At 38.8% G+C, this 114,636-nt stretch overlaps 2 protein-coding genes across 2 annotated transcripts; one reads left to right on the top strand and one right to left on the bottom strand.

The window, feature by feature from the left end:
• The first annotated feature begins 28,460 nt into the window (after positions 1–28,460).
• Positions 28,461–77,893, top strand: LOC139716361 (serine incorporator 5-like). The gene is made up of 13 exons (XM_071627907.1): positions 28,461–28,478; positions 29,089–29,247; positions 47,668–47,846; positions 50,138–50,314; positions 51,804–51,844; positions 54,360–54,536; positions 65,249–65,344; positions 66,873–67,047; positions 70,957–70,999; positions 72,770–72,827; positions 74,895–75,027; positions 75,756–75,896; positions 77,202–77,893. Exons 1-13 carry the CDS (start codon positions 28,461–28,463, stop codon positions 77,236–77,238), a joined length of 1,434 nt encoding a protein of 477 aa, XP_071484008.1. The 3' UTR covers positions 77,239–77,893.
• Positions 77,894–85,885: 7,992 nt separating this feature from the next.
• Positions 85,886–112,400, bottom strand: LOC139716362 (ADAMTS-like protein 5). Its single transcript, XM_071627908.1, has 13 exons — positions 112,170–112,400; positions 101,680–101,788; positions 99,962–100,137; positions 98,759–98,834; positions 97,090–97,195; positions 93,561–93,688; positions 92,194–92,317; positions 91,460–91,546; positions 89,589–89,752; positions 88,711–88,879; positions 87,634–87,768; positions 86,687–86,749; positions 85,886–86,205 (listed from the first exon to the last, which is right to left on the bottom strand). Exons 2-13 carry the CDS (start codon positions 101,779–101,781, stop codon positions 85,886–85,888), a joined length of 1,650 nt encoding a protein of 549 aa, XP_071484009.1. The 5' UTR covers positions 101,782–101,788; positions 112,170–112,400.
• Positions 112,401–114,636: the final 2,236 nt, after the last annotated feature.

Below are 114,636 nucleotides of genomic sequence, written 5' to 3' on the forward strand. Positions count from 1 at the left end.
TAAGCATGATAATAGGAAACCATTTTTTTTTTTGATTTTTTTTTAATGCAGAAACGTTGGCAAATATGGTAGGCAACTTACATTTGTCGACCACTTTAAGAGAGTGGTCCCCGATTGGTTGACAGTGTTCAATGGTGTTCGTATTGCGCTCAGCAACCATGCTAGTAAAGAGTACATCTATTTTTGGACTGTGTGGAAGTAGTTTCACGAAAACTGTAAATATTGAAACGAGTCAGAATGGTTTCGCCAGTCCTATACCCAGACAACTTCAGTTCATGGATTTAATGTTAGGGTAGGAGGAGGATCCTGAAGCTATGATACCAGCTCTTCCCTCACACAGTCAAAGCAGAGAAACAGTAGAAGGAGACGTTATAGACAGCACTGGGCGAGGCCATGGATGTCCATGCGGGAGGGCGCTGTTTTAGGATTGTGAATCTCATAGTAGAGCTAGAAATGGAAATAAGGGGAGACTTTGTGGCTTACTGTAAGATTCAACCAACAATGTTGCATGACCTGCAGTAGTATAGAGTATAATTCATGTATATACTACGTAAAGCTGGCATGTAATATTTCATATATATATTTCATATTGTATGTGAAATATATACTGTATATTATACAGTATCTATAGGCCCATGCTTCATATAAGAGTGTGAAACATGACTTGAACGGATACAAGCAAGCGGAGTGATATACAGTGGTACATTTCGTTTTCAGAAAGCATTATGCAGATCTCAAGAAGATCGTATTTTGGCACACATTTCTTTTTTTACTATACAATGTATGATTACTATAGGTCCTCAATTGTTGTACAGTCTTTTCATTTCACTATGTTCTATTTACCTTATTCTTTGTTATCAAGGCAGTGAAACATATGTTTTGTCGAAAAATGAAATAAACTTTGAATTGAATTGAATTGAATTGAATAGTCGCCGAATGTTGGCAACCATTAAACAAAATGTTACAACCTCTGACATCTAACTGCCGGTCAGTGAGTTCAGAGGTCGCAAATGGACTTGGCTTTAATATCTGCATTTCATGGGGCCTTAACGGAACAATGATTGTAATGAAGGGATAATCCACTAAAGCCCCTTTCACAATTGGTTTGCAACAAGTTTGCGGCCGCCTGCAACAGTTGTTTTTTTCGGGGTGTTGCACGACACGTTGCCACTGTGCCGTGTGCCAGACCGGACGACAAACACGTTCTAAAATCATGAACATCAACGTCGATGAACACTTCTGAACAGAAATAAAATCAAGTTCGTATAATTCATATCGCAATCACGTCAGCATGGTCAGTATAATGCGCCATAATGATCAGAATATAAACGGTAACTGTTTTCACATGAACTTGCATTTTTGATCAGCACACTTCATAAACAAATTTGTTTATATTTAAGCATAAAACCACAGAAAAACTGAACTGAAAAAAAAAATGATCCGGTGTAAAGATCTACCGCGTCTGGAGTTTGAATTACATGCATTGACAAGAACTTTATTTGGCTGTAGAGAACAGGCAGCATGTTCAATGAGAGAGGTGACGAAAAACAAAATAATGGAGTATGCAATGTTGGTTTGTTGATACAATTTAGAAAATCATAAATAATGATATCATTGAAATCATATGATTGTGAAATACTCTGGTAGTTGGTATGATCAGTAGTTGCAGTGTTACTTTACTACAGGATATAGTATTTTGTGTTTTTTTGTCAGACAAAATTGTCGGAAAAAATATGAAATAAAAAAAATTATTTTCGTTTTGGCGGGAGATGTCAGCTGAAGGATCATTAGATAGATTTACGTCGCCTCTGACATGTCTGAGGACAGGCACATGACAGCTTTTGTCATAAAACATAGGGTGCTCCGAGTACCATTCGGCTAGTTCCTGCTCAGGGTGGGGAAGGAGCTTTGGCACCTTTATTTCCCCTCTGTTATCAGCCTCCTCCTCCTCCTCCTCCTCCTCCTCCTCCTCCTCCACCACCACCTCCTCCTCCTCCTCCTCCTCCTCTTCCTCCTCCTCCTCTTCCTCCTTCTCGTTGGTGGCTCCGTCTGCTCCCTTGGCTGCTCCGCCGGCTTCTCAGCTTGCTTTTCGATGATCACTTGATCCTATGCAGCAACGGCCCTCCTCTATTAAACAACTTTCCTTTCTTTCATTTTCATTTTATTTCAACACGGTAATAAAATGGAACTTGCTCGGCCATCGGATGTTACTCTGCAAGGCCGTGCATGTATACAATCAGAGCTTGACCTTAACTTTTTTTTTCTAGGAAGCCAGCCGAGCTCCTCAGGGACCTTTTTAGGGGGCCAAATTGAGTTTTAGGGAGCCACGTTTCCCTCAGTCACAATCAGCAGTAGAGGTCTATTATGTATTTAAAGGGGAAGGCTAGTAACTGATCAGTGGGAATCAGTGGAAATGCTGAGAGATGATTGTTCCAATCCTTATGGGATTCATTCAAGAGTTCATTGTATATCTATTGTTGTGTGAAAATGATTTGCTTCAGAATGGTCTCATATTCAAGTAATGTGCAGTTTAATGCTTCCAGGTTAGCGTCCCTGGTCAGTGACGGAGCATTAATCTGCACATTACTTGAATATGAGACCTTTCTGAAGCAAACAACCTGGTGGAGAAGATTTCATTTAGATATAACATGCACTTCCCCACAGACACAAGCCAGAGTTACCCTGTTCTTAGTCTCTAACGGGTTTTAGCACAGTCACAGTGTGTGTGTGTGTGTGTGTGTGTGTGCGTGCGTGCGTGCGTGTATGTGTGTGTGTGAGATATTCACGTATATAGCGTAAGGCACATTCGGATTGGCTTGATTAGGCTGATCAAAATAGCTTTTTCTGAGAATTATGCAGAATTTCATGTCATTTCTCTTATAAAAACAGGGTATGATTTGGTAAAAAGACCCAAATATATCGTACTGTATGTTTGAAAATGATTTAGCAGCACAAGAAAGAAGAATACAGCTGTTTTTTTTTTGTTGGTGGACATATTAATCTTATTGTTCATATGGATTTGAGATTGAATGAAAGTCAAATAAAGAATATTATAAAACAAAAAAAAAGTGTGTGCCTGTGCCTGCCGTGCACCTGCGTGTGTGTGCGTGGTCCCTCTCCCCTTCTGTAATTTCTTACCCTGGTCTGTTCATATTGTCTTTCTTTCTCGGTTCTTCATTTTTTAGCTGCAAGGTCTGGGTTAGAAACATTTATGTAACGCCACATGTTGATTGATCAGCAGAGCTGCCAAGCTTTGGAAGCATAAATCCGTACTCAGCAGCTCAAAAATCCGTATTTTCCCACCAGAATTCGTATTTTTCCATCTCCCTCTTTTTGCTATTTTGAATTAAACTCGTCGACGTATAAGGCCTACACGCTCTAAACATAGCATTACGACACATGCCGAAGTATCGAGCTGGTCACTAGTCTAGCTTCTGGACTCTTTTTACTCGTAGGGGTGATTCAGTGTACGCGACAAGCCGTATGAGGGCGTGACAACCGAGGATTGCGATACGCCGAGAACTGCGATACCCGAGCGCAGTCTCTCGATTATCGCTATCAGAAAATTTGCGCCCTCTCTTGGTTTATCGCACCAAGGAAAAGGGGACGGAGCCCAGACTAGCTGGTCACCAGCACGATAAAGAATCCAAACTAAACACTAAACAAAAAGTAAGTTCCCCCTAAAACAAACCTCTGTAATTTATGAATCAGGAACCTTTGAGGAAATCTGAATATATGATTATGTAGCTGTATTTCTCGGCTACCTTTCATGTGAAATTCAGTGGATATCACTTGGACACGCTTGAGTGAGCATTACTTAAAGTCAAAATGGTCACTTTTTGGAGTTCACAAGCCCAATTTTGCAACTTTGATTTGGTGATATCGGAACAAATTTCAATTTTCCAGGATAAAAAGGCATGCAACGTATAATTTATGTGCTTCTTATCGTACCATGTGACTTGTGCACAAAATTTCACGGTTGAGTGAACACGGGGTGAAAATTACCAAAATGATAATGATAATGATAATGAATAACATTTATATAGCGCTTAATACTGATGTTTCTAAGCGCAAATGGCCGATTTGACATGTTTCTCGTGGTAATTTCTGTCAATTGAGATTGAATTCGTGTGTCGAACAGTTTTTACACACAATTCAAGTAATTTCACGGTTGAATGAGCACATCAAAAACAAAGAAAAAATTACAATTTAAATTGTGCAGTAAGAATTGCGATAATTTGCGCTCTAATATCAACTGCATGATGCTTTTTTTAATATTGTGTTAATACCCACACGCATATCAGTGACTACCTGACATTTCAGTCACGCTTCAATAACCACGTGAGGCTGGAAATCCTTTTTGTACCCTACATAATGAAAAATTGGCAGTTTGGCCATAATCCCCATGGTAAGTTCATGTGAAGAGGAGGAATTTATGTTTTTGAAAGCTAACAATGGCTTATGCATGCAATGTGGTTTATTTTACGGTTGAATGACCACATTATGAAACAATGATTTATCTTATTGAAATCATCCAGCAGGTGTTGCTTTCATATTCTGCATTTAAAATCAACTGAAAAACATTTCATTATTGCGTTTTAGGACCGATATAAATGTCTCAGTGATCCTTGGCATTCCTTCAAGATTTTACACGTCAAAGGGTACCTGGGGCCGGAAACCCCCCTTATAATCCATGGCTACCTTTGATTAAATATTGAAGTATTCCTGGGAAATTGGTCTGCCTTTAGTTTGATGACATTCCCTTGTTGGGGCAGAGATGAGAAATTATGCAAATTAAATCTCCGGGCCTTTGTCCTCGCGACTGAATACTGATTTTGGCATTATGTTTTTGATGTCTTTGTGACGTCATGAAGTCATGCATTAACTCAAGGGAAAATAAATGCAATTGGTCATTGACATGGTACCAAATTTCACTTTTGTTAAACATCAATATCCTCCCGTGCTGTAAATATGTCTGGAGACAGATATTGTGGTGAGATAGTGGCCTTTGTTGTTCATATGGTGTTGATGATTGTGATGGTAATGTTAGTTGCTTAGAATGTTCGTTGACTATTATGCGATCGTTATGGCAATATAACACAGATTGGGTAGCATCTTCACTCACTTTTTAGGCTCTATCCGCTAACACCGCTGAATACGTCTTCATAAACAAAACAAATGTAAATCTTATGGGAATTTCAGCCACGAAAAATGGTTTTGACCCGCACACTTTGCTCATCTTATGTGCTCACTGAAGCATGTCACCATGTAATTTTGTATTGAAATGCTATTTTTTTTCATTGAAATCAGAGCAATTTCCCAACATTGCAACTAAAACATAAAAATAATAATAATAATAATAATTGCATTTATATGGCGCTTCATACTGACGTTTCTAAGCGCACTTTGCTACTCATACAAATAGACTAGAAAACACAATAACATTAACAAAATTAACGTTAACAGTAACAAAAGAAGAAGAAAGAAAAGAAAAGAAAAAAACAATGAATATTTTTTTATTACATATGTATATAGGGTAAAACGGGTTTTCCAGCCCCACATGCTCTTTGGAGCGTGACTGAAATGCCAGGTGATTACTGTATGCACAGTGGTATTAAACACAATACAAAAAGCATTAAACACTTGATTTCAGTGCGCAAAATTATCGAAATTCTTACTGCACAATTTAAATTGTAATTTTTTCTTTGTTTTTAGTGTGCTCATTCAACCGTGAAATTACTTGAATTTTGTGTAAAAACTGTTCAACATACGAATTCAATCTCAATTGACAGAAATTACCACGAGAAACATGTCAAATCGGCCATTTTGGTAATTTTCACCCTGTGTTCACTCAACCGTGAAATTTTGTGCACAAGTCACATGGTACGATAAGAAGCACATAAATTATACGTTGCGTGCCTTTTTATCCTGGAAAATTGAAATTTGTTTCGATATCACCAAATCAAAGTTGCAAAATTGGGCTTGTGAACTCCAAAAAGTGACCATTTTGACTTTAAGTCATGCTCACTCAAGCGTGACCAAGTGATATCCACTGAATTTCACATGAAAGGTAGCCGAGAAATACAGCTACATAATCATATATTCAGATTTCCTCAAAGGTTCCTGATTCATAAATTACAGAGGTTTGTTTTAGGGGGAACTTACTTTTTGTTTAGTGTTTATACGCAATGTTCAGCGTTGATTGATTGGTTTCTCGCAATGCATGTGTACAAGCGCATGTATGTAGCTCCAGAAACTTGCTGGGCTGGTTATGGAAGCTTCCACTATCAAGCAGGGGGGGGGGATGCTTTCATCTTCTTTCATCTTCTCAAGAAAGCTTCTGTGTGAGCGAATGCAAAACTCTCTTCGGTGTTTCCAACTATTGTTTACTATAAAACATAATCATGCTTTGTTTTCAGGCTTTTTCATTTTACTGGAATTTAAACATCAGTATTTTCCGAAGTACCGGTATTCCAATTTCTTTTACCCTGACTGGAATCGGAAAGTCTGCTATAACCATGATCGCAAAATGCCGCGCTGTGTGTGGTTGCGCCAATGTGCAAACACGTGGCTTCACTTTCGCCATATGTGCTCCTGCCTATTAGAGGTTACTGCAAGTTCGATGGATCGAATGCGCCATAGCTAAGCTGAATGGCTTGTTTACGGTAAACATGCAGTTTACATTCGATACGTTGAAGTCATTACGTCTTTCACGAGGAAAAACATACAAAACAAACAAGCAAAAAATACCTACGAACGAATGTTGATAGCCAAAACTTTGAAAAGTAATAAGTAGTTATGATCAGCATGAACTGAAATTAATTGTCATGATTTTGCTGTCTAACCAGGTGATGACTCCATCTCATTGGACCTACTCGTAGTGAATTTGTCTGGGCATACGAGACCTTTTAAGTATTTCTGTGATTGCCTTTTTAATTGACTGATTAATCGATCCTTTTTTTATTTTTCAGGGAACATGAGATATTCGAATAAGTACACTATATTCCACTGTTTGATGTTTCCTACTATACACCAAAAGAAAGGCTATAAAATCATGATATTTTAGCAATGATTCCTTTAATTCAACTAATGAGCTGGTTCTTCAATCGATATTTCCAGGATATTTACACGCTGTTTATTCCAGCGCGCGCATTCTTTTGTCTGGCACGCACCTGGGTGTGGCACCTGCTTTTGTGGAAATTTCCACAAGGGGAGAGGGGTGGGTGTCAAGTTTCTTCGAGCCGAAGAGACTGCATGTATTCAGGATTTCACAATCTCTACACTCTAATTTATTGTCATTCGTGCTTTCCCCTTATTCTTTGCTGATATTGAACATTTAGATTTAACTTTACGAAGGTTGGTAGATCGTGGATCTTTTTGTTGTGAGGTGTATGTAATTTCTTTTTTTTTATCATTCTTTGGAGGGGGAAAAAAGAGTAAGGGGGAAAGAAGAATAAGAGGGAAATTGAAATAAAACGAACGGCACGTAAGCTCAGCATATACAGTAAGCCGTCTTTTTATACCAGAATAGTTTTCATCATCACCATCAGACATCACTCAGATCATTTTAGCCTTTTCCTATCAACATTAAGAAACAGGCATAGTCCCTCGAGATAAACGCCGAGGAAAATAATAACAAATACAAGTATCAACACCTCCCAACAACACAAATATTTAGAAAAGACAGCACATGTCGCTTCGATTCGAACAAAATTATTGCAGCAAAGCGGAGAAATCGCCGTTACGAAAATAACAGTGCAAGACACCAGAAAGAATTACGTTTAAATATTTCAAAGTATAAATAAAGGAACGGATAAAGTGATATAAAAAGGAAGAAATCGTACCAAACGAGGTGTGAGAAACGACAGAAATAGAACAATAAGTTTAGTAGTAGGATTAGGCCCTAGCAAAAGTTTGCAGCACCGAAAGCTACGCGAAAATTGATACACATCGGAAATTCGGTATTGCGACGAGATCTAAAACAAAAGGAAATTAATTCATTTTGACAGGGAAATAGTTTGTTATAAGTATTCTGTTATATGAGATCTCCTTTAATAGGCCTAGAAATAGATCTACATCGAGTTTCCACGATACTCGGGGAAGAAAGTTCTAACGCTTTTCACCTGCACATACTGCAGTGCACATCAATACACGAACAGAAACTCACCTCTTCCTTGCAGAAAAATTATTCAATAACGTTACAAAAACCCACCCAACACTCTAAAAATCATTTCGTACTTGGGAGGCAAGGGAAAAGCGGAAGAAGTAGAGGAAAAAGAAGCAGATATTGCACAACGGAGCGCTTCTACCCCGACTCAAAATGGAATAGGGTACTGTTTATAGTGGCAGCTGGCTACAGTGTGTAGCTAAGCTATTGTACTCACGCTCCCCAGGCCCAGCCGGTGTAGCGGCACACATGGGGATACCACGGCGATCGATGTAAACATCCAGGGTCCGTAGGCGACAGGGATTCAGGTGTACACAGTACGCAAGCAGCGAATTGCGTGTGCGCACACTATTCTATAATAGAAGCTACGAACACACGCTTTTTTTTTTTTTGGTTTTCAGTGATCTTTTTATTAATTCCATTTAGTGGGGGGCGCAAGGGATTTTTGGTTCAAAATTTTCCAAAAGCACCAAAATTTGGCACACATGTAGCCCAAGCCATACTATTTCGATTTTTGATGGGCGCCAAGAAGGGCGCCCTCTGGGGCGGCCATTTTGGCAAAATCCAATATGGCCGCCATATAGGTTTAAAGGTCACCTGCATTTGAAAACATAAAAGTTTTACAATCATTTAAAAAGTCAGGTTAAGAGGTTTTCTGGGTCAGGGAATTTGAATCTGTAGTTGTTTTTGTGGTTTGAAGTCAATTTTTCCTTATAAGGTCACCTAAAGGTCATATAGGGGTCAAGCCATTGTATTCATTACAGTTTATTGAAAAAAATGGCTTGCCCATGGTCAATATTCCAGGAATGCCAGCCTTAGTAATAGAATTGCAATTGTTGACGGCTGAAAAAAAGGCGTATTTCTTGTGAAGGGCGCCCTCCAGGGCGGCATATTGGCAAAATCCAATATGGCTGCCACCTACGTTTAAAAGCAAGTATAACAATTAAAAACCTTTAAAGTGTTACAATAATTTGAAAAGTCAGTTCTAGCGGTTTTATGGGTCAAGGAATTCGATTCTGAAATCATTTTTATGGTCTGATGTCAACTTTTCCTTATAAGGTCTCCCTAAGGATTATTTGGGGTCTAACCATTATATTCACAATAGGTGATTTAGAAAATGGCTTGCCTATAGTCAATATAGGAGGAATGCCAGCCCTGCTAATAGAATTGCAGTTGTTGAGGGCTGTGAGAGAGGGAGAGGTTGGCTTTCTCACGAGTAAGATCAATATAAACTATCTGCTTTCGTGTTAAGATATCAAACACTAGGTATACACTCATGAATTATAATAAGAACCCTTTTCTGAGAGTAATTAGGTTTAAGGGATCTTACTCAGATCCTTACTTCACAATTAAATTTGAAGACCTGATAACCCTTCAATTTCATTTTTAATGATTACTTACGGTAATTTCCTTTCTGCATCATTTCAATTATGGCCTGTTATAATATGGCTACACAAGCTTTTAAGTAAGGTTCTGTCTAAAGCTATAATGGAATATCATAGTTCATGCCACAGTTATTTTTACATTACAGGCGCTAAGAAGAAATGCCCTCACCGACTGGTCATATTTGCGGAATTCAATATATTTGCATTTGCTTTAATGACAGCCAAAAGAGCTAGTTAGAATTATGGGTAATGCCCTTTCAAAGAGTTTTCAAGATGTGATTATTGACTTTTTATTTTCATCTTCATCTGCAAGGAATGGAATAAAAACATACATATATGAGAAATAGATTCCTATTGCTACCTAATATATTGATAGTTTAGCAATAAGGGGAGGGGGCTACTCTCTTTATTACCATCGTTCTTGACGCTGCCACTAAAAAGAGAAGTGTTTTTATTTCTCTGTTGCAGTTCAGGGATCCTCAATCACAGTAGGTATTCATATTTCAGATTTAAATTTAGTGGAATGATAATTATGAAGATCACTCCTAATCAGGATGAAAAAAAAGAAAAAAAAATCTGTCGTGTTTAAGGGAGTTTTTAGTACATCAGGTAGGCATCAATTTGCTATTTTCGAACTTGTTTTAGAAAGTTCGACTCTAAAGTCCTTACAGGAAATTTTATGTGCCTCCACAGCTAAATATGCCGTTCAGAGAACATGACGGTCCTGGTGACGCCATGTAGGGAAAAAGTATATTTCACAGGTGCCACAGTGACACCATTAACAGGGTACACATTAGATATAATGCTATAGTAAAGCTTTCATGACACCTTCTACACTGCAAAAAGTCCGGTGTTAAATAGTGAACACCGAGCTGGTGTTAAATTTTCGGTGCTCATTTATGGTGTTAAATTAACACCTACGGGTGTCATTTCCAAATTTTAAAATGTTTTTTGAAGAGTTTCTTAGTAACTGCACTTCTTGTTGATTTTTAATTTAAACAAGACGATCAAGAATTTTACATTAAAATACTAGATTTTTGAAAAAATGTGAAAATAAATTTACACCAAAGTAACACCAGCTGGTGTGGTCCCTTATTGAAGCTGGACGGGTGTTAAACCATTGATATTAACACCAGCAAATATCAAATCAACACCATGTGGTGTCATTTTTGAATTAACACCAGTACAGTGTCAAAATAACACCAGGTGCAGTGTCAAATTAACACCACGAAGTGTCAGGTGAACACTTTTCAACACCATCACAGTGCATTTTTAACACCTGTGGGTGTGGTCCTTTATTGAAGTTTGATCGGTGTTAGATTTAACACCCGTGGTGTTAAATCTAACACCGATGTTTTTACAGTGTAGGGTCTATTAAGATTCTATCCAAAGTGCTTGGACGCAAATTGGTATGATATCACAAGACTTTATAAGTTGGTATCTCGTTGGTCTGAAGACTACTATAGGTTGCAACTCTACTCTCTGCAACATCTCTACGACGCACGTCTCCTGGAGACGAGCCCAATAGGATTCGCAGGAGAATCGAACATTTTCGATTTTTGCAGAGACTATTTCCGTCTTCCAGCTTGTCTCCGAGACGTCTCTGTGAAGTCTCCATCACTGTGGCCATGTAGATCGTGGGGACTAAATATGTCTGCAACATCTTCGAGATGTCCCCGCATCTTGTGGAGACCGTAATAACATAATGGCGACGAAAGGAAGAAGTCGCTGAGAAAAGATGTCTCTGATAAGTCCCTGCGACTGCAAAAGCCGTGCCAACATCCCCGTGACTTCCAAGCAAATAAGTTGTCCCTTTGCTTGAAGATTTCTTCCTGGAAATCGCGTTAGTTGTGACAGCGAAAATCATTTCTTCGAGACGCTGGCATTGCGACAATGTCTCCTCCCGTCAGATAGGCCCTCAATTCCCTCCCCCACACCCACTTTAAGTTTGCAGTAATATCAAACTACTGACCATGGCTCATCTGACAACTGCTCTAAATTGTGCATATTCACATTCATTCATTCATTCATTTCATTATTTTTTTTCCATTTCGATGTTTTCCACCTCCCAATGCATGCCTTGAAACAGCTGTGGTGCAGAAGAATGAAATTTGGTACTGAAGCATTGGGGAGAGTGGCTGATAGTACTAGTAATTGCCATGTACCTGTGCCATCTTTCCTCCAACTCCACTCCCTGAAGTCAGGGATCACATCATGACCCATGCTGTCATGATTCCAGTAGAAACTCACTTGCAGCAGCACTCATTTTCGAAATGTTGATACAGCGCCGCTTGAGCAGATAGGATGGTTTCTGATGATCTGCTCCTACGTTATGACGAGATGATGCCTACCCTCGTTGACGCTGGCTGCCCCATAAACCTTGTTGCTCATCAATCCTTGCTGGACATGAGCGAGATTACTAAAGTAGTTAATGTGTCAGTGAGCTCTGGTTTGCTGACCCATACTACTTAGGCATTTTGCATTCCACATCAAAGCAAGTCTGAAGTAATGGAGCACCGTGTCAGTGCCTGATGTGCTCTGGAAGAGAGGCATGCTGTACAGGAAAGAGCTGAAAAGGTCTTTATCTTTTCAATACCACGACCCACCCGTAACTCCGTCAGATCAAAGTGATTAAAAAAAGCACACTACCGAAAATGTGATGTTATGCTCATCCGTGCGATTGAATACTGTTTTCAGAAAATGCTTTCAGAAAACATTATGTCATCCTTTGTGGCCAGTAAGGATATCTTTGCGTAGATCGCATCTAAGATGTTGGAAAGCTGAAGGGTTGTGAGATCACAATTCCTGTTGGATATTTCCGTCTCGAATCAGGTGCTCAGGATGAGTTGTCCGTCCAATTTATTCTTGGATATCTGTGCGCTGATAAATGAGAGCAGTTCCTTATTTTTCAATCTTAATTTTCAGGAAGACGCTACGCTCTTCCAATCATAACTTAAGATTTGAGTGGTGCCATCACCATCTCTTGTCAGAGGACTGCACAGTGTTGCTGCACAAAAATGTTAGGATTATTTTCTTCAGGATCAGTGTCCCATACAACATCAATAGGTGTTCAGTCTCTCTAGTCATCTGCGCTTTCAATAAAGAAACGGTTCCGTTTGATAAAAAGAGAATAAAAAAGGATAAGAAAAAAACCTTCAGCTGAATTGTCTTCACCTACTCTGATAAGATACTGCCATTAAAGGACTTTAACGATCGAATTTAGTTAACTGCCCCTAGAAGACTGGTCTGACCTGGATTGAGGAGCTCGATTCCCTGGGAGCTTCGGCCATTGCTTCCTTCACTGAAGAAGCAGACGCTGTCTTGTCAAGGGAGAGTAGGTATACACCAATTTCAGCAGGAGGAGAATCATATCGCTTGCCAGCTGGAAAGTTATGTAATTGACCATGAAAGGTGACGAGGTGGCTCAGTCGGTAGCGTATGGCTTGCGGTCTAAAGACTTGTGTTCCAGCGCGGGTTCGAGTCCCACTTATCTCAACTCTAGCTGAGCAATGGTGTGTGTAGCAGAGGCACAACACTTTGCACCTCATCACTTGGATATAAAAAGTGGAAGTCCCTTGTGTGTAAGAATCACAAACCCAGACAGATGAAAAGATCCCGAATCGGCATTCCGTTATCGGAAAACTCAAGATGCATAAATCGGTAAAGTGGTCCACCCCAAGTACATACAACTGACCAGCTACATAGTTGTATACGGGCTATCCAGCTATCTCGTCAGAAGGAAAAAAAGAAGACAAAATAAGATTAGGCGTGTTATTACCCTCTTTGCCATTGCACCCTGATTCGGTACCTTGGAATAGGATGGCGGCCGTATTTAAGCATGTATATATTATAGACATATATATATATATATATATATATACATATATATATATAGTATATATTGAAACAAAGAAAGGAAAAACTGACCAGAAACAATTGATAAATAGTGAGAACTTTGAGCAAAGAAAATGAGAAAAGAAAACGAATTCAATGGAAGCCCGTTTTCTGTGCTCAAAGATTTCAATATATATATATATTTTTTTTCATTTATTCATCATAATCATTATTGATATGTAGGGGGATGGAACCGCTCTTGGCCCTAATTGACCATTATGAAGGAGAATGGAAGAGGCGACAAATGAGACAGAATAGGGGTACCAGTGAATTGCAGTTGAATGCTCACAGACACCTTTTCGAAAAATGCACAAAATGCCTGATTTGACCCTTATTTGACCTTGAAAGTGACCTTGAGAGGTGAGAGTGACCTTGAATTGCAGAAATGATATTTAGAATCACATTCTCTAACCCCGTAAAATCTTTCACATGGGATTCATAACTTTAATCAACCTTTTCAATTTTTAACTGCAGTTGACCTTTAACCCGGATGGCGGCCATATTGGATTTCACCAATATGGCGGCCCCAAGGGTTTTTAGTCTTGGCGCCCATCAAAAATCGAAAGAGTATGGTACAAGGGACCTATGAGCCAAATTTGGTGCTTTTGGAAGAATCTGAACCAAACCGCCCATTTTGAGCCCTTAGGCCCCCAACTAATTTCCTTTGAGAATATAACAATTCAAAAAAAAAAATACACACATTCTACATAACATCTGCAATAAATCATGTAAATGTTCCTACAGTTATGAGACATAATCCATAATCCATAAAACAAGAATAATCATTGAATTCATTTTAAGGCAGAAATCAAACAGAAGAAAGAAAATAGAATGAATACTTATTATCCGATCATTCCTTTTTAACTACAAAACAAACAAGAAAAATTCATATGCAATTGTAAGCAATTTAGCCAAACACTAGAAAAACAGGAAATGAAATTTCTATTATATTATAAGAACAATGACAACAACAACAACACAAACCACCCTCATTCCCACCTTTCCACCATACCCAACCCTCAACTACTCATAACTTTAAACTTTAACCCCCCCCCCCAAAAAAAAAAAAAAAAAAACCGTCCCTCTCATATCTAAACCACCTCCCCACCCTCTACACCACATCCACCTCCTTACCCGAGACAGACAGACTCCCTCTCATCCACCTCTCATCTCATCCACCTTTCATCCACCCACCCATTCACACACCCACCCTGCACACACATTCACTCAACACAACACACACACACACGTCGGGTACACAGACACAGACACACACACATGCGGGCAACGCGGGCCGCGTCAGGGCTCGCTGCGCGCGCCAGGGCCGCTCGCGCTCGTCAATTAAATGATAGTGTGAATTCTGTGTTGATGTTGAAACGTGAGGCTATACGGCATGCAAAAAATCTTAAGGAGCCAGCCGGGCTTGTTTCATACATTTCTAGGGAGCCCGTAGCGATGCTGGGGAGCCAATGGTCCCCGGGCTCCCGCTAAGGACGAGCCCTGCCAATATGGCAGAAGAAAACATAGATTCAGTAAATTCAGCGTATAACAATGATTTCAAAAAGATGAAAAAAAAAAGAGAGAAAAACCACAAAGAGAGAGAGAGAGAAAATATATATAGCTACATATAACAGCACATGAAAAAATACAGACATTTACAAGAGATTGACATAAAACAAATGTCAATATAATAGGAGACTTTATGATATATTGATATGATATAATATGATATATAATACAGTGGATATTAAACTACAACTGCTGCTGTTTTAAATGAAACCTGAAATTATTAAAACTCATAACCTTGACATTATCTGGAAAATCATTCCACAATTAATTGACATCCCCTGTATTGTAAACTTCTCATCATTTAACCCACCACTTCTCCTGTCAGGTGGATGTGCTGGCAAGCAACAATTGTAAGGATACGTCAGTACATCACAGATGCTTTTCTCAGTGAATTTTAAAACCAACATGCCCTGTTGGTACAAAATGACCTTTTTCTGCTCATGCGCAAAGTATGCCCTCGAACTGATTAATATTGTGAAAGGGGGATTAAACAAGACCACAGCACACACCGTCGCCCACGCATCATTTACCCAGGAGATGCGTAGATAACCAAGCCATTCTGGGCACTCGCAGCAACAACTGCGAAAAGGCTCAAGTGCAAAACGACTCCATTTCATTACTTTTGTTGTACTTTACAGTTAAACGCGAATGTTGATCCCTTAATTACTGAGTGCACCTATGTGATATAAACATGGCGGATTGGCATCAAAGCAACAGCTCCCTGGTTTGTACGGCTCTATGCTTCATGACAGGGGTCATGTACATGGGGTCGATGAAAATGACCGGAGTGTTGTATGAGGGCATGAAGATGAGCTTTGGGGCAACTGCCACGGATATCGGGATGGCCTAGGGATTGATGAGCTTCTTCATGCATTGCTCAGGTAACACCGAATTTGTTAGATTCTCAGAGTGAATTGGTAATTATTTTCTTCCGCCACATGACTATTGACAGATAATTTACCAATCGTTAGTTTTAGACTCTATTATTTTTATTGAGTCGCATGTTGACAATGCACCTTGATCTACATGTCTAGTTTGACTATTCGCAGACGTATATTGCATTATCCAGAATAAGGATATAACATCCATATGACTGAAATAACACTGTCTCGGTGCAAATCGAACTGACGCACAACCTGAATGAAAAACTATTTTGACATTTGTACACTATTTATCAGTACAATGTAATGACTGAAATTTTCCCGGATGATCATCGATGGCTGCAAAGGTTACACTTCTCAGATATTCAAAGGATTCGACGGAAGCTCCAATGTTCCTGGTGCTAAGTAACGAGCCGTCGCGGAATGTTTTTCCAACATGTCTTTTCCAGTTGATACCCAATTTTCTGTCGAGCGATAGTAAACTCGTAAGACAACTTCCAGTGTGGTTGTTGATGTTGAGTACAATTAAAAATGAATGGTCATTACCCTGATGACGAATCCAACACAAACGAATGGCTTCCTAAAGCAAACTGTAGTTATAAGAACGATTTACATTAATACACAGAATACAATCTGTTAGACATAATCCTTGAACAAAATAAATGTCAACTTGAACTTTGAACTTTAATCCTTTTGACCCATTCCGGAGTATGAGAAATGTAACATACATTATACAATATAATAGAACATAAACGATTACTATTGGCAGTATGAATACACATGAAATAAGAGACTAACTAGAAACAAAGTTATAAGTACAAATATAAGAAGATAAAGTACAAGAGGTGAAAGCAATACAAGCCCTGAAATGAATTATCTACTAAACTTCTGTAATATCACTTTAACAAACTTGGCAAGTTTAGACATTACCTTTATGCTTTTGGAACTAGATAATTACATTTTCAAGGTGTTCGCACGATTTAAGTATTTCTTTGGACTATAAGTTTTCAGTAAAAAAACTCACATGAAAACAATCAAACTCATCACCCACCAAATCAACAAGCGTTTATTGCACAAGTCAAATATGAGACGAAATACCTCTTAAAACTTCTCGATAATGCCAACCCGAAGGATAAAGTAAGACCATAAATCTTGAAATTTCGTTAAACCGTCTGAAGATGTTTCCAACGAATGGGTTTGACATGATGTAAATAATAGTGTTCATGTACCTTTTTTAAGGAAATGTTTTATCATGGTCAGAAAATCGTACCACCCTATATCAGTGCCGAATCGACTACTTTTATGCAGGAAAACAAATTCACTTGTCTGCCAGTTGATAGTACAAATGCCAGTTATACTGACCCGTGATTCAAAGTGCTGACTGAAAAAAGAAGAAAGAATTGTCCAGTGTCCTGCTGTGGAAAGTTGTTCAGCCGTGGAATTTGACACTGTTGAGGTAAATCACGGCATTGAATGGCAATATGTTTTTTATCTCCTTGGACACACCGGCAAAGATATAAAGAGAAAGAATGGAATAATGGCTAAACAGGGGAAAAAAAGAGGACACTGATGCTTGAAACTCAACTGGTAATCTACACACAGTCATGACAGTATAATACAGTTGAAAACAGGACAACTACAGGGAGAGAACATGAGTTTAAAAGTATAGGTGCTGTTCGGAAATTAAATAGAGTCCGTAACGAACCTTCGGAATAACAAACTTTGTTTCATTTTCGGATAAACGAACCTTCGGAATAATGGACCTTATTTCATTTTCTGATTAATGAAGCTTCGGAATAACAAACCTTATCACATTTTCGGATAAACGAACCTTCGGAATAACGAACCTTCGGACTAAAAAACCTTCGAATAACGAACTGTAACCTAAAAGCATATACAGTGATGTACTGGTAAATATAGAACCTGTTAATAGATACAATCTGAAGGTATATGACTGTGAGTATAAGACAGTAGCTGGGGGGGGGGGGGGACAAAAATTCAAAATGTCTATGGTATAAGCTAAATCTGACTAGAGTTAAGTGGAGGAAACCTACTAGGAGAGAGAGAGAGAGAGAGAGAGAGAGAGAGAGAGAGAAGAGGTAAATAACAGATGAGAGAAACATGGAAGTAAAACACACAAACACACAAACACACAAACATACAAACACACAAACACACAAACGCATGATTGTATTCTTTCCAACTTGTGTTCTGAATCTTCTTCGAGTTCTTTTTTTTTATACTGTCTTTACCCTTGAGGAATGTTGAAACGGTCCACTCAGGGGAATAATACTCTGCCTTTATTCATCTTTATCAAAGGGAGGAGGACTTGAATGATATATCCTCTCTTAATGACTCTTGGACGTTGCGCTTTATTCGCATTTCAAATCGCTTTACATGTTTACGTGATAGCATGGTGATAGTGATCTGATAACTTGTTTATTTACGAGAGAATATCGTAGACTCTTTGGCAAGATTCGTGATTTTGTAGCATATACGCATGGGGAAAAGACTCAAATGGCAGACTCTGTTTCGTTATGCTCGAATGTAGGCACTTATAAGGTGTTTGCTACGAAGCCTGTGTGATTGTTATAATATATGCCATCAGATGGTCAAATCAAGACCGCACACACTTGTAATGTATATAACAATGCATTGTTCCGAGAACAAACACGATATTGTCTCAAAATTTTAGAGGTCCATGTATTTTATAAGAAGTGATACAAGCATGATGTTACAAGAGTTTTGCACTCATTCGCTTCTCTTTTAGCTCCCCACTATGCTTACGTCTACGAGTTAGCCACCCGACCGTGGAGACGTGGACTACTGATTGCTGGTACAACCCTTGCTTTTTTCGCTAATTTGGCCGCAAGCTGCGTTATAAATGGCATCCAGCTAGCGGCTTGTCTCTCTGCAACAGGTATGGGTATCAGACTTGGTAAGACGATTCCTGCCTCCATGATGACATGCCCTTTATCAACTTGGCAAAATAACTTACGTGTTATGTCCCCATGACGACGTGAACTTTACACGACGTCGAATTTGCAAGACAACCAAGTCACCATCACTACAGTTATAGCGTTTTACGAATTCGTTTTCGCAGGATAATTTATGTCGCTCTGAAGACATGAATTTTTCTCTCTTTGGTGAAGTCAGTTATAGGCAAGATGGATTGATTTCACCATTACTGTGGCCTTTGTGTGAAGTCAACATGGCCAGATAATTCATTTCGTTATATCGAAAAGTGAAAGTTGATAACTATATAGAGTAACTTAGGCTTCCATAATTTCTATATTTACTTGTCGACATGATGTGGATATCAAGTAGACTTGTCAAGATGAAATATACCTCCACGTGGACTAATAAATTGGTACTTTATCAGTAGGACCCCTGATTTGTGTGTGTATGTAAAACCGGATTATATTCTCGTAAATCGACTGTCGAAATTGAGGGGAAACTCTTAATCAAACCGTTTACTCAAAATGTTTGATCAAAAGTCAGACTCATTTCAATTAACTTGAATCTTGCTGTTGATGGAAATCCATCTTCTGCCTATTGCATTGGGCGGAAGTTGTATCAACCAACGCTTGAAATTGTTGAATGATTGCTTTATTCCATCCTCATTATTGTGACCCTAAGATACCACAAAATGTTAATGACAATGTTTTGTCCTATCGTATTCAGGACTCGGCTACGGATTACTGTACATGGCAATGATCATTGAACTGCATCAACAGGCTGACACTAAATTTTCCCTCCAGTTTTCACTTGGAACATGTGGACTCTCCATGGGCATGCTAATAGTACTGATCGTGGCGGAATTCCTGAACGGGCCATACGGCTGGAAAGGTACGATTCGTATTATTTCTGCTATCTTTGGAAACGCAATTCCATTAGCATTGGCCATTCATCCTTCGACGAAGCAGATTTCAGGTAAAGGGAGCTGCGAGAGTGATAAGAGAGGTGAAACAGAACTTACTGAAACACTGACAAAGAACACAGTTCATCCCAAGTCTGCCAACCAAGACAGTGAGTGAACCCTGCAATTGTGAGCAGGAGCTCCAGGTCAAACACCCTGAAAACTTGATCTCTGACCATTCCCCAGCAGGAAAGAGCAAGAAGATACTAACTTGTCACATGTTACGGACATTTAGAGACAAGATTGAATCTAGCAAGGACATTGCCCGCATTAAAGAAAAATGGAAGTCCTGGATACGAAGAACCACTGAACGAGATGAAGGAAAAGCTAAAGCTAATTTGTTCATCAAGATGATGAGCAACATGAACAAGTTCAGACTAGAAGTCATCCGTGATCCTTATATTGCTGTCATTTTTATGGCCCAAGCCTCATCTTACGTGTCTTACGGCGGTTGGCATTCATTCGTTGTAATGAGGGCTACGGAACAATTTGTGATTCAGCTCTCAGTGTGTTTAGCAATATTCAACATCTGCTCCAGAGTGGTATGGGGGTTTGTAGCGCAGAGGATGGATCAGTACCTAGTCATAGTCTTTATGGCTCTAACTACTCTGAATTTGGTTTCTCTTTTATGTGATGTGTTCATGTTTAATGGACACAATTTTCATGTAATTTTAATCACTACTTCCGTGACATCAGTTTGCCTCAGTTGCCGTGCCGTTGTTGTTGTACTTCTCACCCGTCAGCGAGTTACCAAGGAGATATTCTACATCGCAGCAGGTTTAGGATCGAGAAGGGATCACCGGAATTGGTATCATGGTTGGCGCATTGCTTGCAGGACGTGAGTCTTTAACCCTCTATATGAATATACCCTATCCTTTCATTGCGATATTTCTCTTCCTAGATCCAAGAAATAAACCCCCATCTGCACCTTCCAAGTTAGTTAGACTTTCATTAGTTATCGCTATGTAGAGCAGGTTTTGTGTTAGTGAAGGCAATTTAAGAGCAAAGCATGCATAGATTTTGAATACATAACACAAACGGCTTTTGTGTTGTGGTATATGAAACTTACAGTTTCATTCACCCACCCACATACACACATATATGAAATATAATTATACATAATACACACATATAGGCCAATATAGGTGTTGGAAAGTCACTTTTTGTTCTTTAATTACTCAAAGGGCAAATGACATAATATTGAAATTGATAGGGGGTCGTACTACATATCGAAGCTTTTGTTTTTGTTTGGTTGTATAGGTATAGGACATGATGCCATGAATTAGTTCCATGAAATTCGCTCCTATACAGATGGTTTATTTTCTATGTAGTTTGTACTACCTTGAATTAGTATCGTTGGAAAGATAAATCGATGAGGTTTGGGCTGGTTTATCTTATTGGCATGAATGAAGCCATTTTTATGTTTGTACCTGGCAATGTTATTTAATAAAACGGCCAATTAGAGTTTTATCCTGTTAGCGGATATTACTGCTTCATCCATCCTTCCATATTCCTGTATTTTCGTGGATGAGGTAGCAGAACACTTATTATGCATTTCACAATTTTCTGTTGTAACAAGCAGGAGCAAAATAAATTGAACGTCAAAAAGTTCCGTATTCTTCATTGCCCTGTCGGTCCTCCTGAAATACAGAAATTATATTGAAGTATCAGACTTAAAAAAAAGGAATGATTACTATATGAAATTCGTTTTGTTTCTTTCTCTCCGTGTTTTGTTTGCATTCTCTCAACAGGAGTTGTCGCAGACTCATTCGGAAGCTTCAACTATTCCTTTTCTCTCATCTTGGCTCTGGAACTGATGACGTTCTTGTTGTTGATTCCTTTACTTTATCACGACATACATGAGGGCATCAGAGCTCGAGAGAAGGGAGACCACCTGTACTTCTCCATCCAAAGGGGGAAGGACTAGCACCTCTCTGTCATGACACCGCATCTGGCTTTTCCCCCTTTGCCAACATTATTTCCTTAAAGGAAAAATCCCGAGACTTTAGCATTTGAATATTAGATGAATTTGTTACACTGAGTACAGAGTTTCAGAATTTCTCTGTACGTAGATTGGGATGAGGAATAAGAATGCTTTCAAATTCATTCCAAATCACATTGAACGAGTATGATGACATAGCAGCTTCACATAAAAATGCATGATAAGATGTTCAAGGAAGCAGAAAAGAACTATAGAGAAGAAGGTATGAAAGACTTGTTCCGTGACATTTGCTCCATTTTTATCTGCGACAGTTGCTCCTGTGAAATATATCTGCACGTCAAGTCAAACATAAATTCTAACCACAATCATAATCCTGACCCCAATCCTAATCCTCACTTCAACTAAAACCCCCATCACAACCCTAATCTTAACCCTAAGTCCTTCGAGAAAATAAGACAGGATCATTGTCGCAGGAGCGATTGTCGTGTCACCAAACCCTACACAGGATTAAGCAAGGGATTTGTAACCTTACTGAAGAGTGAAGGAATTACAACTGCACATTGCTACATTACTGGAATATGTGAGCCGGCTATGCATCACTTTCGTTCCATGTAAATTGCTTTGGGCTTTTGGAGTATTGATTATCTGCTGAAGGACCACAATAGCATCCACAAATCTGTACATTTACACGATCAATGTATGTATACTACATAATGTGAAATTATTAAAATCGTCTGGAAAACCTGAAATTATGCTGAATCTTCATACATGGAAGATAAAAAGTTCGCTTTTTCATCTTGTCAAAAAACAAAACAAAACCGCAGATTGTAATAAAGTGGCTATGGGGTAGCGTTTTATATACATAACTAAAGATACCGTGGAAGACTGATGAGGTCTCTATTTTAATGGTTCAAGTTTAGATCTTTGATAATGCCATCGTGCTATTTTTAATGGACTTTCCAAATTTCTAGATAGAAGATGGACAGGATGTAATTTACCCCCCTTCTCGCTTTTTTCCCCACAAAAATACACGCAAACACAGATCTTGAACATTTCAGGGATGAGGGAGGGTAGCTGCAGGATGGGGTAACACCCAAGTAACTCTCCTTTTCCTTCTCTCAAAATAGTCTTCCTTTTATCAATATCTAGACACCCTATACAATAAATTGGTCCAAAGGTGGCGCTGTTCATCCTGCCAGTGTCGTGGGCTTTCTTTGCTTACAGTGTCGGTCGGTCCAGGCATGTCAAGCTGCTGCTTTTGATCGCGATCTCCAGCTTTTCTGTTAATGTCTAGAAATGCACAATTCTAAAATCAGTTCATTTAAATCCCTTTTTTCTATATTTCGTTTATCGTAAGGAACAATGAATACACAATCAATCATCATTTAGATAATCTACGATTGACATGTTCACGATTTCCTTCTGAACCTTTTTGTTTGTGATATTATGCTATACGTCTTATACATCGATTTTAATTGTCATGGCCGTAAGTAACACGGTGTATACTTTGAATTAATTTGTAAGACAGTATGCTAAGCTTATGCATCGTGTAATGTCATTTTAAATGCATATATTCTTTTGTTATATGTGATTTGAAAAAGGCAGAATTAAAACCAAACCAAAACCCAAACCAAAATTTTAATCGTCTCGCATCAGAATATTTCAGGGATAAGTTCGTCAAATACTTACACTTCACCTTTTACCTAAACACCATCAAACAGGAACTGAAAAATTGTTGCAAAATTGATTCTTCTCATTGCCAGAAATAAACCAAGTTTTCCCCAGGGCCCCATTTCATAAAAGATGTTATAAAGGATACCAACTCTTGATGGAATGGCAACTTCCCATAGCAACAACCAATCATGATGGAGCTGGATTCTTGTTGTTACCATGACAATTGCCACTCCAGCAAAAGTTGTTATCGTATCAACTTTTTTATGAAATGGGGCCCTGGGTCTTCTGTCTGACTTTACGTCTGCTTAGATCCCTTCCGACAGGCATTGGATGTTATAAGTGCTTGCCTGTCATATTACCGTATTGAACGCGTATTGAGCCACAAACAATTTATTCGTTGAGCCGTAACAAGTAAATATCCAGTTAATCATTCCCCATGACACTTTATACGAAACACTCTCGCATTCGGTTTGGTTCTATCCTTCCACAGAAAGAAAGAAAGTATAAAAAACGTAAAAGTGTTTTTTTTTTCCTCCGATGTTACGCACTATACGGAACTACTACGAGATGATATGAATGTAAATTGATTTCGATGTATAGAAAGAATGTGTTTTCAACAACTGAATTTCACCATTAAAGTAAAATCTGTTTTTGTTTTCGCCAGCCGCAAGTCTTTTCATTTTTTCTCCGTACTTAACTCTTCTTTAATCTAATGTCCTGTGTAAAATATACAGTAAAACTTATCTTTTTTTTTTCTTACAGATAATTTCCTATTAATTCTTTTTTTTTTCTGTGCCCGACCAAACAAAATGTTAAATACTAGTAGGTCTTTTTCTTCTTGATTCTGAGAAAACTTGTCTTTTCAAATTCACAAAAAATACATTCAACCCTATCAATTTTTTAGAATTCACATTTTCGGAAAGTGTTATTCATGTGCTTCCTTCCTTATCGCGTAACACAATTGAGAACTGTTTCTTCTTTCACCGTATGTAACAAGACATAGAAACAAAATTGATAATAGTTATTATGACAAAGTATCTCCCGGTCGCGTGTTTTTTTAGACGGCACAGATTGGGGACCCTAAAAATCTATTGGGGACCCTATCCCTAAACCGTACCCTAATCCTAATCCTAACCCTAACCATCAAACCCTAACCCTAACCCTAACCCCAACCCTAACCCTAACCCTAACCCTAACCATAAACCCTAACCCAACGTTTTTCCCATAGGTTTAATACGCACCATGCCCCAATCTGCGCCGTCTTAAAAAAAAAAAAAAAAAAATCCTCTCCCGGTCGTGCACTCATCTCCCGAGGCTGAAATACACCTTGTCGAGCGACCTCTATTCATGGTAGCATTTTTCACTCAAAATCAAAATGAAATTCCTGAGCCAAAAAAAAAAAAAAATCCATAATCTAACATAAAAACTCATGCATGATCTACAGAGACGAGGTTTTACCAAGTATACTTTCTTTTTTATTCAACATGTTCAAAAAAAAAGAAACATCTTCAATCAGTCACACAGCCTCTAAAATATTCCTTTCTTTTAAACAAAATTTATTTGATATATAGCCTATATTTGACAATGAACCTCTTTTTATTATACTTGACTAACATTTTATATAAATTTGATTCTTATCAACATTTAGCAGTAGGCCTACTATAATAGGCCTGCATAATGATGAACATAATAGGTAATTTTCTCTAAAAGTGTTATTACACCTTGCTCTCCGCGTACTGGTCCAGAGTTGACGACCTTTTTGTTGTCATCGTTGATGTTGTTGTTGAATGCTCAATTTTAAATAATGCTTAAACTATCAATGTCAAAATGCTCAATTAAATTCTACAGCATATAAGTATTTTTCATGTCTTTGTAAACTTGATAACATTCATCCACCATCTTTGGTGACTTTCCCTTTTCTTAACCACGATAAGCATTTTCTAGAACCACCGAATCGGGGAATATCCTCAGAAAGGAACAATCACTATAGTACCTCCTTCTTTTTTCAGAACAGCCCACAAAATTAATGATCAATAATTTTCAATAATTAATTTCTATTATGAATAACCTGATTTGGTTTATCATAATTTCTTCTTATTCTTAACATATGTCTGCATTGTTTATAATGCAGCTTCATGCTTTCGTGTAGAAAGCTTGACACATACAAGGTCATAGGAGGGTCTAGGGCTGCTATCATGTTAGCATTTCTTTCTGTGAGAAAAAACAAAACAAAACAAAAAACAAAACTGCATCAAAGTCCGTCCCGCTCCAGTATTTAAACGATTTTCGGGATTCCCCCCCCCCCCCCCCCCAAATTGGGACCCTAAAATATGCCCTTTTCCAATAAATAGGGAACGCGCATGCAGTACAGTTCAATGACCACCTGAGTGCCGGGCGGGCTGTCCCTCGGCCAGCGGCTTCTGCATTTCTGACAACGAGGCCGAGGGCCTGTAAAGTAGACTACTGTACTGGCACATCGGTACATCTTTGTGTACAGTCGCAGTCGCGTCGGGGTACGGTATGGTACATGATTCCCGATCCCGCAAACGTCAACAACCGGCACATCTTTTCACAAGCAAGGCAGTAGATGATACCTGGGCACTCTACTAGTACTATAAGCAGTTGTGTTGTTACTGCGATTTTAATAACGGTTCTCGCCTGGGATGTTCTGTTCGTTTCGAAACTAAACCAGAAGACTATCTGACGAATTTGAGATCTACGACAGTGCAGAGTGGTCAATGGGCCGTGGTATCAATAGTACACCTGCGCTGCCACCACCACCATCCAGTCACCACCACGACACTGTCACTGGACTGGCTGCTGGCGCCTTTGCATGGACTAGCGGTATTCTACATTTTTTGTACGTTCTCTCCTTGCAGTTAGCTGCTAGCTGCTGGCAAGAGTTCGGTCGTTGGCTTCTGGCAGCTAGCTCGACAGCTACAGATGACTTCTCAGGGGACGGTCTCCAGCAAAGCAGCAACTAGAATCTAGTGCTGCTGAAAACATTTTGGTGACATCCGTCATTGAACAGCTGATACACTGTACCTTAATAATATGGCGCGTGAGGGACACGAACACAATTGTTGTGAAAGTCAGGTTGGTATGGCCGTATGATACAATTGATACAGCATTTGATGTTGAATGGCCTCTTATCAATGCGACCCTTTTTGTTAGGTACCTTTGGTATTATTAAGTGGATGACGTACAGAAAAGTTTGTCATGCAGTGGTGTATGACTGTCTGATATAGTTCTATGAATTTAAAGGGGGGATGATCATCTGTACTATAATCAGCATGACAGCAAGTCACCTACACTTGTAAAAGTCCAGGGGTGGTACACTACTGTATTCTATGAACAGTGGGCTGCCATGGTCGTGTGATTGCTTGCTGTTAGGAATCATTAAATTTATTTCTCCTCAGGAATTTGTGTAATAAGCAAATAATCAACGTTGGTGAAGGTGATGGGACAAACTATCACTTCCGAGGCGATCTGGATGTAGCTATCTTTCCGAAGCGCAGCTGAGGAAAGATAGCATAGACATTCAGATCGCCGAGGAACTGATAGTTTGTCTCATTACCTGAAACTAAAAGTTGATTATTTGCTTTATATTCCACATCTAGGGTCCTAGAAATTCCCATTTTATTCCACATCTGAAACCGTTTTAGCTGTCTTTAGGTATCCTTAGGGCTTAGGCTAGCGCGCGTAGATGACAAAACAATGAATTTGCTGCACGCACCGCGCGGCACTGAAGTGAAAGTGCGTTGCACTGTGTACTATCAAGTGACCTAGTTAAATGATAGTCCACAGTGCAACGCACTTTTATTTCGCGCGTACTCATCTCGCGTTAAGACTGTATGGACTGCCAGAGATCAGCAAAACAAACAGCTGTCTTTATAGATGATAAAACAATGAATTTGCTGCACGCACCGCGCGTCACTGAAGGGAAAGTGCGTTGCACTGTGTACTATCAAGTGACCTACATATGTAGTTCTTCTCAGGTGATGTGATGGGCAAAACTACGCTTTATCACGTGATCACCTCTTGACCAATCTTATAGCAAGATTCTTAGTATAATGTATGTGGAATATATAAACTTAAGATATCTTAGGGAATCAGATGGATTTTTATGTTTAATTTTATTGCATTTTTTAAATGTGATGTCTCAAGTCAAGTGTACACTGAGTTATCTTGATCAGATACCTAAATAAAACATTGTCATTGTCATTTTACATACATTTTGTACTATGACAATGTAAATAATGTTGTATGCAATGTACTGATGCATGCTGTGGACAGCCATTAGGTAATGTAGCGTACGTATGTGATGTATGATTGTTTTCTTTGAGGCACATGCTGCCATGAAACAAAGCTTCAGTATTTTCTTTCAAATTGCTACACCTCACATAAGACTGGTGTAGATACACAGCATTTATTGTAATAATGTACCAGTTGCATAGAAAACAATGTTAAACAATGAAAACAGTGCAGAAGAATCGTCACTGGAGTGACAAGACCTTGTATCTCAAATTTTGGTGAAAGTGACTTTTTTAGTTTAATGGTCAGATAATCGGTTAAGTGATGTCCTGTCCAAATCCTAACTGTCTTATCCCCAAAATGTATCCACCACGGCATGTCAAAGGAAAGGCTCTCCCATTCGGTATGGTGCTTTGGCCGCCATGATTTTTGGCTCTCCTTAACATTTGGCATTTTACGAGGTCTTGTCACCCCAGCGACGTTATATATGCTGTGGCATACTGGATATTGCACAACTACATTTGTAGTCAGTGAAATATTTTGTTCACATGAAAATTATTTAATATGCAATGATTTCATTGCTGTTTAGTGTGTGGGTTGCAATAAAAAAAAAAAAAAATCAAGATACCTCCTCCCCTGAAGCATCAGAGTTGATAAACCCGAAGCTCTTCAACCTTTTTTTTTTTTTTTGCTGATGAACTTGCCCCTGCAAGCACTGAATTCCTTCTTGTGAATAAACACAATAATTGGGGGTATTACATTGTATTGATGAAACATGAATCTTCAGTACCAGGTAAGCAATATGGTCCTGTGTTCACAGTAGTCATCACTGCTGAAGTACAAATTGTACAGTAGCTGCAATTTTTTCTCTGACTTCAAAATTTTGCATTTGCATATAAAATGTATACATAACACAAGGATCATTGCATCTGGCTTACATTGAGTGGTATTTGCAGGTCTCTAAAACCTACAAGACTTGGCTCCAGGTTTTCTACTGACCATGCAAGTATTTTATAAGCAATTGTACATAGTATGAGCTTGTGCTGGAGATTAATTTCAGTTGTCATAGACAGTACTTAAAACTGTTATTTGAGGGTATTGGTAAAGTGCACATAATGCTGTAGTATACAGGGAAATCTTGTTATAACAAGGTAGCCAGGACTGTATTTTTACCTCGTTGTATTAAAAAGTGATACATCATGAAAAACCTTGTTAAAATTTAAGTGACCAGCTACATGTACAAAATTTGTACAGTAGAAAATTGGGATTGCAGAATCCATCTTGTTAAAAGCTGAATCTCGTAAATGAGCTCATTTAATGCAAAACAATATTTCCCTGCATTATTTATCTGTCATATAGAAGGCATGATTGTAATCGACCACATTGTACCTCCATTCCTACAGGTGGCATGTTGCTGTGGGGGCACCTCCTGTTCCTCCCCATGCCTCCCTCCAATCAAGGAGTCCACCAGCACCAGACTCATGTATATTTTCTTCTTCCTCCTGGGAGCCATTCTGTCTGCTGTCATGGTCGCCCAGGCTGTCCAGGATTCCTTGCCACAGGTAAAAATCCAGATCGATCAGAACTGGGAGGAGTATGATGGACCTGTTACAATGTACATCATATCTGTTAGATTCTATCCCAAAAATCTTAACCTGGATCTGGCAGCTCTGTGACATTGTACAGAGCAGCTCGTTACAAAAGATTGTAAGGAAACTGCTACGTTTTTGGCGATACTGGTATGTTGTCACAAGGAAAATGTCTGAGATAAATTGTATTTCCACCCGAGACAACTGAAAATGACTTTTATATCTTTTCCACGATGTATGAGGCAGTCGGCCATGCCTAAATCAAATCACAGAAGCCGGGAAAAGCACATTGACTAGTGAGATATTGTAAGCATCAAACTTAAAAGTACAGTTGAACCTCTCTTATCCGGCCTCCCTTTATCCGGATCTCTCTATTATACGGACGCAATCTCGCCATGATTTTTTTAAAATGATTACGGGAGGAAAGGGGGATTCCCAACTCCTTGCGAACTCCTACGACGTGTACACAAACACACATGAATTTATATACTTGATACATTTCTTAATAATTATTTAGGTAAATCATCCCAAGAACAAAATGATTTCATTCTTGCAAACACGAGCCTCTATTTTGGGGTCTGTTACTGAATGTAACAATGAAAAGGTTGCAGTATACACATTACTACATGTGGTACTACAATGGGCTACATCAGTACATGTGTATGTATATGTACATGTATAAAGCATTGAGTCTCCCGTATCCGGCCAAATCCCTTATCCAGATCAGCCCCGGTCCCGACTTGTCCGGATACGAGAGGTTCAACTGTACATGTAAGGACTTTTCTGGAGCCCAGAGTTTTGCCTGGTTTTTTGTTAAACAAAATATTGATGATCATGCTCTTACACATGAATTGTTCACTGATCACGGTGTACATACCCACATATGTAGGGGAGTCCAGTAAATATGTGTGGTTGAATCATGGAACATTTCTAATTCACTGTGAATGTTAAGTTGGGAAATGGGCACATCTGAGCACTTCACCTGTGGGAATTTTTAAGTACTTGAGTTCCCGATTTCAAAGCTAGTGTTCAGTCTGTACGAAATGTCTTTGGAAATGACGTTGACCAGTGAATGGTGTGTAAGAGACACACCCAGGGGTGAGATTTCACCAAGAAAGACCATTGTGTTTCTCTGCAGACTGGAACGAGTTTCCATTGTTATTGTGGCTGTTCTTGACAATGTGTGCTGAGCAATGTGGAATACACAGCTGTAGGCAGCACTGCAGAGACATACCTGTACATGTAGTATGTGTGTACATAAGATATGAGCAAACATCTGCTGCTGCTGTGGGCTCGGACGTGACAAAATATGAAAGAAAAAAATGGGTGTGTCAATAATCACATTTCACTTGTGGGTGACAAGTTTTGGGAAATGCCTATTGTTATTACATACTTTATACTAGTCCAGATTCTGGACGTTTTCTATCATTACGCATCCACGCGCCGCTCCACAGCTTATCGCGCTATCCCCTGTAACCGCTCGATGCCAACAAACCTGTCCGAAAAAAACGTCCAGAATGGTTTGACAGTGCGTAGGGTCAAAAGTTCATATTAGGTATGCTTACGTAATGCCCTATCTCTCGCAAGCTCATTGCGTATGCATGAAAACTAAGGGATCGATCACAGAAAAGTTATGTGGGATCGATCGATCTGCAGCCAGCTGTGTGCATTGCACCGTGAATACAGTGCGATCTGCAACAATTACTAATTATGTGCTCAGAGATGCCTGCATTTTTGCACAACACACATTATCACAATCAAAGAGCCAACTCTTTGTTCACAATGCAATGCGATACATGTACTCAGTTCTTCAGTGATCCGTACCATGCATTGTTGCACAGCTGATTCGTGCAACGTTTTTGACTGGCTGAAAGTTATGGTTGCAGTCATGTGCGACCTACTTTCACGTGGTGTTTTGGACTTTGTTGTGCCCAGATCCGATGATGACTTGAATATTATTCTTGAGATTGAAAATAGCGAGCTACAAATCGCCAGCTCGCCGATGTATGATTTGTGATGTGCCACTTCTAACGTCCAAACACTACATAAAACTGCAAAGAACTCTGTGAAGGTCGTGAGACGTGGACCTCAAGAAAAGTTGGAAGATTTGTTTGGCGATGTTATTGTTGGTAAAGGGGATCAATATGTTGTTTTTTTTTTGGGGGGGGGGATTTTGCCAATCATATTCATTAAAGGGATTAAAGGAAATAATTTTGTCATCAATTATTATTCCTTAATAATATTGTATGATGAAATATGCAGAAATTAAAGAAATTCTTTGATTGACATAGGCACTTGTGGCCCACTAAATAACAATGTAATTTTGTAATGTAAGCTCAGGGCTGTGAGATGTAGGTTCTATGAACCGCTACTTAGCTATGGTATACAAGATATCAAGCATATTCTGATCAGGGGTGGTGGAGGTGAAGGGGATAGAGTACAACCACATTACACAATTTGTAGTGCAAAGTTTTGAAGTACATGTAAGGAACCAGAAGGTGCCTTTTTTAGAGAGCAGTCTAAATTTAAAGAATTGCGCTAAGTTTGTACAACTTTTATAATTTTATTACCACTTCATGTAGGGCCTACTGGGCATTTAGACCGACACTTTTCACTTTGATAATTTCTGTAACAGAGACAATCAGACCAATATCCCTGTTGTAAGAATACCCCGTCACTCAGTTTTTTGTTTGTTAGTCTTCATGATAGTAAAGCTAAACTCAGTAAACCAAGATGAAGACGCTTAAGAGCATTTTTGCTAGAGATATTGGTCCATTTGTCTCTGGCATTACAAGTGAACAGTTTTGGTTGAACTGTCCTTCTGCATATGCATATAAAGGTTACATATATATATATATATATATATATATAACAATATATATCTTCCTTTTTTTTTGGCAGACCATACCTGTATTTGCTCAAAATAGTAGCTCCATGTATATATACATTATTAAATAAGTAGGTCTATTCATATCAAAAGACAGTCTGACAAAGCAACTTGTTTTTTTCTAATTCACAAACATTTAAGGGGGATATCAGTGTGAAATTATGCTTGGGAAATGTGTGGGCCATGCACACAACACACACAAACACATACACGCATGTGCGCGCGCGCGCACACACACACACACACACAAACATACACAAACACATGCACACACACACACACACATACACACACTCACATGTTAGCAATTTGATTAAACCCCCTATTACAAATCACATCCAAATTAAAACATTGCATATGTACTTTGTACATACAGCTGTACAGTGTAGTAGACTTTACTTTTTTCAACGTTTATGGCACCTGATTATTGGTAAATAAGTTTAGATTTTTTTTTTTCAGTGTTGAGGTGTGGTCAGGAAATACATCAATTTATCACTATTGTACTTTGAAATGTACAATGTACAGTGTACATGTACATTACACATATGTGCAATATATGTACTGTTAAAGAATACACTGTGTAGTCTTCATCATTTCATGTACAGTAAGAGCAGACAGCAAAGTGAAAACAAATGGACTACGAGTAGTGTAATTTGAGCATATGTATAACTTGTACATTTTTTAAATCCCATTACTTCTTAAGCCTTCATTATAAAAAAATTGGCCATGATGGTAAAACTTTTAATGTTGTACCAACTACCAAGGAAGTTTCAAAGCTAGCATCCCACTCCCAACTGTCAATAATGAGTTCAAAAAGTTTTCACTCTGGGAAGGACATTCAAAATAATTCCTCAGGTGTATAAGTGTCTTTAAAGTTGGATATTCTGTGCCACCAAGTACTCATAAGGAACTGAAATTAAATGTTCTATATAGTTGATAAAATATTAGGCATATTTCAGTTGTTTCTCCATGCTCTTGAAATTCCTTCATTATACACTTTCATTTGTACATGTACATGTACAAGTACTGTAATATACAATACATTTACTGTATATTCATGATAGTTCATGATCATTGTTCAACAGCAGTGCATTATTTCAAACAAAATACATTGTAAACTGTTTGACTCTGAATTTTGATGTCAGAGAAATAATTTGATATGTCACATTTCAGTCTGATTACCATGTGTAGTAGACTCTCATTACACATCAAAAACACAGGATTAACACAAACTGGTTACAAGTTATGACAAAGAAATCTTTGTTTTTTCATTTGTTGCGCTTTACAACAATTCTTGGTAAAAAAAATGCTTCGAAGTTCAAAAAAGAAAATAAATTCATTGCTACACAGTTCAAACTATAGGTACAAATGTTCATGTGCATTAACAGAACTAGTTTTAGTTTTATCAAAATGGGCCAAAGAACATACTGTACTTCTCATGAATGATTTTGTATGGAAAGAAAGTATTATATGTAAACAAGTTCTTGGTAGTTGTACAACTCAAAAACACACTGTACACATTTGTGCACTTGTATGTACATGTATGCATAGATGAACATGCGATGTACAATTACATGTGCAGACAAACAGCATTTTCAGTTCAATTTTCAAACACCCACCCAAACACCCAATACACACAGCCCATCCCCACTTGGCATGGTCTGTATATACATGTACATGTAATCCACTACATCACAAAAACACAACCTTGAACTAAAATATTTCAACTTTTCCATAATTTTATCACTTGTAATTATGATATGTACCCATCAACATGTCCAATGAAATGAAAATATTCACGCCTAAAAAACAAAGTGCAGTATGAAAAGTAGGTGTGTACAAATGTTCATTGTATTTGCTTCTATGAATAAGAGCAAGGTACAGTAATTGCAGTGAGAAAAAGAAAATTATTGTACATGTAGCATGGAACTGCAAAAATTCAGGTACACCAGAAACCAATGTACCAACCACTCACCATTACAAACCTTAAGGAGGAAAAACACCCACAGTGGATTCTTGTTTTAAAACAATCATATGAATTCTCTAAAAAACAATTTTCAAATCCCAAAGGTACTAGCTAAGCTACATGTACACGTGTATACGTGACATTTTTCATTAAAAAAAAAAATCTCAGCTACGATGTACAGCTGTACAGCTGTACATGATTCTTCATGTTACCAGTATATCTGATAAGGCCTGAAAATTGAGTGCTTTTAAAAAGTGGATATAATCATCTAGATCACTTGGGCATCCACACAAAACCGTACTGTGTACGTTGCTTACGTCAACACCCAGGCCAGATGCAATGGTAGCTATCAGAACTCTGATTTCACCATCTGTTGCTAACATGCTGTCAACAATTTCCCTTTGGATATCAGTTTCCATGTTCTGGTGGTACATATAAACTTATCAACATACCTGTGGCAACCTTCTGGAAGCAGTGCCATAAAGGTCGCGTACACATTACTGCACATTTTTCTTATCATCCTTTCACAACATGCACCATGGATCTTCAAGTCATCTGCCAGCCACTTGAACATTGTATCTAAATCTCTTGCAGCAGACTTGACAACATGTTTTATATTTTGCTTGTCCGGCAACTGATTTACCCACACATAATTGCGAAGACCAAAGTTTTCGATGATACCGCTACGCACATCTCTGGTTGCAGTGGCTGTCAGGGCAACAGCGGGACTGACGACTTGAGTTCCGATCGTAATTCACCAAATTGTCCATACACTGCTCGAAATGCTTTGGTGTCTCCAGATGCAGTCCCCCTATTTGAAAAATAAGAAAAAAAAACAACAGTAAGATTGAAATAAAAAAGATTTTCTACATTGCACATGTGATTTTAATAATGCCTGCAGTCTCTTCAATGCATATCGCATAGCCATAAGACTGCATAATTTTAATCTATAGATGAACAAGTATTGTAAGGGAACATAATGTGTAAACGATTGTAACAGATTCGCCGAGAGAGGGCGGAAAGAAGAACGAAAGATGGCGACTGTCCTCAGAGGACCTATGTTGACGATTCGGTACCGAAGACCGAATTAAAGTGTTCAAAAGGCAAACCCTGTCTGGTTCTAGTGTCATTCTCTGTTGTGCAAAGTTGTCCCCTTTCAGTATGAGTACATTTGCATACTGAAGCATGTTCCTATTTGAGTTTTTTCTCGATGTACATGCACATGAAGAATTAGTCTGTGGGCCACAGCGTGTGTCTCGATTGCTCCTCTGTCTGTGTAGAGGAGCAAAGCCGACGAGACACAGGCTGTGTCTCACAGATTAAAGCTAAGGCAGTAGGCCTATGTGTAATTGCATTTGTATGCGAGAAAGTTACAGTAGTTACTGTACTGTACAAAACAATTAAACCAGTGCAGTTACGGTGTTAACAATTAATTACAATTACACAGGATTTGACTCAGCTCAGCTCAGTACACCTAGGAACACTCACAAGAGTAGTACTGTAGTACATTGTACGAGAAGCCTGACATGTGTTTACCCTACCCGGCCCAGAGGCCAGACATTTAACTACATTTCGTTTTACAATCATTTTTTTTGTTGTTGTTCAACTAGGGGCCTACAGTTACAGCTTGTAATTCAAGACAAGAGACACGTAATGAAAGTTGCCTTGACGAATCATTAGAAACTGGATAGATCTAACACATACTGGTACTGAAAGTTTGCATGTAGGCCTACATGTCATCATGCCTAGCCTTCTTTTAGACCACCTTTCCTGGCTACTGTTAGCAGCTTCTATCATCAACATATATGCACACCAAGGGCAAATCACATCTGATACCTCATCATGTTACATGCCTGACGATCCTGAGCTGATGAACTTGCAATTGACTGGCAACCTGAGTGGTGTATTCATACAAATTCATGGGAACCTTTGCAATCCCAAAAACAATTATTCCAGTTTGTTTCATGACTCCCTATTTATGTCAACACTTGCTCGCAAGCAGTTGAGGAACTGCCAGTACACCATGCATCGTAAGAGCCATACACTTCTTTACTTGAGTTTTATCCTACTATCCAATGCTGCTGACATTGAACTGAATCCAGGACCCCGAACTCCGAAATACCCATGCCAAATATGCTCACGTGCTGTAACCTGGAGACAACGTGGTGTAGCCTGTGATGACTGCGACCAGTGGTATCATGCAGATTGCATGGGAATGTCGACGCAAGTTTATGAAGCTTTGAACAATGTGTCATGGCATTGTATCAAATGCGGCATGCCACAGTTTTCATCCAGCCTCTTTAACTCCACAAATGTAGAAGTTAGTAACACTTTTGATGTCCTAGGATCACTTGATAATATCGCTACAAACAGCATGGAGACAACGACCAGTAGTTCTTCATTATCAGCCGATGGTCCCGGTTCTCCATTGCGGGCTTCTTCTCCATTAAAGGCTGGAAGGGAAAAACAACACTCTAGGCCAAGAACAATGAAGGTGCTCAACATAAACTTTCAAAGCATCAAGAATAAGAAGGAAGAACTGGCCGTACTCATTGAGACAACGAATCCCTCTATTATTATCGGCACCGAAACCTGGCTCAACCCCACCATCAGGAGCTCAGAGATCTTCCCTTGTGACTATGAAGTGGTTTGTAAAGATCGACAGGATGGCTACGGAGGTGTATTACTGGCAATAAGGAATGACCTCGTATATGACATCATGGACACAACAGATACTGGAGAGCAGGTCTTCGTAAAACTCTCTTTCGGTGCCAACATCAGCTTGATAATTGGAGCTCTATACCGCCCCCCAAACAGTGACATTCACTACCTCAATAACCTCTGTTCCGTTGTTGAAAAGGTTGCATCGCAAAACAAGAAAGCAGCTCTGTGGATTGGGGGTGATCTCAACTTACCAGATATTGACTGGGGTGACCTCAACATCAGCGGTCACAGCCACCCAGCTAGCCTGAACATAGATTCATGGACATGACTTACAACTGTGCTCTCCAACAGATGGTGATGTTTGCCACACGTGGGGAGAGCACCTTGGATCTGTTCCTGACTAATCGACCAACCCTGGTCAACAAGTGCACCCCACTTCCAGGCATTGGAGACCATGATATAGTCAGCATAGACACAGATATTACAGCAAAGAGACGCAAACCAGTAAAGAGGTTAGTGCACACCTGGAAAAATGCCAACCTGGAGGAAATGAGGAAGGAATGCCATGCGTACCAACAGCAATTCCTAAAGTCACATAATGAACTCAGTTCTGTTGCTGACATGTGGGAGGAAATCAAGACCACCTTACATAAATTACTCCAAAATCATGTACCATCAAAGATGACATCAGGCCGTTTTAACCAGCCATGGATCACTTCTGCAGCCAAGCGACTTGCTACAGTGTAGAAGGAAGAAACGTGCATTCAAGCGAGCCCGCTCTACTGGCCAGCCACAAGACTTCCAGAGGTACAAGGACCTGAAAAGGTCTTCAAGGACTGCCTGCAAACAAGCGTACAGTGCCTACATCAACCACATAGTAAGCTCTGACATGTCATCAAAACCCAAACGTTTTTGGAGCTTTATCAACAGCAAGAGGACTGACAACACTGGAGTGGCACCTCTCAAAGCTCCCAGCGGAAGGACTGTCTCAGATAGTGCAAGCAAGGCACATATCTTGAATAATCAGTTTTCATCTGTTTTCAACAGGGATGAAAACATGGCAACGATTAAAGACAAAGGACCCAGCCCTTATCCAGACATGGATCAAATTTATATCAATCCAGCTGGAGTCCACAAACTGCTATCAAACCTGCAGATACACAAGGCCACTGGCCCAGATGGTCTACAAGCAAGGCTTCTGAAGGAACTTGCGAGGGAACTCACGCCTATCTTCACTGTCCTCTTTCAGGCTTCAGTCAACCAAGGCATCATTCCTGATGATTGGAAAAAGGCAGACGTAGTTCCTGTCTTCAAGAAGGGGGAGAGATATAAGGCAGAGAACTACAGACCCATCTCACTGACATCCATCGTATGTAAGATCTTGGAACACATTGTGTGTAGCAGCATTCTTGACCACCTCGATGACCATAACATCCTAAGTGATGCCCAGCATGGCTTCCGTAAGAAACGCTCATGCACGTCTCAACTCCCACTTGCTGTACAAGATCTTGCAAGAGGAATTGAGGATGGTGAACAACTTGATGTTATTCTCTTAGACCTGTCAAAAGCATTTGACAAGGTTCCCCATGGTAGGCTGATGTACAAGGTCAACGTCTATGGAATCAGAGGAAGCACCTACACTTGGATCCAAAGTCTGCTCAGTAATCGTTCCCAGAGGGTTCTGCTTGAAGGAGTGGCATCACATACAACACCTGTCCTCTCAGGGGTTCCTCAAGGGAGTGTGGTCGGTCCTCTCCTCTTCCTCCTCTTCATCAATGACCTCCCCGAGTATGTCTCTGCAGAGACCACTGTGCGACTTTTTGCGGATGACTGCATCGTGTATGTGAGGGTCAAGACGGAGGAAGATACTGAACAGCTGCGGAGGGATCTGGATGCACTCCAAGTGTGGGAAACAGACTGGCTCATGAAATTTCACCCTCAGAAATGCCAAGTCATGCATGTTACCAACAAGAGGAAGTTGGTCAAGAGTTCAACACCTTACTGCATACATGGAATACCATTGACAGAAACTGAAAAGGCAAAATACCTTGGCCTCAATCTCCAGGGTAATCTCAAATGGAACAAACATGTGGATGTCACTACCAAGTCTGCTAACTCAACAAGCAGCTTCCTTCAGAGAAACATCAGAGACTGCCCCCTGAAGACAAAAGTGCTCTGCTACAAAACACTTGTCCTCCCACTTCTAGAATATGCTGCCGTTGTGTGGGACCCATTTACCCAGAAGAATATCATGAAATTGGAAATGGTGCAACGCCGCTACGCTCGCTTTGCTGTAGGAGATTTTAGCCGTACAAGCAGCGTAACTGACATGTTGAAGCAACTTCAGTGGGCCACTCTTCAGGAGAGAAGGGCTCAGCAGAGAGTGTGCATGGTATACTCCATAATCCACAGGCTGATCGACATCCCGCATGAACACTTCATACCAGCCACTGGACCATCTACACGAGGGAATCCAAACAAATTTCAAATCCCGTATGCCAGAACCCAAACATATCAGAAGACATTCTTTCCTGACGCAATTAAACTATGGAACTCTTTACCACCAAGTATAAGTAGAAGCACCTCCCTACAGTTCTTCAAACAGGGGGTGCAACAGATTAGGCTTCGTTAAGCCTCTTCTGTTTTTTTTTAACTGCACATATATAGAATCTGTAGTGATCCTTTTACTCGCACTTTTCATCTGGGCACTTGACAAGCACAAGTACGATAATACGCCAACGGCGGTCTGTACTTTACTGGAAGAAGAAGAAGAAGAACGTTAAATGATTAGCTTACCGCTGGGCCGCTTGAGTCTTCGACTTTGTCACGCAGGCCAAGCAAGATCCATAGCCCTGCTCATCTGGTCCGAAATTAAAGACTTCAAAGGCATGACAAGAGCCACAGCTTTCGGAGAGTCTGGTCCATCATGTAGATCTAGTTTGCGAAGAATATCAACGCACAACGGTGCAGCTTGGAAGTTGGAACACCACACTATTGCCGAAACCAGTCGGCATGGAGATAAACAAAATCATGAGTCTATGACCACGCACGGAGAAACGAGTACGTGTAGTAGGGACTTCTAAGTTCTGGTTCTGCTGCTGCTCCCCGAAACCGTCAACGAATCCAAGCTTCTCAGTAGCACATCGCTGATGTTGACATCCATTGATCATGTAAACAAGATTTGGAGGAAATACTTGAAATGCTGCACAGATTTTGGTCGGAAAACGCAAGACTCGGAATCAATACGAAAAGCACGTTTGTTGCACAAGCTGTATGCTGTACACGCGATCCGGGGGATCCCCGATCGAGAAGTAAAAGCCACCGCGAAATTGACATGTACGATAAGTCACGATGCTTTAAATGGGCGAATATCTTTTCTACACGTATTTATCAATTTTTTTATTTGTAATTCGTAAAATTATTTTTTTCTGTCGAAAAATAGATTTAAAATGCTGGTTATTGTGATATTTATAATTGAATTTATAACAGTTATGGAAACGAGTAGAAGTTAGTCTTAATCTTACGCACGGTTTATGTACGTTCTACTTTCATTCTCCTCTTATGATCTCTAAGATATATCATTTGAGCAATTTTTAATAAAAAGAAAAATAATTTTGAAATTCCATCAATATATGTAGAGATTAATACAAATATTGGCGTAAAATACGTATGTTATATTGCTACATGCAATATACCTGTTTGCAATAAGACTACAAGATTAGAGATCGATCGACTTTTTTTCGATCCCACAAATTGCCTGCTGGACGCGATCTCATCGACCAATCAGGATGCTCGAAATGAATGAGGGGATGGGGGTGGGGCCAATTTTTTCCGAAATATTTCGGGGAGACTTGGCAAACCAGACTGGACTGTTTTGGAGGTCGAGATGCGTGCGTGCGCGGCAAATTAATACACGAGCATACGGTGGGGCATACGCGTGCTGTACAGCGGTGTGTGCGCGCGGTAAATGATCACACAAAACAGTCCAGGCAGTGGACTAACTTTATACCAGCAGTCTTATTCAGGATATGTGTTAACGAGTATCATGTGTACATATACACTACTGGTATGTTGGATACAACTTTCAGATTGAATACAAGATGAATGCTCAGTGTTTTATGATCTGTTTTGTGACTACATCACTTATAGATGAGAACCAATTTTGGTGCCGATGTCAAATGTTAGGTGTATAAAGAGTGCACATTCTGTCTCTTTATCAGTAAGTTCAATCAAAAGGAAAGGTACATGTAACCACAGATACTGTAAAAGCGGTTAATTTTGCAAGGGTTTAATTTTCACAAATTTTGCAAATCACTGTTGGTACACTGTACTTGGATTCAAAAACATGCAAAAAATATTACATATGTACAAGCAACAAGTTAACATACTTGTACTACAGTATATACCAAAAGAAACTTTGCGTTAATCAACATTAACGTTTCATTAACGCAAGCGGTTTCACCTGGATCGTTAGTAACGCAAAGTAACGATCGGGAAAATTAACGTTTGTAGTAACGATGAGTAACGATGAGTAACGATCCCTCACGCAAATTAACGATGTTTCGTTAAAATTAACGATAGGTAACGCAAGAACTCACACGAGATTTTGGTTTTGAAACGAGACCTGGTGAAAGGACGACGTAGCCCCTGCCGAGAGTAGCGATTTAGCGGAGTCTTTTCGCGAATCGAATCACGATTTCGCGAATGGTTTATTTGCGACCGGCGTCACCAAAAACGCACGCCGTGCCACCAAAAAAGCCGGATGTTTGCCTTCAGTTTTGAAAATGAACAGCGGTAACTATCGGCTCCGTAAGCTGCTAGAATAAATGTCAGATGTTTGCTCTTAATTTTGGAAATGAATAACGGCAATATTCGACTCCGTATTATACAAAAATAAATGTCGGATGTTTGCTCATACTTTTGGAAATGAATAATGGTAAGATTCAGCTCCGTACGGTGCTGAAATTAATGTCAGATATTTGATTTTGCGTTCGGAAATGAATAGGGATAAAATACGGCTCCGGAAGATGCTGAAATAAATGTCGAATGTTTGCTTTGACGGTCGGATATAAATGATAACGAATTTCAACTCCGTATACGATGATAAAATAAATGCCGGAAGTTTACTTTTACGTTCGAAAGTAAATAATAATAATATTTAGCTCTGGAAGATGCTAAAGTAAATGTCGAATTATCCCTTTGGCGTTCGGAAAAGAATAACACTAATAATAAACTTCGTACAACGACAAGATAAATTTCGGATGTTTGCTTTTACTTTCGAAAGTGAATAACAATAACATTCGGCTCCAGAAGATGCTGAAATAAATGTCAGATGATTGTTTTTACGTTCGGAAGTGAATAACAGTAATATTTTGCTCCATACGATGCTAAATAACTGTCGGATGTTTGCTTTTAAATTTCGAAATGAATAACAGTAACATTTAACTGCGTTTGATGGTGAAAGTTAATGTTTGCTTTGACGTTCGGAAATAATAACAATAGTATTCAACTCCGTCCGATGATAAATAAATGTCTGATGTTTACTTTTATGTTCGAAAGTAAATAGCAATAACAATCAGCTCCAGAAGATGCTAAAATAAATGTTGAATGTTTGCTATGGCGTTCGGAAATGAATAGCAATAGTATTCAACTCAGTACGATGATGAAATAATTGCTGGATGTTCGCTTTTACGTTCAAAAGTAAATGGCAATAACATTCAGCTCCGGAAGATACTAAAATATATGTCGAATGATCCCTTTGACGTTCGGAAATGAATAACAGTGACATTCAGCTCCGTACGACGATGAAATGCCGAATGTTCGCTTTTACGTTCGAAAGTAAATAGTGCTCAATAACATTCGGCTTCGGAAGATGCCAAAATAAATGTCAGATGATTGCTTTCGACGTTCGGAAGTGACAAGCAGTAACATTCTGCTCCATAATTAAGATGCTAAAATAAATATCAGACATTTGCTATAAATTTAACATTTCGAAATGAATAACAATAACATTCAGTTGCGTTTGATGGTCAATTTAATGTCGGATGACGTTTGAATGTGAAAAACAGTATAACATTCGGCTCCGTACGATGCTGAAATATGTCAGATGATTCATTACACTTTCATAAGTGGACAGAAGTAACATTCGGCTCCTTCGATCATAAAGTAAATGTCGGGTGTTTGCTTTTGAATTTGGAGATGAATAACGGTAATATTCTGCTCCGTACGATGCTAAAATAAGTAACAGATTGTTGCTTGTACATTTGGAAATTATAAACGGTATCAATCGGCTCAGTTCGATGATAAAATAAAGAGCGGATGTTTGCTTTCACGTTCGGAAATGAATAAGGATGATATTCAGGTCCGTAAGATGATAGAATGAATGCCGGATGCTTGGTTTTACATTTGAAAATGATTAACGGTAACATTCGGCTCCGGAAGGTGTTAAAATACTTGTAAATGTTGAATGATTGCTTGAATTTCCACCAGAAATAAATAACGGTAATTTTTTGGCTCTTTACGATGCTAAAACAAATGTCGGATGTTTAATGTCTGCAAATGCTCCCACTTTCTCATTTCAAACGTAAATTTTGACCAATTTGATAGGCATCAACTTTTATAATAATCTATTATAAGCCTATTTGCGAAATCTTAGAACTCAGAATAACGGTATAAGATGATTAAATTTTCTCCTTATTTTAGACGTGGGTACCTGTATCACTTCAGTAATACTTGATATTTATTTTTCTATATTTAGTAGGACCGATAGTTTTGCTTGTTTGTTTTTCTTTTCGGGCCACCAAAAAATAAAAATCAATCATTTTGGTGGCCCGATCGGGCCACCGAAATGAAAGTTAGTGTGGAGCCCTGGCCTTTTGTGGATAAAGTGTCTTGCTGAAAGGCAAATATCGGGCTTCGAGGGGATTGAAACCGCAAACGGTTACCATGGCTAATTGATTCAGATTTTACTTAAGTACATGTACTTGCAGGTCAACTTTAGATAGACTTTTTTTTTTTTTTTTTTTTTTTTTTTTTTTTTGCGATACAGCTGGGGCTCCATGTGCATTTATTTACAACAGTATAATCGGAAGACGAGCAGAAAGAATGTCAGCACCAGGAGTTATCGCACCGGGCCGAAAGGGGAAAAGGAAAAGTATATCCTGAATCTATACCCCCACATCGACAAGAAGACAAATGAAAAAAAAAAGAAAAGAAAAGAAAATGAATGGACCCACATGACGCGTAATTTGGGTAAATCTGCGGGATAATCGTTATTTCATTTTGCTGTGTTCAAACTATACACCAGTATAGCTTTTCGAGTGTGATCTTAATGCGTATAAATGTTCTATGGACTTTAAGTTTATAATGCGAAAGAGGGTAACTATATAACAATTAACGACAGTGATAACGCCAAACAATAGGAAATTTCAGAGTGGAAGAAAAATACGACGTCCCGGAAGTACGCCAGACGTCATAATTGCTTTTTTTTTTTTTTTTTGTTCCTTTCTAGCTCCACAGCATCACCTAGGAAAATCGATTTGACCAAGAACAAAAGCGTGTCCCTCTTTTCTTCCTGGGCAATTACCCCGGACCCTTCCCCTGGCCCTAATCCTAACCATAACCCAAACTCCTCACCCTAAACCTAACCCAAATCTTTACTCTAACCTTACCATTAACCAGTATTTAGCGGGGGAGGGGGGGGGGGGGTAATTGCCCTCTGGGGTTAATTGCCCGGATTAGGTTGCAACACACAACAAAAACCTCTTCCCAGCCCTACACCTTCCCGATCTCCATGTGTTGTCAGGTGAAACGACATGTTCAAATACAAGAATAAAACAACAGTAGGTATTGATTGAAACTCGACACCCATTCATGCCAGCCAGGCCAGGCTGAAATGTAACTTCAAAGCACATTCCGACAGCTGGCTGGCAAAACCACATGGCAAAGGAATTTGCGCGCGCGTGTGGATTGCTCAATTTGGAGGGCCTGGGAGCGGGAAAAACAAGGGTGATTTGATAGTCTGTGAGTTATCAAAAGCAGACCTTTCGAACAATTGCAAACGTCATGATACTATTTTGTCTTCCTTTTGGACTGAAAGAAAAAAAAATCACGAAGACGAGTTGAGTACACGTTGTATCACAATTTTTTACATAGCCATGCAAAACGATTACTACACTCATGTCATGACAAGAAATGAATCAATATTCCAAGACAAATACAAAGCAGCCTCGGGTACGGACGGTGACAAGAAACGCCACGCATTCACGATGCACGTTGGGGAGCAACAGAGAGGTAGGAAGAGACTCTTCCCGCCTCCCTGGGAGCAACATGGAGTTGGCAGGGAGGGGTGATCCTGGAGTTTGTGACAACTTCCCGATACTACTCCGTGACAACAGGGAAGTAGAAGAGAGACACTCCACCTCCCTGGTGACAACACGATTGTGACGATCTCAAAGCATGGACCTTACCACACCCAGCAAATCTGCGTGCTACTTTTCAAAATTTGAAGGAACTTTGTCTCTGATCTGTTGAGTTGTTTTTGCTGAATATCAGGAGCTTTTCATGCCTGAAGTTCAAGTGGATGTTTGCCAAAAATTTCACAATTTATAAATCTCTCAGTAATTTATTTTAGGCTGTTGATGCTGCCGTAAAAACATAAGAAATTTCATATGAACTAGTCAGGACAAAGACAAAAAATCTCCGCACAAAACAAGTACAAGTATCTTTTATTGTCATTGGTAGTCAAATTTGTGTTTTACAGATATGAATAAAGCAATAGGTATAGTATTAACTATTGTATTACACGTAGTAACACTTTCATGGTAAGTTTGACGTTTTAAACGGCTACATTAAGTTAACAAAGATCGCAGGAGAGTTTTTTTAAGGAGTGCAACCATAAATGTGAAGGCATGTTAAATGAAAGGAGGAAAAAAAAAAGAATCAACGTTTGTTATCCTGGGTCTTCGACTTGAGCTATCTTTAATTAAACATTCCTTCTCTGTTCATCTCCAAGACCCCAGACTGTTCATGACCTCCGAGAATGCGCCAGTACGCGCGGTTTCTTCTGTTGATTGGTCTCTCTCTCTACCTACCCCTCCCCATTCCCCACTCTGGCACCTTGGCATCGTGGGATTTTCATGTTTCTGGGTAAACTTTCATGTGAAGCGCAAAGCGTGCCTATCAAGTCACCACTTGACTCACCTGCTGGCAGTGTAATTATGCGAGCAGAAAGTGGCAGGCATTTTCTTCTGCTGCCCGCTACTTTTACTGCCGAAATACTCGGCTTTGTCACCACACACTACCACCAGTTATTCAGCGAGACACACGTTGTGTATTGGAATATAAATGGACTTTTGCACCTTCCTGAATTGGGTAAGTGTCTGACAGTTAAAAATCGTGACATCGCTAACGTTAGACAGTCGGCGTTAGTTTTAGGCTTGCGTATGCGTGATTTCATGGGTTCAATGTTCGATGGAAAATGTTGGCTCTGGGGAAAAAGGTGGCTTCGAAATTTTTGCTTGCCCGATTCCATTGACTGCGCCCCATGAGTACAAATTTGACGACCATGACAATACGACATTGCCAGGGGAGTTCTGCTCAACTACAAAATCTTTTCGGTATTTGCATCGCTGTTTTAATGCCCTCCGCCGGCAGGAAATTGTCCGTAGTAAATATAAAGAACGACAGGCATCTCCGAGTCTCGCAATTTCCGAGATTTCTTCCCAGTCCACATGACAAGTCCGCTAACGCAAGATCTAAAAATTAACGCACAGTAACGATCTGTACCGCACAGTAACGATCATTCACGCACAGTAACGATCTGTAACGATCATTCACGCACGGTGATCGTTAATTTTGTAACGCAGAAAGATTAACGCAGTAACGATCGGCGCTTGCGTTACACGTAAATTTAACGCAAAGTTTCTTTTGGTATATACTGTATAGCCTTGTCAAATATTTGTGGTACTCAAAACAACATCTGGCAGGAATGTCAGTGACCTCCTCATTCGCAAAAATATCATCAGTATGTGAAAGCAAGGAGGTTGGAGAAATGGAGTCACAACAGTCTTATTCGCTTTGATCCCATGCTGGAAGCCGCCACTCAAAAATATTTGAAGTATGTGTCAAACTGGATCTGCCGCTCAGATGCGAAGACAATTGACTCGTGTCTCATTGCATAATCACCAGTCACTTTCCAAGGAAGATATGTCTTTGTGATGGTAATTACTTTTCGCTATCCCTACTTACAAACGATGGGGTTTAGACAATGGTAAAGGCACGGGGGTGTGTAATTAGAAATTGCTCAAATATTGCTGAAATAGATATCAAAATTACCCGAATGTACGTGATTGTACGCTAATCTGACATATTAATTTATAAAGAACTATACTTGAAGATGATACCAGTATTAGTTTCATTTTGCGGAAATAATCAGAAAAGTGATAAAACTGGCTTCCATGAGGGTAAAATTTCAAACACTTTTGCAAAATACAGCTTAGATTTACACTTTTGCACATATATATTTGAATGGAATTGACTTTTGTTTTATATGCTTTATCATTAGGGGAAATTTCATTGCATTTGATATATAAACGAGCAGCATATACCTGATATCATGTTAGCGTTAAAAATGAATCTTCAGATTGCTCAGAAAGATGGCGGCTTCAAGCATCGAACATCAAAGGCACAAATGCACCTGTGGAATTCTTTTGTCCATCCATAGAAAACTGACAGTTGATTGAATAATTATAGTCAGTTGTAACTCCATCTCTCGAACCTCCTTGGTGAAAGTAACATCTTTTACAATAGTATTGTTGTCATCATGGAAGACATCTTCATTGCTTATTTTGATGGCTCACTCTGATGTACTGTGTAGGCAACCTGGCTGGTGGAGTTCTGTGGTACATCTGGTGCTGGAGAGAACTGCAGCCATTTTCTGGGCTATGTGGCCGTCTATCGCATCAACTTTGGCATGGCTGCCTTCTTTCTCATCATGCTGCTCCTAACCCTGTGTGTTAGAAGGAGCACTGATTTTAGAGGCAAGCTTCATAATGCGTGAGTCTTTTACTCGTACACCTTGTCTTGTCTACATATTGTACTAGGTGTTTCAAAAAACATTTCCCACTTTTGATTCTTAATAATTCAAAAACTATATATCAGATAACACTATCATTGATATGAGTGACAGCTGAATAGTGTACAATTTGGTTGAAGGTGGTTTAAATATGAAAGCATAAATAAGTTTCATGAAATCTATGATTAATTTCACAGTTAGGTTCCAGACTTTGCTCTATTTTCAACCCTCTGTACAAAATTTCACTTTGCACAGGGGTCAATGGGTGTGTATGGGAGTGTGTGGTTAACACCCTGACAATGGTCCTGAACAATGGCCAGGGTTTGAATGCTTCATTATTCATTCATGAGAAATTCCACTATCACAGCTAGTCTTTATTCAGCCTCTGGCAGTATCTGTGTAAATCAAACGCCTGTCGATACTGCCGTTGAGTCGCGTCAGTGCTCTTCCTACGTCTGAAAAACAAAATTACAATGAATACCTTCTGTTCTATCGTAAACGTGGTGACAGGAAGTAAAGAAAATCAATTAGAGTATAATACACTTGTGTATATGGAGCCTTAAATAAATCTACTCTGAAACAAATCGCCCCAATGGTAAGTGCTGCTGAACTCCTTACCAAAAATGATCTCTTTTATCGAAAAAGCAAAAAATTTGTTAGACTATTTAATTAGTAGACAGTTGTATTAAAATGAGGAACTTTAGATCATTCATGCTTATTTATATCCCAAATTTAGTGATATGTCAGAAGCAAAGTTTGAAGATGATTGCCAGCTGGAATGAAATGTGGTGTTTGCAAGCACTTTACCGTGCATGAATTCAGACTAGCAGTGCCCAGGGCAATCCACATGAATTATTGATTAAGCATTCATGTGCCAAGGAGCGCCAGACTGACGCCTAGTCAACAGGGGGTTCAGGCATGTCCATTGTTCAGGGCCATTGTCAGCACACACTCACATACACATCATTGGTTCCTGTGCGAAGTTCAATTTTTGTACAGAGGGTTGAAATTTGACCAAAATCTGAAACCTTACTTCAAAATCAATCTTAGATTTAATGAAACTGATTTATGCTTTCACGTGCAAATCACCTTCAACCAAATTGTACACTATCCAGCTATTACTCATATCAATGACAGTTTTATCGAATGAATAGTTTTTGAAATATTTATGATCAAAAGTGGGAAATGTTTTTTGAAACACCTAGTATGTTACAGATGTACGGTCGGGGTGGGGGGGGGGGGGGGGGGGGGGGGGGGGGGGGGGTGGGGGCTCGGACTCAGGCCCCATTTTTTTTGGATAATACCAGGAATACATACAAATGGTAGAGACTAACCCACTGCCCCCCCCCCCCCCCCCCCCCCCACCCCCCCCCCCCACAATTTTTTTTTTTTACCCTGGATGGCACCAGGGAAAAAGGAAAGAACAAAAGAAGCGTTGTTTAAACTATTTTGTGTTATACCAGAGGGTCTTAAAGTGGGGGGTAAGGCCTTTTTTTTTTTCCTGCTCGTCAGTTGAAGAAACCGGAAATGGCTGCAGAAAGTTGCACTGAGGGCTTTTCTTTTTTTTTTGGCTTGTTAGCTGATGAAACCCGGAAATATAAACTGCCCCCCCCCCCCCACCCCCCACTTTTAAAAACATGGCGCTGGCCGTGCCACATACAGTTGACTTGGATGGAACAGACTGGATTATTGTATTGTTTGTTATGTGTAAGCATCTAGATATACAGAGTATGGGAACAGAACCAAATGACTACAGACAAATTAAACACTTATTTGTTGCCTTTCAATTAAAGGACTACAAATCATATCTTCTTCATCTGAGGTTTTTGAGTGCATTGTAACTTCTGTGTACTTAAATGTGCAGTAATTTCTTTATGTACAATGTATTTATTTAAAGCACTGTGATATGTGTGTGTATGTTTGTGTGTGTACATGTATGTGTGTTTGTGTTATTGTGTGTCTGTTAGTTTAATTTAATGCATGGCAGTTATAATGCATGCAGTCTTATGTTTGGGATTTACTCTTATAGTATTGGTATTATTGTCATAATTATATTATTATTATTACCATTATTATCATCATCATCATTGAGTTCAGGATCAGTACCATAATCACTGTAATGGCACTATTCTACCATACTTTTTTTTTAAAGCCATCATCACAGAAAGTCACTTTCTCATATAAAGCTTGATTCTTTGTATTTAATTGAAACATAATCTCAATGGAAGCACTGCAATGTATGTCTGTAATTTCCAATTCTTTATACCCAAAGGGGCTGGTTCTACAAATTCATAGCACTGATCCTCCTGTGGGTAGGGGCTTTCTTTGTACCTGCCTCTGATTATGCCTTGACCGCTGGACTGGTCATTGGCTTCGTGGGAGCCTGTATTTTCATTCTGATACAACTCTGGCTCCTCATTGATTTTGCTTCGTCATGGAACAACAGTTGGTAAGACATTGTTTGAAACTTGTGAATCTGCATGTCAGTGAGTGTGTGTATTTGTTAAATTTTGCTTTGCCTTCATTTTAGAATCCTTGTGGGACAGTGTTCACCGGGTTAAATAGTGGGCAAAATTAATTACAGTATGGAATCTTTTTGCTGGCTAAACTGGTGAAAACGCACAAGTTTTACTACTGTAGGTACATGTACATGTACAATGTAAGGTGCATTGACATGAGAAGGGGTGTAGTGTACACTATCTAAGTCGATTTTTGTTAGGAAGTTTATTGTGTCATGAAGTCTGTTGTCTTTTGTAACAGTACAATGTACATGTGCATTCTCTCATCATTACGAGGTTTTAGCACAAAGCTTTTTAACACATTGATGATGAGAACTGACTGCACTGTGTAATGAGTTGTACAGGTAGTGTCCAATTCTAGCAAGTAATGGGTTATATTCTTTTGCAGTATGTATCATCCTGAAATGCTGCTATTTTAAGTTTGTACACTGTATCATATTACATTGTACGTGGGTTGGCAAAGTGACATGTTACTGCTTTACTTCCTTGATACACCTTGTACCTTCTCATTAAAAGATGGACACACCTTGTTACAGATACTCCAATTCTCCTTCTCTCGGGAAGAGATATCACACTTTGACACCATTTTTTTTTTTTTTTTCAAAATCTCCCGCTTGAGTTTGAATTTCTCCTGCTCTAGCTGTGTGTCTCGCACTTGAGATATATTTTCTGCAGCTTGAAATGTAATTTTCTCCCACTCAACTCATGAATAATAAGGCTATTAAAGTAAGATAGCACATATGAGAGCATCTTTATTAAACCAAGAGCTTTCAAGGCCTTAAGTGGTCACTGGAGCCTGGCCCAAGGACATTCAACTTGCCACTTGTGACATGAGTTACAATGTGCACATATGTGTGCATGTTTGTAAGATCAGTGTCTCCAGTTTTCTAGTAAAAGGTTTAGGTGGAAGAATCTCCCATGTAACCGATGCTTGGGTTTAGAGTCTCTGTTGTCATTGGAGTGTGATTGATTACCATGTGAAATCGACTCTCAGGAAATGTTCATAATTTTGATTGAGAGGTGACTCAGGTTTCCAGCTTTTCTGTGAGATATAATGAGAAACCCCTAATGAAATATGAAAGAGCATTCAATTCTAAGAGGAATTCAAAGTTTAATTGATGAAAATTTGTTTAGAAATGGCTGAGATATTGGAAAACAATTAAAAATGGGTCCCACCTTTTATTAGGGCCCCTTTGTTTTACTTTGTTTTTGGATATCTCAGCCATTCTAAAACCGATTTTCACCAAATAACCTTTGAATTCCTCTTTGAATTGTATGTTCTTTATCATAATAGGGTATAAGATATACAGGTACATAGTTTCTAAGTGTCTGCCAAGGGGTTAAAATCTGTATCCCCCATCTCAACCAAAACTATAATATTCCTTTAATAAAGATATCCCCTATCATGTTTCAATTCAGGTCCAGGAAGTATGACAATGGATCCAAGTGCTGGTATGCAGGTAGGTCACTGTCTAATAAATTCTTCACTCTCCAAAGGACTCTTTGCTTCATAAATTTTTGTCAGCAAAATTTCCTTGTGGATTAAAAAACTCGCTTAATAGGATCAGATTCTATAAGAAGTTATAATCATTTGATTGTTTAGATTACTGCAACTGAGTTATTGTAGATTCATTTTGCTGTGTAAGCATCCAGAAGAGTTAATTTACTGTCACATTGAACATGTGAGTTAGAAGGCTGTTATGTGAGAGATTCATGGTTTTGATAATACTGTAGAATTTGAAATTTTGCATAAGTATCTTTTTTGGGCTTTGACAGGTAAGGTGATATTTACATGTTTGTTATTTCCACAGAATCAAAACATCAGATAGAGTTATTTAAGTAATATATAATATGACAGGCAAAAATATCAATGTGCTTTTACTTTCATGCTAGTTTATGATCGCACGAAATGCAAAATTTCCACACTGCAAAATTTTCCACTTTTACCGTACAATGTAATCCATGCTGAAATTTGCAATTGAGAGGCGTAATCATGTTGATGGCTCTATTAAACTTGGATCATATAACAGGAGAATATTGTTCTCAATACCCATTGAATAATAAGAGGGAAGATTCTTGGCAAAAATCAGTTGCTTGTGGCATTGCTGTTCATATAATATCAATGGCTCTCAGATTTCACATATGTGACCGTGCACCTCAAAACGAACATAAAGTCGCACACACTGATTTTGCGTGAGGACTAAAAATAAGTGAAATGGGTCAACCCAGCCGAACTTGACTTTTTCATATTTTCTGAAAGAGCGGGTCTTCTTTTACATCATGCCAAAATTTGGTATCATAAAACGGGCAGGAAAGTGTGTTTTTTTAGCAGTTTATCTCGAACATTTTTGGTAGAATAGTGTGATTAGGTGTGTCTTTAGAATCCCTTTTTCATTTCTGAAAAACCTTGTCCACACTCTTCACTTTCAACTCTAATAACTTTTGAAAAGATAGTGCTACTGCTTTGAAAGTTGGCATTAATTATATACAGAATGTGTTAATGAGGCATTTTTAATTTCAGTTTAATTTAACAATCCCTTCATTGTTGTTACTCTGGTGGTTTACTTCCTGTTTTTTGTCCCATTCATCGCACAGCCAGCATGGTTTGGTAAAGATTAAGCACTTGAATAGACACTGTACTTCAGAGCCTCTTTTCTCAGTTCACACGTTCCCTGAGTTTGTGCTTTCTTTCCAATATTTAGATAGGTTAGGAGAGTCCATTTGATTTGAGTTATACATCATTTTAAAGCTTGAAGTCTGCTCTTTCAGAATATGGTCTTAACTAAAAATTCATGTCTGGCGACTTTTTGTTTGTTTTGAGGTGCAGGGTCACATATACATCAATATCCTTTTTTTTTTTTAAATGACAATCATATTTACATCTTTTTTAGTGCATACGCAGAATATATCAATACTGTATACATGATTGAAGGAAATTGTCAGGTGGATAAAACAGTAACTTTCATTTCCTCAAATTACAAATTTGACAAAAAAATATTTGGAGAACGAGGGAGGTCAATGAGGGTGACATCTTTCATTTGTTGCTCAATTTCCTCTCTTCTCTCAAAGTTCCGATTCTGCAATTCTGCAATTCATGATAGCACTTCTATTTGGCACAGAGAGTACTCAGTTTTGATTGGTTTTAAATCTCCATGTCAATCTTAACCATCATGAATAATTGGTATTTAAACACTATGTACTAAGGATTTGGGTCATTTCCATGGTCTGGTCTTCAAAAAGGATCGGTGTCATTTATCAGAATTATCGATAAGAATTGTGAATTTAAAGATGTGCTGTAGGAAAGTGAAATAATTCAGCGCACTAGCAGTAATAAGGTAAGCTCTTGGGAGAGAGAGAGAGAGAGGGAGAGAGAGAGAGGGAGAGGGAGAGAGAGAGAGAGACTGGCTGTGTGGCTGGAGAGTGAGAGAAAAGTGGATAGCTTTCTGTGAAAAAATGTCTTGTCTCTTTCTTGAACTAAACACATACAATGTATATATTTAAACCCTCTTTAGGCCCGAATTCTCAAAGGTGGTACAAATGAAACCATGGTTTAAACCCTGGACAAAAACCATAGAGCGCCAAGTGTCGCATGGAATATTTTGTTACGAAATCGGTCATTTCGTTGATGAAATGATTATTTTGTAATGAAATGACAACATTTTGTAACTGAAAGAAACATTTCGTCCACGGAATGATAATTTCGTTAACGAATCGGTCATTTTGTCGACGAAATGACCAATTTTGTAACGAAATATTCCGTGCGGCACTTGGCGCTCCATGGTTTTTGTCCATGGTTTAAACCATGGTTTCATTTGTACCACCTTCCTGAATTCGGGCCTTTGAGGATGAGCTGATTTTGCTATAACACACATTTCCCATAGACACCTGCCAAAGTGTACTTGAGGCTATTCTTCAATAGGTTAACCAGGTACTCCATGACACTATCATTGTGTTTCTCTTTTCTTTATTTCACAGGTCTAATCTTCTTCATTATGGTCTTCTATGCAATCTCCATTGCTATAGCCATCCTCACCATTGAGTTCTATGGCAGGCCCTTCGTTAGCTGCTTGCGCAACACTCTCTATGTTGTCTTCAGTGGAACGGCATGTGCCTTGATCAGCGTTCTGTGTATTCTGCCCTGCATGCCCAGAAGTGAGTGAGATACTTCAATGTTTGATGTAAAGGTATCATGTAGTCTTCAAATGAAAAAAAAAAATACTTCTCTAAATGTTCGGAATTGTTGATAACTTTTGGATTTTTTTTTTTAATTCAGATATTATACATTTGATGTACAATTGCTCAAAATACATAGAGTAAACTTACTGATTCTGTAATAAGTACTGCTCCAACGTCTGTGAACTTAGTTTCGTATCTCCTTGTCATCTGCAGATGTGGAATAGCAGTGACTTTACTTTGTATCATCTATTTAAGAGATAAAGTAAACCACAATGCCAACAAATTTCTTTTTTCCTTTCCCCTTTGATATGGATCTTCAAGACTCACAGTATGAAACAAAACTAATTAGTTCTGATGATTAATGCACAAAACTTCCACTCAATATTTCAATATTTTTTTTTTGTTGCCTCGGTTGTTTTGATAAAAGATTTATGCTTCACTTAAAATTAGTGCTTCATGATTCTTCCTCATTTTCCACTCAATTAAGAAAGAATGAAAATCATTCTGTTTGTTTATGCTGAGCTGGATGAGCACTAATTCATTGACCATCTGGTTCTCTTTTTGTTGAGAGTGTTCTGATATTAAAAGCAAGTCACTTCCTGAGACAGCATCACAATCACAAGACAATGACAGCATTTTGTGTTTACCAGTAGTTAAGTGTCCTGTACACGGTGTAATGCTACATTCAGATACGTGAGGCTACTGTAAAAAGAGGACATTTTGCGTGACCAGAAATCAGCAGGAAAATTAAAACATGCGAATATATTTGCACGTCATACAGTATGTTTCACTAATAGATGTCTTGATTTCATGGAATTGTCACAAATGTACACACTAGTAGTTATGTACATGTATGATGTACTGTATGCATGGCTGTTTTAATGTGTATGTACACAGGTGGACCAGATTAATGGAGAACATTCTATGTGGTATAGATATAGTACATACAGGCTGACCAGATCAGTGGAGAATTTTCTAGGTGGTATACAATGTAGCTATACAGTACATGCATGGAATAGGAAAAACATTATAGCTCACTCAATCTAGAATGATTTCACCCATTTCCAGAATGTTCTGGGAAGTGCTAACATATTTGGCTGAGTGAGGCACTGTCCCTGTAGCCCAATGTGATTGGTAGTTAATTTTGGTAATGATGTTTTGTACATAGTTAGGCAGTGAGTCATCCAGGTTTCCTGGAACTTGGACTGGCTAGTAGGTTGGAGAGAGTTATAGAATGTGCTAGAAGGGGTTGAATGGATAGTATATAAGCCAGAGAAATTCTGCAGTAGGCAGAGTACCCAACACCTCTGCTCTGAGAGTTACGTCACTTCTGGCTCTGAAGCGACTTGTTATAGTCAGTCCTGTGTTACCTGCTGACCTGTTATGTTTGTGGAGATACTTGGCCTGGGAGACATTTTGCCTGCAGAGAATTAATGTGCCTTCATTGGACTCCATATTTTAATGTCAATGGACATTGCTACGGCAAAGCTGTGACGGGCTGGATTCCTAGCTGGACAATATAAAGTGAATCATCATTCAACGCATCGACTGGACGTGGTCGTTGGATTCTGCACATTTCGCTGGGAACATTATACGGTGGATCTATTGTGGACATATACCCTGGATTTATAACGCGGACTATTGTAACCTGTGCCTCTGGATTTACGTCGAAGGAATCATTCATCGGTGCATCACGGATCATTCATTTGTGCATCAAGCATCGTATTTGGACACTACCAGGAAACTGTAGGGATTTCGTGATTTAGTGAGTAAGTGATTCCATTACTGACTTATATTTGTTTCTAGTGATCATTATTGTACTGATGTGAAAGCCGATTACCAGTCTGTACCCACAATATTACTGTTAATAAACCGCCTGAACATCAGTTGATTGTTTCTTTTGTGCGATCATTCTCAGAGTGATTTTGGTCGTAACAAAATTGGGGGCTTGTCCGGGAATTGAATTTAAAGCCAAAATTTAGAATTTGGAACGTTCCGGAACTTAGAATATTGGTACAGACATAATACCAGTTGAGTTGATTGTTCAATTGTATATTGTGTGTATTACAGTGTGACAATGTCAATCAGTACAATGGATGTTCAGGCATTTGTTCAGAGGACAGATTTGTCGCTCAAAGATTTGCAAAGGTTACGCAAATGTGATTTGACCGCTGTTGCACAGCATTTAAATGTTGATGTTCCACAAGGTGCTAGAAAGGCAGAGATTCTCGACTTGGTAGCTGGTCACATGGAGCTCAAAGAAGAAACTCATACTCCTGATCAAGCTCAAATTTCAGATCAGACACGGCTTGAGCTTGCTAAATTGCAAATGAAGGAGAAAGAAATGGAAATGGAGAATGAGAAGATGAGATTAGAAAGAGAGAGGGAGAAAGAACAAATGGAAATGAGGAAATTCGAAATGGAGCAGCAAATGAAGTTGCGTGAGATGGAATTGACTCATGCACAGACTGTTGGAAATCGTGAAAGGGCTCCCCCTGAATTTGATTTGGCAAAGAACATTCGATTGGTGCCAAAGTTTGAAGAAAACAGAGTTGATGCATATTTTGTGTCATTTGAGAAGGTGGCTAACAGTTTGAACTGGCCACAGGAATTTTGGCCCTTGCTCCTGCAAAGTGTGTTTGTCGGCAAAGCAGCCGATGTGTACTCATCTCTCTCTGAAGAGCAATCACGTGACTATGCTACAGTCAAGAAAGCAGTGTTGAATGCTTATGAGTTGGTGCCAGAGGCGTACAGACATAAGTTCAGAAATTCGTACCGCAAACCAGGCCAGACACATGTTGAGTTTGCTCGTGAAAAAGAAATGATGTTTGATAGGTGGTACAGATCCCTGAAAGTGGATCAGGACTTTGATAACCTACGTGAGGTTGTTCTCTTGGAAGAATTCAAAAAGAGTGTTGCTTTCAGTGTGAGGTCACATTTGGATGATCACAAAGTGACAAGTTTGCATAAAGCAGCCTTGATGGCTGATGAGTATGAGCTGACCCACAGAAATGACAACAGACCACCTTTCAGGAATTTCTCTGGAAATAAGAGAGACAAAATTCAATCGAGCAATCCAAAGAATGCTGGTCCTGAAAAAGGCACGAGTTCTGAAACTTCATCGGCACCAAAGCCTCAATCTGACAAAGGGTCCAGTACAAGTGCAAATGTCATCAAATGTTTTCACTGTAACAAGACAGGGCATGTAAAGTCACAGTGTTGGAAGTTGCAAAACAAAACAAAGAAGGACTTGGGACTTGTCATGTCAAAAAGTGTCCTACCCGAAAACAGTGTCCCGTTCAGTGAAACACAGGCCATTGAAAGTCAATCTCCCAAATTCAAAGATAGGCTGAAGCAGGTGGATGAGAGCTATCGTAGCTTTTTGTTTGATGGTGAGGTGACCCCATGTACTTCTGGTGAGGCAGGTAAGCCAGTAGTCATCCTGCGGGATACGGGGGCCTCTCAGTCGTTGATGGTGGATGGTGGTATGACTTTTCCACCAGATAGTGCAGTGAATGCAAAAGTCTTGATTCAGACTGTTGATGGCAGTTATATGTCAGTGCCACTGTATAGAGTGGATTTGAAGTGTGACCTAGTTTCTGGTCCTGTCACTGTTGGAGTTGTTCCTGAGTTGCCCATGGCAGGGATTGATTTCCTGTTGGGGAATGACTTGGCTGGGGACAAGGTGGTTGCGTCTCCAGTTGTTTCGGATAAACCAGTGGTGGTTGCTGAAACTGAGCAGTTGCAGGAGGAGTTTCCTGGGATTTTCCCAGATTGTGTTGTGACTAGGTCTCAGGCTCGTAGAGCTATTCAAGATGATGCGGATTCTGTTGATGTAGAGGAGAATTCCGGTGTTTGGTTGGCAGAAACCTTTTTCAAGGATTTGAATGATGGGGTTGCTGTATTAGGCTCCGAGGCTAACAGTGATGGGCTGTTTAGCAAGTCTTCCTTGGTTGAAGCACAACAGGCAGACTCTGAGTTGAAAGGCTTGTCTCAGACGGCGTGTTCTGAGGCTGAGGCTGAAAAGGTCCCTGAGTGCTATTATGTCAAAGATGGCATTTTGATGAGGAAGTGGAGACCTCCCCATAGGCCAGCTGATGAGGATTGGACGGTGGTCCGTCAAGTTGTTGTCCCTCCTAGTTACCGCAATGAGATCTTGAGGATTGCTCACGAGTTACCTGTTGGCGGCCATTTAGGCGTCAGAAAGACAAAGGATCGGATCATGAGGCATTTCTATTGGCCAGGGTTGAATGTGGATGTGGCTGAGTTTTGCAAGACTTGTCACACATGTCAGGTGGCTGGTAAACCACAACATTCAGTGAAGCCGGCGCCATTGATTCCGATACCTGCGTTTGAAGAACCATTCAGTCGGGTTCTAGTCGACTGTGTTGGACCTTTGCCTAGGACTAGGTCGGGTCACAAGTACCTCTTGACAATCATGGATATGTCTACACGGTTTCCAGAGGCTATCCCATTGAGAAATATCACTGCTAAGACTGTGGTAGATGCTCTAGTGCAGTTTTTCACTAGGTATGGGTTGCCCAAGGAAGTGCAGTCTGACCAAGGGTCAAATTTCATGTCAGGCATATTTCAAGAGGTGATGTATCGTTTGGGTGTGAAGCAGCTGAAGTCGTCAGCTTATCATCCCCAATCCCAAGGTGCGTTGGAGCGCTACCACCAGACCCTAAAGACAATGATCAGGGCATTTTGTGAGGAGTATCCCGAGGATTGGGATAAGGGCATCCCTTTCCTGCTGTTTGCAACGAGGGACTCCCCAAACGAGTCGACGGGTTTCAGCCCATTTGAGTTGGTGTACGGTCATGAAGTCAGGGGCCCACTGAAGCTCATCAAAGAGAAATTCATGACGGAGGATGATGAGGTCCACCTACTTGACTATGTGTCAAAGTTTCGTGAAAGGCTTTCAAAGGCTTGTGAGGTAGCTAGGGAACACTTGAAAGTGTCACAAGACTCTATGAAGAGAAAGGCAGACAAAAATGCCAAAGCCCGAACCTTCAAACCAGGTGACAAAGTTCTTGTACTGCTGCCCATACAAGGTGAACCACTGAAAGCCAAGTTCAGTGGCCCGTACTGTGTCAAAAAGAAACTTAATGATGTGAACTATGTGATCAGTACGCCAGATAGACGAAAAGATCAGAGGGTGTGTCACATAAACATGCTGAAAGAGTACTACGAGAGAAAGGCTAGTCAGCCGGTAGGCGTAGCTCAGGTGGTAGAAGAGGAAGTAGAGGAAGAGGGGGAAGCTCAAGGTGAGCATGGAAGTGAGCCCTCTAGTGCCAGGTTGTCTAACTCAGAGATGTTAGGGAAAGTAGATGAGGCACTGAACTACCTACCTGAAAATCAGAGGAAAGATGTGACTAGTCTGTTACATGAGTACAAAGAACTGTGTAAAGACAAACCAGGTTGCACCCCTCTGGCTGTACATGATGTTGATGTAGGAGATGCTGACCCTATCAAGCAAAACCCTTACAGGTTAAACCCGAGTAAACTGCAAAAAGTAAGGGAAGAGGTTCAATACATGCTAGACAATGACATAATAGAACCGAGTAAAAGCAGTTGGAGCTCCCCAATCGTCATGGTGCCCAAGCCGGATGGGTCTCAAAGATTCTGTATAGATTACAGAAAGGTGAATGCCGTGATGAAAACAGACTCTTTCCCCATTCCCAGACTAGAAGACTGCATTGACAGGGTCGGAAATTCCGCATATGTCAGTAAAATAGACCTTCTAAAGGGATACTGGCAGGTGCCCTTGACCGACAAAGCCAGAGAGATTTCCGCCTTTGCTACACCAGATGGCTTGTTCCAATGCAAAGTAATGCCATTCGGCATGAAAAATGCTCCAGCCACCTTCCAACGGCTGACAAACCAAATCATTGCCGGACTTGACAACTGTGTAGTATACATTGATGACATCCTAGTGTACAGTGACACGTGGGAGGAGCACATTACACACTTGCGGCAACTTTTTGATCGACTCAAGGAGGCCGGATTGGTGATTAATCTGGCAAAGAGTGAATTTGCAAAGGCCAAAGTGGTGTATCTCGGGCATGTAGTCGGTCAGGGACAAGTATTGCCAAGAGAAGCCAAGGTAGAGGCTATACTAGGCTTTCCCATCCCCCAATCCAAGAAGGAGTTGCTCAGATTTCTGGGCATGGCTGGTTTCTACAGGAAATTTGTACCAAATTTCAGCACTGTAGTCACCCCCCTAACAAACCTGCTGAAGGGCAAGGCAAAGTACACCTGGACTGATGAGTGTCAAAGAGCCTTCGAGAAACTAAAGGCAGTCCTTGCTAATGAGCCTGTTTTGGCAGCTCCTGACTTCGCAAAGCCATTCAAGGTGGCAATAGATGCTAGCGAAGTAGGAGTGGGAGCGGTTTTGCTCCAAGAAGATGAAGAAGGCACTGAACGACCAGTTAGCTACTTCTCCAAAAAACTGAACACATACCAGAAGAAGTACTCCACAATTGAGAAGGAGGCTCTCAGTCTCATCCTTGCCCTCCAACAATACGAAGTGTACTTGACAAATAGCAAAGGGGAGATCACAGTCTATACTGACCACAACCCCTTGGTCTTTTTAGACCGGTTCAAAATGAAGAACAACAGATTGTTCAGATGGAGCATGATGACGCAGCCATATGCACTCAAAATCAAACATGTGGCAGGCAAAAACAATGTAATTGCCGACGCTCTGTCAAGAGTGTAACATGAAGAGAGTATTAAAGGTGAAAAGTTTTCACCGCATATCATTTCCAGTGTATGTGTTAAGCATATTCATTAATGTGTGCAAAACAGTTTGATATGATTGTATAAGCTCCGAGAATCCAAGCAATATCATTGTAAATAGTATCCATGGAAAGAGAACATGGAATTAATACAGCTATCCAAAAGGCATGTGATAGTATGTGATTATTGTTGCTTGACTTGGACTTTATTTCACATTCGTTGTAAATAACAATGATAAATTGTGAAGGTAAAAGAAACCCTTGCTACAGCAAGGCTTTCTTTTTCCCATGGGGGATGGTGTCACAAATGTACACACTAGTAGTTATGTACATGTATGATGTACTGTATGCATGGCTGTTTTAATGTGTATGTACACAGGTGGACCAGATTAATGGAGAACATTCTATGTGGTATAGATATAGTACATACAGGCTGACCAGATCAGTGGAGAATTTTCTAGGTGGTATACAATGTAGCTATACAGTACATGCATGGAATAGGAAAAACATTATAGCTCACTCAATCTAGAATGATTTCACCCATTTCCAGAATGTTCTGGGAAGTGCTAACATATTTGGCTGAGTGAGGCACTGTCCCTGTAGCCCAATGTGATTGGTAGTTAATTTTGGTAATGATGTTTTGTACATAGTTAGGCAGTGAGTCATCCAGGTTTCCTGGAACTTGGACTGGCTAGTAGGTTGGAGAGAGTTATAGAATGTGCTAGAAGGGGTTGAATGGATAGTATATAAGCCAGAGAAATTCTGCAGTAGGCAGAGTACCCAACACCTCTGCTCTGAGAGTTACGTCACTTCTGGCTCTGAAGCGACTTGTTATAGTCAGTCCTGTGTTACCTGCTGACCTGTTATGTTTGTGGAGATACTTGGCCTGGGAGACATTTTGCCTGCAGAGAATTAATGTGCCTTCATTGGACTCCATATTTTAATGTCAATGGACATTGCTACGGCAAAGCTGTGACGGGCTGGATTCCTAGCTGGACAATATAAAGTGAATCATCATTCAACGCATCGACTGGACGTGGTCGTTGGATTCTGCACATTTCGCTGGGAACATTATACGGTGGATCTATTGTGGACATATACCCTGGATTTATAACGCGGACTATTGTAACCTGTGCCTCTGGATTTACGTCGAAGGAATCATTCATCGGTGCATCACGGATCATTCATTTGTGCATCAAGCATCGTATTTGGACACTACCAGGAAACTGTAGGGATTTCGTGATTTAGTGAGTAAGTGATTCCATTACTGACTTATATTTGTTTCTAGTGATCATTATTGTACTGATGTGAAAGCCGATTACCAGTCTGTACCCACAATATTACTGTTAATAAACCGCCTGAACATCAGTTGATTGTTTCTTTTGTGCGATCATTCTCAGAGTGATTTTGGTCGTAACAGAATTAAAAACGTGGAATTCATGTCACGTAGCTGAATGCGAAAAATTACTTGTGCGAAAATAACCTCTTTTACAGTGTCTATATGATATGCAATCAAACTTGTGTCAACTATGTGTATGTGAATGGTCATGTGATGTTACTCAAGCCAGCTTCCTGTTTTGATGCCTCCCTTTAAACACCCTCTTTGAAACTCTTCACACTTCACTGACGGTAGTTTAGAATAACTCACTTCTAGCACTTTATGTACACTAGTGCACTGATTCTGCCATACAGCGTACTGTGTTTCCACTCAGCTGATGCTTTAGGCCAATACCTATTGTCTAAACAAAACCTTAACCACTTCATGCTCTTCATTGTGTTTCTATTAAGTGCCTTGCTGCTCTCCACCGGCCATGCCTATTAATCTTTCAATATTGAAACTGAAAATTTCTGCAAAATGTGTGTCACATAATCGTATGGCTATGGAGTCAATGATGATTTAATAGTCCTGAAAGGTATACTGTTCATTACTAATTATTAAAGTCTTATTAGATTTCAGCCATTAATCAGTTTTGAATGGTCAATGTCTTCTTCGTATCAAGGACTGTTTAACTGTAAATTGAACCTGAACAGTTTTCCTGAACAAACCCCTTTCCCCCACAAGGAGTCTGGTCTTTTGTACAGCTGTGTCAATTCAAGCCATTAATTCTGAAATGCCTTCGATCATATCCTGTATTGTTTCAATGTCCAACGCAATCAAAACTCATATATGACTGAATAGTTTTGAGAAACTTTTGATACTCTAAAATGCATAGCTGTCTGAGTCTTATGAAATAGACCATTGACAGTTATAAAACTACATGCACTAATAGGGATTTATAATCAGTCATAGACCATAGTCATACATTACACAAAGTACACTGTACAATAGAAGTGTATGCTTTGGTTCTGTTGTCCTCTTTGTGAATATCACTTGATCAGCAGTCAATATAAACGTTTCTCACAACTTTTCCTTTGTGAAAGGTTTTATCCTGGAGCAATGAGTAAGAGTTGTTGGACTGTAGCAGGGAATAATTTTCCTGGTATCACATAACAATAATGACTGCCGTCACGGTGCAAAATGTCATTTGTGTAGCAATTTCATTACATACGTGTTGACTTGTACACCATTCCACCATGTCCATTGACTAAAAATTGCTACTCAATACCCAGAATGGAAATTATTCCCTGCATAGAACTTTCTGAATTGAAGGACTTCAGATTTTATTTTTTTTCCCTTTTTTCTTTTTACTTTAACAAGGCTAGTGTTGTGAGAAGAAATTAACAGGGACTGTATAATAGAACACTTATGAATTGGCATGAGAGTTTTCTGTGTACATTTGTATACATTGTCAGTTTGGACTCCTAGGACTAAAAAACACTCTCTTGTGGTTAAAAAGTGTGATATGATCCAAAGGATGTGATTGTTTGGGATTTCCTCCTGACTAAGCAGTGAAACAATAGAACAGGAAAACATTAGGAGCTGAAGAGGGGACAGAACATAACAATGGGCACTCTAGGAAAGATATTTGTCATGTGTGGTGTGCAGAAGACTGTAGAGAGAGAGAGAGAAATTGATGGTGTCATTATGGGGTAAATTATCAGTAAATAGGCTTATTATTTGAGAGGAGAGTATGTCAAAGGTCAAAGGAGATTGATATCTGTCATGAAATGTATTGTTGCTACAGGAAGTGTTAAAGGGATGGTATAGTTTTGGTTGGGATCTGGTTTGAGGTTTCCAATGTATTTGATGATGATTTTTTTTGAAATAATGAGAAGCCCCTTATGAAATATGAAAGATCATATAGTTCTAAGAGAAATTCAAAGTTTATTTATTAAAAATTGGTTTTGAAATGGCTATTAAAGATATCCAAAACAAAGCAATCCTGATAAAAGACGGGACCTGCCTCTTATTAGAATCACTTTGTTTACTTTGTGTTTGGATATCTCAGCCATTTCAAAACCAATTTTCATAAAATAAAGTTTGAATTCCTCTTAATAGAATTATAGACTTCATAACATTGAACAAAGTGGCTTCTAAATATCTTGCAAAAAAGTAAGAAGCTGAATTCACACCTCAACCAATATTATATCATCCCTTTAATTGAAGTGAAACTGAATTGCTGTCTGTAGATACATAGTTTGATGACCTTTTTAACATTATAAACTCAACATAACACTGGAATCATGCACCGGTACTCTTTCACACTCTATGATCTGTTCCAGTGAGAGTGAATGATGAGGTACAATTTGTATGCCATGTTTACACACTTAGCAAGTCCCATTTGTCACTAATTGGGACTTGAATTCATAGTAGTTATACTTGTACAGTTTGAATGAAGAAATGTACACGTGCAAGTTGCATTTATGTTGCGATCATATTAAATGTTTTTGTGTGTTTTGAAATTCACAAATAGCACCTGACTTGCCAAATTTGCAAAATACATGTTGTATATGGTGTATTCAGTAATGAAGAATGAGAATTGAATCCGTTTCTCTGCTATCTTTCAGATAACCCAAGAGCCAGTCTCCTCCAGGCATCCATCGTGTCAGCTTACATCATGTATCTCACCTTCTCAGCCATTGTCATACAACCTGCCATGGAATGTGAGTACTTCTTCACCTAATGTCTTGACTTTTCATCCATGTGATCACACTGCTGTAATTTTCTTCGTGATCAAACATTTCTTTGCCCGAATTCAGGAAGGTGGTACAATCTTTGTTCGTGGTTTAAACCGCAGACAAAGACCGTAGTTTTGTATGGGGTGCCAAGAGTCACGCATGGCCTATTTTGTTATGAAATCAGTAATTTCTTGTACAAAATATTCGAAATGTTAATGACGAAATAATCATTTTGTTAATAATGAAATGGTCATTTCGTCGACGTACAATGTAATGACATATTTCGTAACGAAATAGGCCATGCGACACTTGATGCCCCATACAAAACTACGGTCTTTGTCCATGGTTCAAACCATGGACAAAGATTGTACCACCTTTGTGAATTTGGCCCTTATGTCTACAAATTCTTCTTGTATAGTGTGTACCCGCAGAAGTGAGTAACAAGGTCATCTGCCAGAAGAAAAAGAGAGAGAGAACTTGTAAAATGTAGAACGTTGTAGAATGTGTAAAACTTGTGAAAAGATGTAGCAAAAAGGTGATATACAGTTATAATAATTCCAGTGGATGTTATCATAGTTAAATGAACCTTTCAGCTGATTGTAATAACATCACACTTGTAAAGTGAGACATGGAACTATTGAACATTGAAATATCTATGAAATATTTCAGAATGGCTGCCCGACACTTTTTCCAAAACAACTGGCCAAACTATCTTTCAACATGGCTGCCAACTAATTGCTCTAAAAATTGGCTCCACAAATACAAAAGTTGATGTAGGAGTCCAAAATATATGATACAATCTTTGTGGGTAAATGAATGTGATATTTTCCTCCCCAAAAATCTAAAGTTTGGGACGAAGATTTTTTTCCTATTTGAACAACAAAAAAATAAAGAAAAGAAAAGAAAAAGGTGGAGAAAAAAAAAGCAGGCGGGCAGGCAGCAGACAGATGCTGAACATGTATTTCTCGATCAAAGGGACTGTACAGTACTGGTTGAGGTGAGGATTCATCTTGTAACATTTAGATATTTAGAAACCACTCTGTAAAATGTTAAAGAGCGTCCAATTCTAAGGGGAATCAGAAGTTTATTTGATGTAAATCGGTTTTGAAATGACTCAGAGATCCTAATAAAAGTCACGGCCTGTCAATTTTATTAGAAACACTTTTTTGGATATCTCAGCCCTTTCAAGGCCAATTTTCATCAAATAAATGTTGAATCCTTGAAATTACATGCTCTTTCATATTTCATAAGCAGTTTCTCATAATCTCACCAAGAAATGCTATAAACCTGAATCCTCACTTCAATCAGTACTGTACAGTCCTTTTAAACTTTGCCTTAGTAAGTTAGTTTGAATAGTTTCTTTGAAATACTTTTTTTTTTTTCTTTTTAGGCTCACTTCCATCAGTGCTGTTGAAATATTATTCAACCTCTTGTAGTTGTGTTGAAAGGAGTATAGTTTCTGGCAAGAGTTCAAGATGAATGTTGTCTGTTTTATGCCCTGTATGAATCACAGCCCAAGAGGAGGTAGGCTTCAACGAGACTACTAACACCACGATATACAACACAACCTATGTGCTATGTGCACCGTCTAGCCTTTCTTCAAGCATTTTAATGGAGAGAACGAATGGGGAGCTGCTGAGTGCTATCATAGCAACCGTTTTACTACTTGGAATGGTGCTGTATGCCTGGTAAGACAGAGAAACTTACAAGCTATCAAGATCTCCATTTTTTTTCACATTTTCAGAATGCTCTATTACTGTGTGGGGGATATTGAGTTTGGGATATCGCAGAGTAGGCTTTTCATAGTTACATTAGTGTTGCTGTTTGCATGTTTATTAGTCTGATTTGTATGTTTGGGACATTAATTTGTTGTTTAGAATTTGAGGACATTTCTGTGAGATTTCAGATGCATAAAGAATTTATGTGGAAAATGCAAGGTTTGTCATACAATATGACTGTATTGATGAGTAATAATACAACACATTGTTTGACAGAACAATGAGAAGGAAAGTATGATGAAGAACTTCATTTGCTCTTCTTGAATCTGAACATGAAAAACAAATGAGAAGAAAAAAAAAACAAATATTATTGACCTGTGGATAATGTGCAGTGTTGCTATTTGGCTCATGGCTCCATGGGAGGTTGGGAGTACTTTGGTTACAGTTTGTTATGACAAAGGTTCATTATTCTGATGGTTCCTTAGTCCAAAATTTGAATGAGGTTCGTTATTCTGGAGGCTGTGTTGCCTGAAAATGGAGTAAGGTTTGTTAGTTGAACCTTATTTCATTTTTGGAGTATCAAGCCTTCAGAATAACAAACAGTACCTGTTTCCTCGAAAAAAGATGCTAGGATGTGTTGACCTGGGTGTCAACCCTTGTACACTCATGAAAGGGATAGTCTCTTCCTGTTTTACATTACAAGTATAACTTCCTGTTTGCAAGAAGATTGATTACGAAAGGATGAATTGGTTTCTCTGAATGCAGGATGAAATTATATGCAAAATTTTACTTGTTATCATTCATCTCTGTTTTCATTGTGATTAAAAAAAAAAATCCTTTGTCATCCTTTGTAATCACTTTGTCATTTTGTTACAGTGAGATTTAGCCTTTGCTCTTTTGCATTCATTATAAGCAGATTCATAATTCTTGATGGTGAGAACTAATTAAGTTCATTTGCACATACTCCAACCCCAAGCACCTTCTGATCTGGAGATTCTCCCGCCTGAAACCCCTGGCAAACGGGAGATTCCAAGTTGATGTGCGCGAAGCGCGAAATTCCTTGCGGCCGGGGTCCAGTCTAGGGTTCTAGATGCTCTCTCGTGCTATCTAAGGCTTATTTTTCAACATACGATATAGCAATAAGTAAGAAATCCTTTCCAACGGGAGACACAGGGCCAGGGCAGGAGAAATCAAATCTCAAGCGGGAGAACGGGAGATTGTGCAAAAATGGGCTTTCAGCGGGAGATCTCCCGTCGAAAGCGGGAGAGTTGGAGTTTCTGCATTTGATACTTACTGTGGCATTCCACATCTGATACTTTTACACAATTACATTCACAAATTCTTATTGGAACACGTATCTCTTTAATTCCATTTCCCCCTTATATCTCTCTAAGATATTTCAGTGTTAGAGAATGAGGATTGTAGTACACCTGTTTCTTCCACCTCTTAGAAACAGAATGGGGAACTCAAGGATCCAAATTATGTCTGTCTAGTATTTGACAAGACTTGTGACAAAATAGTAACTTTCCAGTCACTGCTCTCCTTGTGATCAAACTTGTGTCAAATTTGCACTGGGGAATCTTCATAATATGATACTGCCCCAGGTCAAAGGTTACCTACACATGTAGTGTCACACATGCAGACTTCCCAACCATTCTACTAAAGTTTAGATGTGAGTCTGAATTTTGACCATTCCCAGCTCCTGTTTTGACAGGAGTTTCCTACTTTTCTTGATAATTTTACTAAACACTCCTGTGGGAACTGCTCTTTATTGCTTACTTTTGAGCCAAATCATCCCTGTTTTTTTTTTTTTTTTTTTTTTTTGTCAGAAAAGTTGGGAAGTCTGCAAATGAAGGAGAGACGCTCTTGTAACTTTACAATGTTTGCTTCGAATTCAATCAAACTCCTTCTTCTTCTTCTTTTGATTAAGTCTGCGTCCTTCAATAGGCTGAAGATTCTTGCAGACTGTGCTATTTACATTATAATACAGTTTACTTTACAGATATTTACAAGCACATAACAAATTTGAAGAAAATAACTAGCCACTGTGATCAGAGAGCTACTTTTTGCTGTTTACTTGATAACATTACAATGCACATTTCAGCCACTCACAACTTCATCTCTGTACAGAAATGCTGAACCTTTTGTTCAAGCTGTCCTAGTTTCTGTTGAATGTGAACCCAAATTTTTGTTTTTGTGATTGTTGGCATCACTAAAAGCTGTTAATAAGTACTTGTTTGGAAATGTTGTTGTTCTTAATGGGGAGCCCATTTCTGTTTTATTAGGTAATGGGGTTAACATTACTTTGTAGTATAAAGAATTTATTTACTCTATCTTTGAGACAGCTATTGGATGACAAATTCTCCACAACCTCTGCAAAGGAAGGTAACTGATCCAAAAAAACATTAGTATGAAAAAGAAAGGGCACTTTTTGAAATGCCATGTCATCTCTTAGAGTTTTAGTTCATGACATTTCTGCATGAGATAAAACATTTTTTTTTTTCACTAGTAATTTAGCATGATTGTAACATGGAGCACGCAGCAAAAAATTCACTTGTTTTCTTTTTGTTATCACTTGGTTTTCAGTTTGTTAGATTCCATCATTGATTTCACAAAATGGCGGTGATTTGACTCAGTCAGTAGCGCATTTGCCTCCCCATTAGTAAGAGGCAAAACACACTGTCCCTTGAATAGGACATAAAATGAAGGTCCCATGTGTGAGAGAGTCACATCTCATGCACACAAAAGATCCTTCTTCATTTATTTATCGCAGAGCAGGATGCATAACCCAATGAAGTGGTCTCACCTTCCATCCAAGTTGACCCCATAGAAGACCAGCTATTGCAGCTGAATATGGGCTATGCAGCTTTTTTCTCAGATGGAAATTAAAACAAACAAAATTGCTGACATGCATGAGGATACAGTAAAAGAAGATTAAGTTGTCCTGGTAGGGTTTTAGTAAGGCATGATGCATGATGAGAATTACTTCCTGCATTGAAAATAATACTTTTTGGGATTAGTAACTTGATTTTACATGCCAAGTAGAGAATGAATCAAATTTGTTCGAAATAAAAGTTGAAAAATAAAACTATTTTGATATCACAGAAACCATTGTTATCAGCTTAAAATAAGTTTAGTCTTGTTCCTCATTGCTGGATGTTACCCCTCCTGCTCCCCCTCCCCCTCAAAAAAAAAAAAAAAAAAAAAAAAAAATCACATGAAGTTTGTGCACATCATGATCGGTGTTTACTGAAAGGGGACCTCCGGATGATCGTCAGACCTTTACATGTGAACAACTATAAATTAGTTAAACTGAGTACAGAGTTTCAGAATATACAGTGATTGGGATGAGGAATGAGAATGTTTTCAAAATTTATAACAAATTGCAATGAACAAGGATGATGATATGTCAGCCTCACCATAAGAATGCATGAGTTGGGGCTCAAGGAAGCAGAACAAAAGAAGAAGGCATGCATTGATTCTTCACAGGTGAACTTGTTGAGCAAGCGGTATTGTAATGGAATCACACTGCTACATTTCTGAAATATGTGAGGCTCTGATGTCATCAACACTGTTCAGTGTAATTTGTTTGAGATTTTCATTTTGTGGGTTTCTCTGCTCAAGGACCACAATAAATTCCACGAATCTATACATGGAACTGTCGATTTATGTACTACATGATGTGAAATTATTAAAATTGTCTGGAATGCCCCTTGAAATGGCTATGATAGTGATGAAAGTTTCCTGCTCATTGCATGCCTTACAAAACCTTGTTTAATGAATGTCTTGCACAAGTATTTTGGTTTTCTGCTGCTTATTTCTTTGCCTAATCTTTCATTTTGCCTAATATCACTCTTTTGTTTTACGCTGCTTATCCAGCATTCGCACGTCCACGTCGTCACTTGGTGTACTACCTGATGCAGTGAGTCACATGGCTGTGATGTGTGCTTTAAGTGTCCTTTGTCTGTATGTGTGTGTGTGTTCCCTGTTCTGTCTTGTTTCATGGTGAAGTGTGGGGGATGAATAGCTGCAGGATTAGACATTTCTTTACATGCAAAGTAAACTTAGTAATGTGAATGCACATACAGCAGTGCTTCTTGGAGGTGTTCAATATACCAATCTATCCCTGTAATGTGGGTACCAACAATAAGCAAAGCACAGTTGAAGAGCCTTGTCACATAATATATGCACTGTGGGATAGCTCAGTAGCATTGTCATTTCAAGTTGTTTAGCTCGTGTCTTCTTCCATACAGAATGCAAAACAATAAATGCAAGCATTTTATTCCTTTATACTACAAATTCTTCCTCAGTTTGAATTTGATGGTTTCAAGGTTGTCAGTTTGACTGATTTGTGGCCATTGAAGTCAATGTGTCACACTCAGTGTACAGGTCATGTGATGAAAGCAAAGATGTATTCTAAAATACCTGTGGATGAAAGAATCGACCCGAGTTAGTTGGCAAGCTCTATTGCATACAGTGCTTCTTCCCCAACTCATCCCGGTCATGTGAATGAATGCTCTTTGCATGCTGGTCTGGCAATAGTGATGCAGCACAGACCAGATCCAACTTTGCTACGAAGGCCATCCCACAATGCATGTGGAACAGGACTGGTTGGGAGGCATATGTATATTGGCGGTACCCCAAATTTTAGATAGCAAAGAAATTCACACTTGTTTAGCATTCACATTGGCACAGTGTTATTTGCTCTTCAAACCATTTCTAGATAAACCTGAAAAACTTTTTTTTTTTTGTTTCCTAGAATGTAATTGAATCTACTCACAAAATAATACATTCTCACTCATAGTGTAGATACTCTTTTACTATTTTGCCTGTCAATATAAAGATGTCATATTTTGAAATGACTGAGCAACATGTAGCTCCCCAAAATAGGGATATGTCTGAGGTACAAACATACAAATTTATTAGCAAAGTTTTTTAGTTTGATACTTTTATGTCATACACAACAGTACTGTACAACTGTGTAAGTGTAGGGAGAACTGTATAAAGAATTAGGTATCATAATGTGATATGGGCAACTAACTTTTTTTTTGATTTACCAACTATTGAACTGCAATTTGCTTGAACTCTTACATGATTTACACGTATATGTTTTCATTGATTGATAAACATTGGACTCTAATATGATCGAAGAAAATGAAGAGATCACAGTCATTTGCTATAAAAAACTTTATAATCAAGAGTAAAAGACAATTACAATTTCCAATCTTGTTCAGCTGATGTGCCAGACACTGTATTCCAAGCGGAATATTACGGCAGAAGAATGATGTTAATACATAACATGAAGAGAAAATTATGCAAGTAGGGTGAAACTGATGCAGTGACAACTTGCAGCGTTGATTATGATATAGAAACAAATCATGTATCAGTCATTTACATGTAGTCCTGATTTGTAGCTCTTTGTTCCTAGTACAGAACATGTTTAATACTCCTATGGTATGGATGTAGTGAAAACAAGTTGTCAAAGAATATGATTTGTAATCTATCAGATTAGTATTCTATTTTATCTTTTATGGATTTAACCATGTTTGGAGTTATTAATGTCATTATTTTCTTCACTTCATATCTCAGTATGATATCAATCTCTATATTAGCATACAGGCCATGTAGAATGAAGCAGTCATTCACCTCGACTTGTGTCAAGTAAAAACTATTAATTTTCTTGATCTGCCAGGAGGATCTAAACAAGGCTTTCTGGTGTTGCTGTGGACAGTCAGGAGATGAAGTAGATGGTATGTATTATGAAAGAATGAGTTCACTGTGACTGACAGTTTTTATTAAAAACATTTCTTTTTTTTTAGCTCACCTGAGCCAAAGGCTCATATTGCAGATATTCATCATTTGCCGTGTGCCATCTGTAGCGTGTCGTGCATAAGTTTTTATGTATTCAGCTTCTTCTTGAACCCCATGACAGTTTTTCATCAAACTTGGCAGGTACTGCAGGGGCGGATCCAGGGAGGACCGCAACCGGCGCCCCCCCCCCTTATTTTTTGTTGAAACAAAAGAAATAAAAAGAAAAAAATGGGGGAGGGGTGCATGCGCCCCCCCCTTTAATTTTGTAAGCGCGCCCCCTCTTTACGGAATTCCTGGATCCGCCCCTGTACTGTAGCATCCCGAGAGTGATCTCTATTTTTTTCCCAAAATGGGCACCATGTCCCCAAATAAAAGAATATTTACTAATCTTCTTCTCTAGAACCAGAAGTGATATCTAGAGCTGAGTTAGTTCTATAAAGTATGTGCATTGATTACTGCAGTTTCATTTGTTCATGGTGGATCCAGAAGGGATTATATGTCAACGTCAGCAATTTGTTGATTTGTGAGTGACAACTTACAAAATGAGTTTTAACAAATAACATTTGATTGAAAATCAAGATTTTTCATTGCATTAACTCACTATATTTGTTAACGTACATGTATGCGAGGTTTATTTTGTCTACCATGTACATGTACAGTGTTTATGTTGTTATTTTTTGGCAGAACAGCCCACCCCTGCTATGATGTCATATAATTGTAGAAGTCTGTAATCCACATTGTCTGTTTGTTACCCACGCCGATGAAAATCGGCAGGGGGTTATGTAATGGGTTCCGTATGTTTGTTTGTTTGTTTGTTTGTTTGTTTGTTTGTTTGTGTACAAGATAACAAGAGAACGGGTAAACGGATTTGCACGAAATGTTATGGGGATGTTTGGATAATGGCAGGAAAGAATCGATTAGATTTTGGTGATAATCGGTTGACCCTTGCAAATTCTGTGTGACCTTGAAGTTTTGACCCCATGGTATAGTGACCATTCCGAAAATTTCCCGTTTCTCACTTTGCGATTTTCCGCTACCATACGAAAACATAAACTCCCCAACGATCCGACTTCGCCGCTCAAATGTTCGTAAGAATTCCGAAATTTACGTTTAGGCCTATTTGAGGGACTATGTCCTTCTAGATTTATGAAAGTTCGTTCTCCGTCATCACAAACTGGCCTGTATTTTGATGATTTTTCAAATTAACATTGATTGTTTTTTTCGTTGGAGGAGCATTTTGCTCGGTCGCAGTCACACTGCACGATATGCGTGCTCAATGTCAATGCGTGTGCAAGGCCGCTGAAAATGCATCGCGCTCTACACTGTTGGTGCAAAATTGCACCGGGGACGTTGCGGCGCTCGTTGGTGGCCGAATACTGGTGCAGTAGACATTTGCATTCAACCCTTGCATTGAATAATTCCCGTAGACACTAATCATAGGGGTAATTGCCTAGGGGGTACGTACATTTTGTTTTTCTTTTGCGCTTTTGTGGATACCATCAAAGATCGTACACTCATACGACCTTTGATATCATCACACTCTCGGCTTGCTATAATCAAAATATCCCGCAAGAAAACGGCGAATTTCTCGATTTTTAGCGCTTTTTCCGCGACCCGTCGCGTAGACAATACTCTTAAAACTGGACTTAATTCGCGCGCGCTTGGAAAAGTTCCGATTCTGCACTTTTGACGGTGGAATTTGGGATTTTCGATGGATTTTTGGAGGAGACTTAAGGACTTTCCTGTACGTGAATGAGTGTTAATACCGTATGTGTAATGATGTGATTTGCGTGTGATGTGACTGTAGAACCAAAGATCGTACACTTCAGTGTACGATCTTTGGTAGAACTCACTGGCTGGTGATAAAGCACACTAGCAATTAAGTGGCCGAATTCTGGTAGATGACCGAATGCACATTATGTTTACCCCGACTTTGTACTTAGGCGTGGGTCTGCCGCCTTTGACGGCCCCTCTCTAGTTTGTTTATGTGTTGGTTTGTTTGTTAGGTCACCCAGCCAGGAGATGGGGAGTAATGATCGCGAACGAGGCAGAAGAAACAATATACAGCTACGCATTCTTTCACTTCATATTTCTCCTGGCATCTCTCTACACTATGATGACTTTCACCAACTGGTATAGGTAAGCTGATCATTTTGTATGAATGCTTATGATTACACTGCAGCCACTGAAAGTGAAACAATCTGTCCATTCATCATGTTGATATAAGTCTCAAGTATTTGTTACAAAGCCTAGGATCTTGCTAGAGTTGAGTTTAATACATCATCCATTACCCAAGAGCTAAAATGAGTTTTTAAACTCAATCATGCCATCTGCCATAATCTTTTAGATAGAAAATTGCAATCCTCCATTTTAATCTGTACTTTGTTTTTCATCAACATCTTATGTACATATTTATAGTTGTAAGTCCTTACATTGCACTGTGAAATGAAAATGCATAATGCGTAGTCCCATGCACTAAAAGTGATATGACACCTGAATGTATGTGTAATATGCATTATATACAACTTCTTTTGATATAGTTTGGTGGTATTCAGGTTTGAAATTTTAAAAGCATGTTCTTCCGTATCAAAATGTAAGTTTGGATGACTGTGGGTTCTTGGCAGGCACAATTTGTACTCTTCTTGACCTTTGACCATTTCCATGACAGCTGAGGACCCAGGCTTTCATATCTTCACATGCTGCCTGTCAAATCTACATGTAATACATGACATATCCAGTTTCCATTTTATAAGCAGTGGTTAAAACCCATTGGATCCTGAATGGAGTAAACACAGGTTGATGTGTATGGAGATTATGTGTTAAACCGTCAATGTATTAATGGAATTCTCTTTCTCTGATGACTGCAGCCCTCAAAGTGCTACTCTGGAGAACCTGAACAGAACATGGCCACCATTCTGGGTTCGTCTAGCCTCAGCTTGGATTTGTGCCTTCATATTCGCAGTGAAAATCATCTATATCATGTGCAGAGAAGGCACACGGGGACAGCGGTAAAAATATATGTGGTACATTTTGTGTGTTTGCTCTCTGTGTGTATCGTTTGTATATTTAGAATTGTCGATTGTTCTGTGTTGTGGCTGAAGTGTATTGGAAATTTGTTGTCACTATAAATTTCAGAGTGAGAGATTATATACATGCATGCAACTCAACAGCAAAAATATCCTTCTTAAACACATAGGAAACAGTTGATTTGATTGACATTGTAGCTCATAGTACACAGCTGTGACATGTCTTCAGTCTCAACTGCAGTGTGATACAGTAGGATGCGTTCAAGTGCTCTCCTAAATCGAACTGTACCATACTGTACCGAGCCAAAAGTGGACCACTTCCCGATGTGCTTCAAAAGGGTAACAAAAGCGTACCAAAAGTTTGCTGTAAAGCATGCGCGTATCATGCGCATACGTCACAATGCAAAGACATCATTCTCCTTGTTCGGGACAGCTGTAAGTAGTTCAAGTACGCCAGGTGAAAGACCCTTTTGCTACAAAATGCGTGACCTCTTCTAAAAGTAGCTCATGAGGTACGCTTACTCAACAGAGCACTTTAACGCTCTAAATCTGGCACAGGATGGTACGGTACGCTGTAGTTCCGTTCACTTGTGGTTCGCTCTAGAGCGCTCGAATGCAGCCATAGATACTGATGTTGCATGGTAGAGAGACATGTACCAATAACTGAGACAAACTGTAGAATTTAAAATGTTATGCAGAATTACTTCAAGTCCTCCTGTAATGCCAGAATGTAAAAAGTTTTCGATTTCTGTGTTGACAATGTCCTCAAGTGAAATTTGATGTTTGCGTGAATGATCTGCCCATACTTATTCCAAAAATTAATGTAATTTAAACATTTCATTTTTAATCTGATATTTGATAATACAATGTATGTCAGGGAGCCATCATAAGAGGTGTGTACAAATGTATTTGTGTAATTTGTGCAAATTTTGGCTTCATTTCAAAATGCAAAGGTTTCATGTAAGGGCTGTCAAGCATCATGTTGTATACACAACAGCGCGTTTTCCCTGCTGCTTCATATATGAATAATTTGTAATGCTTCTGCCAATGATTATTTTGATTTTGGGGTTTTGATGTCAGTGCTTAACCTATAATGTTTTCTTTTACCTGCCGAGCACTATAATCTTGATATTTCTTGGTCTGTGTGTTTGTGCATTTTGCATTCTCTTTAATTCTGCTGAAATGTATTGCTCTATTGGTGACCTTTTCTACCATTCTTTTGCCACCTCTTCCTCACTTCAGTCATTCCCTGAGTGATCCTTTATTTTCCTTTTTGTTTGACTTCAGATCTTCCCGTTCAAGAAGGAGAAATGCCCCTCTGTAGCAACAAGCTCTGCTATAACTCTCTGTGGGTAAATTTCTGAGGTATGCTCCATGTAGAGAGATTAGTTTCAGAAGGAATTGTGGGTGCATGTCACGAGACGGACACCCACAAGTCATACAGATCACAAGTCATACAGCCCATGAGTTAAACAGCTCATGAGTCATACAGCCTATGAGTTCGACACTAGGCTAACAAGGCCCACGAGACCGACACATTAAGCCCCGTGTTGTATCTGTCGAACTTGTGGGCTGTTTTTACCTAGTGTCGAACTCATGGGCTTTATTTGCCTAGTGTCAAACTCACCGGCTGTATGACTTGTGAGCTGTATGACTTATGGACCTCTTTTCAATGATGGTCGAATTCATGGGGTGTATGACTCGTTGGTGTCGGTCTAGTGGGATGACCCCGGAATTTTGCCTCAAAGTTCCCTGAATGTCAGGAATATGTAGTTGTATTCACTAGTTCTTTCATTTCATGGATGTACCAAACTTTGTAAGGACTTGCCAACTTTATAATTATGCTAATTGCAAAGTTTGGCCAACTACTTGTTTGCTTGACCCAAACTCAAACTAGTCTTTGGTAAAATATGAAAAATGAATTATAGCTCTCCATTGTATGACAATGTTAGCTAGATTCAATGGTACATTCTTTAAAAATAAATTATGTAGGAAAGACAGTGTCATGTAATGTCTCTAACAAGACAGTGAGAAATAGCCATTTCTTCGACATTAATGGTCATAAGGTGATACAAGTCATTTTCTTTTATATCTTTCATTTTTTTTTCTGGATGGGGGGGGGGGGGGTCAAAATTGGTCTAAAATGAATGTGATACTACTGTACAACCATTTATGTTCTTCAAGTTTAGGCCAATAGTTCTTTAAAAAAGCTTGTCTGCATAATACAGTGTACACTATTGTAGTAATGATAATGGCCAAAGAAATGATAATAAAAATATCACTGATGAGAAGGAGAACAATGAACTAATAATAATGAATTTAAATGGTGCTTCATTTTTAAATCTTGTACACTTTACATGCAATTAACTTCAGTGAATAATAGTTTATGTATTCAAATGTGATATAAGATTTATGTTATATTCATAAAAATGATATAATGATAGACTCATTGTAGTAGAGAATAATATCTATTCCGGCAATAATAATCACAGCCACATATCCTTGAATCACAGTCTATAGTATTAAAAGAAAATGAACAAATGACAGAAATTTTTAGCAATGAATAATTTCTCAATTTCTACACTGACATATGATTTTATTGATGACCTTCTATGTGCCAACATGTCGCTCACTGCTAAGGAAAGGTTGGTTGAAAGTGGATAGTTCATTAGGTGTTGTGCATTGAGCCCTTGCATGTATGTACTTAATATGGTTCTAATGTGTACTAACAGTATTTATATCTATGTATTTCCTTTTCATTGTGTGATTTCATGTTCTCTTCTTAACTGCTTTAACAAATATTCAAACTAACATCTATCCTGCCAGCCAGTTTGAATTTCTAAATTTTACAAAATTCTTCTTTCAAATATGGCATAGCTACTTTTAACATGACCATTACTAGAGAAATCCTCGTTGTGCCTGACGTATTGATTAAAAAAAACAAAGAAAATAAAAAGAAAGACAAAATTTGAATTGAGATTTGAGCAATGCCATTTTATAATTGTTTGAATTTGTAGTTTTATAGTTATATTAGAGGTTTGAAATTTAATAGCTTGCTTTGGTTATTGTAAAAATATATCAAATTTACTCAGTTTGTATTAAAGTCATTGTAAAGTAATTTTTAATTTTTCTACAGCTTTTCACAAATCTACAGTACTGCTGGCAGTACGTAGAGTTGATCATGTCACAATGTACAATGTACACGTAGGTATTTTATTTTGCTCTATTTGCTGACCTAGAAGTATGTAATGACTGTAGCATAACTGATAGCTTTGCTATTGTTCAATCTCTTGACTAGATTTTGAACAGTTTGGAATCAGGGAAATACTCATGTTTCCTAAGCTGGTCACCAGGGTCTACACTTGTCACACTCTAAAGATTGTGTGTTTCTGAATTCAAATAATCTTAAGGGAAGACGCTCAATCATATGCCCGAAAAACCCAATAAAAACAACAAAAACCAAAAATTGATATGGAAAAGATGCATTTCAAATTCATTACCATGTAGTTTACATGTGGATATGGTGTGAAAGTAACAATGGAAGTGAGTACAATCACAAACAGGAACACAAAATTCATGCCCAAATGTGGATTTATGGTTAAAAATACATGTATAATTATATCAAACTCTGGCTTTTCATCCTCTTTTTTTTTTTCTTCCCACTTGAAATATAATCCACAGAGGACAAAAGAATAAATGACATCAATGTGTGTGCCTGATGTATAGGGATGTCTTTATCATTTGTTTTATACACTCTGTACAGTCAAACCTTTCTATAGCAGCCTCCAAAGGGAGGTGAAAAGAGTGGCCATTATAGACAGGTGGCCACTAAGGCAGGTTTGACTGTACATGGATTTTTTCTGTCTTCTTTCCAAGATTAACATGACAACATATATCAGTCAGCTATGCCAGTACTGTACAGGGATCTTTGTATTTAGTTCTACAGTATTTTGTTGTGCAGGCATTGTGTCTTGAAGCACATATAGAAATACATGTACCTACCCGTTCCATACTGAATTCTGAAATGCCCATAGACTTAATGCGCAGGCCACCAGGTTCCCGTACAAAATGGGTTAAATAACTACAGTGTATGTAGGAATGCTACTAATGTGCTGTAGTATCTTTGCAACCTGTTTGCTGTCTGGATGGCTGTGTGTATAATCATTTGTTGCAGATTCTTACCACATTTATCCAAGTGATGTAAAGCAAGAATATTTGCAGCATAATTTTTTTTTTTTTTTTCAAATTGGAGCCAACGGCTTTTTTTTTGCAGCATTTAATTTTCGTGAATTGCCACTGGCATGCAATGCGTATGAGCGTAGACAGGTAGTTTCCCATGCATTTTAATTTCATGAATCTTGGTTGTGAAATTTGTGAAATTGCTACAATGCACACAAGAGTTTCTGATTTTGCAGTGACCTTCCAAAATTAGTTGAATATTATGTCATTTCTATATATTTTTTCAATTTCATCTCTGCATTTACCCTACATAGCCATTGCTGTTGATATAATAGTTCAGATGAAATACATGTACATTAAAAAAAAGATACCTGTGATGAGTGTCAATATTTCATTTCATGGACTAGCTGGATATTTTGGGCATTTTCGTTACAAAGGTGGCTGCATCATAAAGTATGTTTTAGTTCTGTAAACTTTTTTATTGGCTGATTTGAACTGGAATAGCACAAAGCCTGCTCTTCTTTGTGGAGTTGTTTTAAAATCTATCACTGCAGGTGATTAAAATGAATTAGGTCCATAGTTGTGGCAGGGTGTTCTTCTGTATCTCATGTACCTGCAAAGTCAGTGTTCTGCTTGCTTCTTATCTGCTAATTCTGTTACTCTCATACATGTATTATTCACATCATATGCATAGAGTGCTCATATGTAATATCCCCACATCCCCATATATGTATGTGTATACTGGCATTAGGTCTTAGGTGTGTTAGGTAGAATTACCATGTGACATTATTAAGTGGATGTAAATGTTGGTGTGTCATAGTGCCATGTGTTGTGTGTCAGCAGTGTAAATCTGTGGAAGATGTTGAGTAAAGCTATTAATGTGCATGGTTTGCAATTATCGACAAATTTCATCCAAATATACGATTCTCTTCATGCAGTAAACTAGCACAATTGATTATGGCTATGCTGAATATACAACTCTTCGATGATTTCTTAATTATTTAAGTTGCTGTTTTAATTCTTCTTGGTCTATAAGTACAGTCAATGTACAATGAAAGTGTCCTTCCAAAGTTGGAACAGAAAAATTTGAGTGTGCCATAAAATTATCCCTGCTTTGATTTTAATTTTAGGAGTAGATTAATTTACCTCTGATTGTACATTGCATTGTTGTTGAGAATTATTGAATTCAGTACTAATGAATGAACTAATATGTCCAATGTGACATACCAAGAGATGATAAGGCAAAAATGTTATCGTTGTAGATAAGGTCTACTAGTTTTTTTAAAGTAGTGTTTTGTAAACTAGCAGTGGCAAGTGTTTTGTGAACCTTTCATGCTGATTTTCTGCCTTTTCCATCCAATATCACCATAGAGTATATTTGCCAAAATAAATGTATGATACATGCTGGCACTTCTAACCCCTCTCGAGATATAACTGAGGATGATTCATAGTTACATTGTACATGAATGGTAAAACATTTTAGCACATTGGTATCAGAAACTACAGCCACTGTCTTTGAAAGAGTGTATCGACATTATATCTCTATACAAAGTTTAGTCTTGCATTGTATGTGTGGTGCTGTGGGTTTCTTTAACGTATTACTATATTTCTCTTGTGTACTGTCATCATAAGTACTCATTGTTATATCTTGTCAACTTTAGTGTACTCGGAGGTAATTATAGCAAAGCAGTAGGTGTGTGGTCATGAAACTAAAAAAATCAATCCAGTATCTGGAATGTATATATATATGAATGGAAATTCATGCTTTAATCAATCAAATGAAATGCCCTGAAAGGACATACAGCGATGTATAATTATATACCATTTTTTAATGAAGAATGCAAGATTTGCAATTTGTGATTGCTGCAACACCAAACTGTGAACTTACTTGATCTTCAGGTAATTGATATATTGTGTAAAATAATCACACTAAACACAGGCAGTAATGATATTCTATGGACAACATACTTACATAATTTATTTCAAAAAACAGCTGATGTGACTTTATTATAGAGAGCATATAATTTACACTTGCCAAGACACTATTGATACAAATCAAGTGAAAAAAGGTAATGTGTAAGCTGCGGAATTACACAGATACACATGTCATTGATACTGCACGGGATGCACTGTGCAAGGCAAATACATACCAATGATCCAGGTTATACAGTGATTATGCACGATAGATTTTGAGTCTTTCATTCAAAAGAAGTTTTGTGTGGGGAATAAATGAATTGCTTTTATGAACATAAGACATTGAATATATCACAATGAAAAATCACTTGCTACTCAGAATTATATGTGTACAGAAAAAAAAATTATATATCAAAATGTGAATTCTATTTTTTTCTGAAGATCACAAAGATCTACCTCCAATAAAATGCACTCACCTCATGTGTTGTATTTTTTTTCTAGTCTGTTCTCAGAAAGTCTTTCACATAAAAAGGCACTCTGAATTCCATTGAATCTTGAAAAATGCAATGAAAGTGACTTTCTAGTAATTGAGTTCATGGTTTAAAAGGTAGATTATTACTAGCAGTCTGATTCATGGAATGGTTGGAAGCCATAGGTGTGGAGGAAGTAGGCAATGACACTTGTATTATGTAATATTCACACCCCACTTTGATGAAGAGTAACATATGGTCTTAGATGGAATCCTATAAAACCTGCATCACTTAGCCATGAGAACAGTCATACATTAAGAATTTCCACATTACACGAAAGCGTAACTAGCTTGTTAACCATGTTGAATGTATGGTATGAATGATACAACCATTTGTACAATCATTAGCAGTTACTGTTGTAATTAATTTGGCCATAATACTCAAAGTCACAGTCTAGGCTTATTTAAATCTGATTCGTGCTTTATGAACAGGAAAAATTAATGTTTTGGGAAGTGATGCACAAAATCTTGTTGTTTTCTCTTAGTGAAAATGGATTTTACCGGGTCAATTTTATGAAACTAAAGCCAAATACATGTATTGTGTAAGTGAATTACGATCTACAGTGATGAATGCTAAAAGACAGTTCATATATCACTGTCATTCAGGAGTGAGAAAACTGGATTTGGAAGTCAAGACAGAGACGTTTACCTTTGTTTTTATTGTTCTTCTATAATGAACAGTACTGGTCTCTCAATCTTCAGTGGTGATATATACTGAGTGAATACCAGCCGCCTTGAGAATGTACTTCACTGTATAACACAAGTGTGTGCTACGGTGGTCGACAGTGTTGAGCATAAGTGTAAAGACGGGCCAAATCTAGCTGGAAGTTTATGACTGTAGTTTCCTCACCCGTGGTGTGTAAGTTTTGAGAGCAATTGCCTTTTAGATATTACTTTCAATGACTCTAGGATAAATAAAGTAAAGTAATAGATTACACGGTTCATTTCCCAGAAGATCCACTACATAGCACTAGCACAATCTCACATTGGTTGTGGTCACTGTTGAATTAGGTCATTCAGCCCCAATGAAACATCTAGATACTTCGTAATTCATGTGATGTTTAATGTAAATTTATGTGTTTTTTGCCAATACACAGTGGATTATTTGTGAAACATTTATGATGATGTTCATGTATAATTGTTTGAAAGACTGACGGTGTAAAGTTCATGAATAACAACTTGTCTTGCTCCATATACTATCATATATACTGCAGTACTGAAGGGTTTTCAGAGACACTATGTATTTTTTTTTTTTTATAGTTTTACTGTGGAATTCGAGCCTTGCATTCTTCAGTAACTGATTGTTGTATCATGACAGTGAAGATATAGGTCATACATTGTATTGCCTTATAATTGTAATGACTTTTCTTTTTTATATTGACAATTACATTTCATATGGATTGTAATTTTTGATCTGTACTTTCTGAATCCACAATCTCTGACACCTTAAATTTTGCATTGTTTGATTCTTATGATAATAAATGGCATGTTGAATCATCGTACACAAACACTTTTGTTTGCTTTTTGCGTGACTTGTTTGTGTCAAAACATTCATTTTTCAAGAAACAGAATTCATTTTGTTGCCACGGAGTGTTGAACGTCATTGATTTGACTATAATCTGTCCATCTTAGAAAAATATAATCAAACATAATTATCGTACGCGTATTTACATTGGTACACACACGTAGGCCTGCATACTTTGCTGATGCCTCCACATCGGAATACTAGTGTGTATAAACATATACTTTACATACTTATACTGGCATTCATATAATATTTTCTGCATGCTGTATTATAGCCAACAATAACAGCGAGTACTTATATTATGAATACAAATATCAACGACATCTTTTAATATGGTTTTGATAAAAGCAATAATCATTTGAAATACAGTAACTTTATTTGGTAACAATATCACAGACCAATGGTTGAACTCTGCTTCCAACTGTCGTGCGAAATACAGTACATCAGGCACGGGGCATTCCACATAAATACGGGTACATTTGTATAAAGATCGAACAGTCAGTTTTAGAAACGGTATGCAAGAAGCGTCCAGGAAACACGCTGATGTATAAGTTGGAGTTTTTCCTGTCTTGTCCTCACATCGATGTACAATGTGTTGCTTAGGATCAGCAGGGAGGGATCAGTTTGTGGCACTGCTTTCAGTGCTGTGGTCATCGAGGATTACTTAAAGGACACGTTCACCTTCATAATCAGTACATGTGAACTGAGTGAAGGCAACAATATTAGTAGAACCAGAGTAGAACACATCAGTGAAAGTTTGGGGGAAATCTGACAATCCGTTCAAAAGTTATGAATTTTTAAAATATCTGTGCAATCACTGCTGGAGGAGAAGACTACTACAGTGTATGATGCCACATGCGTACAACGATACAAGGAAAATAAAAAGAGAATTTCACAAAACTTGACTTTTTGAATAAAGTGCACATTTCTTCGACTTTTTACTGACTTATGCTAGGGGTAATATTATTCCCCCTGACTTCTGAAAGAGAGAACTCGAGTGTTCTTTTGTTAAGTGAGAAAAGTGAGAATATCTTGAATTTTCTTCATACTTTTTTAATATAGTTGTACTCATATGACAGCACAAGCTATAGTAGTCTTCTCATCCAGCCGTGACTGAGCAGAAACTTCAAAAATTCATAACTTTTGAACGGATTGTCCGATTGTCCTCAAACTCTCATTGATGTGTTCTACTAATATTGCTGCGTTCACTCAACCCACATGTCTATGAAGGTGAACTTGTCCTTTAAAGACGTGTGACAAGTATCATCAGCGGAATCAGCAAGTGGAGAGGGTGTGACCAGATAGGCACGTGACTATAAAGCAGGTGAAATGTGTAATGTGTCGGAACGCGAGCCCAGTTTACTGTAAAACAATATTTTCGCGGCATGGAATTTTTGCGAATTGGAGCCGACGGCCTTTTTCCCGGCATGAAATATTCGCGAATTGCCTCTAACATTCAATGCATTATTATAATGTAGACAAAAACTTTCGCTTGCACTTTAATTTCGCGAATCTTGGCTCTCGCGAAATTCGCGAAATTAAGATGCACGCGAACATTCCTCGTTTTAGAGTACTCTCTATTCCCTTTTCACATCATCCTAGTGACTTCCGGTCAGTGCTGCATCTTATTCGCTGACCCCAACTTCGATCTCGTGAATTTCAGGTCTTCCGTTTGTGAGTGACAACAATTCCGGCAGTAAGCTGCGATCACCTATAACCAGTCCACTCTTGCTAATCCCACAATTGTTCTCATTGAGACTCGCGTACGAAAAGAGAGCGAAAATTTTATTAAGTTTATATTTCCAGAGGGGTGTATTATTTGCCTCACGTGTACTTAGCACACAGCTTTTGTTCCCTGGACTGTAGACGATCCCACGATTCTCGCAGTCTTGGTTTATATTTCACCACCATGTCCTCCGGCTCGAGTACCAGTCTACTCTCGCCTGTCTCCGGGCTACTCACCCGGCTACCAGTTACAATGTACCGACCTCCCGTCCGTAGCTTGGGGCAGGGGCAAGCATTGGGAACCCATAGGTACTCTCGGTGGTTCAGGTGGATGTTGTTTTTGAAGGTCACCTCGATGTCGACATCGTAGCGCGTTTCCCCGCCGATGGTGGACTGGTCGACGACGTCGACTAGGAGAGCTTGGAAGGTACAGGAAATCGTTCTGTTAATTTTGCTACGTCTCAGACTGGAGTTACAGTCTTTATTTTTGAAACGAAATATGAAATACATTGATTGGAGTGTTCACAAGAAAACATGACACAACCCATCTCTAATAAATCAGATAAAATTCCAACAAACGCAAACAGAAAAACTGACCAGAATGAATATTATTTATTTGTGGAAAAATTCCAACAAAATTCCAACAAAGATTCCAACAAAATTCCAACAAGGAAGTAAAGTAATCGATTCTAACGGACGTATTCCTGTTATTTCAGTGAAGTTGATTTCCATAGCAAATACCATCTCCTGGAACTGGGAATTTACAAAGACAAATGTAATCGTCATAATCCTAATCAATATATTGTTTTGTTTTTGCTGTTGTGTCTAACAGAGGGGAACACAAAATTAATACATATGGAACTTGAATAAAAGTCCAACACAAATGTGAAAGTGACTTACCAAATGACCCCCTGCAGAAGTGTTTTGCTCGACCTTTCACTCGTTTACATTTACCGCATTTTTCTGTCGAGGATGATGAAAGACGAAAACACATAAGAAAATTGTTCACAAATAACTAACTCTGAATAATGAATAGTCTAAGGTAGTGTCGCAATTTGCGACCTCGCAATAATCAGAATCAATGGACTGGACTTTATTTACAGAAAGTCGACTTTGTATTTTAGTAACATGACATACAATGCGTATTACTTGATTTCCTTAATAGCTGATAGCATTTACAACACTGAAGTGGTTTTGTAACTGTTAGGGTGATGATCATGTTTCGTATTAAGGGCGTGGAATGGGGAAGGGGTGGGATTTGAGTTTATTATAAAAAGGAAATACAGAGCTTTCTGTTGACTACTGATGATTTTCGACGTTTTGGTACAACTACTGTACGACGTCCTCCCGATAGCCTCTTCCTACCTCTACCACCTAAAAAGAAAGAAATATAAGTATCGAGAACAAAACAAACAAAATATTCACAAAATATTCTCTTTGCTCCGGTTTTCCGTCTCTGTGGTCTGATTGCCACAATGTACCTCTGCCCTTGTCTTTTTTTTTTCTCACCCTTAGCGGAACAACGAGTCTGTATTTGTTCTGAGGTTTTATTTTCGTTCGCACAGCGTTTCTTTCTTCAGACATCAAAAGAACCAAGGGCACACAGACTTAACCTTGCGTGTTAACATTAATTGAATTTCCCCTAATTTGTCTACCATTTTGTATTCATTACAGTAGCATCCGGAGTCTTATATTATTAAGATTAGTAGACTACAATGTTTGTTTTACGCGTAGTTTCCATTAATCAACGGCACTGCATGCATTCTTATTGGATTACGGAGTTTAATAGGAACTTGAAATTTTGAGATATATATCTGTTATGTTTTTCTGCAAAAGACATGACTCACGTTTCTTCGATTTCTTTCTGTCCTTCTTGTTTTTGTCTTTGTTATTGCTGCTTTCGCTATTCTTTGACGTTTGTTGATTGTCAGCAGGCGACTGTGCATGACCGAGGTAAGGCGTTACCGGCTTCTTTCGGGGCTCTGTTGGATCGAGAAGACAGCTCCAAATTTAAGACAGGAGTTACAAGAATGTCGACGGGAAAAAGTCATCTTGGCACATATTATTCAATATTTTATCCTTCGTCATGGGATAGGGAGTAGATGACAGCCGGCTGTGAAAAAGGTATGGAGACGGAGTATTTGGATAAGTGAGCTATGATTATCTCGTCTACCTTTTTGATTTGGCTCAGCGAATCCATGATGTAGATGGTGTTAATTATAAGGGTCGAAAGGCTGATTTAGAATAATTATGAAATGAGTGTAGGAGATGGAAGGCATATGAAATAGAGAATGAACCTGAAATTCTAAATATCTAATCGGAGAATTTATCGAATACGAAAAAAAGAGTGACATGGAATTGGAAACGAATATCGAAAAGGAAGAGAACTTTACATAGCCTATATTTGACTTTAAAAATGAAACCAGACTGAAAACGGACAATAAATATGATAATTATAGAGGCAATGAGGAACAAAATAGGACACTGTGGAGCAGCATATGATATGGGAGAAGAGGGCATGGTACTATCAGGGTAGAAAGAGAAGAGAAATAGTGAGAACTTCATTGTCAATAATCGGAAACAAGACTATCACCGCCTTCAGAGTGAGCGCTCGCATAAAAAATCTCTTCAATAATCGTTGTTTTTATTGCTGTTATTTTAGTGATTGTCTATCGCGCACTACCGTGAATATAATTATCGGCATGTACTGATCTCATCCTTTCCACTTTTTTTTTTCAGATACGAAAATAAAGGTCTGAGCTTTTTTTTTTTTTTGAATAATCATCTAGTGTCTCTTTTTCAATTCTGTCACGCACAATTAAACAGTGGTTCAAGTCGCTAATCGTACTGTAAAAGCTATGTAATTCCGACAAAGACGCAGCGATACAATTGGCAGAGGTCTTAGGGAGACTACGGATACATACCTATGGCGCCGAATTTCCTCTTTTCAGGAGAGTTTGCCAAGCCTGGCATAAAAGGCAGCATTTGGATTTCATTGTTGTAGTTGACGCTGTTTTTTTCCGTCTCCGTCTTTCCTTTCGGCGGCAGGAAATACTCGAATTCAACTCCAGGATTCCGCTCTCGGAAGATTATCTGTCAGTGTTTAAGGGCAAAAATTAGGGTGAGGATATGACAGGGCTGCTAACATTGGCAACTAGTTGAGAGTGAGACTCCCATAGGCCAATGCTGTAATTTAGGAGTCAAAATGAGTGAGATCAATAGAAATGCATGCAAATGAAATAAAGTTTTAGAGTGAGAAAGGACCAAAATGAGTGAGTCTCACTCTCAATGAGTGAGAGTTGGCAGCCCTGATATGATCCGTTTCAGCTGTAGACAAGAATGCTAATAAAGCTAAATATTCTCCGAACATGCATCGTGTTTTGTTCAAAGCACGTTACTAAAAAGTCAGTACTTTCATGCATTGTTTCGAGAAAATTTTCCTTGCGTTTGCAACCTCGATGTCTCGTTAAACCAAGGAGGTACTAGACGAGCTCAATACCTCCTTGGTCAAACAAGGTATTGTTGTAGGTAAGGTATTGTTGTAGGTAAACATTGTTCTTCTAGTCAGCCAGTGAAGCAACATATAGTTTGAAGGTACTCGTTAACTCGTTGGCTCATTTTCCATGATTGGGAAAGGGTATAGAGAGACAAATTCTATGAGAAAGGCCGCATAGACCTTTAAAGAATAGGGAAAGATGAAGAAGAAGAAGAAGAAGAAGAAGAAGAAGAAGAAGAAGAAGAAGAAAATTTCTTATTCCAAAGTTTTGATAGATTGAAATAATTCTCAGGACAAGTTTCTTACCAAAACGTTGACAGGTTTGTCGAGCGGACCCGCTGCTACCACATTCTCCAGTCCGTTGCTCCCTCTTTCGTAGCGAAATGACGTCCCGGCTGCCTGGTAGTCTCCCGGCCAGCTGATTGACCAGTCCCCGTTCAAAATGAAGTTATTCTCCTCGTCTTCAAGAGCTTTAGGTGAGTTTGAATTGGAAGGAGATACATTGTAGACCCTACTTTACTTAGATGAGCGAGTGCTGTGAAGGTTAACCAATTGTTATGAACTTAAGAACCATGACAACCACATTTCTCACATGTTGCACTGTTATTTAACTTTAGCACATTTCGCTGCTTCAGGTGACATAAAGGCGGTTAAGCTTTGTTTTGCGTTGTGGGTAAACTTGTAGGTTTGATAAAGTCATTTGTACCCGGTTTCATTTCTTGAGGTGAAGGATTAAGATGGGAAGTGGAGAAATGTTGTAAGCGACCTCCAGACTTGCATCCAATCTGTTGTCGATCTTTCGTGGTAATCATGTGATTCAAAAGGACTACATTGGCACTTCCACGGAGTTTAGGACAGACAGTTCGTCTCATTCTATCAGTTAACAATACATCCCTGACAATGGTGTAACATATATATTTCAGATTACAGCTTGAAATTGTCCACATCAGCTCAGGATTTAGTAGAATACAATGTTTGTATAATTGATATCTAGTGAATCATCACTGCCTTACAATACTATTATTAATACGAGCTGTAAATTTGTCATGATTTTCATTTCAAGAATTTTTAAGGAAAAAAGATAATGGAATAAAAAAATATTGAATTAAGCGGAAGGATTCGCATTGCCAAAGTGCTCGGAATGCAACACACTTGGCGTACAGTCGGAATAGATGGTGGTAATAAAGAGCCACGGACTAGATGTGTCCATATTTTCTGTTGAATAAATGCATACAGGTATACACTTTCACATGATATATCTCCACTTGGATTCCCTATTCTTAAGAGATGACGGTAGGAAAATAAGATACATATTCGTTGTGACTTTACACTGATTGTTAAATTGTTCACCGAGTCTCGGGTTTAAGACCGGAGCAGTTTCAATAAAAAAATCAATAAATGGAGACATTTATAGAATAACGAAATATAGGCCTGTGATTAGACTGTAGAAATCGAGGGACGGTTATCGTGAGGGTTATGATTCCACCTGTTCGATTTCATCGCTTTAACTCGTTTTGACATTTCTGATGTAAAGTTAGGCACTCGATTGATTACAAGGTCTGCCACCTGTTACTGATGGACTGAAATCATGTTCTTGATCGTTAACGTTCCACTCATAAATACAATAGATTGAGTGATATGTGAACTTCGCAACTAACACCTCGCCTCATCACCTTCAATCTTTGAAGTTTTGACCCTTAAATTCAATCAATATGTTTTCATATCATGTTGCATGCACATGCCGTATACGTCACAGACAAAATAATGTAGTGCATGTTGAAATAATACATCAAACCTTCGTTTTGCTGCATGGACATGCTGGATATATTTATATAAGCATGAATTCGAGCATTTTATTATAAGGTAAAGCACATTTAACTACCAGCATTATGAGCCTACGTGAGTAGTGGTGTCTTTTGATGCTATGGAGAATTTTACTCAATTTATATAAAGTCAAATTTGATTTTGAATGTACGTTCACAAGGCTGTTCACAATTATTTTCAAATTCATGGATATGTTCCCCCTGTAAAGAACTTACTTGGTAACAAGCTATACCTCTACATGCTCAATACCTGGAATGCACAATGAACACATTAGTTTTTGCTATGTCGGGCAACGCTCAAGTAAACCTTATTAAACTTCGATCATTTAAAGGAAAAAGTGCTTGATTGATTACCTATGTAATTCAGACCACTCCTGTCTTTTATCCTGATGTTTGTAGCTCCTGCAGGTATTGAAGCAATCTTGCTGTAGGTGTGATAACCTGAAGGGGCAGAAAGATTCGTACTGGTATTGCTGTCATGACGATCATAATTGTGCATTTGCGCAGTAGTATCTAAGCAAAAAGTAATACATTATACAAGTACACAATAACATAATTATTCACCTCAGCGTGGTGTTTTGCATAATGTATCATCGAAGCCTATGATTTTATTGTGACCCGACCCCGCAACACAAAAACGTGGTTTTACTCACTTGGATGTTATGCTGCAACAGAATATCTTTTCAAGGGATTTTCGCTGAGTACGTGAAAGTTCAAAGTGCACATTTATTGTGGCGGAGGAGTTTTAGTGAATGATAGACCCACTGGAGTGGGGGCCTGAGTGAGTGTACGCGAGTATATTCCTCCGTACATACATCGTGATCAAAATCTGATATTTATAGGAGAACCATACGCACCTTGTTTATAAAGCCGGTGAATTGAAAAACACCTTAAAAGTAACGTTTGCTTGTTTAATCTCTTGTTGGTCTACTTCACAAAATTAAAGGTAGCTGCTTCAAAAGATATGGGTTATAGTGGATATTAGTGAATATCGTCTTCGGGAAAATTTCACGGGAATTCAGCTGGTGTAAAAGAAAATGGTTCTTGTATTTCAAAGACTAAAAGGGCATTTTGAGGGGTATCCGTACCTCTGACAGGATAAGCATCTGTGTAGATTTTTCTCACGTAGCCACACGTATCGTTGCGACCTCCACAAACCCCACATACATCAAGTGTTCGATTAGAGTACAAATCTCCGTCGCATCCTACTTTCTGAGAAAAAGAGAACAAAGCCGTAATATAGACAAACATAAAAAAGATATATTTTCAGTTTCTTCTATTCTCACACAACAATATTATTCCTTACACACGATATATTGGCGCATATGGACGCATTGAGGCAAAAAATTGAGACAAACATCTCAACGCCAAACCTATTGAAGACGTAAACATGCCATCCTTTGGGGCTAAACATAAGCTTCACTCTACATTATGAGAATACGTGTTTGCCAAACAAGCATAAAAGAGAACAACAAACAAACTGTAAAATGGAAATTCAACTCGAGGAAAAATAATAATATACTGGCTTGCAGTTGTATAGATATGAAATTTGGGCTGTTCTCACGATTTTACAATAAATGCAGAGAACGAAATTTTCATAATCTCAAGAGACAGGCCACGGGGATATAGCCGCAATGTAAGCATGTCATGTCATCACAGGTTTGTCATTAATTAGCATTTGTGCCTGCATGGAAAGGTCAAAGGTTAAGGGAAAACCGAAATATTTTGCCGTAAATCCGTCGACGCCGTATTCCTTTGGTAACAATATTTCCAGCACTTTGGATGCATTAAGCGGTAAATAAATGGTCATCTGAGGGAAATAAAAATGTATTTTATACATCGTTTTTGTGTCGTAACTTCTGTGGACCACATAAGATTGACAAAAATGACAGTACTCTCACTCGCTCTCGAAGGAGTCATTCCCTTAGAACATTAATCTCATTTTATGTGATAATTTTCCCCCAAACGATATTATGTCTCATAGAGAAAGGCGGTGAGAGGGGAAAAGTCACAAGGCGTAGAGCTGTTTAATACCACACCATCAGTCGTTATTGAGGTTAAAAAGCAATTCACACACACACACACAACAAAAAAACAACTCTTTTCTCTAATGATGGTAAACGATGCATTGCCACATTATAATCTTGAAAATGATTAAGCCAAGGAGGTAAAACTCCTTGGTGTGTGTCTCCTCGGTCACTGGATTGGACTAACCGTACACAGAGACATTACTGCGGGACTAAATATCTGCAAACGCTGACATGTGCTACCAGGTTTGTTTTCTAAGTATAGAGTTTACTGTAAAACAACAACCCTTCATCGTTTGACACTTCGAACCCATCGAAACTGTTCTACTCGAGTCGAAACCAACACTGATGCAAGTCACTGTAGATGGAGATATTTACGGAAACTAAAATAGTGCCACTGCATGTTTTATTAGTATATGCACACTTACAACACATTTACCAGCGATGCACATGTCTTGATCCGTAAATCGGCAACGCGTCCCATCGAGTACTCTTCCAAATGTGTACATGTATGCTCCATCAGACGTGTGGCATACCAGCTCACATTCCCCTTGAGCTGTGTAGTGGAGAAAAAAACAATCCATATACGGTAATTGCCTGTACATTAGATCACTTGTAAATTTTAGATCATCTGTTGATATTGACTGGTATGAGTATCGAAATAAAGCAAATAGTCTGGGACATAAAATTATGATATTGATCAGTAAGCCTTTACTTTATCAAAATGCTGAATCACAGTCACCGAGATGATCTTAACAGTTTGTTAATCATTCCTATTAATTCATTTCAGGTATCAAGGCCATCGCAAGCTGATTTCACAAAGCATTTTTGGACTGTGTGTCGTGACATTCAGCACTATCTATATTTGTCACATTTTTTGAAATCATTTTTTTTTTTCCAATGACGCGGATAAAAACGGCTATGATAATGATAGCAATAACCACCAGTCTTATTGCACAGAGCTCATTTTGACGATCGAATTCAGGAAATATCAATCAATAATATGAAGAATTTATGAGAAAGTCACTGCTTATACTCTTATATCTATCATCATCATATAAAATGCAATCCTCAACAGGCAAAAGGCATAGCTGAAAGCAAAATAATAATTTTCCTTGATTTAGCTCACGTCAGTGCTACATGCATTCCTTTGATATCTTGGAATACCACACAGAGAGAAAAAATATGCCAGTAGACTGTGGGCGGTTCGGAACTAGAAACATTGCATTCACGTACTAATTTCGAAATAATGACATTAGTTTTAATGGAAGCAAAGGAATTGACAAGGATTAATGGGCTTGAGTGGTAACTGAGCTCTGGAGATTTACATTATGGCTTTTTAATGGAGTCGAAAATCAAGTCAAATGCCACAAAGTACGACAGACTCTGGGCGGTCCAGCTGAATTTGGATGAAAAAAAAAATGCCGAGATTTAAGAAATTTTTCATGTCATTATTAAAATGTGAATGTTTGATGGAAATATGGCAGTTGTCTCGCCAGTGTGGATCATAAGAAATCCGATCTTATTACCAACATGCTTGTAATGATTACAGTGTATGAACTTTGCCTGTTGTCATGAGTTTGACGAGTGACGCCAACTTACTTGTAACCATGGCAACAGGGTTCAATGTGAGTATAATTCATGACAATACGAAGTCTGTATAACAAAAAATTTTGGAAGCATATCGTACAACTGAAAACTGTTGGAAGCATATCGCATAACTGAAAAATTTTTGGAAGTATATAAGATGAACATTGATTGAAAACCAATCAAAGGACTGATTTTCTCAACAGCGTGTCGAAAGTTCATGTACACGTCACGAGCTCGGCACCCACGAGTCACACAGCCCACGGGCTATAGACACTGTAAACAAGGCCCACGAGCTATAAGGTCTACACGCTAGACACTGGGTAAATAAGGTCCATGAGCTCGGCACTAGGCTTACAAGGCCCTGGAGCTTGACACTAGGAAAAAAACAAAACAACAACAACCACAACAACAACAACAACAACAAACAAACAAACAAAACAACACAGGTCCACTAGACCGGCATTACATCAGGGGGCTTTACGCAGTGGCGGTCTCGTGGACACTCTTTTCCCAGTGTCGAGCTCATGGGCCTTATCTGTCTAGTGTCCAACTCATGATCCTGTTTTGTGTCTAGCTATAAGTGGGCCTGTTTCACTCGGTGTCTAGTTAGCTCATGGGCTGTATGACTCGTGGGTGTTGAGCTCTTGGGATGACCCCGAAAGTTCATTCTGTAGAATGAGTTCATGACCTTCCAGTGTGTGTACAACGGGATTGAGAAGAATGAGAATCAATCTTGATTGATCACTTCCTACCTTCAGTTCTTTTTAGTTTGCGTTTTGGTCTAGTGCCTAACGTCTTGTGAAAAGAACAAGGAAGCACTTTACTGCATGCCTTCTTAAAAGACATGATGGTATCGTGAAATCCGGCTTTAACGTATGTCCCTGTTTTACGGCATGTGTGATAGATTTGTATTTACTTTTCGCACGGGGCCACGGGAAGTATAAATCTTCTTTTCTCTTGTACTATAATAACATACTCTTGTCATGGCTTTTACCCACTTGGTGAAATAAACCCACAAGGCATGTCGACCAGTATTTGCGCCTATAATGTGGATCACCTCTTAATGCGTTTGGCCATAAATACCTAATTTAAAGAGCAAAATGTGGACTGTTATCCAGCTTTATGTGTATGTGTGTGTGTGTGTGTGTGTGTGTGTGTGTGTGTGTGTGTGTGTGTTTGTCTAACTCTTGTCTATCAATAATATCTCATTTGAACATGTGTTTGGTGTGTGTGTGTGTGTGTGTGTTTATTTAGTGTGTGGGTCTAGCTAGGGATATTTTCCACTTATTTCGACCATGTCCTACCTGTTCGCCAATGAATCTACACTGTTGTACACTTTTGTGCACTGGCAAGCTATGTTCAGTGCAGAAATTTCCCAAATGGACGTTAGCGACAAAATAGCATTTGACTTGTATGATTTTGTTGTTCGTGGGACTCCAATGCCTCGATTTCAGCTAATTTGAAATATTACTTCCTTCCGCTTGCCAAAATAAAGTGACATAGAAATAATAAACCAAGGGAGATGACGCTGGTACATCTCCCACGTAACCCGAGTTCCGGGTGATTTAGGATGCGCACAAGAAAGGCCGTTTCGCTGTTGACTCAACACACTCGCGTCGTGTCAGGCGTGACTTCTGTGTAAATAAGACTTTACATCTAAAATTCATTCATGCGGTCTTTTTATGTTTTTCATTGCGGGTGACTGGAGGTTCACAATGCTGCATAAATGCCACGAATAATACATTGAACTGAGCAACTTGTATGTGTTCAGCAATTTGGAAAGGAGACTAAACAGTGTGTGTTTATTTACGTTTAATCAACAATGAGCTTGTGAGGTTGTCTGCTGATGGTGAGAATATGACAATCTACATGAAGGTTTTGTTTTTGTTAAAGCTAAAATCAAAATTGTCTGAGGGAAGACTGTAAAATTCACACAAAGCGAGTACCTCCATACCCGAAATTTGGAACTGAATTCAAATTGTTCATCATTCGACCTGGCTGTAGGGTGTGATCAGTTGACAAAATACCCGAAACTCCTTTATATCGAACAGGTAACTCTCCTTGCAACATCAGCCAGGAGTACAACTCATACAGCGTGGATGAAAAATAACCTTGTTGACAATATTAGGGCCTATGCCAGATATGCCTATCATACATTGCATACTAAGTATACTATCAAATTGATATCAGGGGACTTTGCTAGACTGCTACAATTGCTTCTTGTTTCGTCAAAACTGAAACGTTTTGTGTAGTAGTGAAAGACTGTCATTGAGAGAAGGAACATTTCTTTAGGAAATTGGACTCGGTTTTTCTGACTCCTGGATAACATAGGTTGTATGGTATAAAATTGAAAGGATCGATGCTTACAGTTGTAGACGGGCAGCCACTCTCGGATTAGCCTATCCCTCGAGTCCTTCACATTGAACACAGAGCACTGGACGGACCGGTAGTCTAGGGCACCATATGGACAATCCTGAGCCGATGCAAGGAGGGAAGATCGGAGGAAGAGAAAATCTCAATAATGGCAATTATCAAATTAAGAAGACGATGTGACCGCAATGAGGGTGATATTGTTTCATTGGCAACAGAGACGCTTCTATACTGTGTTATCATTAATCTTTTAACCCGTTCCATACGGGAACCTGGGTGCCTGTGTATTAAGTCTATGGAGATTTCAGAATTATATGGAATGGGTTAACAGTGTCTAAAACACCGAGACATCTATTATTTCCAATGATGAACACATAGTGATGATTCGAGCTCATATTTTCTTGTTGATTACTGTCTCATCCACCATCAGACTGGTCCTATATATCAAAGTGATGTGAAATACGGATACATTTTCAAATTTTATGTTAAACATTTCAGAATGTGATTATTTAGATACCAATGACCATGGCCTTGATGACCACATAGGTTAATGAAGTGTTCACTATTTATATAGCAATCGAGGAGATCACAGTTTCGTGTTACTTCGGTGGTGGAAATCAGGGTAATGAAGGAACATACTGTCATTTTTTTTTTCATTTGGGTTTTCGATGTTTAACATCGTGCCCCAGTATCTATTCTGCATGATATCCACCTGTACTTTTAAGGTGATTTTATGCGAGAAAGATTATGTCACCATCATAGTTAACTATGGTTATTCAACAGCAACCCTGAACAACTCGGGAATCATGGAGCATTAACTTCGTTCATTCAATGCAATAACATTTAAAGGTCCTTTTTACCCTTGGGAGCAGTGATTTCAAAAAATGTTCAAGATATCACTTTTGATGCATATGTGTAGGTCAGTTGTATCACAAAACATCCTACCAGATAAAAGTTTTGCAATAAAGCCTAAAATATAAGGAGATATCGCTGTTTTTCTCATTAAACCAGTTACTGTAGACGGTTTAGTCTGGAAGCATTTTTATTATAACTATTGTTCACATTTTGTATATTTAACAATACTTAAAATTGATTATACTGGTTCAAATTTTTACATTCGTTGTATCCATCTCTAACTCACATTTTTTAGAACTATTTTGAAGCACTAATGCCTGGTTTTTGCTTCATCTGCAAATGGTAAATTATGCCTTTAAGATGCTTCACTACCAGGATATTACAATCCAAGGTTTGTCCTCTCCAGAATAGAAAACTTATCTCCTTTGTTCGTATTTTAGCTATTTTTGAGCAAATTTGTACTTTTCACTCCTTCTGTATCATTTTTTTCTCTTAGAAATAACTTGGGCATACAAATGCTCATGGAATTATATAATATGTTGATGAAATCACTAATTATTGTAAATTCTTCCCAGTGATGTCCAGAAACAGGACAATATTCCGACAGAAAGAGGTTATTCCAATTTCAGTTTCGATTTAGATATTCCAATTTCGAATCAGAAGATAACAAATTTTCCTTCACCGAAGAGGATATACTATTTCTACATAAGAACAGTGATAATTGTACACTGTTAGGAGAAATTGTAACTTAAGGAAAGACAATAAAAACTTTTTGGAAGTCCGTGACATCCTGCAGGACAAATGATGTTACCTTGGTGTTACATGATCTGTATTCTCGGCTCGATCCGGGACAGGCAAGTGCTCTTGTCATGTATCGCATTGGAATCCTACAAAAACGACCAGGGAAGATCACAGAATGACAATGAAATGATATAATGTTCTGTTTCACTTATAAATATAGCTTAAATGTAATAGATATCATCATTAATTACCAAGAAGAGACTCAAAGTTACGAAACGGTAATCCTTAATGACAGTCCTTCGGTAAAGATCATTAAAATCCACTCCAATGGCAACAGATGCGATTTTTTAGGGAGGTTTATGATACAGCAACGTTTTCTATGTTTCGAAAGTTCACTTATTTTAGTAAGTACTTTGCACCCGTTGGAACTATCGGCAAGTGAACCCAATTGCGTGACAAGAACACAAAGATATCGAATAAGAAATAAAATCAAGTGGAGGCCGGTATAAGTCATCAGGTTACCTCTACTTTCATATGAGTGCATCATATTTCTCCAGAGAAATCAAGTGAAAGAGGAAGAATGATAAAGACAAAGTTTTGAGCCATATCTCGTGGATCTCAGTCTTCCCCTGAACTCTTAAGGGAAGAAAACATTTTTCTATTCCACTTCGACGACGCTTCCTGTACCTCAGACTAGACACCAAACAAGTGGCATTATGCGATAAGACGCAACTGTTTTTACCTGAAGCACTCTCGTCTTTTATCCTTCCTATTCACTGTCTTTTATATTTTCTTTCATTTCAAATTTCTATTACTCCTCTCCTCCCCGTCCTTTTCCCACTATAACTACTTCTTTCTCTTATCCTCATCTTACTTTTTGGTTCTTTTACCCCCTGTTCTTCCTTATAGTATATCATCCTCATTCTTCTTCCATCAATTATACCGCTTGTGTTCTTCTTCTCTGTTCCTTATTGTTAAAGATCGCATTATTACATCGACTGCAAAGATTTGTCGCTGTGTAGATCTCACATATTAATTTACTTACAGTTATGATAACGTTCCGGCTGTCTGAAACGCTTGGAAAATGCATGCGTGAAAATAATGTAATCCTGCTCCGTGCAGCTGTTTTACAAACAAGTTCACCGTAAGAGGTTAGAGCGCTACTACTACATGTAATATTTGCAATCTGCTCGATAGCAGGTATGCCAGAGTAGACCCCATTAAGTGTTGATCTGCGGGAAATCGGCCAAGAGATTGGGTGTGTAATCAGTACCTGCTCATGCAGTGCCGAGTTCGGAAGGACGATCCGCCACCACACGTCCGAGAACACGCTGACCATCTTCCCCACGACGACCACACACTCGCCGTCAATGACCTCCTCGCTCGATGTCGCCTCAGCGTCAGTGTTCTGGATACACTGATTAGACCTGGGGAAGGTTTATCGTCGGACTGAAAGACAAACAAACGATGAACAAAAACACGTTTGATTCATTCACAGTCACACGTTGCAACAATGGCTTACGGACATTTATTGCCTTTATCTATTACTTTGAGATGATGATGATGATAATGATAGATATTTCCTTTTATATATAGACAGGCGCACATCAACATGGTTCTTTTTCATCTTGTACATCAGATACACCGGGGCCGAAGCATGAGATCTGAATGAGACCTGTCAGTGTTTCCGTCGAAGAACGACCGTTGACCTTCGTTACACCTCTATCATTTTCACTAACCAAGTGCTATCCCGCCTGTCAAATTCCATGACCCCTGGGAATTTCCTTGGAGATTTGGATACGTTGGATAGTTATACATGTTATATCTCTTTCTCTTTTGTTTATCCTTACTTTTGGTCTTAATTGTACCCGTGCTCCTCATCCTGTTCCCCTCACTAGGCTTTTGTTGGGACCTACACTCAACAAGCTTTGCTTTTTAGTAGGTTCCATCGTATTTCTCTTCGCATCCTTTACTTTGATTGAAAATGACACATCGACCGTCATGTATTACTTTTGTATTCCTATTTCTTCATGTATATATCCCAGCTGGACATTCTGTATTATATTTTGTTATATACCACGTATTTTCCATCGAGAAATATGAAATTGAAATTGAAATTGAAATTGAATTTCAAAGCAAAACTATAGTGACATTTTAGCACTGACAATTGACTATTCGTGTCATAAGGAGCGCTGTATATGTGACCTTGAGTAAGTATAATTACCCTGCCCTTCCCACCGTATTATTACACTATCACTGGACATTCCCGGCTGATGTCGTTGTTGGCATTCTTTTTTTAAACGAAAAGTTTAATGGCTTGTAAACTTTGATTTTGACCCTTGGTGAATTTTGCTAAAGATGTAATCAGCGCATGTACACATCAGCTAACATACCAGGGCAAAGAATCTAGAAAATCCGCCACAGAATTTGCCCTGTCTAAATGATGTGAACGAGTTACGGGTTGTAAGGACGAACAAACGTTGGACAGATGGACGGACAACTAGCAAAATGATACCTTCGGCACCCATCGGGGCGGAGGCATATAACTGCTCACTGATACCTTGCGGTGTTGTACGCTGGTCCGTCCAAAGTTTGATAGTCATGATGGTGCATCTATAAGATAATCGTCTATATGAATAGGCCTATTTCATTTCTCAAGTGATATATTTTCACATTGTTTGACAGCTGGTGCTACAGTAGAAATTGTATAGAAGCATCTTATAACGAATTCCGTACATTGTGTATGCCAATTTAACAGACTCTTATTTGTCTAATTGATCAAATTCCTTTCATTTTCTTGCTTCTGGCAACTGCCATGTCGGAATATGGTAAAAAGAACAAATTCGCTTAAGACGTTTTGTACCGCTTTCCCATCGTTGTGCACTAAAATCAAGATATGATGAATATCAGGTTAGCCATGTAGATTCGTCTTGGTGGCGATCGATGATAGGTTTAGATTCAGATTTCTTGACTACACTATAAAGTGCATACCTTCTCATAGTCTTCGCCCCTTGCTGACAGAATGAATAGCAGACATAGAAGAGTGCAGACGAGAGCCCGACTGCCGCCCCTTGGTCCAAGGAATTTGTCCATCTATGCTCTGGCAAAAGAACACAAACAAATATTTTCAGTGATAAACAATCGAGGAAAATAAAGACAGGAAACAGATGGACTATAGCATTGTGGAGTATGCAGTTTGGGGTTGACTAGTTAACCGTAACAAATCCTGAACACAAGGAAAGAAAAACACCGACACTTGCTCTTATTTGCATTGGAAATTGATTGGTTTGGTTTGATAATTGACTGTATATTTTGTACGCTTGCAAGTCACAGTGATGGGACCATTGGTTGTTTCGGAAGACGAGGGCGTCCGAAGATTTTGATATTTACTATGATTGACACCTAATATACAGACAGAAACGACCTCAGTGCTGCTGTGTCCTCGTCTAATTTTATTTGTTTCATTTGCATTATTTTCACTAAGCTTGGAATTGAGCTCGCATTAAAAAAGAACAAGAAATAGGAAAAAGAAATCTTGGCCTTAAAACTGTTTGCTTTTGGGAGTGTTTTGTGTTGTATTATGAGAAGAAAAGAGCTCATTGGCTCAAGATTAATCGCGCTTGACGTCTATGCAAACTTAAGGTGCAAATGCTTCCGTGGCTGGGTTTTCTCAAGGAAGTATTACATCAATTGCAGACTGTCACGTTTTAACTCGCACGTGAAAATACACATGCTAGGGAGCTTGATATTAACCGACGTAGATATTTTTACTCTACGTGAAACGATCTTGTAATTCCTGTTAAAGAATACACACAAAAAGGAACTTATTAACTACCGTTACAAAGACAGAAACCGCTCTAGCTCCACCATGTTATTCTATCCTGTGACACGCACTTGCCCTATCAGACTCACGCAAAAGCTCAATATCAGAAACTTGCAAACCATTAAGCAATACCTATAGTCAACAGAAAATTAGGAAACGTGTGAATACAACTCTTGTGATTTCATCAGATTGCATTAAAGAGAGAAACACTGACAGGACATTCAACAGCTGAGCAGAAGCGTTTCTCCACCCACATACAACCTGCGTTTTCCCCTCTAGTCCAAAACTTCTCTTTGGTTGGTCTGTCTGAGTTATAGTTAAAACGGGTGGCTCGATTCGAAAACTATATTATTCTGACTTCGTTTGTGACCCCGAGTTTTCGCAATGAGAGAGAGCTGTGAGAGCCTGTATCAAGTCAATGACACTAATTAACACGGGGGCAATGAATGAAAAAAGTCGCTAGGATTAAAAAAAAAATAAGAAAGGAAGAGAAAAAAATCGTGGACAAATGTCACTTTGCTTGGGAAAAGGACTTATGTCTATACTTTCGTTCCATACTGGTGTTTGAAAAATCGCTGAGAAACGGATTACTGTAATTCAGGGGTGAAAAGGACTTGGCCGGTAATTCAAACCATCTTGATAAGCCTCATCCAGGGAGTATAGAGGGTTTGTAGAGGGGTGTATAAAGAGGGACGGTACATCTGGTTCCCCGCTCTTTGTATGTGTTGCCTGTGAGTGTGTTTGAGTGCCTGAATTCTAGGCCTACAAGACTCCAGGTAGTATTCAGCTTTCAGGTCAGTGGATTAAAGACAAATTTGTGAGATATACCTATACTCTCACGCGCATACATTACTTTTATTAGATGGCATAGATAGCGATACATGTCACACTGCTGGATGGCAATTTACAGACTCCTCTCTTTAGACTGAATAAAAAGATAGGTGTAAGGAAAAGACGAAAGTATTATTTCATTACGATTGCATGTTATCAAAACTGGAGAAGAAGAATTTGTATCTTTACATAGATTGCAGCCATCATGGAGATATAAGAAAAGACGCATGTATTGGATCGATAGACAGATAAATGAATAGATCTATCGATCTATCAATCGATACAGATAGATAGATAAATAGATAGATAGATAAATGGATGGATAGCTGGTGTTGAATAGAATGATGAGCCTTTAATTACAAGAATTCGCTCGACATAACGCGACAGCTTGTTGAAGAGTAAAAATACAAAGACAATGATGAATATAAAAGAGAGAGAGAAAGAGAGACTGGAAAATAGGAAGTTCCTAACTACACACAAACACACACAAAACAAAAACAAAACATGACCATTACTTTTGAAGTAAGTATGGGATACACACTTCTTGCATGAACCTATAGATCTCCAGGGTGGGAGATATAAGATCTGGAAAGGAATTATATCCAGTGATGAATACTACAAACGGCTTCACATCCACATTACTTCTTTTTTTTTCTATTTGAATGAAAAGGAGCTCACCGCAACTCTATATGCACATGCAATAATGTGTTGCAACAAACACGGCATATACAAGAGCACTGCTCGACTTAAACATATAGCCACAGTTCGGTCAAATTCACGACAATACCGTCTGGAACTGTACAATCGAAATGTGTAAAACACAATTTCGGCAAATCAGTCCAACCCACTCCTTCCACACAAATATCACCCTTTAACAACAGTTAAGAAATTCAATCGGTACAAATACAGTCGTTATTCTGTTGTTCTGGAGGCTATCAATTGAATTCATAAATGTGAATTGGATTCAGTATGAAGACTGACATGGAGGCAGAAATCAGAGATCGCATGGAATATTTGTGTTCTGTTGTAAACAACACTATTTCCAAAGAAAGTTTTGTGCTTGTCAGAAACGAGTCATTTGATCACCTCCATGCTTCGCTATAATCAGAGACAACTCCCTGGAATGCACTGAAACACCTTTTTTCTGTTGTTGCTTTGTTTATAAGGTCTGTTACACTTTTTCATGACAGTCGGAATGATGTGGGTGTGTGGGTGTACTTGTGTTGGTTGTGTCGGAATTCGCTTGTAGTATGTGACTGTTCCGTGATTTATCGTGCCCCTTGGGTCTGCCAGGCTAACAACGCTACTGTCAGGTTTTATTTGTACTTGAATTTCAATTTATTTTTGTATTCATTTTTGCGAAAAGAGGAGGGGTCATTTAATGCATGACATAGCCTTCGCCAAAGAAGCCGAACCTGAAAAGAACTGCTTTATTCTTCGTGAGTGTGTAATCAAAGGTAGAAGCCTACAAGAGCATTCTTTGTGTCTTCAAAAAGGGGTTAATCAAAGTAATTCACCAGCAAAACATTTCTCGTTTGGAGGAAAATTACCATGTCAGTTCACTCGGGCGCATGGAGCTCTGATGGCCACTTTATCAAAGTCAACTGATTTGACAGGGCTTCGCTCAAACAGTGGCTTTGCGAGTAAGAATGTATAAAATTTGATTTTCATTAGAATTTTTGCTGAGCTAGTTTGACGTATTTCGGCAGAGATTTACAGAACACTTTTTCAAAATTGGATATAACCGCAATTATAAGCATGATAGTTTAGTTTGATTTCATTAATCATCCCCATATTACATTACAAATAATACAAAGCATATCGATGTTATAAATTTCAAAAGAGATAGTTGTACAAAAGGAAAGAGATACAAAACGTTATCCACACCTCACTGGGAGATATCATAGGCAGAGTAAGTATATGCCTACTAAAGAGTGGAAAGGGTAATTTGCAAGCCTATAGGGCTCACACCTGTAAATAAAATGGAATGTCCCAGACCCCTTCACAAATTCGTACCACAGATACCAAAATAAATGATGAAAAAATTAATTAAAAATCAATAACGCAGTTTGGCAAAAAACTGAATACCTGCAGATATTGAGTATGAATTCCTCTACAAACTGCATTTTGGTTTGAAGATGACAGCTTTTCTCATGGAATTTGAAGGGACTATATTTCATTGGGTGCATGTACAGAAAATAGGTGATTTTTTTTTTTTTTTTTTTTTTTGAGTGAAAAGATCTCGTAGTCTGGCTTTGCGGACTCTTGGACAGAGTTTGAGCAGAAGAACCTGCCCTGGGAATTTGATGGATGAAAGGGTATATCTCAGTTATCCAGGTTAGTGAAGATGGTACACCTCATTTCTCCCAGCTATTTTAGAGAATTTTTTGAATTTTGAATATCAACACACGTCTCTATGGGGAATTATTTACCCGTGTGAGCCCTTATATAATGTCGTCTGAGAAGTGAAGTACTCCATGTTTCGTTTGTGTGTCCAATATACACGAAGAAGCAACACCAAATAATCCTTTACATATCTGCACTACCAACCCTGAAACTCCGAAGTATTTTGAAGGAAATTTGATTTCAAACAAATCATATATGAATTCGGTGAATGAAGAAAAAAAAAATGTAGAACGCATCAGTCAAATTATGTGGAAATTCGATAAACCGTTCAAAAATTATGAAGCTTTCTAGACTTTGCTTAACTTTGTGCTGTCATTGCTGGATGGGAAGGCCTCAACAGTAGGCGATGTAAAGACAGTACAGATATATAAAGAAAACATGAACAGAATTCAACAAAATAATAGTCATGAAATAATATACACTATAAGAAAAATAGATTCGGCTTTGCACATTACCAATGCTACACAGGGAACACCTTTACGGGTGCACTTTTGCACCTTTCTGGTCAAGTGTCACAATAGTGTTCCCATTGTGACATTGGTCTGCACCTCAAGAGTGCAAAGTTGAACCTATCTTTCTTATTATGAACGGTATACACAGTCCTTGGGACGTACTTTTGACATAATATGTTGTATGTGAGGAGTAACATTTACATTTATCATTAACCCGGCTTTCTGATCGCGGTACGGGTGCTCTTTCCCTTTGCTAGAAAAAAAAACGGACATGACTGTGTGGAATTCCCTTTGAATTTTATTTGCATCTATAAACCACTGTGACATCACGAATTGTTGCAGTCTTCATTTTCCATGATAACGGCAAATGAATTTAACCAAAACTTGAATCATTCACAGCTTTGGAACGGATAGTCGAATTTCCCTCAAACTATACTAGCATCATTTGACTGGTGTGTTCTACTACTACTTCTAGGATGTAGTCACTCATTTCATACATATTTTAGGGTAGATTCCCTTTAATTGTAATCGCAGGAGACATATCACCCCGAGATTCCAACAGTTGATCCGTGTTGACGAGGAGACACCAACACTCTGAGCTTATACCTTGTAGATTTATACAACACATCATTGAGCTTCAAGTCCGTGCAATCGGGACTCCAGCTGCTGTAATTATATTACAGCTATATTCACACACAAAGGCGTAAAGGGATAAAATGTCTGTTTAAGAGCAAGGTATCGCAATGACGTATACCTCCTTGTTACCTGTGAATGATATCGATAAAATGACATGATCAGAGCGCGGCGTCTTTGATAACATAGTACAATTGTTGATGGATTGGAGGATGAGCAAATTGAGATAGATGGATCGGGCCCACCTTGTCAGCCTGCTGTGGAATCTGGGTGACGAATCGCTGTCGTAAAATATGGCCATTTAGTGACTACGCTCTAAAATTCCTGTAATGTGCTGTAAACATCACCATGAACTTTTATCCGAACCCTTGGCACTCGAACATAAAAACCCTCTAAAGCAGACAAGGGGAAAATGAGTCAAGATTACTAGGACTGAAGTTCTGCCATACGTCATGAAATTTGATGAGCTTTTTTTTTTCTTTGTGCGTTAACTGGTATTCTTCAAGTGTTCAGCGCAATTTCAGCAGTGCTTATTATTCTATACTGAGGAGGTCACAAAACACATTCATAGTGTCGTGTCGAGTGCGACACGCACTTCTGGCATATAGTAATAAATGTAAGTGCAAGAACGAGACACTAATAACGAGGTACGCATGGTTTACAGCTTCATTCATTGCGTCGCTTTGATGCTTGCTACCATTGACATTGGAACTCTGAATACTCCTTTTACACTCCTCCAAAGCCTAATGCTAATTGCAAGCCATCTTTACTCGAAATTTAGAATATTCGAGTTTTGACAACCATTTATGTTTTGCAAAAGGGCACTTGTACTCTTGGAAATTCTTTTTGCCCGTGGATACTAGGAAAGACGATGTAGGGTAGAATGATTTTGAATCTTGCATGTATTTACAGTAGAGGGCCAGTGTGCGGAATTTTCCAACTGAAAGTGAAGTGCATCCTGACAACAGCAAAAATATCGGAGAAATCATTAAACTCGAGATCTATGTTCATTCACGACTTTCCTTACTCCTTCAATGCCCTGTCATGTTTTCATTGCGGCTGCATCACTAGTTTTCTGATTTACGTCTGCAAAAAGGTCATTAATTATTCGCAGTGTGCAGGCGGCATGCCCAGTCGTTGCGTTTAGCTTTCGTTACGTCAGGAAACATGTTCGATGTCACGAAACTGTAAGAAATGTGCGCTGACAATTTTCATTGCAGAGAAATATGACAGGCATAGAGATAAACGTCTCTTAAGAACAACAGTCATACGAATTGCACAGAATGTGCAAAAATGCAATGAAAGTGATTCTAAAAAAAGCTCAAGCAAACAAACTAATAAACAAAGATTGTTTTGTCGTTAGAAGGGTATGCGGGGTTTTAAATTGACCGTGCTGACCACGACGCTTAGTCAATGGACACTTGGGAGAGCGGTCAAGTCCCCATCACCTATCAACTGCCACATCGAGATTTCCGCCTCCAACGGCATTGTTAATTCGTGCTGTCAGTCTTGATCCTGCGGCCGTCAAAGTTTACTTTGCGAAGTTCATTACTAGGATTATGGTCAGTCTGGCATTATTGGCCAATAGTATTTTCAATAAGAGGCAAGCAGTCAAGCTAAATTGGCGTTGGGTTTAGCCAAGTTCGTGAGAGGTTTAGTTGATTGAGAGTCAATTCATACGGCAAGATGACGGTCCATCTATTAAGATCTGGACAGTGATCACAGTTGAAGGGTCATTCCACTGCAGCAATTAACGGACATAGATTCAACCGCTGACAATGACACACAGAAGAAATTTGAAGAAGGCTTGAAATTTCAAATCCGTGAGTCAAACCGAGACCCGAAAGTTATCATTTACGGAAATGCAAACTGCTAAAATAAGTGGTGATGTTCTTTGTGGAAAGTAAACTTTCGTCCTTCCTGATTTTAAGTTTGAGCTAGATGAGGCGAAAATGACATCAATGGAAAGAAATGAAAAGATTGAATCTTGGCAGTCCGAAGAACTAATGGACAGTGATGATGAGGAAAAAGGATTATGACAATTATTACATAATGAGAACAATATCAAAACAGAATGACGCTAAAGAGTAAAAGAGAGGCGTCGAATGCAACACGGAGTTGAGAAAGCAGACCGAAGGAGATGCAAACAAAAAAAAGAAAAACACTAAAGGAGGAAAATGAGTTGGAGAGGGAGAGAGAGACAGGGACAGACAGAGAGACAGAGATAGAAAGAGAGAGATATTCTTCAACGCAGACACCCTTTTCTGCAAATCCAAACATCCGCCCAATTTAGCGTGCCAAATATGAGTTTCCTCAAGCTACGGTGAGCTCACGAGTGAGGTTTTATGGAGCATTCTATCCAACTCGTTCGGGCAATGTCGGGTGAGAACTCCCGAAGTATTTCTACCCGGTGCAGTCGGCAGAACATCGGAGATTTGACTTCCACTCATGGGTCCAATGATGACGCCTCAAGCAAGTTCTCTATCCTCAATTTCCCGAGCCGACTGACAGCTGTTTCTTTTTTCTTTTTAAAGATCTCTGCTCCTTTTTTTTTTCAAAGTGGTATGAGTGGACCACCAGCCCCCTTCCCCCCTCCCCCCTCCCCCCTTCCCCCTTCCCCCCGGGATGGGATGAGGAACAGAGCGTGCGATGGAGACCAGTGTTACTATCTTCTGTCAGAAATTAAGTTGCCGTATCCTCAATAAACTAACTGCATATAACCCTTCTATAGGAAGTTTTACATGGTCAATGACACATTACTATTAAATGACCTGCACTATAGCCCCCATGCTTCGGACTTATACATGATTTTATGTGTCATTATAAAAAGTTGAATTTTTTAGAGAAGGGCCTACATGTCAAATTTCTCTGTTATGAAATGTTAGACGTATAGTGGCAGTCAAGCATAAGGAGTCCTTAAAAAACAACAGACAGACAGACACGCAAACGCACACACACAAAAACACACAAAAAGGCAAATCAAGCAACAAACAAACAAAAAACAAAACCTGCCAATAATGGCAGCGACACGCAAGCTTTTCTTACCTGGGTAGGCCTACGTGTGAACCAGAGAGCAAAGCGCGACTGGGATCTCGATTTGACTCACGTTTTGTCGATATGTGTGAATGGGTCTATAACACTTGCCCAATGACTAGACGCCAAACCTACATCATAACATGGGTAAGACTTGACGGCAGGCCTCAAAGTTTGGGACACTCAAATCGATTAATATACGAACGCCTTCTCGGCACACCGAAGCGATCCTGGACTACAAGCAACCCACAAGTCTGCATGTGTTGGTCTCAATGATTGTATTGCATTCCCCTGTTTTGATGAAGCCCCTTTGTCCTTTCATAGTTCTATAGTGGTAGGACACAGGCATCGTCATACATCCTTCACTAGTGTAATGAAAAGTTTCACGGAGGCGTGCCTGTTATTTAGCCATATATTACATAAATGTGTCCTCGATTACCGATTCATTCTTTTTTTTTATTCTAACCCACATCGCATAACCTTTCAAGCGACAAAGGTACAAGATTGGGCATTCGGAATGCACATCATACGAAAACCTGTGTATTTCGCCCCTGGATTAAGGGTAGAGAGAAACAATAAAACGATACTGCCTGGAATAAGACTACCCCTAGTGAAGCTACCAATCTCTTCTCACACTAACAAGCATTTTCCAATTAGAACCAGTCTCTTGAGATGCCTTCCCTGCCAAAGGGAGAAAGTTGTATTGATTCGTGAATCAATGGCCATTGATTAAAATGTGTACGTAATGCAAAGATGGGTTCACTCAAAGTTTGCCCAGCCTTTGACTGAAACCTCAAAATTTTGCCGAGACAAAATTTACAGTGGAATGTGTATTGTGTGAGATCTGATAGAGACTCCGTCTGTTTCGCTGCTGTACTTATGTTTGCTGTTATAAACACTCATTACGTACATGGAGCAGGTTGTGGCAGCAAACAAAATGTTTTCATAGTGTACTTTAAAGTAAATCTATCCAGTATAATACGAAATATTTGAGGAAGGTTTAGGTTATTTATCAGAAACCCATTCTGTTCTAGGCAGACATTAGGAGCATGATTGATTAACAAATTTAAAAAAGAGAGTTTCATTTATACGTCCAATGATATCTGTTACAATCACGGCGTCCATTCTGCAAGTCAAGTCACGTGGTATGGCGAACATTACTCATTTAAGATGAACATTCAGGAGATCATAATTATAAGTTCCGTTTCTTTTATATGTTTAACATACACCGCCAGCTGCGACTGATTCATGCTAGACTTCTTTAAGGTTCCCTTGTCCTGATATTTTTTCTCGACATCGAAATATCGTAATATAATATTTCCTGAATAAAACAGAAGGTGTAACTCGTGACGGGGTGATGGATGACGTCGACTACACAAATCATGCAATGCTCGAGGCGATCTGGAAAATGTCTCACGCGCAAGAAGTCATATGAAATCGAGGAAGTTTGGTGTTTTTTTTTTTGTCTGTGTGTGCCGTACCGAGAAAGCATGGGGGCTAATGCGAGCTCTATTCATGTCATCCGGTACAATTATACCAATTATATCGGCACAAAGTGCGACTCACTAATGTTATCATGAAGAAAACTGGTAATTTAGATAAATGGTACTTGATACCTGTTTAACTTGTGCGCTATCATTACTAAAAAACAAATCAAAACAAACAAATCAGCGGTTAAGGGAATCATTATAATAAACAGAAAAAAAAAACACACCGGCAAGAACAACATTGATAAACACGCGAGCGGTGGAAAAGACTTGTACACGAAAAAAAAAAAAACACAAACAAACAAACAAACAAAAGCAAAAACAAAACAGCAACACCAATAATCAGAACTAGAAGCCTCTCATGGCGGATAAAAAAAAGACAAAAAGATAGAACCTTGTGCAAAGAGGAGCGTCATTATCAAAACCCTTAGGGTAATTTCTTCTTTGAGTGAAATCTTCTTGCCAGCATGAGGGAATGAGAAGGATGACTTATCAACCCGAAAGACCAGATATTACGATGGTGTTGAGATAACCATTGGTGCTACTAATGAGCGAACTTAAGTTAAAGCAAGAAGGCGGTAACTCCTTGGTCTCTTCCCATCTCCCTGGTCAGCATTGGTCGACGTGTCCATGCAGCATTGTTCTTAAATGTTTAAATGATTTATGATATCGAACGGAGCAAGACTTTATTTTGCTTACGAGTTCTAACACGAAATCATTTCGCATCAGGACGGTGTCCACTAGACTAAAATTAATGATAAAATGAGGAAAAAGAACATTTTAATAATTGCACAAATTGATTTCCTTCTCCATTACCTTGGTGTAATTGTTTCTGGTCTTCTAAGCCTGACAGTCACCAGCACCGTTATCCTAAGACGTCGGCAAGAGGAGAGTAGGCTACATGTATATTCCTTGATTTTAGATCCGAGGTGGGGAATGTACGAAGAAGTTCTTTCACGAAGTGAAGCTGGGTTTGCGAAGTAGCGACATTCGTGTTTTAAGTACAGTAAAGCTAAAAACAGACGTTTTGTTTGGTTCAACTTTCGATCAACCCAGTCTCCACGACCCTCGGAGTTTTTGGAGTGAGTGAACAGAGGTTCGCCGGTGTAGTGCTTATAAAGCCCGCGAGGGTGCATTAGCGAGGAACGAGAATGCCTGTGGGATTCCGCATCGATAGGTCTCAGGCGACAACAATGCGACTCTCACAGATAGCATTACACGGCAACCCTTGCTCGACGGGTCGTGTTGTACAAAGTGTGAGCTCATCGCGTCAAGTCTTCCTTCTTTAGGGGAGTCAGGTGGTAAGGGGTGAGATGCGAATTACTCGGCCATCATCATCCTTTGCCTAGAGCTCTAAAGCACTTACACGGGTAGAGATCTTGTAAAATAGGAGAGTAACATGTATCGCATACCCCATGCAGCTATGCAAACACCCAGAGGGTATTGTCCTCAACTTTTGGCTATGACGTTATTATATGAAATCAGACAACAGATATTATTCAAAACATCGAGTAGATCTCTGTAACGCAGAAAATGATGCCCTTTTCCACTCCATTGCAAAGCGTTGTTCTATCAAATACATCACTTTTGAAGAGGCACCGTAGTAGATGCTGAATGCCAGCAAAACTTTCTCTCGTTTGAGCACATACATTTCTGTGAGTGGTGACGTGGTAATGATCCTACATTCACTTTGGGTTGTTTAGATAAATCCTGCTCCACAGTGACTATATCTAGGTTCAGCTTGGATGATCGCAGGAGAAACATCCGTTAAATGATTTAACGCCATTCACGCCTGACAAAGTATGTGGGATATTATGACAGCAAACAACCTGCCACTGTGAAATAAGGCAAAAGTTAACAATTTAAGTGGAAACTTGCTCTCAGCATTGTACTATAATATTGATTTCAGACCTTAGCACGCACGCACTGCTGTCATACTGGCTGTTCCTCTGCTGGAACGGACTATGTGGTGACAATATGGTGAGGCTATTCATAGAGGAAAGAACGATTAGCTTCAAATTGACAACCAAAATCGCAACAAAAACCAGCAGTTTTGCACAAAAGAAGAATGTGCAAAATGAGATCCAACGACACCTCGACAGACATTATCACAACGATCAAATTACGACCGAGATGAAAAGAATTACAGACAAAAATAACAAGTAACTAGAGATTGTAATTTGTCATCACTGACAAATTAAGGTGATCCGATTTTTTTTATCAATGATTCGAGTCCTGATCGCAATAGGCATGACCATACAAGTTTCATCTCTGTTTAGAGACATTGGCCGTGTGATGTTTGCATTCTCATTTAGAAAAGGGAGTCATATCTGCCATCTTTGGTACCAAATTCTGTATACACTGAATAACGAAGATACAGCAATGAATACATATGACCTTTGACCCACCTTTGCACTCCCAAGATTGCATCTGATGAAATAGTGGTTATTTTGTGAAATGATTCTCGCGACATCGTCTATACGTGTGAAAAATATGGGAAAGATAGGACAGGTATTCACTAAGATACAAGATGAAACATTTATGACCTTTGACCCTAATTTACATACCCAAGATGTTGTCCGATCTAGTAGTTGTTATTTTATGAAATAATGTACGAGACATGAACTAAACATGTGCAAAATATGGGGGTGATAGGGCGTGTTTTTCTTGAGTTATTGCAAAGAAAGTTGCAGAAAGAAAGAAATATCTCAATACATAGAAGATAAGCCTGAATTTCAACCAATTTTTATCGTAATCCCGACATCGTATGAAAAAAACAAAGGAAACAAAACGATAGCGCAAAGTCTCAGCTACAACATATTAAAATCTGGGAGAAATTCACCGAAGGGTAAGTGAGCTAGTGCTCGATAAAGACAATCATGTCAATTTTCACATTAAAGAAAATTCCCTCCCATAGAGATAACACGTCATAACGAAGATACAAAAAGAAGTACATATGACCTTTGACCTCAATTTGTACAGACAAGATGGCATCTGAGTAAAAAGTGGTTATTTTGTGAAATGATCCTTGTAACATGGTCTTTGCGTATGCAAAATATGGGAAAGATAGGACATGTATTCACTAAGATACAGGGTGAAACACTTATGACCTTTGACCCTAATTTACATACCCAAGATGGTGTCCGATCAAGTAGTTGTTATTTTATGAAATAATTCACGTGACATGAACTAAACATGTGCAAAATATAGAAGTGATAGAGGCCGTTTTTCTTGAGTTATTGCAAAGAAAGTTGCAGAAAGAAAGAAATATCTCAATACATCG

This window comes from Diadema antillarum, unplaced genomic scaffold (genome assembly GCF_040938485.1).
Source record: "Diadema antillarum isolate AM-2024a unplaced genomic scaffold, OU_Dant_1.0 scf00000064, whole genome shotgun sequence".
Classification (NCBI taxonomy): Eukaryota; Metazoa; Echinodermata; class Echinoidea; order Diadematoida; family Diadematidae; genus Diadema; species Diadema antillarum.

Excerpts from the sequence above, each read along its gene's own strand:
- LOC139716362 (XM_071627908.1), bottom strand. The coding sequence starts at position 101,781 with ATGGACAAATTCCTTGGACCAAGGGGCGGCAGTCGGGCTCTCGTCTGC. Across the intron at positions 93,689-97,089 it reads GTGGCTGCCCGTCTACAACT|CTCAAGGGGAATGTGAGCTG; the intron begins GTAAGCATCGAT and ends TCCACTACACAG. Across the intron at positions 86,750-87,633 it reads CAGAAAGAAATCGAAGAAAC|AAAAATGCGGTAAATGTAAA; the intron begins GTGAGTCATGTC and ends CATCCTCGACAG.
- LOC139716361 (XM_071627907.1), top strand. Across the intron at positions 65,345-66,872 it reads CATACAACCTGCCATGGAAT|CCCAAGAGGAGGTAGGCTTC; the intron begins GTGAGTACTTCT and ends TATGAATCACAG. Across the intron at positions 72,828-74,894 it reads GTCAGGAGATGAAGTAGATG|GTCACCCAGCCAGGAGATGG; the intron begins GTATGTATTATG and ends TTTGTTTGTTAG.